Source organism: Haemaphysalis longicornis, unplaced genomic scaffold (genome assembly GCF_048455015.1).
Source record: "Haemaphysalis longicornis isolate Haplotype H1 unplaced genomic scaffold, Haemaphysalis longicornis Haplotype H1 scaffold_1, whole genome shotgun sequence".
Taxonomy (NCBI): Eukaryota; Metazoa; Arthropoda; class Arachnida; order Ixodida; family Ixodidae; genus Haemaphysalis; species Haemaphysalis longicornis.
In genome coordinates, this window is record NW_027526203.1 from 451,906,798 (window position 1) to 452,050,976 (window position 144,179).

The 144,179-nt window shown below is 48.1% G+C and overlaps 3 protein-coding genes and 2 pseudogenes across 3 annotated transcripts in view; 3 read left to right on the plus strand and 2 right to left on the minus strand.

Annotated features, from left to right (window-relative positions):
• The first annotated feature begins 16,090 nt into the window (after positions 1 to 16,090).
• LOC144156036 (myosin regulatory light polypeptide 9-like) lies at positions 16,091 to 48,821 on the plus strand. The gene is made up of 7 exons (XM_077687807.1): positions 16,091 to 16,225; positions 36,333 to 36,434; positions 41,183 to 41,258; positions 44,265 to 44,366; positions 45,988 to 46,066; positions 47,856 to 47,904; positions 48,550 to 48,821. The coding sequence occupies exons 1-7, from the start codon at positions 16,223 to 16,225 to the stop codon at positions 48,649 to 48,651; spliced, it is 513 nt and encodes a 170-aa protein (XP_077543933.1). The 5' UTR covers positions 16,091 to 16,222; the 3' UTR covers positions 48,652 to 48,821.
• Positions 48,822 to 53,576: 4,755 nt separating this feature from the next.
• On the minus strand, positions 53,577 to 55,154 carry LOC144156034 (facilitated trehalose transporter Tret1-2 homolog pseudogene; annotated as a pseudogene).
• Positions 55,155 to 71,645: 16,491 nt separating this feature from the next.
• LOC144173300 (uncharacterized) lies at positions 71,646 to 77,745 on the minus strand. Its single transcript, XM_077701784.1, has 2 exons — positions 77,663 to 77,745; positions 71,646 to 72,090 (listed from the first exon to the last, which is right to left on the minus strand). The coding sequence occupies exons 1-2, from the start codon at positions 77,739 to 77,741 to the stop codon at positions 71,648 to 71,650; spliced, it is 522 nt and encodes a 173-aa protein (XP_077557910.1). The 5' UTR covers positions 77,742 to 77,745; the 3' UTR covers positions 71,646 to 71,647.
• A 28,851-nt stretch (positions 77,746 to 106,596) lies between these two features.
• LOC144173307 (uncharacterized) overlaps positions 106,597 to 144,179 on the plus strand; it is a 56,837-nt gene continuing 19,254 nt past the window's right edge. Inside the window, exon 1 of the mRNA XM_077701791.1 lies at positions 106,597 to 106,948. Within this exon, the coding sequence (XP_077557917.1) occupies positions 106,839 to 106,948 (110 nt within the window). The 5' untranslated portion in view covers positions 106,597 to 106,838. The remainder of the gene's footprint in view (positions 106,949 to 144,179) is intronic.
• Positions 136,172 to 143,565, plus strand: LOC144142618 (CCR4-NOT transcription complex subunit 7 pseudogene; annotated as a pseudogene).

A 144,179-nucleotide genomic window follows, 5' to 3' on the forward strand; every position in this document is an offset into this window, starting at 1 on the left:
TTGACCTTGCACTGAGCGTTCTTGTAATGGGGATCCTAGATCTAAACCTACGGCACTCAACCATGGATCACATCCATGTCGTCAACCAAGTGATAGAAAAATCCGCAGAGTACACTAAACCCCTGTACATGGCATTTATAGATCATGAGAAAGCGTTTGATTCCGTACTCACCGCAGCCGTTTTAGAAGCACTAAAAGACTAGGGAATAGAGGAAACCTACATAAGACTTCTAGAAGACATATATAAGGGATGCATGGGCAGGATAACCCTCCACAAGCAAACCGATAAATCTCCGATCCGAAAGGGAGTAAGACAGGGAGATACTATCTCTCCAAAACTATTCACAGCATGCCTGGAGGGAGCGGAAGCTTGACTGGGAAAACATAGGATTAAGGATAAACGGAGAATACTTGAGCCATTTGCGGTTTGCGGAGGACAGTCTTGCTGAGTAAGACTGCAGAACGCATCCAAACAATGCCTGAGGAACTGCAATCAGAAAGCACGGCCATGGGGCTAAAAATAAATATGAATAAATCTAAAGTAATGAGGAATAAGCATGCCAAGAACATCTCCTCTAGCTTAGGAAACGAAACGCTAGAAGGAGTAAAAGAATACAACTACCTCGGACAGGTGGTCACTGCTGACCCCAACCATGAGAGAAAAATCCGGCGCAGAATAGATATGGGCTGGCGCGCACTCGGCTAGTACTTCTAAATAATGAAAAGTAAGCTACCTCGGTCACTCAGAAGAAAAGTCTACAACCAGTGAATAGTACTGCCGGTGATGACATACGGAGCTGAAACTTTGCGCCTTACCAAACAACTAGAAAGCAAACACTGGTCGACTCAACTGGCCATGGATCTAATAATGTTAGGAATAACACTCAGGGGCAGCAAAACAAGCTACCTGGGTCATAGAACAAGCTAGAGTTGAAGATATCATAGTTTAAATAAAGAAAAAGAAATGGACTTGGGCTGGCCATGTAGTGAGACGGAGCGACAACCGGTGGGCAATTATATAGGGTAACAGAGACTTAGAGCACTGCACGGGCCTGATTTTAAGGCCCGAGCCCGGCCCGAGCCCGCTTTGTGAAGCCCGAGCCCGACCCGGGCCCGTAACACCGAGCCCGGACCCGGCCCGCGCCCGGGCATTCATAAGTGAGCTTAGCCCGGGCCCAGCCCGGGCCCGTCGTCTCAAGCCCATGCCCGGCCCGGGCCCGGTCATTTATTCTTGAGCCTAGCTAGGGCCCGCATGTGTGTGACCAGGCCCGGTCTTAGACGCTGAAGAAATTTGTTTATTATACTTGTTCCATTGTCTTCGTAGCGGGAAATCAGACGGAGCATCTAGTCTGTAGAAACACGTCCTCAATTGAAACGCAAATAATAATGGCAGCTCACACCGTCTGCAGTTCACGCCACATCGGTGTAATAATAGCTCGCGTTCTTACACGAGAGACACTATCATTTTTGATGACCAGACTCTTGGCAACTTCACGTGGTTGTCTTGGTCATAAGTTGGTATTGCTGAAATTTCTTGTTCCCATTTGAATCCACGAGTATGCGTGCGTTGAAATATTTTTCCTGCAGTGGTTGTTAAGCGGTGGCACTTCTCTAGCATGCGAGTTTGATTTCCAGCCACGGCAGCCGCATTTAGATTGGTTCGACATCTAAAACACACGTACATAGACATAGGTGCACAGCTCCAGGGTGTCTTAATTCCTTCACCGCTAGGGCATTCCTTGTAACCGTATACTTTATGTTATACACCAATATATAAAATATTGATGCAGTACATGAAATGTGATTAAAATTACAGTATGTAACTCTCAGACCTAGCAAAACACGTTTTTAAAACAATGCGTACAACTAACATCAAGAAGCGCGTAAAAGTAAACTCAGAATATTCATTTTTATGCTCTTTTCTACACTTCACGTCCGAACTATTAACGGCCGGGCCTATGAATTCAAGCCCGAGCCCGGCCCGGGCCCATGGCGTTGAGCCCGAGCCCGGCCCGGGCCCGCGGCACTGAGCCCGGGCCCGTCCCGGGCCCGCTATAATTGACTTCGGGCGGCCCGGCCCGGCCCGCGGGCCGGGTCGGGCCCAGGCTTTTGGGCCGGGCCGGGCCCGTGCAGTGCTCTAAACAGAGTGGATACCGAGAGGTGGGTCCGGAAGATGTGGAAGGCTGATAATGCGATGGAGGGATGAAATACGGAACTTCGGGGGTAAACGGTGGACTCGAGTAGCGCAGGACAGGAAATCACTGGGAGAGGCCTTCGTCCTGCAGTGGACCTGAGCAGGCTGATGATGATGATGACGAGATCTAGACCTTACATTAAAGGGGCCCTGAAAGAGGTTGTTTTAACGATGTATGGGCGTTCACATTTTCAGTCATCTCCTTCGTTAAAGCGATGAGTATTAGTGGAGTTATTGCAAATCAAAACATTGCATTTTCGCCCGCCCGCGATTCTCCCTCGTTTCATCCACCTCGCACCGCGCGAGCGTGACTGCCCACGATGCCTCGCTTCTCGGCGATGTCTGCAAGAACGTCAGGCGTCGTCTGCTGTCTGTGCCGCAGCATCACTTTGGGATGGGGCTGTCTGACTCTGCGTTCCGTTTGTGCCGTTTTTTTTATCATTTTGCTTATGAATCCTGCACTCCGCTTACGATTGGAAAAACTGATGGAAGGAATTGAGCGGGACTTTTACGCTTCGATACCGCGCCGAAAGATTACGCAAAAAGAGAACAACCCTGTCACCGCGCGTTCGCGGCGACGACATATGGGACATATGGGAGTCTAAAAGATGTTAGAGATTGATTAAAGAATCGCCTTAAAATTGGTAGTGAGCACGTGCATGCGTTCCGAACAGACTTTGGTTTATATATTGCTTAATTGGCCACTCGTTCGCGTCAATGTCGAGCTTGGTCGTGTTGTGGTAAGTCCATTCACGCGAGTGCACAGTCAGTTGTAGTATTCCATTCCGTTATTCCGATCCGTTCTAAACATTTATAACCGTAACAAAAAGTAGCCGAAGGGTTGCATGGTACGGCACAGGGACTTTTTTAGAGTGCGTCGTGCATTCCATCCACCCCCCTCCCTACTTTCCGGGAAACTTCTACGCGACCCTGTATTTATCAACTACTAGACAAGTACACCGTAACAAATATTACGAGCGGTCTCAGAAGAGTAGTGTGAGTTTGGGGGCCGTGCGCGCCGGCCTCTTTGTTCGACTGTGCATATGATTACACAAAAGGCTGTTCATTCATTTTTTACGTATACTCATTGCTGCCAATTGCAATATGTGAAGGGTTTGGTTGCCGGCCGTGGCCCTATATTCCCTCCCCCCACGCTTACCTTGTGTCTTGTTTAAGTGGATTAGAGGCAACTATGTTCACTCTATATAAAGACATACCAGTTTTGCAAAATACACACATCAGTATTTCGTCCTCTGAAAGTACGATTGCGTTTTTAAATATACAAAGCTCGTGTTTAAAACTGAACAAATCATGCATGTCTTAAACGATGCATTGACGTTTGATATGGTAGTCCCAGAGTTCAACCAAAAAGTTTTGTTTTAGATTCGCGGATACGATTCGCAAACAACGCCACTTAGAATGCAGAAGAAGAAAAAATCAACGCCCTGCCGGGATTTGAACCCCCAACTTTGAGTGAGCGGGCACGGCGCTTTAGTACCCGGCGCCACAAATCTTTTTTTTCTTTATTACCTTTTGGTTTCCCCGAGACACGTGCGGATAGAATAAAAACCGCCGGCCGAATTTCGCCTGACAGGAAAACTTATTTTAACAACAAACGCACACAGTTCTTCTTGAACATGTAACCATTCCAGATACGGGGTCTGCAACTTATACACTTCATAAATCAAACTTATACTTTGTGGAAAGTATTTGCTCACAGTGAGGGCGTGTGGGTCAGCGTGGCGCACCGCCATCCTCGATCTCCAAATTACATGCAAGCCTAGAGCCATGATGATGCCATATAGCACACTGTTGCCATTAGGTACATAAAGAAATCGTATGCCTTGTGGTAAAACGGGTAGGTCTATCTTTAACGTTTTTTGTAACACATCACAGAAAAAGATGGCGTCCCAGCACTCTGAAAACGTGCTCAACAGTCTCCGGCTGATTGCACATGGTGCACGTCATAAGACCAAAAACATACAAGCCTTTCGCCTACATCCAAGTCTTAACGGCCAGTGTACCAGTGTGTAGCTTAAAGAAAAAGGTTTTCACCGATGCTGGGACGGCCATCTTTTTGACTCATGATAACACGTCCTGGCCGGGAACAGATCCACAGAATGATCAAAATTAAGTCGACAGGTTTTTTTTAAATATTGGGCCCTTAGATTTAAGTGAAGACCGCCACTACAGTGAGGTTATGCACCCAGGGGGACACATAATTAGGTGGAAGGTATTGATGTCGGTGGCTTAATTAAGTAAAATTGAATAATTAAATTTTGAGTGGCTGCAGTAAGCACGCATGTTTGTATTGAAAAGTTAGACGCAATCGTCTTTCTACGCAGTTTCATTTGGCAGAATTCATCTAGCGCATCTGTACTCCGAGATATCGAACTGTGAAGTTTAATTGCCTTGTATGATTGCGCATGCTAGACAGTGAACACCGCCGCAAAGCTCCTCCCTTTTGTTCTGCGTTTCGATCGTGGTTCTGAGTACTGCAGATTGCGATAACGCCACCCAAAACTGAAAAGGTGCCAGTTATCACTTTTGCCTATGCCTCAAACCTGTTGTCGAACTAAACACCGTACACAGCATGAACGTCAGAAAAGGGAGGAGCTGTGCGCCGGTACACACTGCCTTGCATGCGTAATCATGCGAACGACAATTAAGCTTCGCAGTCCGATATCCCGGAGTACGGATGCGCTAAAAGAATTCTGCCAAATGAAACTGCGTAGAAACACGATTGCGTCCAACTTTCCAATGCAAACATGCGTGCTTACTGCAGCCACTAAAAAGTTAATTATTCAATTTTAGTTAATTAAGCCACCTACATCAATAGTCACCACCTCATTCTGTGTCCCCCTGGGCGCATAACCTCACAGTAGAGGTGGTCTTCACGTACATTTAGGCGAGTAATTTCAATAACACCTGCCGACTTAATTTTGATCACCCTGCGTGTATACAACGAGCGATAAAGTGGCGTGGGGAACAATACATCTTAAGTACATTCCCTGACACTATTGCTAGATACTCCAATGAAAACCGTACTGCAAAAAACCTGAAAGAGTCCACTGCCTCCTTGATATAGCGTTTAGGGCTACTACAGCTTTCACTTGCAGACGAGACAATAAACGTCGGCAACGCCTTTGCCAATATACTTTGAGAAAAGGTTCGCAGAAAAGGGTCATTAACACCCCGTAAAAACAAAAACCGGTTAACAAGCTGGCGAACATAAACGTGACACAATGCTACCCCACCCTCCTTAACTCGCCGGATAAGATTGGTTCTACTTGAACGCTCCCAAACTGAAGACCAAACGAACACGGCAAACACGCGATGAATTTCCTGAACTTGAACACGCGAGCAATAAAGGACTTGCAGCACGTACTACAGTTTTGCTACAAGAAAAAGGTTGCAAACTGTGGCACGTGCGAAAAAAAGACAGGGCTCGACCCCCCAACTTGGTTGCCTTTCCGCGCTGCTTCACCGTCTCGGAGTCCCAGTACTCGCGGTTATCCTGATAGCTGTCCTAGGGAACTCTGAGATAACGCACTGATGTGCGTGACCAAGAAATATTTTCGAACACTACCGGTGCTGCCTCCCACTCCCCATAAAAAAAAAGCCCACTTACTTTGCCCAATTAACAGAGCTATTAGTAACGCGACAAAATTCCTTCATTGTCATTATTGTCTTGCTGATGATCTCCTTGTCCTCACAAAATACAGTCACGTCATCCGCATATGTTAATAGTCTCACCTCACTCGAGTGAAGACGAAAGCCGCGAATATCACCATTATTCGCAAGCAAAAAGGCTCCAAAACAATGCAAAACAACAGGGGAGAGGCAGGGCACGTTTGTCTCAAAGGAGATAATAAGGAAATACCTTCGCAAACACTCGTGTTTACAATTAGTTTAGTGATTCACTCGCCATACTTACACCATCCTTCACAACATTACCAACATTAACATAGTCCAAAGCGCAGAAAGAGATTTCGTGACACACTTTATCAAACGCCTTCTCATAATCAATCTGCAGCATTGCTACTCTTCTACCGAATACATCACAACAGTGCAAAACGCTACGTGCGACACGAACATTGTTTAATATGCTTCTACCTTGTATACCGCATCTCCGATGCGGCCCTATAGTGTTGTTATTAACGCAGACTCACCCTCAACTCGACGTCACCCGCAGGGAACGTGGGCAGATGGCAGCTCAGGCCACCCAGCCTGACATTACTGACATTCTCATCCCCATGCTCTTTGTGGCAATCAGGGTAGTGCTGCGCGCCAACCCTCCTATGGCCACATCCCTGAGGTAGAAGCAGTCTTGTCTTTGGAACCTTTCGGGGCCTCCACATCATCAGCTTCGCGGCATCGTTCCGGAGCACAACAGTTGATGGCATCGGAGACCCACTGCCTCAAGAGTTGTTTAGTTTTTTCAATGGAATGCACGAGGCCTATACGCTCGAAACTAGCCGATTTTCGCCAGCTTGTGTGGACATATCGATTTTCGTTTATTGTCAATTCGGAATCACGAGTTCAAGAGCATTTCAAATTAAAATTATCATTTGCTTTATTCGCAGCGCTTAAACGGCCGAAGTCGGCTTTTCCCTGCTTTCCGCAATGATGTGCCAGTAGCAAGCATTGCCGTGCCTGCTCATGAATCTGAAGAATACGTCTGCGCCAAAACCAGAGTTGGCACCCAATGCTTCACTTTTATTGCTGCTTACATACAGCCTAGCAACCCCTTTGACGCCTCACGGCTAGAAAATATCATTACCGGCCCGTCCCCGCCTAACCTAATTTGCGGCGACTTTAATGCGCACCATGAGATCTGGGTCAGCGCACATACTAATTCACGAAGAACGCAGCTAGCCGAGCTGCTGATCAAGTACTCTCATCAAGTACTCTGATCAAGTACCTCAAGCCACTGGGCTGCAAAATTTTACTGGTGCACAGACCTGGAAACAAGAGAAAGTGACCACTACCCAGTTTTGCTTTCTTACCTTGAGAAAGATGCGCTCCGGGAAGGAGCGAACGTCAAGTGCACTAACTGGGAGGCCTATGAAGAGAGCGTGGGTCATAGGATTACAGCATCAACTAGCGATGACGACCTAATTTCTATCATGGCTCACTGCCTCCGGGAATCATCGCGTCTGATGAAAAGGTTCCCAAACACCAAAAGTGATGAGGAGTGTAAGAGGCTACGAGCCATTAGCAGGTGCGCAGAGCGCAAGCTTCGGCGTACCAAAACTTCAGAAGACATGCAACAAGCACGTACGGCGCAAAGACATGTGATGCGTCATTCAGAGAAGTTAAGCAGGCAGCGATGGCAAGAGTTTTGCGCGAAATTGGATGTTCGCAAGCCTTTGTCGCACATCTGGCGTGTAGTAAAGGGCATGCGTAACAACATCTCGCAACTACACCCATTCAGCGCGCTTTTGTTGCATGAGAATATTTCTCAGAGAGAAGCCGCTAAAGAATATTGCAAGCAAGCTGCTGTCCGCCACCACATCCGCAAGGACGCGCCCACACTTAAATAAGTTCATTCCACGTACAGCTGCTGTACCTGTGTCAGGCCACCCGTTCTCGATACAAGAACTTAATGTGGCCATTTCAGATGTCAAGAACCGCTCTTTGTCTGGTTACGATGAAATTACTTACGAGGCTATTTCGCATTTATTCCATCCTCTCGCTTGCGTCTCTTGGAATATTATAACACTACGTGACTGCATGGAACCATTCCTCCTGAATGGAAGCCAGCGAAGATTACTTCCGTTCTGAATCCTGGAAAGCCACCGACACGCTATGACTCTTTTCGACCGATCGCCTTACTCAGTTTTATAGAAAAATTAATTGAAAAAATGATCTTCAAAAGGATGAATTTATATGTCGAAACCAAAAAACTTTGCCCACCTGAAATGAACGGTTTTCGGCAGAATCGGTCAGGCCATTGACAATGGAATTGCACTCTTTAGAAAAATTAAATTCCGGCCACTTCCCAATTCCCAACGCAGTGTTTTTAGACATCAAGTCAGCATTTGACTCTGTTTACCACGATGCGATTTAAGCATCTCTTATTGCACTCGGCTTAGGAGGGAGGTTAACTTATACGCATGGATTTCGAACTGTATTGAAGGACGGAAACTTTTCTTGTGTACAGCAGAAAGCCCAACACCATGCTACGTTGTAAATAGAGGAGTCCCTCAAGGGGCAGTCTTAAGCTTGTTGCTAATTAATCTTACGCTTATTCACCTAAAACGCGTTCTCCCCCGGGGCGTCAAAGTCGCACACTACGCGGATGATATCTGTGTTTGGAGTGAATCGAGATCTCGTCGGATGACACAGCAGAAGCTGCAGAAGGCTGTTGCAAGAATAGCGGCATACCTATCGCCGAGAGGACTCAATCTTTCCTCCGAAAAAAAGGTCGCAATGGCGTTCACCCACAAGAGCATGGACCGATACCCTCTAATCCTCAGTGGCCGGCCTCTGCATTAGGTACGAACCCAAAGATACCTGGACATTGTAATAGACAGAAACCTTTCCTGGTCCCCAGAAGTAAAAAAAAAGATTACGTACGCGAATTTCAGCAGTGTCCCAAATTATTGGATAACTTTGTGGCACTCCTGGGGCAGTGATTGTCACTCTGCGGTGCTGCTCTTTAAGGCATATGTTGATGGTATCTTGCGCCACAGCCTTCCCTTTTTGCAGCAACTATCCCCGACTAGCAGGAAACAGCTGGAAGCGGCAAGAAACAACAGTCCGAGGAACTGCCAATTGGCCTTCCTGCAGGTTCGACACTTGCAGAAGCTGTCTGCCTGCCCATGGATGTGTTACGGAATCAAGAGACGCTACGCAACCATTTGAGGCACAGGTTACATGCCACAACCCATTTCCTGGCTCGTAGTGCGGATCAAGACGCTTCCAGCTTAGAACAAACAATAAGGGAAATTAATGCTTCCGTTCCAAATCAAGCACCACAGACCATGCCACTGGATTTTCCGCCATGGACTCTCGCACCTGTTAGCGTAAAACATTCTATACCTGGAATTGATTCGAAAAAGCGCATTTCCCAAAATGACCTACTTTAGGTTACACTTGCGTATATTCACAAATTTTACTCAGCAACGACCCCTATTTTTACAGATGGATCGGTAACATCTGAGCGCAGTTCTTCGGGAGATTTTATTCCGTCAGCTAACAAATCACTGTCATACCGGCTTGAGCGACCGAATTCGTCCACGGTAGCCGAGCTTTATGGAATCAAAGAAGCCACCCGGTGCATACTTCGTCAGCCACCCAAACAATGGACCATTTTAACAGATTCGAAAGCCGTCGTACAATGCCTCTGACGTGCTAGCTGCTTCAGCATCCACGACCACATTCAGCGCGAAGTAAAACACCTTCACCATCTCGCGTACGCTGCTGGCCATCGCGTAACCGTTTAGTGGCTCCCTGGACACTGTGGTGTACTAGGTAATCAGAGAGCAGATGAGGCTGCACGCACGGGCCTGGAAATAAAAAACAAGGGGAAGATTTTCTTTGCAAAAAAATGATGTCTCAACTACGACCAAGGCACTAGCTCCACAGAAAGAAACAGCTTATGGTCCCTTCCGGAACATCATCATGATTTTCTATACTCAACTGACCCACAGATGAGACTGAGATTGCCAGAACGACTACCTCGATGTCTGGAAACGTTATTTCATAGACTGCGACTCAACGCGGCGGTCACTATAATGTCTGCTTACATCGCATAGGCCAAAGTCCAAGCCCATATTGCGACAACTGTGGCGCCCCTGAAACCTTCGAGCATGACCTCCTAGAGTGCTACGCCTACACCGACGCAAGGAGCCGGTTACAGCAGAAGATGACATGTCTTCACTCTGGAGCAATTGTACTGAGCCTGATACTTGGACCATGGCATTCTTCCATCATCTCAGCGGACAGTGCTCGATGCGTCATTTGGCTATCTTGACGATATTGGCGTCGCTGGGACTTTATAGCCCCCTTATGCGGACAGTCTTGCTACATTCCATGTCCCTATATATGACGCTATCTCTTTTTTTCTCCTTTCCTCTACTGATCCCCTTTTTACTACTCATGTATTATTTCCCCATTGCCATTCCTGCAGAGTAGCATGTCAACGAACGCATGTTGGCAAACCTCTCTGCATTTCCTTGTTTTATAAAGAGCTTCTCTCTCTCCCTCCCTGTAATCTGTGTGTTATAATCTTCATCAGGGCCTTACAGTCTGTATTGGCTGAGGGGATTGGCCTATAGCCAGTTACAGACTGAAGTTTCGCCCTGTCGTCTGACTTTGGAATTGAAACCGTATGCGTTCGCGAAAAAGAAAGCGTTAAGGCATAAAGTTGGGCTAGTTGGTTATCTGACTGCATTTTACTAGCGAAAAAAAAAAAGACGCGGACGAAAAAGAAGTACACAGGACACTCGTTAGCGAGTGTCCTGTGTACTTCTTCTTTGTCGGCGTCTTTTTTTTCGCTAGTAAAATGCAAAAAGAAAGCGGCAGAACGCGCCTCGAGCGCTTGGGAAAACACCTTATAGAAAAAAAAAGCTAGGCTGCTCGCAAACCTCTTGTAAAAAGCGGCACCCAAACCGTTTGGCCCAGATAATTTGCCTCCCTTTAAACTGCGTATGGCTCTCTCTACTTCGCCTAACGTTACGGGTTCTTCTAGTGTATTTTGAACTTTTCCATCTAAACGGGGCATGAACTGAAGAAAGTCCTTTTTAAAGTCTTCGATATTGGAAAAGCCAGGGATAAAGAGTGAAGTGTAGTGTTGCACAAAAGCATCTTCTATTACCTTTTTTATCTCGGGTAAGCTGCCCGTCCGACACGATTTCGTTGTCGTGTTGGCTTTGGAGTAACGTGCTTCATCACTTATCGCTCGTTTCGTGGGCGCTTTACCTGCCAAAAAGTGTTCTGCCCTCTGTCGCGTGGTCGCCCCCCGATATTTTTGTTTATCTATAGTTCTTCTAGCTTGTTCTTTACTGTCCGTAGGTCACCCGGGAAAGCGCCAGGGGCTCCGCATTCTAGTCTGAGGATCTCCCTCAAACTACGCTTCAGGTTACTTTCAGCTTCCCTCTATTTCCTTCTGAGGGCAGTACCCCTTTCAATGGCATTAAGCTTACAGTCCTGATTGAACATGTCCCAATTTGCCCCCCCCCCCCTCCCCTCCAATTTACTCCTTCTGAGCTTGTGTGTTTGGAAAAAGCTCCTTTTACGGATTCTATGAAAGCCTCGTTCTCCAACAGCTTTACGTTTAACTTCCAGTACTTTTAAATAAATTTCTCATACCCTTCTCTCTGTTTTCCCAAGGTAAAAGAAACAAAACCGTGGTCACTAAAAGAGACGTCACTGGCGCAGTATTTGTGGCATAAGGAAGCTACATCACAAGAAACGTAAACCCTATCTAATCGTGCGTGGCTCGCTCCCTGAAAATGCGGAAAACTCAACGCATTTTCATTTCCAACGCAGTGTGCAACATCAGCTAGTTCACACTCTTCAAGTAATTCGATAAGAATATGTGCGCTCTCATCCGCTGCCCGCCGTGGTCCATTTCTATTCCTTCCCTCACGAACGCAATTGAAGTCCCCAGTAAAGTAATTTTTACATCCGTTCTTAAGTATTGGGCGACCGTTTCAAAAAAGACTACCCTTTGTTGCACAGCATTTGGGGCGCAGACGCAGATTGCACTAAATTCGTCACCACAATATTTAAAATCACAAAAAACTAACCTAGCCGTTTCAGACGAAAAAAATTGTTTGTATATCGATACCGACGTTGTTCCTAATAAACAGACAACACCTTGCCGATGTGCCAACAGCGTGGCTGACCCGGGCGCTAAACAGGTTCTGAAAGGGTTTTATCGTACTCGCGGTGCAGTTATCGCTTTCCGTTTTAGTTTCTTGGACAGCCAAGATATCAATTTACTTTCCCAGCGTAATCCTTTTCAGCCGGTACTGTTTACCCCTCTCTTCCAGGGCCCGCGCAGTTAATCGACCAGATTTAGGGGAAATCCCCAAGGTGGAGTAAGTTTCTCTAAAGGAAAGTTTGACATCCACCTAAATGCAGCCATACAGCTACAAATGAAAGCTATAAAAGAAGAAATGAAAGCTATGAAAGAAGAAAAATTCGTCCTGGTCCAGGACCAGGACGAATTTTTCTTCAACTGCGAAGTCTCCGAGAAAGCTGTATAGCTTTCATTTGTAGCTGTATGGCTGCATTTAGGTGGATGTCAAACTTTCCTTTACCGCACAGTTAGAGTGGCTAAACGAAGCTCTATTTCTAAGCCTGCCATAATTTAGTTGCGCTCAAAACGCCCAATGCGCTCAAAACGCGTTTCAGGACCCTTTTGAAGAACCCCACAGTGGTCTAAAATAAATGGTGTACCTCCTCTACGGCGAGCCTCGAAGGCCACGACGTGTTGCTTCGGCACTGAAAATTCCCATTTGAAATATTCAGACAGTAGTCGTTCGCTGCCAGCTTGAGAGCGTCGGAAGAACGCCGTGCATTCTGCAAAGGAGCTGCTCGTCGTCACTTATACAATGTGTTATCCGGGCGTAATGGAACGAACCGAGTCATCCCAGCCAGCGAAGCTAGAGCCCGGGGGCGCCTGCGTCGAGTCGCTCAATCTCCGCGAGCGTGTATCGCGTGGCAGCGCGACGAATGTCATTTGGACGCGTGTGCTCCTCCGAAGCCGCTTCTGTGCCGGATGGGGCGCGCTGCTGGCGCCTGCACTGCTTTCCTTGGCTCGGTGCCCGCAAGCGGCGCCTCAGAACAATGGTGCGAAGATCATCGGGCTCCCCGCATTTGCTTTGATAGCGCCACTGCGCTCGCTTATACGTGCTGCTCCGCAAGGCAAAGGTGTATACACGCATGCCCGGTCGGACTAAACTGCTCGAGCTCTCGCAGAAGCGGCGCCGCGCTGACTTTCGTTTTCTGTGTCGCTGTTTTGCCGAGTGGAAACGCAGCATGTGTCCTCTTTATTTTCAGCACCTGCACACTAACAAAACGTTCAGAGAAGTCATCAGTGCCCGCTGACAAAACATGGGAAGTTTCTGAAACCACGGCTCTCTTTATTTTTGGGGCCGTTTGCTGTACGCTTTAAGTAGGAAAAGAAAGATAGGCGCGCTTTTTTGTTTATCCGAGCAGGGCGTGCTTATTTTTTTGTTAGGAATGAGCCGTAGATATGCATCAAAGCTATCAAACGTTTCGCCCCTTGTCTGAAAAACTTGGTTCATTGGTTAGTTAAAAAACAGAGTTCTGAAGAAAATCTGCTTGCAACATTTGCCCCCTCTGAGAACCATGCGAAAAGTGGGGGAAATATCACTGGAAGATAGCTGCGCTGCTTAGACTAGCCATTGCTTTCCAGGTTTTTCAGGTACTGGTTAAAGCTCTCATTCGCGATGCTTGGAATAATGTCGGGGTTTGGGGCACTGGCACAGCGTTCTGCAACAAAAGACCGGCTTGCCTCCCTGCCAGGGCTATTCATAGGTACGAGCCTCAAGGTGAACTCATACGCGGTGATATCCGCCATATTTTTTTACACAGTTTATGCAGCCTGAGCATTTTCTCTGGGTCTCCCGTCCTCCGTAGCACGTAGCAAAGTTGCACATGTGGCGCAGCGACCTGAGCGCGATGACCAGAATAAAATCTTCTTCTTCATTAAACCTATTCTCTCGCTTTTTATTTCGGTCTATCTGGATTGTGTGTTGCCCACTAACGCTTTTTGGTAACACGATGTCTTCGAAAAAGTCTACACACAGAAAACGACAAGATAAAACACAGAACCAAAACAACATATCGTGCTTAGAAACGCGGTACAAAAGTCTGTTTTAATATAAAGCAAGTTTCACCGCTTCGTCTACATTCGCTTCTCTTGACTCCGGGGAAAGTATACGCACGTGGCGACTGCGTTGCTTGCGTCTTCCTGAATTTAGAATACAACCGTCAAGTTTTTTTTCTTTGCAGATGAACATCCCCATAAAGTCGCTTCTGTGAATAGTAAATAGAATTGCCTGCTCCATTAAATATTTCTCCAAGATTTGTGGATGCTCGCGCTTTTTCTTTGCGTGAAGGAAATAAGTTTTAGGCTATACTGTTAGCTCTGCGCTGCCCACCCACTCTCCGCAAGAGGAACGAACGAAGCGGCTTCGGACAACCAACATGACGGTGTACCGCGGGACCCCTATGCCGGAGATGAGTCCGGGGCGTTTGCCCCGCTCACCCGTGCCCACGGGAATGCTCCGTACTCCATTCCATTCCCATGGAAAAGGTCAGTTCCTGTAGTGCCAGACTGCTAACTCCAATTTTTTTGTCTCTCACTAAAGTGACGTAAGCCTCAGATTGGCCTGTTTTGCTTGTTTTATAACAAATATCGATCATTCAGTGTCGTTGTGGGGAAGCTGACTGACATGAGAAGGAATTTTACCACATTACACCAGACTGACCCAATCGCTACGTCCGCGGGGGCACATCTGACGAATGACGAGTGTATGCATACGATTCTACTCGAAAACGTGATCTCTGCGGTGACATCGCACAATGTAAAACTGCATGCTTGTATAGCGCACGGAGCAAGAATTCTTGCTCCGTGGTATAGCGTAATGTCACAGCGAAGACCACTCTTGTCCGGTCAGATTGCCTCGTTATTGGCGTATTTTTCGCTCTTGATCACAGTGATTGGTCAATGCAGCTGCGTTGTGGGGAATCAGACCCGCGTTGTTTCTAAGAGTGTAGTTCATGGGCATCTGCAAGAAAGTGAAACGTCTCCCCTCCCCTGTCTCCCCCCTCCCCCTTTTTGAAATGTCGGTTGAGATAATCAAAGAGCTTTATTAAGGCTTTAATACCAGTGGAGTGTTTAATATAGGTTCATTTGTTTAAAACGGGCCTAATACACGCGATACGTTATTTTTTTATTATTGATCCAGCTTTCGCGCAACGGAGGCTTGCTCGAGTCCCACACTCTCCTCCTCGTTTCTTTCGAAAAAGTACACGTCCACGACGTAGTCGACACATTAATTAGTTTTAGAAACGCGCATATACACGTATACGTCCACACAGCAACCCTTGCCTACGCGCGAGCGCACTCCTTCCTATACAACGCTGAAACGGCCCGTGCCGTTAGACCAGAAAGAGAGCCGCGGCAATGAAGCGTCTGTGAGGGCAGGAGTAAAAGACAAGTGAAGCGGCTAGATAGGGTGCTGACAAATGAACACAGTGGCGCACTCCATGTGTCGCTGGCAGGCGGCCGGCAGGCACGCGGCAGCCAAGTGCCAGCTCCACTCAGCACGAGCTCCCCATCAATCAGGGCTAACAAAGGAGGCGGCTGTGGCCGGCCTGACGCGCCTCACTGGCCCCTTCGCTCGGGCGGCGGGGGGTGACGATAACGGAGCTTATGGAACGGCGACAGAAGAAGAAAGTAGACGCAATCTGATCTATCCATGTGCGCGAGGATCACATAGTTGGTTCACAAAAACAGTTACGGTATAACAAGCTCCGACCGGCAAACGGTCTTGTCGTCAGCGCGTCGAGTGGCACACAACCGAGAATGGCCCCGCAACCTCTTTTTCATTCCGTACCAGTTGCCGTAGGCTGACAGTGGAGCGTCGTGATGCGCGGCGCAAGCGGCCGCCGGTGGACGCAGCTCACCCTTGACCCGGCAGGAGGAGCAGCCGTTGGCAGGACACGGCGCGGTGTGAAGTTTCGCGGCCGGCGACTCAAGGCCCGCGCCGAGTGCTTTTTAAGGGCTCCCGGGCCGATAGCGCGCGGTGCTTGCGGCAATACAGCTCCGGCTGGCTTGTCCACGCGAGGGTGGAGTTTGAGCTCCCGGGCCGGAAGCCGCGTGGGTGGAGTTGGCGAGCTTCCGGGAGCCCGGACCGCTTGCCCCTACAAGGCGCGCGCCGGCGTGGGCGGACGGGGCACTTGGGAACCGGCGCACAGTCCTGCTCGCACAGCCGTCCGCAGCAGCCGAGCCTCTCCGAGCAGCCTCCAGCGTCCGCCAACATGGTGAGTGCGTGCCCACCACGCGGGTTCCTTCGCCGATCTCTGTGTGCCCGGCGCTGGTTGCTCAAAGGAGCGGCACCGTCGCCGCACTGGATGTACAGCAACAAATCCTGTGAAATGCCGCGAAGAGGCTTTTGGTTACTGTTAAGCTTGACCCAGTTTTTCTTCTGCTTTTTTCGAGGACAGGGGGAAACGTAACCCACGATTTCAGTTTTCTGTTATTTGTTCTCTGTAGTAAGGTGCTTTGACGTGATCATAAGTACTGCTTGTCGAACGTCTCCTTTAACGCAATCAGGGAAATAAATAGCAAAACTGACGATGCAGTCGAGTGTGCATAAACGTTCGACAAGCAACAAGGCGCATGCGGCTATCTTGACATGTAACGTCGACGAACTTGGTTGCATAAAGTTTCTAGGCGCCGCTCGGCAGTGTCAAAACAAAAGAAGACTCGCGGATGACAGAACTTTTTCGTTAAAGCGCATCGAGAGTGCTCTCTTCTTTCTGTTTAGACCGTTCGTGCGCAATTCTTCCAGGAGGATTTCGTGCACGCTAACACGGTGCGGGTCAAATGCGCTTATCAACCAACAAGCAGCGGCAGTTTTTTTTTAGATATACTGTCGCAGAAAGGGATTGCGGGACGCCTTTATTCTTTTTTGCTGCTTTATTAACACAAATATAAGCTTACCAAAAAAAGTGCAATAGTGCGAAAGCAGTTTGTGGCATATTTAGCTTCTTCGGGTTCGTCATAACGCCAGTATCAATCGGAATGTACAGAGCTGAAAAAGGTAGTGGCGGAGGTGGCACTAGCTGCTTCGACAGTTGCTTCGGAAGTGCCCGTAGAAGCACGTGGCAGCTATGCTGAGGGCGGCAACGCGCGCGTCACATGCCTCGGTCCCAGTCTGTTTCCATCCGAAGGAGCCTCGGACAGATGGAGGCGGGCTCAGGTCGACGGCGGTGACGGATGATTGAGATCTGCAAGATTAGCGCGCCGCGTCTCCCCACGAGAGTGTGTCTGTCGCCGGCGTTGAATTTGGCAGCTCCAGTCGGCGCTAGCCCGTAGCGGCAGCGCATTGTTTAACTCTTTTAAATCTCCTCAAGCTAGCCTTTCCTCACTTACCGGCATCAATCGCTCGAACGCACCGGTGAAAGTTCGCTTTGCGCGTGCACGTGTTCAAGGCATGGCGGAGGTTTCGTGTTGGGCGATGAGCGTACGAAGTTGTCCTTTGTAAGTGTAACGTGATGGTACAATTGTGAACGCTTGCGGCTCGCGTAGAGCACTTACTGAACAACGAAGGTCTTTGTCGACATTTCATGACTAGGACCGATTCATTTCGCGTGATCACGTGACCAGATAAATAAACTGGCACGTTTCTGCACATAAGCTTTATTGTTTGATGAAACGTGCATGAGAAAAAAAAATATTTGCAAAAGTTAATGCATACGAAATGATTAGCAATCGCAAGTTATCAGCTCGACGCTAACATGAAAAGTTATTAAATTACTCTGTGCTTAGAGATACGATTCAGTCCTTCTTTGTGTATAATATTCCCGCAACCCTATACTCTTAATTAAGGACGCCCGTCAGTTTGCTTCCCCACAAAACATCTGAATACGCAATGATTGCCTTCAGAGTATACTATAGCTTAGTAGGCTAATTTGAACACGCCTTATAATACCACCTAAAAAAAGAGAGGCGGGGAGCTGTTTGCTTCATTGCAATGCTCTTGGATTACATTGATCGCGATCATAAGGGGAAAACAGGCCAATGACGGACGTGGGATGCCAATTTAATTCACAAAACGTGGTCTCTGCTGTCACATCACGCAAGGCCAAGCACAACGTTTTGCATTGCGTGATGCTGCAGCGCCGACCATATGTTTAAACCAAATCGCATGTCGGGTCTTGTGTCATCCGTCAAGACTGCTCCCTTCTTGAACGCAGCTGTTGGTTATTGCGGTGCATTATGTAGAAGCAGACCAACCAACGTTTTCCCTGTGGCACGCTTCAAAGCAATCCCGTGGTTCAGCTTTTCCGGGATGTTTAGAGTGACCTCTTCATGCAGCCATCAATGACATTTAGGTGACTGACGATGTCGCTCATACGAACTGAATCTGTCTACGTTGGGACAAGCGTGATGTTCGTCGAATTTGATTGGCTGGCATCATGGATTGGGCACTCTAGGGCATTGTGGAAAAGCTGAACCAAGACATCTTCCTTGAGGATCTTGATTTTTTCTGCAGGTGTCCATTGCGCATCACTTTAAATTTAATAGAATAAATAATGCGGTATTTCGAGCGAAGAAAAATCATACAGTGAATGAGCACTTTCCCGGGACGCAACCACTATAAAGTTACATCGCGAGTCATTGCACCTGAATGCCTTCGTGTATGCGCTCTAACGCGATCCCGTGGTTTGGCTTCACCACAAGGCACTCTGTTTTCCACTTCATGCAGCCAACAATGAAATTTAGGCAAATGACGATTTGACTCCTCCATCGAAATTAAAGATGCTTATTCTCTCTCTCTCTCTCTCTCTCTCTCTCTCTCTCTCTCTCTCTCTCTCTCTCTCTCTCTCTCTCTCTCTCTCTCTCTCTCTCTCTCTCTCTCTCTCTCTCTCTCTCTCTCTCTCTCTCTCTCTCTCTCTCTCTCTCTCTCTCTCTCTCTCTCAAAGTTCATTCTGCGCTGTGGCATCACGCAATGCAAGCGGGGCATTCTTCATTGCGCAGTGCCAGCTCGTATAACATTTTTGGCTAAAATAAAATGCACATCGCTGTTGTTCACAGAATACCCTGTGTTTAAAAAAACAAAAAAAAACATGAGGTCCCTTAAGTGCTTTGTGGTGAAGCTGAACCACAGGATTTGCTTAGAGTGCGTTACATTGGCTTACCCACATTTGTTCGTGTGCTGAGTATACACACGAGTTATTTTTTTGCGCTCATGTAGGGCTAGATCTTTTAATGGGCATAATGATTGAGGAAGCAAACGAGCAGACACTAATAAAACACTCTAAGGCAATCCCGTAGTTCAACATTACACAGTGCGCCCCTTTTTCGAACATCGCTACAATAAAGTCACATTGATCATGTTACAAAAATTGCCTTCGAAGAGTGCAAGCAAAATATTTTTCGCGGTACTACAGAAATACTACGGAAGGTACTACGGAAGCAGAGGAGGGGGATAGCGAACGACGATACCCTTGAACGGAACACTCGCTCCATGAGCGCAGGTCTGTCTGCAGCGGCCGAGAGGTGGCGTTGGTATCCTGCTTCCTGCTCGAAACATAATAGTCACAGTTGCACCGACAACGCACATGTCCCATGTAGAAGCTACCACGATGGCATGTGACTTATAATTAAGCCGATCAGTGGCTGTTTTTGCTTCCCTTTTGCTCCCGTTCAATAGACCAACGCGCGAGGCGACGCAGTCGTAGGGGCAAGCAAGCACTGATCGCGAGTACGTGCAACTTGCTTGGTTTCTTGCTTGCTGGCTGCATGCGGTGCTAGATAAACAAAAGCGGATCAAAACGCGCCGTCATTCATGCGCTCTTTAACTAAATTTATCCTGTCTCTCACTTAATCCGTATGAGTCAATGAGTAGGGCTGTTTTAGAGAGTTGAGCGCTAGAAGTTGCTACGAGTCTCGATAAGACATTTTTTTATGGGTGAAGAGACGAGGAGGGTGGCTTTGGCTACCTGGGACTCTTCTGGGACTCAACGCTGTAATCCGGAAGCCCTGAATAGAAGGTTGGAGCCCCTGAACCGGCCGCCCCTATCCTATGAAGGCTATGGTAATAAAATGATCAATACATGACAGAGCTTCGTTGATGGTGTTTTGGTGCACCGTGATTCTGATAAGCGAGGAAAGCACCCTACACAAATGTGCGTCATCCATGTACGGCATGTGCTACTTTGTGAAGCCTGTAGAGCATGCTTCCTTCCAAACACCGACGCGTGCAGCGGTAGCACCTTTCGGGTTCGGGGTGTCTCCCGCGGTTTCCCGGACATTTCATCGAACGCCGTTTCATTAACCCACGACGTCTGTTTCATCGAATGTATCTTAATCGCATTCTTGCTTTATGTGGCACAATGAACTTGTTTACATTAATTTTTAAAAGAAATAATACTAAAATTGAGCAACCAAACGCTGGCTACCCTGACAAAATGTGGTGGTGGGAAGGGGTGGGGAGGGGGGATTTTGGCATCTATTACTCAAGCGCGGCCCGGAATGTTGATGCGTTACATATCAGTTTCATTTATTTTAGCTTCCAATACACTGAATTAAAAAATGCACGAAGTATGGATAGGATTCTTTTGTCTTCCATCGGAAAAAAAAAGTAGATCATGTTGCGGGCTTTCTTGGTTCTCGCTAATCGTGCAGGTGCAGGCTGCGGCTAGGGGCAATATTTGACGTCCTTTGTTTCACCGGAGTCTGCACACTGAGCAAGCGCTGTTACATGAGGGGCATACGGCACGCGCTAGTAATACCCACAAAAAGGACGTCGAGTGTGGGCGTGACAGATAGCACTTGAGATCTAGGCGTGCACGAGGGACCCCTAGTGAAGAAATCTCAAAAAGCCAGCACTCGCAAAAAATCGGCGAGAAGCGACCCTACGAGCGTTTTCCTCCGTCTACCCAACTTTTTTCCACTTCCCCAATCACCAACCATGTAACGCCCTGCATATGCATTATTGGTGAAGTTAGCACGTTTAATCGTTACAACAGTGTAAGTGTAGATTATTGCTCGACGGGAAAATACTCAAAATGAAGAGAAGCGGTGTAAGAATGCCTACACATCAGGAGGCACTTCTCTCTGAATTTCTGCACTTTTTTTCTTGTATAGGTGCTTGGCGACTCTTGCTGTTTGCTCGCAGCGTCGCATACCCAGAATCGACAAGCAGCTACCCTAATTCGACGCGTTTGGCATAAAGCCAGAAAAATTCATTGCGTGAACACAAAACCAAGCTCTGGGAGGCGGTTGTACCATTTAAGTGATTTTCATTCGATTAGATTTTACAATATGGTTAGATTTCAGGATTATCTAGAGGACGAAGCTGAAGTTTTTTTTTAAAGCTTTGGCTTTTATCCTCGCAGTTTAGCCGAAAATGTCAGGTACGGGTTTGTTTGCATGTGTGTGCGCGACTGTGTGCGGTGGTGTGTGTGACTAAGAAAACGACTTGGCACAAAATTTAACCGGCATAGTTTCGCGCTTGCACATGGCACCTAGCCCCTCGACCTCGACCTATGGGAGAAGTGGATGAGGCGTGAGGGCACTTCCACGACCCCTGGGTACTTTCCACAAATGGTGCAACCGTCATCGCCATCGCCACTGAGGAAGCTCCGGATTGAAAGGTGGAGGGGGCGGTGCTTGTGCGCATCGCGCCTGTTCCTTCCCATCCGCGCGCTGTCGACAGCGCGCTGCGGGGCGCACTTGCCCGAAGCTTTTCAGTGGGTGAAGATCAGGGGCGCCGAGCAGCCAGAAGGCATCCCTGAATAGTCGGAATTTGAATAATATGTAAATAGTTCTTGTTAATCATTCAATATTTAATCAGGAATTCGGTATTCGGTACTCAGTAATTTTTGTTTTTGCCAACCTTCCTACACATTTAACATATCCGAACCCATTCCGACTGCCCATGCGTCTTAGAAAGGAGGCCACACGCCAAGGGACGCGCCCTGGCGAACACAAAAACGCTAATGCTTGTTGGAATTTTTTTAGTTCACATTTATTGTAACTCAATAGTAACACTCGTAAATAACGTCACGTGTTTCCAAAAAATACCCTAACACGCGATAAAAAAAAGGCTGAATTTCATTCAATATTCAAAACCAGTCCTCTTTCACTCGTATTTTAGTGAAATTTTCGTTTAGAAAATTGCACTAAATCTTTCCGCCCTGATCCCGGCTTCGTGCGGCTTCGTTCTAAAAAGGCGCTCTGGTCTTCGTCGTTTGCCTTGCGGGATAGCTGAGCGGTCTGTCCGAACGTCTCGAATGCGACCGCGTTTCACTGCTGCGAAGAAACAAACAGCAGTGGTAGCGTTTTTGCTTGCTCCACAGCAAGCAAAGATGGGAAAAATTGTCTTTCTTATTTGCCTAACTCGTCCTAATTTTTGTCTACGGATCATACAGGATGCATTTCCCACTCTCTTATTCCTAAATTGTAGCTGATAACCGCAGAAACATTTTGAAGTGCCCAGTGCATATTTTTTAAAACTACAGGCCCGGACTTAACGCAACTTTAGTGCGAAAAAAAAGGCTTAAAGCACTCTAAAGCAATCCTGTGGTTCAGCCTCAATACAATTGACTCATCTGACCAATCAATGCATCCAACAATATAATTTCGGCGGATGAAATCAACGTGCATGCAATTTGACACAAAACTTTTTTGCTCTGCGCTGCGACATCACGCAATGAGAGCATGCCGTTGCGCAGTGTCACCGCAGATACCATTTTTTAGTCAGATTGTTTGCACGTTGATATCATTCGCCGAATTTTTTTTGTTGGCTGCATAGATTGGTCAACAACGTGCATTGTTTTGAAATATTGCTCGCCGCAGATTTTTGTATGCATTCCGCATTGCTAATGCTTTGTGAACGCATTGTGAATGCAGTGTGAAAGGATCCCCAGCTCGTCTAAATTAATATAGCCCTACATCTGCCGCGCGTCAAGCCTAGGTGTGGCTTTTGCTCGTCATTTTGCTCTGCATTGCGTCATGGTTGCATATGCGAAGATTTCTTTTCAGTTGCAGCAGTGGACGCCTTTTCTGATCCCCATAAGGGTATAACGTAATAAAAACCGAGGCAAGCTTGAGTGAAAGCAGGAAACTTTCGGGCCACTTTTGCTAATGAATTTGCACATTGGCGAGCGCCCATTTTCTATATAAAGGTTTCTTTTTTTCAAATGTTTGCGTCTATCTTCGTACGAAAAACAAAAGATATGTAAAAAGGTGGTGGAGAGAGTCCTTGTGGGTAGGAACGCTTAATAGAAAACGCTCCCGCTAGAGACACCCAGGGAGACACATACGCGACTCATGGCCCCGCCGCTGATTGCACGGACTTTGCACCTCCGTCCTTGCGCGGACAGTCGGTCTCCGGGCGAAGGACGCTCCTTGTCGGCCGAAATAAAGCACGCAGCTGCGCAGCCCTCACCCTCTGATATTTCTCACGCCGGCTCCCAGTGCTCTCGGACTCAGAAGCGCATGTTTCCACTTAGCAACGGCGCGGCGTGAGTGGCGGAACCGCGGGAAATAGACAGTTCTTAGCGGATCCGTTTCCATGAAAGTTGGGGAAGTAGCCCACAGACAGCCTCCTTGCGTATTTTTAAATACTTTTTTTGGTATTTGTCACTTCGCTCTGGTGGCAGTTTTTGTTTACTTTTTGCCTCGAAATCGAGACGTGTTGGGAAGCTTCGCGTGTTGTTGTGTACTCAAGTGCATTCGCTCTTGCGAAATGGAAAGACCTTCCCTGGTGCACTTTAATTCAAAATCTGAGGAAGAGCTTGACACCCCGTTTCCACTCCCATGGACACAAAAAATATGGAAGGCCGTAGCCGTTATTGCAAGATGTATGAAAAAAAAAAAAAACAAAAAAACTAATGAATAGTTTTAAAGAATTCTGTTCTTTTGAAAGTTAAGACGCTGCAGCTAAAACACTTTTGTGGAGGACATGGCCGCAGTGGGAGTGCGGAAAATGTTGGCTTGAAAGCGGCGACTGTTTTTATCTCCGAAGCTGATTTAATATTTTATCATGGATTCCGTCTGTGCTGACAGTGTCTTTACCAGTGCGAGTGTTAGACCATGGTAAAGTACAGAATGATACAACTCTCAGCTTTGCTGTGAAAGTTTATACTATTCTGTCTCGATACCCAAGGCTTTGCACAAGTGAGTAGCTTCGGCATGTAGACGCTCCACTTTAAATTCATTTAACGTGAAAACATTGTGTGTCCCAAGAAGCCCAAAACCCGATGCCGTGAGCAGCGAATGGCAACAACATTCCACACACCTTCGTCAAAAAATCTTAACATGAACGGAAATCATACCCGAAAAGTCGTGATAGTAGCCAAATGTTTCAACCACTACTCTACACGCAACGGGGCTCTCGAGGTAAACTTATTGATTGATTGATTGATTATGAGGGTGAACGCACAGACGCAACGCAGGGGATGAGGCGCGCCGTAGTGGAGGGCTCCGGATTAATTTTGACCACCTGGGGATGTTTAACGTGCACCGAAATCTCGAACACACGGGCGTTTTCGCTTTTCGCCTCCATCAGGAAAGCGGCCGCCGTGGCCGGGAATCGAACCCGCGTCCTTGGGCTCAGCAGCACAACGCCTTAGCCACTGAGCCACCGGGGCGGGTATTTCGAGGTAAACTAAGTATGCTTATGTGCTTTCAAAGCGAAAGTACTACGGCTTTTCGTGGTAATACTTTAACGCTACTTTGCATATGTGCCATGCTCATTCTCTGAAGCCACCATAAACAGATTCGTAGCTTCTGGGTATGAAGTTCCGAATGGTCTTCAGGGTGGTCACATTCACGCTCAAGGGGATTGGCCAGTGCAGGTGACATATAACGTCAGAGGCTCACGACCGATTCCCCGAATTCCCCGATTCACCAATCTATAATTCTTCTGAATTCGAAGCACGTACACTTAAACGCCCCCCCCCCCCTCCCCAAGTAAATTTGTTCTTGTTTTCCTTCTCGTTCCTGGCATTGAAGTCAAATGAAATGCTACCTGGCAAAGCCACAGGTCTTCATACACGACTGTTGTGACTTTGCTGCACGAGTAAAAGGCGCACATAGCTCTTCTGGCCATAGCGTTTAGCCTTTAACATCGCAATTATTGAAGGGGAACAATATTAAATGATGAACAAGAGAAACACTTGTTTTTCGAACTGCACAGCAATTAGTTTGCGTTTAATTGTTGCGTATAGTGCGCGCCACCAACAAAAAATGTACCTAATTATATCCTGATCGAACAGAATCGCTGACTCACTGTGGGCTTCTAACGAATGGCGGATAAAAAATCACCTAGAACAGCTCACCGAGCGTAAGAATTTTTATTTACTCCGTAATTTTCCAAATCTGCTCACACATATCCTTCTTGCTTATGTCTTCGATAATATTGGATAAACATATTGAACTGACACAAATTTATCCAATGCGATCAAACCGTTGTATTTTTATGTGTTACAAACTCGACGAACCTGAGGCAAACTTCGCATAGAAAAGAATGAAGAATGGAAGAGCCGCATCATAACATTTCACGTGCTATACTGAGTGGCCACTTACGTGTGCCACGCGTTTTTTTACGCGTGATTTTATGAAACTTGTTACCCGAAACATGTTACGAACCATGATGAATGAAGCGATGTTTTAATGGTCTGCCATGACAGAACGGACACCCGGGACACAGGATATGCCGCATTCGGAACATCGTCGTCTTCAGATTTGGGTTGACATGGCGCAGTAGGCTACTAATAACTTCTTCCCCTGTTATTGTAGCATTTCCCGCTGATTGTTTACAGCAATTACCACCCCATCTGGGCAGCTATACGCGTTCGTACAACACACAAAAAATTGTCATTTTTGCAGCCGCCCTATTCCATAGGGGCGATTGATTGATTGAATACACGTTTATTCCATTTTGTTGCGCTTGGGCACTGCTATGGATAATCGTAGAGTTTGCAGGGGGATTGGTAGGGAAGGGGAAAGTGGGAAAGGATAATTATGCTGCCGTTTACTGCGTCAGTGGCCTGTACGCAACACTGTGGTCGCAAAGAGTCGTAGCCAGCGTAGTGTCCTGCGCGTCGCCGCAAAGCCGGTCACGAACGACTGGTGCAGCGGGGTCCAAGTGAAAACGCAGCAGGGCGCGCCACAAGCTAGCAGCGTACCCAGCAGGAACTTTTGGTGGCGGACAGGACCAGGACCTGAGAGAAGTGGGCTACGGTCCAAGTCGCACGTTGGCCAGGGCATGGTACGGAGGAATACTGTAGCGGGGGTGTCAACCATAGTGAAAAACCTTATTTTTTTAGAACGGGCTTTCTTTTCGTACATTTGTGAGGTTCGTTTCTTCGTGCTGTTTTCTAAAATGCCCACCTTCTCTGGGAAGCGCCTGCGGGGAAGCCCTTGCTTTTCCCCGCATGATCTAGGTATTATTCTGGCATGAGCAAGATGGTATTAACTAAGCTTTGCTTTTGGAGCACATAAAAAACACAGCGCTTACGCAGGGAAGAGCAAAGAAAAGACGCTTGCGGGTATCGTGGTACCGAACAATGCCGTCCGATGAGTATGCACAAGACTATCCGAAGTTTTCCGACACTCTGTACACGGCAAAGGCGAGTGATACAAATAGAACAATTGTTGGAATGTTTTCTGCCGCTCTCGATTAAAAAAGATTGTGATCCCACAGTCCACTGCGGACCAAGCAGTAGAAATTTATTTATTCTGCCAGGACCCATGTGATGCTTTCAGCATTAAAACCCATGCACGCGATGAAATTTTTGATGTAAAAAATGCGGGAAGTATGCCCAAACACTAAGAGGCACGTCGATGTTGATAGGAACCATTCTTTATCTTTACCAAACAGCTTTTTATAATTTCTGATTCGTAATAACATAACTAGCGTGTTGCCTCGTGTAACTTTTTAGTGATTTGCCGTTGGTCTGAATCCGCCAGGTGGAGAAACGATTGCCTCCCCCCTCTTCTCTACTGAAGTTCTCACTTACTTTATGGATTGAAATGTGCGGAGTCTGGGTCTAGTTTTAGGTGCGGAGTACCTTAGGACCGCACAACGTCCGTCCGCGTCCATGCGCATAGCATTTACAATAGCAAAAAAGCACACAGGCACCGGCAAGATTCGAGCCTGTGTCTGGTAGACCAGACAGAGTTAGTGTCAGTCGTCTTGCCCATTGGGCTACGACCGTGAGTTAGTAACCGACAGTCAAAGGGCTTACTCCCTCGCCTGTAACGGTGCGGAGCACCTTAAAACCTCCCAATGTCTGTCCGCGTCCTTCCGTGCGCACACCACCATCAAGCGAAAATCAAGCGAAACTCGATTTGAGCCGTGAGTTGCAGTTTCATTTGGGGAATAATCAAGAGGCAACTCACGGCTCAAATCGAATGACGGTCGGGGCGCAAATCGGATGTCACTCGGGGCGCAACTTGGATGTCATTTCGAGTCCCCGTACTCCACACCCTCGCCATCATCCATGGAGTGGAGATGCTGCCATTTTTCCTACGTATGAGTTAAGCTGTTTGTTTCAGAACCATTTTTTCCGCGACCGTTTCTTCCGGGACCATTAGTGCCGGCGAGCATTGTATGGATACAATTTGTTCCTTCACGACAAATTATTTCAGGGAGCTATAGCACAATCCTGCACGACTGCTTCACTGAAATTCCCTCGAATTATAAATCCACGCGACTAACAACACCTATTCGGCGAATAACGATACCCATCCCACTACTTGCCAGCGGGCCGTTGTGGCCTTACATGATGGAAGCGTCATGCTCTGAATTGCGGAAATCCACCAGGTCACATTTTTTAACAAAAGGGTATGCAGGACTCGGTTATTCGGCGAATTACAGCTCAAAGATTAATCTTCCACCTATGCTGTGGCGAACCAAACCCATGGGTGTGTCTTCACGCGTGGCTGCTTTTGGGCTATTTAAATGTAATCTTCAAATTGTGTACATTATTACGTAATTTTGTAACTATTATCATCGACTATCAGAATACCTCATTCTCTGAAAAAAAAAAGTCAGTAGATCTTTAGTCATTCGTTGCATTATCAAAGAAAATTGGGCAGTGGCTCAGCAAGTCAGCAAGCAACTGAAGGAGCAATCGAACTAGAGAGCAAGGAAGTCGCCGTTTTCAGCATCATATGTGGTACCTTTATTCAATCTTGGCCAATCCGTCACGTAGGTACTTAACAAAAATGGATACTTACGAAATAACTACTTACCAAAATTAAAACAGTACTTTTAATTAGTTATTCCAGGACACGTGTTCATTTATGAATATGAAGGCAACTTCCACCAAAACTGCCTTACATAAACCGAATTTGTCTTAAGGATAGAGATATGCGCCTCCAAATTAGGATCATTTAATTCGTTGTTTGATTGCTTTTTATTCAAAGGCCTGGCGCGGAATTAAGCCCTGAAAGAACGAAATGCAGAATATGGGGTCTTTTCAATCACCCCGTAGCGGACGTACTGCAACAGATCTTTAAGAGCGAAAGCCTTAAGTGCCCCATTCTCCAACAAAATGTTGTTGTTGTCCGGTCAATAAAATGGCCGCCGTAGTAATGAGAAACAAAAAAAAAACATATGCTTGCCTTGATGGGATTTGAACGCGGGTCTTCACAGTAGCATGCCCAGTGCTCTAGCAGCTGGGGTATCTTTTTTTTTTATTGCATGCTAATCATATGAATAGAGTGCGCCTTCCAAGCGCATAAAATTGGTATGACTCCGTCCGTTACCAGCGTAGAACAAAAGTTTCCGTTGTCGTTCCTTTCTTCTTGGCACGTGCACACTTGAAGGATTGGCCAGGAATTAGACCTTTAAGGGGCTAATGTGGCCGCTTCACAAAATTCACAAAACTATGAATTGCAAGCGTAAATATTGTTGAACATGCATTTTAATATAAGCATATACAAGTCAGCATGGAGATTTTCAGGAACTTTTTAATCGTGATTTGGGGAGGGCCCGGGAAAGGTGCTGTAGTTATTATGTTCAATAATTCATAAAATGTTATTACTATCAGTGAATGTTAGTATCCAACAAGCTGAAATATTGTGATCCACACTTTCGCACATTAAGCCCGACCTATGACTTTTCTGGTTGGATGCTGGGGTCTCAGTGCGAGACGCGCACGGTCAGAGTGTATACACTTAGCATGTGCATACAATCAGCAACACAATTGATGCAGCAACAAAATTATGAGATAAGAAATTTCGGGGATGGGATCGCCCAAAATTCTGCACTTAATTTTTCTGGTATGTGATTACCCAATACCTGACAATCAATTGTGCTTTTTTATGGGAATATAAACCACGCAAAAATGTTAAGCATTGTCCAAGGCTGCGCGTCGTTAAATATTGTCACGGAAGTCCAAATGGATCGAATCCAGTTTTCTCTCCAAATTGCAAAATTGGAGATGCAGCTGGTCCATTTGGATGTGCATATGGACAAATTGCAAGTACAACTGGTTCAACTGGTATCGTGCAGGCAAAATGACCTCTCTATTGGAAGCACAAAGTGCGTTCCACGTGGCACCTGAGCGTGCTGGCACCTGAGCGTGCTGGCACGTGAGTACAACAGGTGGCCACCATCCGCGCAGAACCATGATTCTAGGGAAGCTGTGGCGTGTGCCAGCGCGTGCTTGCTGACATAATTCGCGTCGTAAGACAAAGGAACGAAAGCGAAGAAAGATAAGCGTACAGGGTGTCGCAGAAAAGAAGCCGGTTGAAGTAATTCGCGCCAAAAGACAAAGAAACGAGAGCGAACAAAGCGATGCAATTGCGATGTCGCAGCGGAAGAGTTGTTAATAAATATCGCCTGGCTTTCGCCTGCTAAGCACGTCATGCGACTGAATTGCCCCGAGGAATTTTTTTGTTTTGTTTCGTGGCGCTTCGTTTCACCAATGGGGGATAATTTTGTATCGCTTGAAGTGAGAAACTAGAGACGGTGGGTGGGTACGTTAATTGTGAGTACTTAAAAGGTGACAGGGGTGCGGGGAAGGCCATTTCTACTGCACGGACACCCGAAGCTGGTGTTGACTGGTGGCAGTCAGAACAGGCACGCTTCTTTAATGTTATGTATCAGCACGGAGGCTAACGAGGGTGGGGTGCTGTCGTCCATTGGGGAATAGGCGCGTCACGGACCGCAGCCACTGATGAAGAATCTGCGCGTGTGTATTACGTGAGCAACGGAACGACGGCCAAAGCTTTACGAAATGCCGCGACCCGATTAAGCGAGCGAAGTCGCATCCGGTACGGCAACTCGCTATCACGCTTTCCGCCTGAAGATTAGACGAGCGATTCACCGCTTTCACTATGAAGACTACAGTCACAGCCGCTTACCAGATAAGTGGCTCTAACTACACCTTTTCCTCCTCTTTACATACCCCTTCCGTCCTCCCCGTTTCCGTATCAGGAACTCTCGTAGTTGTCATCAACACCGCCGTGACTTCGGGTTGGTTGACGTACTCCACTCTCTCTTAATCCTTTTTGTCCTTGAGCTGACAGGGATTCAAAGTACCTACGTTAGGGACTGAGTGCCAATCCCTGTTGAGGACTTTTTAGACGACTAGAGATCCAACCGCACCCGATGCAGCAGTCTTTGCGGCTTCCATTAAGACATGTAACTAAAGAAGTCCACGCACGCTCTGTTATACTCCAAATTATGCTTACATCAAAGTGTAGAAAAACAGGGGGCAGAACAATGTAAGCATTCATTTCATATAACACCCCGCTAAGCGACTGGACTGTCCTAGTTGCGGTAAAAAAAAAAACACGCTAATGCCCTGAGTACAGTGAACGGTAAACAAAACGTACTCGATTGAAAAATACACGCCATCCGGTCTTTATTGCACTGAAACTCACTGCAGCCACGGCATCAAAGAACTCGCAAGAGGCGCGCGGTCAACGAGTGGCTTCACTTCAGTCAGCGGCGCTCCGGGGCCCCTTTAAGAGTGTGGCCACTCTCAGCCGTGATTGCGAGGCGTCAATAAGAACCGCAGGACATGCATGCAGGATCGTTGTGTTGGCATCCTATCCCGACGGTGTATACAAGAGTGTATACAAGAGTGTAGTGTCTTGTATCTGTACAACACTGCATAATAGGAGATGCTAAGATACGCACTCGTCATAATGCTGCAAATATAGACCACTGTAAGAAAAAAATAAATTACACCTACCTAACCAAGCCAAGTCTAACAACCATCGTTCTTCGCAGGAAACTAAAAAACAAAACAGGAAATAAGGAAACTGAAAATAAAGCTATGAAATCACAAAGGTCCACTTATTCCAGAGCCCTCGTGCGATTAACTCAAAAAAAAAAAAAGTAACACCAGAAAACAAGAAAACCTGAAAAGTAACCAGCGAAACCACAATCGGGCATCTAATTGAGCACCCTTACACGATAAAATAAAAAGCAAGGCAAAAGATAAACAAGATTGAAAACCGAAAATAAACTCACGAAATAACAAAGCTCTGCCTAATCCAACGCCCTCGCGCGATTAAGTAAAAAATTCGGGGAAACTGGCACTTACGCGCTAGACTTGAATGGCGACTCTGTAAGTGAACATTGACGCGCACATAGTTTTTCTTTTATTGCGCATTTTGCCCCAGGCCATCAAATGAATTGTTTATTCAATAGTGCCAGTCGTCGTCGTCGTCGTATGCGTCGAGGAAGTCGTCCTTTTCGCGAGAGGTGGGTGCAAAGTCACACTCTGCCACGCGAAGGGTTCTTCTACGAAACTCAGCGCATGCGCACGACGGCACGGTGACTGGCTCTTATACGAACGAACCGAAAGGCGCACGCTATTACGTATCTTATAGTTCGAGCAGGTGTTGCGACGATTACGGCGTGGCTCTTTCTACGAACGAACTGAGGAGCGCACGCTATGACGTGGCGTTCGTGTCTTTCCGTTGTCCAGCGCGTATTGCGACAGCTGTGCGATAGCGTTCTTATCGGGTAGTTTTCTGCAACACCGAACTCACGGCCAGTAATAACAGCTCCATTGTTCAAAAAAAAAAAAAAAAAAAAACAACGCTGTCTGGGTTGACATTTTTTTTCAAATGCCACCAAAGAAACGTAAGACTGGAACGGAGAAGCGGCGTAAGAATGCTTACGAATTAGTAGGCAACTGTCAGGTCTTTAGTGCGAGCGCACTACTCGGCTCACTGTGAGAAAACCACGCCGTCATAAGAAAGCTGTGGCAGAAGAATGGCACACAAATCCTTTCTATTGGCTGGGGCGTGTTACAGAACACCCGCAAACGCTGATACGCAGCGCCTGGGCACGCGTACGTCCACGTGACAAGTGGGAGGGGGCGTGGCGGCCGCAGCGGCGGGAGCCGCTCCACTGCGCCAGTCCACTACCGACCAAGTGGGAGAACACGCGTTGCAACGCAGCGAACTCGCCCGAAGCGACCTTTGCAGCTTCCATGAGTGAAACTTGAGCGCACACAGACACAGGGACGAGAAAGGGATTTATTCCCTTTCTATAAACGAGAAGATTTATGAAAATCGAAAACACATTTACATTTACGAAAGCACATAAGTGTGTTTTCGATTTTAATAAATCTTTCAGTTGATAGTAAGCGCTTGTGTCGTCTCCCTTTCTCGTCCCTGTGTCTGTTTGCGCTTAAGTTTCAGTCATGGATGTTCACCAACTAGCTCGTCTCTCCATTTTGCTTTGCAGCTTTATTGCGGTGGTAGTTTTGGCTTAATTAATGAGCTCATTTCTTCTTCGTCGTCTTCTTCCTCGTGTCAAGTTACCATCCCTCCCCTTACCGGTCTTCTCCCCTGATTTTTTCCCCCCCAAGCTACAAGAAGTTCACAGCACACCCATATTTCTGAAGTTCCGATAGGTAACGTAAATCACTCTCCTTGTCCGGTTTAACGTGTATCCGCTTGCTTCGGTGTATTCTCCGAGTGTTCAGAAATCATCGTCATCGTCAACGGCCGTTCGTTCTGCGCTGCCGGTCCTAATAATCTCCTAAGGATCTGCGATGGAACCCGTGCGAGTGAGTCTCGTTCATTCACCACAAGAGCCACATCCAGAGGTGTTGAATCCCTTGGGAACAGAATTGGGAGGGGGGGGGGGGGGGGGGTTGCCCTATAGGTAATTTGAGAAGGCTGTTGGTGGCGCGCTTTGTAGGCTTCTTAGGCCTACGATCCGGAGGGCTAAGGAGGGGTTGCGATTCCCATAAATCTGCCACTGTTCACCACTGGCCGTGAGTTTGAGCTGTGCGTCTCCATCGACTTCCGGTCGTGGCACCCGGCTTTCGCTCTGTTACTCGTGCGGTCGTCCTTTCCCCATCCGGCATAGGCTCGGATTGCAAGCTAGCGCACTTACATGGTTCAACATGGGTCCCATCTTTCGAAAGATTTGTCGCATTAAAGTTGAAGAAGCTAATTATACACTGAAATACAGGGTGCTCTGGTGTTATCGGATTGATTCAAACCCCTTAAAGTCCGCTGATGCGTGCAAGGTATCAGCTTAGCGATGCTGTGCAGATGTTGGCTGTATCTGTACGTAAGGTATAAGGGCCGCCGGGATCGTATATGATCCCACGTACGAGTTGCGCCCTGTGTTAGTGAAAGGAAGCTAAGAGCAGACTATAGAAGGCGTAAGGGGCTCAAATAGAGCCATTTTTGCTAGGAAAGCACAAAGGTAGTTATGAGTAGATGTCGAGAGACCAAGATTATATTAAGAACTGTTGATAACTCTGAGTCGGCCTATATTAAGGACTTCTACATGGAAAGCGTAGACATGCACGAGCACAGGCGTGTGGAGGGTACTCGATTTGGGTGGGAGGGGGGGGGGGACGAAGTCTTACCTGAGCGCCTCCCCTCCCCCTCCGCCCCTCGGCAACTCCCGACCTCTTCCCACTGAAGGCCTAACGGTCAGAACGCAGTGGAAATACGAGGAATTGTTATAAAATTTTTATTTCAGTTAAATGGAATTGCAACATACAAAATATTTCTGGGCAGAAGTTTTTACTTTCATGTGTAACATCGGCAAGGGGAGCAGGTCCCAGGGCAGATGCGGCATCAATTCACAACGCGCTGCCGAAAGAACTTTCATTCTCCTTAAAGCACAGAAACATAATACACATCTATCTTTTGTAAACTGCAACGTGGTTCCCGTGCGTACCGCTTTAACTCTAGCCTTTTAAATACGTAAGAATTTACGACGGTAATGTTGTCTGTTCTGAAACTATTTTTACGCGGCTATTTTGCTCAGTACTAGGCACGTTAGTCGCGAGGAAAAGTCGGAGGAGGACAAGCTCCGCAGTAGATGCAAATATGAAAATTAAATGATAACGTGTTTCTCACGGCGGCCTGCTTTTGGTCACCGCATTTCTGGAGCTGAAAGTAAACAGCTTTTGGAAGGTAACGTGAGGGTTCTTCGGCTGCCATGATCATGAAAACACACGCAGGGTCATAATTCTACGGGGCAGGTTCGATTGAGTTAAGACATGGGGCAAATTTGGCGCCCCCCCCCCCCAGATCATTAGGGGGGGGGGTGAGGGCACGTTCGCTTCTCTGCACCCCCCCCCCCCCCCCCCCCCCCCTGTGCGCACGCCTATGTACACGAGCGGAAAAAGGCTATAAGGTGCGTATATCTTCTATGAAGGAGGGTACAATTTTCGGCTAATGAAGACTATTTAGAGGCTACGTAAGACCGACAGAAACAACGACCCGAAGGAAAAGATTTAGGATCGAAAATAACCTTAGAGATGTTCCGGAGGGAGAAGGGTGACATCATAAAGGGGAATTTTGATGATAACTCCAAATTAACGTCTTGGTGTTTGAATATAAAGCAGGTTAATGGACAAAGACTAGCTTTACAAGAAGGTATAGACGAGGTGATGAGACCTGTGTAGTCTCTGGAAATGAAGCGGATACGATTCGCCCCATCTTGTCAGGATGTGATAGTGCCCGTCCAAATACGTAAGGGGAAGTTCCAGCGTACTACTGAAAGCCCTGGATTTTAGCATAATACTTATTAAGCGGGCTGGGGAGTCATAGAGATTAAAATACCAGTGGAGAAAACGTTAGCAGAAAGGTGATACATATAAAGACCAACCAAAATCTACTTCCGTAAGCCTGCCGCGCTAACAGCCCCGCTAAAATTGGGTTAGATGTATTCGGTCTAATCCCGAGGAGCCACATGCCACCATCCCGATACAAAAGTGAAACCAATAATAACCTTCATCTTCGCAAGATTACACGCTGTCATATAGAGTGGAACAAGGTCATATCGATGATTGAGGTCGACAGGGTGTTTCGGGGCGTATAGCGACCCCCGTAATATTCTCTTGGGTAATTGCTTTTTGGTTTTTCAATGCAACAGTGAACTCGGTAGATCGAAATTGGACACTGGTGCTTACCAAATCACGGCGTCATAACGGGTGCCTAGGTGTCCCCGTAATATTTTGCTGTTGTTCCACTATGGGCCAGTCCGGCCAAGACCTCGTAACGGGCCCATTTCCCCGCCTTAGGTCTCATTGTACGGGGCCGGGTTAAACATAGCCCCAAACCACTTTGGAAGGTCGTACCGTCCTTCTCGTAGATGAAGCGAAACCAAGAAGGGTGGAACTGTTTTATGACTAACTAGGTGCAACTGGATGTTTTGTGCTAATAACACATTGCAGCGTGGACTTCAAGAATCGGATTAAAAATTGAAATATGCTTACCGCGGCGAAAAACGCTCGAGCTATTCGGCTGAATATCTCACAATTAAAATGATACTGGAATCAACAGTTCGGGGAAGAGCGTGGGTGAATAAATGAAAAATCTGAAGCTTGTGGCAGCCAGTAAGACACCGCTCAACCACGGTACACTGTCTGATTGAGCAAACCCAGTCCGTGGTCACAAAACGCACGCTACTTCATGTTCCGGTCGCATTGTTAAGGAAAAAAAGAGAGTGGATAAATGTGTTTGTCCTCCTTGTGAACAGCTACAAACTGTAACTGCATTATACGGGATTATACGAGGAACCTAAACGTTAGGCGGGTAAATATGCGCCGTACGTACGGCACACGTATCACCAGGCCAGAGTAAACGACCTTCTGCCCCAGTTTCCTCTCATTTTCTTCCACTTGTGTCACGCATTGAATCCGACAACAACGGTTTTCCCGCTTTGAGCCCCTTACGCTTAGTTCGAATGCGTCGGGGTGCCTCTTACTCGCGTGCCACGCTTCGCCAAGACCAAAATAAGCGGGTCCAAGTTTCGGGGCAAGAACGCGGCGTGGGCGAAGTGTCACGCCGCAGGTTTCGTTGTTTGACACTCGCCGCATCTCGACACCAAGCGCCGCAAGCTCAGTAAGCGTTGCCTAACACGCCTCTCTTCTCTCCTCTTTCCTGCCCCCTCCTCTGGCGCAGTCCAAGCGCGGAAAGAGTGACTCGACCAAGAGGCGCGCCCAGCGGGCGACCTCCAACGTGTTCGCCATGTTCGAGCAGAACCAGATCGCCGAGTTCAAAGAGGTTGGTGCCGAGTTACCCGGGGCTCCAAATTTGGAGGCCCGCCCGGGGTGCGCGCCCTCTCGTCTCTCCCCGCGAGGGCGAGGAGAAAGGGGGACGTCGCGCGCCGTCTGCCTCTCCCCGCCAGTCGGCCGAGCCAACCCGGGGCCCTTTTGGAGTGACAGGCCGCGGGCTCGGCTTTCACTGCGCCCTCCGCCGGTGGCGCCGCGCTGAGCCGCGCGCTCCGCGCACTGCTGTCAGTGTGCCGCAGAGCGCGCAATCTGCGACCGGCGTTTACCTGCTGTCGCCTCGCCCATGCAGCCCCCGCGAGCATCGCTCCCGTCCTCTTGCTGTCGCGCCAGGATTACGACACACTGGCCTGCTCCTTGGCCTCCCCCCCCCCCCCCCCCCCCTTCCCCCTAATCCTATTTTTTGTTCCCTGTGTCTGAACAGGACTTCTGGGCATCTTCAGATAACTGGTGATCTTTTCAGCGCCAATTTCGACACTTCCCGCGTGCTTCGCGCTGTCTTCTCTCTCTCCGAGTCAGAGCAGACTTCTCCCTGTCGCATAGCGCTAGCTCTAGAAATAAGCGTTACTTCTAGCACGCCCCGTTTTTGTCGACAGAGAGATGCATGCAAGGCAATACACGTCGAATTCATGGTGTTCGAGCGTCCGTGCACATTATGTGCTATTTCTGGATGCCTTCTGCAGCACCTGTGCGAAAGCTCTCAGCTGCCGGTGTAAAGCCGATATTCGCAACATTGGCAATATTCCTGTCGTTAACTGCTGCCTTCCTAACCCAACATTTTCCGCGGGAATCACACACCCCAGAACAGCGTGACCAGCTACGGTCTAAGGTAATGCCGTGGTTCGGCTTCACCACAATTCGTGTAATTGTCTAGACAATGCCGCTAAGAAAGCAATTTCGCGAATGACATCAATTAATATGCATACAATTTGAATAAAAAATACGACCTTCGCAGTGGCATTGCGCAATGCAGAACGTCCTGCTTGCATTGAGCAATGCCACTGCGCATACCTAACTTTTAAACAAATCGTATGCTCGACATGGTCATTTGCCGAAATATAATTGGTTGCATGGATTGGTCGATCGAGTGCATTGTGGTGAAGATGAACTGCAGAATTGCCCTAAAGGGACCCTGCAACACTTTCGATAAGCGCCTTCCCTCTTTCCTTCGCGTCTTAAACCGCTGCGAAAGCTATACTATAGCCAGCACGGAGCGGCACTGCGGGATTTGCTCGTCGCACCAGATAAGCCTTCCGTTTCTACTTTGTTTGTGTGGCTTTATTTTTAAAATTGCTATGGAAAAGCGTTCATTGCTGCAACTGAAGGAAAACCGGCCAGCAGCCGCTAAATGGCCTTAGACGTAATTCGAGCCGTCGAGGAACGTCAATACCGGGAAAGAGAGAAAAATCTTTTGAGCGAGTTTCCAAGTTATCTGACGGGTATAGAGCCGTAATTTTTGGCTAAGGTACTTTGCGACCCCCTAATTTAAGTGCTGGGAGTGTTGGGTGACTATGTTCTGCAAACATTTAGGATTTCAAAAAAGTTGGAAAGTGTTGCAGGGTCCCTTTAAAAGGATGTCTGATCATGGCTCATTGTTCCTCATTGAACCTCACATTTCGGGCTTTATAACAAGTTCAACAACAAAAAAAATGTTACTTTACGGAATTAAACAACAACAAAAAAAAAAAACGTTGTGCACAGATCTTGGAGAAAAATAAAACGTGATCGCAGATTAGCCGTTATTGAGTGATTAATGAACTGATTGCATCCGAAAAATTAAACGCATTTCTAATTATGGCTTGTTAAAAACAATACGAACATAGACACACATGGAAGAAGTTTAAATAGTTCAGTATGTTCTTGATTAGGAATTAGTTAATCTGTGACGCGCCCACATCTCCCTTCACCCCGAAATGGTCGTATAGCATGATGCCTGTTTACTGAAAAGACCGTACCGTGACGCCGTGTACCGAAAATTCGAGCCGCTGCTGGGATAGCTCCAGCAGACATGTATACAGGTATACCTAAATGGGTAAAAGTGAGTCATTGCCAGGTATGCGTTGAATTGTTCTGCAGTCAGGCAACACAAAAGTAAACGACGCCTGGATGGGGCATTTACGATTTATTTCGCTTAGTATTTACGTGAGGGATGCGCGGTAATTAGTAACAACGAAACAAGAGAACGTTATATCTGAAAAGAACTTTAGAAACCTCCGCGAAAACAACCCCAGAGGCCTCAGTTTCATTTCTTTGGCGAGTTAGACACCTCAATGTGAAAATGAAGCTAGATGTCGGACGGGACTTAACTAGAGCCTTGTTGTTACTTAAATTTAGTGATTCTGTCAAAAAAAAAAAAAAAAAAAAAACAGAGCAAGCAGCCAGGAACACACATTTTTGTTCTCTTTTATAGAAGAAATATGTTTAATTCAGTCTGAAAGAATATGTAAATTTTTTTGCGCAGAGGTTGCTCCATTTTCCGGAGGATATAGCTAATTAGTTGTATTTTGTAATTAAGAAGTTTTGTCCTCCTTATTTTGTCTGTGATGTGCGGGGCACGAATGAGCTTGCTTTACCGTGATAAAGTAGAGTGTAGGAGGGAGGGAGAAAGGTTCTAGGCAACAGACTAATATTTATAAACCACCCAATGCACAAAAGAACCAAAGCCGACGTTTGAGGACGTATCGAGCCGGCAGCCGCCCGCGGTTTCAGGCTCGACCTGATGCTTTGTTCGTTGGAAGTCGCAGTTAAACCAGTGCGTAACAGTTGAAAACCTTTCCTTGAGTGCTTACGAATGGTTTCCGGCTTTTGCGGACCTATACACGCTCTTAACTTCAGTACAAACATCGTAAACAACGGCACTTGCGAAGCCGTAAAAAAAGACCAGCCAAGTGTGTTAGTTGCAATACGCGGAAGCCAATGGGGCAACTGAAGAAAACGGGGGACTAAAATAAGACACGACCGGAAACCGGCCAGCGTAAGGTTGTGGAGTTGCGTCATCCCACACACTCTTAACAGTGGCAGCTAAAAAATGCAATAACACGGCTCTTTTGAGAAATACGAGATTTTTTAGTTCGGTACTCGTGCACAGATACGCAGGCAGAGCAAAAATATGAAATGCCCTTTATTTAGCTATTAAATGAGCGCCACAGCCGGCTATTTGTTTCGAGTAGAAGCAGTCGTGATGACTGCATTCTAGTATATGTCTAGTATACTAAATCGGATCTAGTATATCTTGCTCCAGCACGGCTTTCGGAGGGCTTCACAGATCAGTATGGAAGCTCTGCCACGAGAAACCATCCCCGTAATGTTCGTTAGTATCGCGCTGCGAAACTTCCCGCAATGAAGACAAAAGCAGGGCGAACGCCATTTCGGCACACTTTCTATTTCCGTTAGGATCTAAAACGGTCGTATACGAAAATTAGGTCCAGGCGCGTTTTTCTTTTCTTTTTTTTTTTTGTTTTGCTTCAGGGTTCTCCCTCTCATTTTGCTGTCTAGTACAGTTGCTGCCGTCACCCTCCCTGGTCTTGGTATGCTTTGCAGGTTGATAACGCGACAGCCGGCGGCCGTGAACGTTGGCCTTGAAGGCCGCCCGGATGCGGTCTCCCACAAAACAAATTGAGAACCAAAAGAAATATTCCCGTAGCAAGGCGGCAGTGCGGTGCCCTCAGTGAGTCGCGGAGCGCTGTTGATACCGTGCGCGGTTGACATCGGCGATCCTTTGAGTGCTCTGAAGCCTGACGCCGTGCCCCATCCGCCCTGGCGCCTACTACGCCTTTTCCCTTTAACTGCAGCTCTCGTCTGCGCCTCTCGCCCCCTGCAGTCGCCAGGGCCGAATCCACTGGTGGTACTTCTTTTTTTTTTTATCTATCATCATTCACGGATCCCCCCTTTCCCGCCCTGTTTCCGGTCGCACCGATGTTCGACTGCCGGGGGTGCCGATGTCGGTGTCCGCAGTATTTTTTTTTGGGGAAGCAGGGGAGTCGCTACATGCAGGGACTGAAAAATGCTGCCTTCGGCGGCTCCTCACGCATATTGCAGAACGCCATGCTTGAGTGTCGTGATGTCCGTGAAAAGCCGGTGACTTATATTGTGAGCAGGGATGTCACTTATTACGGCTATTCTATTAATCGAACGATCCTGACGGCTTCTTTCACCCGAAATACACATCCTGCCTTCGTGGGAGTGTGACTGGGATGGACTGCACCAAGGTTATGCCCATCCTTTCGCAAGCACGCGCAACCGCGCACATACGCGCAAACACGTCCATAACCTGAGGGAGTATAACACCAGAAGCGTCCTCCTCCTCCTCCTCCTCCTCTATCCAGCTGAACCGTGCAACGTCCATCTACGCAGCATCACTTGGAACTCGAACCATGACCATGAATTCTGTAGACTACTCAGGGATAACTATAAGAAACAGTCCGCTTCTTGCTGTTAATTTGAAGCAGCACGAAAAACAAATAGGATCAAGGGCTTCTCGGGACTATAGACAAGAATGCGGAGTGCATGGTGACCTACAGAGAATGCTCAGCACAGGAACTGTTCGAAACGCTTTTAGCGAGAGTACGTTTACTTCACGAAGCTTTGGAAGGAACCTTACATATTGTTTCGAGTTATTTAAGCGTGAACAACATTGTTATTTATGTGACTCCGGAGTAGATTCATACATCAATGGGGGATTAATAAAAAAATCCAGCTCGAAATGACCTAAGCCTTCCTTTTCTATTCCGCGTTGTCTTGCAGGCATTCCAGATGATCGACTCCAACAAGGACGGCTTTGTGGACAAGAACGACTTGCGAGCGACATGGGACTCATTGGGTGAGAACTCGACTAGCTTATTGCGATGGCGAATTTGCTTAGTTCCCAGTATTTCTCGCACTTCTAATTTTTTCCCTACACCGGCGCACGCTTTATCCATGCCTGGCGCGTTACATCCAGGCACCGCGGTTGGTTTGCGGCAAGAGGGGAGCTTTTGTGCGGCGGCACGGCCGTGTGGAATGCAAACTGAAGTCGTTGATGAGTTCACTGCATAGCTAGCATAGAGGGGATAGAAAAAGCTCCCGCCAAGACTGCTTAATTCTGTAATGTTCCCCGCAAAAGTCTACAAAAAATGGCCCTTTGACTAATGATCTCAGCACGAATGTCAAACGACATCGTCGTACAGGCAGTTGAAGGTTGCTCGCTTTGTCAAGCGCTAGTTTAATAAAAATATCCTAAGCAAATGAAGCATGAGAAGTGTTCTTTTCTGTGGTAATATGGCAACCACTAAGTGAAAACAGCAAGGCAGCGCGACAACAGCTTATGTAGACGGGCGGCCTGCAGTGTCGCCGGGTGTTGGCACTCGCGTCGGCACGAAATGACGATGGCAGACTAAGCAAATGAAGCATGAGAAGTGTTCTTTTCTGTGGTAGTATGGGTTTTGGTGGTCATATGGGTAGCGGGAGATCCCTACAATGTGTGGGTTGCGGTCACTCTATATAAGAGATACTGGAGCGAATGCTTTAGTGCAGAGCTTTCTTCTCGTTTATTTAGTTATTTATTTATTTCTTTACATACCTACATTTCGCCCAGAGGGCATTACAGTAGGGGGGTGAGAACGCATTTTCACACACGAAATGCGTCAACAAAGTGAAAGGTATAAAGAATAACAAGGAACATGGAAACAAATAACAGACAGTAAGGGGTAGAAACTCATTTTACACACACGAAATGCGCCAACGAAGTGAAAGCTATAAAGAATAACAAGGAACAGGGAAACAAATAGCAGACAGTAGGGGGGTAAAAACCTATTTTCATACACGAAATGCGCCAACAAAGTGAAAGATACAAAGAATAACAAGGAACAGGGAGACAAATAACAGACAAAAATTAACAAATGACAGCATAAAAAGTAGCATAAAAAGTAACACTGCCCAGCATTCAAAGTATGCAGAAACGTATGCATCAACTAACGTATAAAAGAAAACAAGTACGCAAAAACAAAAATGCATGCTAGGAAGAATAGCGTTCAAATTTTAGTATTCAAGATGACTGCGTAAAGCCACCAGGAATTATTGTCGCTTGCAACTAGAATGATGTCCCGGGGCGCTGTGGAACTCCAGGGGCTGCTGTCCCGATGGTTTCCAGAGCAGCAGGCATGTCGCGCAGGAGTGTTGCATGGCAGCGAAGGGCAGAGCACTACTTGAAGGAAAAAAAAATAACTCACCGCGTAGGTTTAGTGACTACGGTGTTACGCTACCGTCACGAAGTCGCGGCTTCGATGCCCGATCACCCGATGTCAACCATTTTACGCGCTCGAAGTAGCTGATTGATTCATTCCTTGATTTCTTGGTGTATTCCTCAGCATACGTAAATCTTATAAAGCGTTGTCCAGTACACATCCGGTATGTGCTACTATAACTTTGCTAGAATAGCAGCAGTTACGGATGGGTATGCGCCGGCTTAGGCCTAACGATACGCTTCTAGGTATTACGACTTCAACCGGTACCCGCAGCTTGACGTACAATGAGCACGTGCTTGTTCTAATGGGTACCAGTTGATGACGTTAGACCTCAAGGTGTCATGTTAGGCCTAACGTCCTATGCTTAGCTTTAACGTTAGGCAACGTATACGGCGTGTGAATGTCGTACTCATTGTTCGTCAAACTATGATACGTTCTTAGACCTGAGAGCTTGATATTAGAATTGATGAGGGCTAATTTCCTTATACGCTCCTAGACATGAGAGCTTGATATTAAAATTGATGAGGGCTAATTTCCGGCCGTCGCAGACCAGCGTCGTCCTCCTTGTGCTGCGCGTCAACCTTTTCACTGACGAGTTATAAAATGAAAAATACGGCAATCTTCGGGAATTTGGTTTCTCAAAACATGCTTCGCGAAACAGGGTTTACGAATTTCCTGCGAAACCAGCAGAGGTAGACTAATAGGGCTTTCGCACTAGAATGAGCACTTGCTCGCTGCAGTTGCAAGAATTGAGGAAACAAAATGAACGCCGAGGCAAAAGTCATAAATGAAACACACCAGTATGCTGCCGTCTTTGGTTATCGCTGCTGAATAGAAAGGCCCTTTTAAAAATTAATGACAGTGTTCGGGGGTAAGGCCGTAGACTCCAACGTTCTGTAAATACCTTTTAAGTTTGTTGTTTTTGTGCTATTCGTTCTGCAAATAACAGTCCTGATTTAAGATAACAATAAAATTTATGGAGAGCAAGGAGGGGGGGGGGAGCGAGGGGGGGGGGGGGGGGGGGGGTTAGTCATCATCTGTATATAACCGGCGTGTGTATGTATATAGTCTGTACATAACCTTTTAATAGCCTGTTATCATATTTAATTTTCAATTGCCCTTTCACGGCCTTTTTTTTTCTTCAATGCTCTTTTCTTCCCCGGCGAGACCTGTGCCCTCTGTCGAGAGGCAAAACTTCGCCTTGTAAATATTTTCTGTTAACTAAACACTTCCTCTCTCTCTCTCTTCAAACGAGCTGCTGGCTCGTACAATATTCGTCTTTCGCTCCTCTGAACACCTGTGATAAGTACAACTCCGTGGTTTCGTGGTACTCTTTTTTATCCGAATACCTAAGCTCAAGGGTTCGACGAACCTTTGTTAATGTAAGTTGTCTCTGTTTAAGAAATCCGAATAATATTTTATCGCGTAATCGTTGTAATATTTGAAGTGAATTCGAAAGCTCAAGGACACATTGCTTGTTCTTCCAAGAAGGGGGAAGTTTTGTCTTTAGTATTTGTTGTACTGATGCACGTTTGCCAACCCCCAGCTTCGATTGTAGAGGAACTGCTTTGCCGGCTGATACGAACGGTGTTCGGTGCGCGCAGGACGGATCATCCCGGAGAAGGACCTCGACGGCATGATCGCCGAGGCCACGGGCCCCATCAACTTCACCATGTTCCTGACCATCTTCGGAGAGCGTGTGTCGGGTACGCGCTCTCCCTTCAACGTGTATTGAGGGAATCTACGCATCTTTACTGAGAAGCACATCATTTGACTGGCAAAAACCGGGCTCTGCGTCATTGTGACATATATGCAATTATGACGTATTGCTATGCCCTGGGTGGTGTCACATAGCAGGCAACGTTTTCCCAGTCAAATCTGGCGCCTCCTCATTTGCCTACACTTCTCGCTGCTGATTGCAATCACTGATTTTCCAGGTGCGTTGTGGGGAAGAACACGCAAGGCTGTCTCAAACGCCTGCTTGAAACGAGAGGGGTTACTTGGCGTAGATCTTTTCTCCGTGTATTTCTCTCTTCAGAAACAGTGACATTAATGGAAATGCATTGGCTATACTTTTCTTTCCGGTGACGGAAATAACGTAACGTGTATTTCAAGTATGAATGTTGCTTCAGAACACGTTAAATGTTGCTGAGTTTTAACTGTACAAACTGAAGTACATTTTCGGGTCACTCAGCGTAAATCCTTAGAGATTAATCTGACCCGGTTCCCTTTCGTCGGTGATTTAAAATTCCTCCTAGAACTATCATATAAGGAGGTAAAAGAAAAAAAAACAAAGTAATGACGTAAAACGTTACGTGGGGTATTGCTCGTCCAGACATTAATCGACAAACGAACCTTCGGCCGACTCCTCTGCATTTGTGTTTTTATCCGTGAGAATACGAGACTGTTTATAATTCATTTTTGCACCTCTCGAGTTAGCAATGCTAACTGCTCTGACGATTTCGTGATGTTCCTGCTTCTATACTTGATAGAAGTGCCTGATTAGCGGCCTGCGCGAAATTCAACGCCGTCCCTGCGCTAAGAGTTCAAAGCCATTGGAACCGAAACTGACCCGTAGTATCCAAAAAGCGTGTAGTCTTTCAAAGCATCTTGCCTTTCCAAGGTCAATTTTTTGTGTAGAAGTGTAATATGCACTTCGACGTGCTCACAATAGATCACAAACAGAAGCAGCCCTTTCTGTTCAGCAGATAAGTTTACGTAACTTGGTACGCGTACAACGCTGAAGGTTGTCGAGGATGAAGACACGCTCATATTTTTTACTCCTCCTCTACCTTCACTCTACGGGTAGGAATTCTCTGGCGTAGGAATGTCACCAGTTTAAAATAATGTGCCACTTTCCGCAATGCATTCGCAACACAGGTGGCGTGACAACTGAACAGTTTTGCCGCTCTCTGCTCGAATTGACCGGCAGTCGCACATTTCTATCACCGAATATATTCTCTAACCGCCCGAACCGTGGAAAAAGATTCTGTGAATTTGTCCATCATATATTTTTAAAAAGCATGTGCACTGTTTCTCCAGAGATGCATGACAGACTGCTGTTAGCGCGTCTGCTAACATGTGCATTAAAAATACGCCCTTAGTCTATTACAACTAGCAACTGATGCCGGGAGCAGGCAACATTTTTATGTACTGTGAAGGCTTCCAGCTCACATATTCTGAATCATGGGCCACCTGGCCAACGTTTCCTCCACTGTACGTGCGCTGACACCCGTGAAGTGTAGTCGGTGCATAACTGTAGGGGACACTCACGATGAAGGCGGCGTGTGAACGAAAAATTAATTCTGCGTGCATTTCAACAACCAGGGACCGATCCGGAGGAAGTCATCAGGAATGCCTTCAAGACATTTGACAAATCCGGAACTGGAAAGATTAGCGAGAAAGAGTGAGTGACTGCGCTACTTCCTATGCATCTTCTTGAAACCATGCATTTGGTGCATATTGGAAGGGGGAGGGAGATTTGGAGAAGGAAAAGAAATCGAACCCTGACACAGTTTTTTCACATATGGGGTAGGAAAGGAAGTGCATGCCGCAAAACGTGCCACTTCGCCAGTCCCGAATTCAAATTGTGGGGACGGGATACCTTAACGCCGTGAAGCATGCGAAAGGAATATTATTTGGAGGAAAACGCACAATACTTATACACAACATGGGCCTTGTGAAGGATAAATATCACACGGCTAATCGAGTGGGTGTCTGTTCACGTTTGTTGCTAACCTGACGTAACAAATAGTATGACATTAGAATTTATTTTTGGCTTTGTCAAAGTATTTCTAATCTGGTACTGTTTTCGGGGACGGAATAACTGAGATTGAAATATGAAATGTATGCGTATACTTGTGATGCCAGACATACGCATTTGAGCTCTGCTCCAAAACTATGTACCGAGCACCACCACTAAACATTTTGCTTAGGGGGACAAGTTGCATCCATTTTGGCTGTGAACAGTATTTTTTTCAGTGCCGTAGTTGGCTAGTTGGTCATGCCTCAGGGTTTTAATAAAGGAGGTGTGTCCTGGCTTGTTCCTGGGACAAATGGTTCCAGAAAAATGGTACCTGAACAAGTAGTGCTAGCTCCAAAGTAGAAGAGTCCCAGAAAAGGCTTTACTCCCGTATAACGGGAATGAAAGAGGAAGAGTGGGTAATCACTACCGCTCTTGTAGTTTGGACTAAAAACAATTGATCATTAGCTGAACTCCGAGGGACAACGTGCAAGTTTTGTTTTGCAGCCCAATGAGGGCGCCAAGAGAGATATAATTAAGCGGAATGCTGCACATAAACGCCCACGTTATTCTCAGCGTTTGTGCGTCCACGTGTCGCACATCGGAGCTTTCACTTTTATTTACTATCACCGCGGCGCAAAGAAGGGAACAGATTTTCGCACAAACTTTGATGCTTTCATAACTGCAACAGCTAGACATTCTTCGCATAGTGCTTCACAGGCAGGACTGCACGCAGGACTGTAAGACTGCTGCACTCTCCCAAGGCCACCAGCACTGCAGTTCTGGTTTAAATTAATTAAAAACACGTAAAAAAAAGTAATGGAAAAGACAGGAGGGCTTATGTCGGACAGTCATGCCCGACGCCTCCTAAGCTGCTGAGGTGCCGTGCGCGCGCACACACACCGTCGTGTATGCGCGTGTGTGGAACCCGTTGGATGAGAAGCCGCTAAACCTCTGAGAACGGACTGTCAGACAGAGTGGAGGCTTTTGCTCCCTCATCTTAACGGGGAGCGGTGTGGCCGTCTTTGGGTGCAGGTCCAGGTGGTGGGCATCAATGTGGCAGGTTGTGCGCCGAGTGTGAATAATGGTGTGAGAACTGTAGGGGAGAAAAGTTAATGCTTTCACATCCGCAACTTGTAGAAAATGCTCCGGGGTCCTCAGTCCAACGTCGATAATTACGACGGCGACAATAATGAGGATAATTTGACGCAACACATGTCGAATGGCTTTGTGGGATCGTTTTATGGCGGGTTGCTATCGAAACCATTCTTTGCACCAGTACAACTTGTTCCTACACCAATCGTGACACGATTACTGTCTTCGTGACCTTCATCTGCTATCTGTGGTGAGGCGCTCAATGAGCTTGCTTTAATATTGTTTTTTTTTTAGGTTGAAGAAGCTATCTGTGGTGAGGCGCTCAATGAGCTTGCTTTAATATTGTTTTTTTTTTTAGGTTGAAGAAGGCCCTCATGACCTGGGGAGAAAAGTTCCAAGAATCGGAGGTACGCTGCGAGTCCTTTTACAGATGAGCCTCTTGAGATACTCGTGAGACAGTATCATTAATATTTCAGATCGAATGAATGCTTAACCTTCGCTTTGCTTCCTATTTTTCAACCAATCGAGTTCCCTTTTAATGGAACGTGTGTCCGCCCAAATACAAATAAGAATGTGTGTTTTCGCGTGCACGAGTGAACTGCCTCGTAATCGTTGAACAAACTTTCATGATTTTCACTCGTAAAGCGCTGCAGCCTGCTGGCAGTTTGCCAGCCTTGCGAGCCTCATTTGTAGAAGATGTCCTTCACAGATATGAAGCGTTAGCAGTTATGCCATTGCTAAAGCAAGTGTGGCCCCACTTCCGTTCCCCTGTAGTTACAAGCCCGGCATGTCCTGTGCACACCAAGCGACGCCTATACATACTGCTTCGCTTCGAACACTCCTTCTACTCTTCTGTATGCAACTGTTAAAATAGCTCCGCTGTTCTGCTTCAGTAACCTAGGTGTAGAACCGTGCGTTTTAAAACAAACGCCACGGGTACCACCCCCTCCCCACCTCCATCAACCTATGCCTTTATTTGTAGGCGTTCCGCTATCTTAACACTTGGCGGCGTGTTGCTAGTGCTACAGCGTCTGTCCCCGTGTCGGCCGCAGGTGGACGAGGTCCTGAAGGAGGCGCCCATCGACAGGGACGGCAACATCGACATCAACTCGTACGTGAAGATCATCTGCGGCGGCACCGACGACGAGGAATGAGCCTCGGCTAACGCATGCTCCGCCCGTGCCCGTCCCGCTGCCACCTGCGTCGTCGCCGCTTGAACGCCTCGCGGTGCTACCGCTGGGGCCGCGTTTCCGGCACCAACCTGGACTTCTCCATACCGACGCGACCCCACAGGCGGCAATACATGCTTTCTTCCTGCTGTAAATGTGCCTGTCTCATTCACTATGGACTGATATGTCACCGGGACTTAGCGGCCGCGGTTCCCACACCAAATGTACAAATATATTGTGTAGTGACTGGATTGTTATGCTGGACCTCCCTCGTTTCTGGAAAATAGCGTAAGCGGCATGTTCACAAGGGCCTTCGCGCAGGAACCATGCGGAGACGCTCGGTCGGATGCACGACAAACGACTGGTCTCTTTTTGCGGCGGCTTAGATGCACAGTCGGCAAAAGGCTTGCCAATAACACTCGAGCAGCGTGCTCCGGAGTGCGGGGGAGGCACGCCTGGTTTGAGATAGGTAGAATGTGAGCATGCGCGGCTCGTATCAGAACGATGGCTGTGTCCCTCCCCGCTGTGCCCGTCGCCTCGGCTTCCACGCCTTCTTTGACCGTGATAAGCGCTGCTGGCCTGCGCTGCCGGACCGGAAAAAAAAAAGCGGAGATTACCCGCCATAGCGCGCGCTGTGCAAGTTTTAAATGCAGAGCATTTCTTTAAGTCACGATGTCACCCGGCGTTGTCGGCGTGCCTCGGCGTCCGCAACAGCCGTTCCAGGTGCGCCCTCTCCCCCACTCCTCCTCTCCCGCATCACGCTACCCTCCTCGCTCTCAACAACAGGTCCGCACCCCTCCCCCTACACTATATAAAAAAATAATACTTACCGGCGCCTGGTTTCGATCCCACGACCCTGCGGGCGGAACGCAAGGTACATGGTGCTCTACCCACTGCGCCACAAAGCCGACACAGAATGGAAGGCTACGAACGCGCCTTATATCCTTGACTCATTCAAACTACGTCAAGAAGCTGCTGATACAACGCATTCACTACCTGTGGGCGGAACGCGAGGTACATGGTGCTCTTCCCACTGCGCCACAAAACCGACACAGAATGAAAGGCTACGAACGCGCCTTATATCCTTGACTCGTTCAAACTACGCCAAGAAGCTGCTGATACAACGCATTCACTAGCACCAACTCCCCAAACACTAAACGTTAACGCAATACACCCACCCCCTATGCGACGCATTTACTCGAGTCCCCCTCGCGGGCAGATGGGCCCTTTTTTTCGTCTGCATTAGCTTTGGCGCACAGTTGTTCATTGCGCCATAGTTCTGCCAATACACTGCATCACAGAGTTTCTTACAGTATACACTAGAGAGGAATCTGGCGTAGCGTCTATGCGGCTCACATCAAGGTCGTCTGTGTCGTCATGGGCCGCCATTTTACATCGCGCTCGCCTTAGTTTCATTATTGGCTTGGATTGAAACGTTTTAGTGACCGCAAATTTAAACAAAGTTTCACAAAAGTGCGAAGAATAGTGTGCAATTATGTAAGTGAAAAATAAAAACAGGCTGTTTTAAAACTAAGGAAAAAGGAAGTAAAGCGTATTTTTGCCGGAACGGTTGTGCCTGCTATTCCGCAGGCCAAGGTTGTAGTTACGAACAATGTTAATATTTAGGGGGGAAACTCATTAGAGACTGTGATTTTATTAATTTTACCATTATTTCAAATAATACGTTGTTTCGAAAGTTTTTTGAGCGTGCCTATGTAAACGTTGCCTTCGTGGTGAACCGGTGAAACAGTCGTGGACGATGACAAGATATATAGACGCATACAAGCGCCCGTATCTGCCGTATCTTCTCTTCGTCGAAGTACGTTTTGTTTCTTCTTTTCGTCGGCTACAAATTTCGCGGCGGCATGTTACCCGCTCAGTCATACAAAATCCTCCCTGTTCTGTGGTCATACGTCCTTCGACTGCGGCATGAGCAACGTCAGGTGCGATCACGCATTGCCTGCTGTTTCACTGAACACGGCTACCACAGAAACGGGAGGATTTCGGCAATTGTAGCTCGTAAACGTGCTAATGCATAGTGAAGAAAGCAAATCCCCAAAAAAGCCTAAGAATCCAATTGTCATGCCAAGCCCAAGCCAAAAAGGGGGGTCTTCCCATGAACCCCCACGACGACATGGCTTACGAGGCGCATTTTCTCTCTAGTATACTTACTAAGAAACTCTATGTGCTGCATGAACCCCGTGCACCGGTTTCTACATCCGCTTTACATCCGCTCTACATTCCGGTTTCTACGCTCCGCTTTGCACGTCACTGTTGACGGGTTAACGCCACAATACTTAATGCATTGAGCAAGCGATCACGGACCGATATCTAGTCACTCTGGAACACCGGGAGCGATGCGTTTTCGGGGATTGTTCTTCGTTTTCTCGCATACCGAAAAAAAAACGCCTATCTAAATTGCGTAGGGCGCCTCGAAAATTAAGCGTTGCACGTGATTAAACGAAGCCAACGTTGTACTAAAAGTCCCCCATCTCCACTATTGTTTCCCGGCCCGGCAGGGCAGGCAGCGCTTCTCACGGCGAAAGAAAATACGCAAGCCAAGGCGACAAGGGAAACAGCCATCGCGCTGATGCGGTTCGCGCATGCTTACATTCAACCGGTCTCAAACCAGGCGTTATCACTAGATGTCTCCCTCGCACTCCGGAGCACGCCGCTCGCGTGTTACAGACAAGCGTTTTGCCGACTGTACTTTAGTGTGTCTTATACCTGTGCTACGCGGCCGTTTATAAAGAAGGCATTTGAACGCATCGTCTATCGAAATTTAAAATTGTCAATCTATGGCGCACGTGCAAGCGAGTCAGCTGTCAATTTAAAGTTCCCGTGTAGCACATATATTAAACCCGTGAAAGAATGTGCCACTCGGTATCGCTTGGTGATCGGATCGTTTGGATAGCGTACGTGCGAGGAGACACCATCAAATTCGTCGGCCTGTGAGGAGGCTTTCACTTCAGTGCACAAACAGCATCGTGTATGGGACTAAACCATATCTCCTCGGAATCACTCGAAGCCGCGGTAGTGCGAAAGACGCTTTGGGAAACGTGCAGGACATTCAATTCGCGGAAAGGTGGACAATCCTACGCCAACATTGTCTCCGACTCGCCGTCGGCATGCCGTCACTACCAACTATAGGCAGCATCCGACGAGAGAACTCGCCTCTTACAACTATGCTTACAGGATTTGAAGACCTAACTCGTAGGGACTTGAAATGCACACCAGGTCACGAGACCCTGCCGGAGAATCAAGCGGCTCACGCCACCGCCCGTGCCCTCTCACTCCGGGCCTCTCCAACGACCATCGCTCACCTCCAGACGAAAGCTCCCCGGTACACAAACGCAGACCATGGCGATGTGCAGATGGCTACACTGCCGCCTAGCACGCCGCTTCTACGGGCCCCCACTCCTGAACCAAGCAAGAAGATACACTCTATTCCACCCAATACCCTCAAGACTACCGTTTCTGTCACACCCCGCACTTTATACCATATGGTGCGGGAAGGCATATCCCCTCCTCACTCCAAACCCAGAGCAGTGGGAAAGCTTGCTGACCAGCCCGACCCGTGAAGACCCGTGATCGCCAGGGTGCGTCTGGAAGCTAGTGCGCAAGGGTTCCTTGAATAATGAGTACTCTCACTGTTGAGCGGCCATAAGACCATCCGCTGTGCGCAGTAAAAGTTTCCATCATCATAATCTCCTTGACCAGTCACCGAGGGGAGCAGAAAAAGCCCCGTGGCGGTATGAGGCAGATGAAACGCTTAAAGAGGAGGCACGTGATATAGACAAGCGCGTTTAGAAGTCAAACATGCAGGTGTGTTAGTGACGGCAAGGTACAGTTTTGCGAACAGCAGTCATGGTGTTCTGAAAGCTGATGCGCCACCAAATGCGCTTTCACATGTCCCTTTGCGCATTGGAGCTCCTCGAATGGATGGTCAGCAGAGGCAACGCACACTTTAGGTTACAAGACGGCCTGCATAAGCACGCTGTTCAGCATAGAAAGGTGGGTGGAAGATTAAGTGGCTCATGAAGTGAAGAACGATGTCGGCGGCAAGAAAATATTCCTTGGCTATGAACGTGTCACGTCAATCCTGTCACGTCAAGACGTCAACAGTAATGAGGAGTGCCGTTAACGTGAAAACACGCCACTGAAACCGAACAGCGCAGTCGTATAACAGTTTCTCAAGAGAACAGAAGTGTTTCAAGCGACCCGTAGATAGCACCAGTGGGGATGCATCTATGTGGCCAGGTTTGTCAAACACGCGGCGGGCGCAGGGGAAATGGCGATGCGGTATGCGCCGCCAGCCGAACTGCTGGCGGTGCAGAAGGGAGGGACGCGCGTATGCTCTGGTCTGGCTGAAGTTAGGCCGGCAATGACCTCCGGCAGAAATTTGATGAACGCGCCGCCTAAACAATAATCAATCTTCATTATACCTCTGCAATCTGGACGAAATGTGCATCGTCAAATCACCAGCGACTCTCGCGAACACCAGGCAGCATACCTACGCTTTCACATCCTCACACATAAGCGCTCTTTGGTGTCCTCCAAAAGTTTTCTTTCATTGCTTTGTATATTGGACAACAAATCCATGTTCCAGGTTCGGCAGCACGTATTAAGAAAAGACCAGTGGGAATTCTTCGCTTGCTTTCGCAAACCGAAGACGGGAGAAGTACGTCCTCTACGCCTGAGGATTGTTTTGTTGCTACGTTTATGGACGTGTATCCGCTAGACAGAGGAAGGAAAATGGGGTACTAAAGCACTACGCGTTGGGGAGGCCATTACGTTAAAAGCAAGAGCGTATGACACAAGCGATCACCCTTTACGGCACCACAGCAGTGCCTGTTTATTTATGCATGAATTTTTGTTGTGTTCGGCGCATCTGCAACGCTAGCGTGGAAAGCATATATTGCAACATGGAGAAGGCTGTTACTCGTTGCCATCGCCCTCGGGGTGTACTCGCTTGCAACTGGGCATTTCATTTCCGATGAGCTCTTTAACGGTGTCTGAACACTTCTTGGGAGTACCGAGCAGTTCATCCTTATCTGAATTCGACAGCGTGGAAAGACTCGCTTCCAGTCTGGTGATGCCCCGTAGCGAACCCGAGGGATGCAGAGCGGTGGTGCTGGATATCGATGTCGATCCATTTTCAAATATCTGGGAGATGTCTTCCAGAGACTTGCCTTTGGTCTCCGGAATGCACAGGTACACGAAGAAGATCTGCACAAGGGTGACCAACGCGAATATCCAAAAGAGGCCCGAAAAATTGAAGACGTGTACGAGATCCTGGAACTCCTTGGTGATGAGGAACTCGCAGAAAAAGCAGAAAGCGGTGCTGATGCCCGTGGAGAGCCCTCGAGCCCTGGGCGACAGTATCTCGCCCATGACGATCCATGGCACGGGGCCGATGCCGAGGCAGAAGGCGGCGATGTAGACAGTGAGAGAGGCCAGCGGCACGTAACGGTAGCGCTGCCGGAACAGGCCGTCGTCCTTGAAGTAGTAGAACAGGCCGAGCACGAGCAGGCTGAGCGACACGGCCAGCGACGATACGATCATGAGGCAGCGTCGGCCGGCGCGGTCCATGAGCAGCGACGCTGCCAGAGAGGCGAGCACTTGCACCACGCCCAGGATGATGGTGCAGTCGGCGGCCGAGATTCCGGAGTCGGCTGTCTCGAAGATGCTCGCCGAGTAGAAGGTGATCACGTTGATGCCGCAGAACTGCTGGAAGAACATCAGCAGCAGCGTGTACACCAGCGGCACAGAGAAGCTGCGGTGCAGGAGGTCACCCAAGCCCACCGAGTGACTCACTATGGTGGCCTCTATGGCGAGGCATTCGGCCTCGGCGCTGAACTTGGGCCCGTTGAGGTAGCGCAACGCGTCAAGCGCCTGCTCGCGGCGGCCGCAGGCGAGCAGCCAGCGGGGCGACTCGACGGCGAACGACATGGCGATCGCCATGAGGGCCGGGCAGACGGTGCACAGTAGCGCGAGCGGGAGCCAGTCGAGCCACTTGCCGCCCACGAAGACGAGAAGCACGCCGAGGGTGATGGCGAACTGGATGCCCGAGCCGAGCAGGCCCCGCACCCGGGGCGGGCTGATCTCGGCCACGAACACGGGCACGGAGAGCGACACGAGGCCGCAGCAGAAGCCGCTCAGAGCTCGGCCCACGAAGAGCCAGGCCAAGCTGGCCCCGCACATGCACAGGCAGCCCGCGATGAAACCCAGCGACGACAGCTGGATGGGCCGCACGCGTCCGAAGCGCTCGATCAGGTAGCCCGCCACCAGGCTGCCCACCAGGGCGCCCATGGCCAGCACCGAGCCGAACCAGGTCTGCTGCGACGGCGTCATGCGGATGCCGCTGGCAGCCATGCTCACCAGCGCGGGCGACGAGTAGCCGAGGACGGTGCCCATGGCCACCGAGGCGAGCGAAGAGGAGCCGGCCACGTAGTAGAAGGGGGGAACGCCTCTCAGCATCGGGAACAACCGAGAAGGCCGCCTGGGCGTGTCCGCGAGGAGGCGCTGGCTAGCCCGGAGCTTGGCGACGTTCGTGCCCTCGCGTCTATGCTCTGTAGATAACTGGACGAAGGAAGGCGGCCGATGTCATGTGCTCCTCGTATTTTCTTCAGTGACCCGCACTGACGCGGGAAATCAAAGAAAAAGTGCACGCGGTTCGGCGTACACAGACGCCCCCACAACGGTCACACTTCTTCCTCAATACACCTAGATGACAGTAGCGGTAGCATGATGCCTCGGCTGACGGCGACGACGGTAACGGTGATGAGGATGGTGCAACGGAGATGGCACGTATACCCAACCAGGAAACAGGCAAGGAATGTTGTTTACTGTACAAAGCGTCTGGCCATTGTGAAAACCGCATAGCCGAACAGGAATTAAAAAGCTAATACGGTGGTTGAAAAACTACAGGTAAGTAATCGGGAAGTTCACAAAAAAGTTTCAGGGCAAATTATTGTAGCGATGAATAGGTACGAAAACACTGTGAATATGTCGGATGAAACGCACACACCCACGAGCGTGCACATGAAAATTTGGAATCAGCAGCTCATTGAACTAACACAGAAAGGTGCGCCAGCGGTCAGGATTGTTACGGAAGGCACAGGGGAAGGGGTTCAACATTTTTAGGGGCGAAACACCTTAGGGGATCGGGCTGTCGGCGTATTCTGTCATGTCGTCACGGGAAATCAAGTTGTCAAGCGATGGTAAAAAACAAGTGTGTAATGGATAAAAACGGTTCAGAATGAACTAACATGATTTAAACTAATTTAAAATGCAGTAACAATTAGGAATTAATTGAATTAATCACTAAAATTTGTTAAATTCTGTCTCGAAATTGCTTTCAAATGCCTGGTTTTCTCCTGTAAAGTATACTTCTTGCTGCGGCGTGCGACCCAAAGACAACGTACGGCCAGTTGCCCCATTTAATTGCTTAAATCCTGTTCAACGGAAGAGAGGGCGCCACCGCCTCCGCAGGCGCGCGATTGCTCCTCCCACCGGCACTTTTCCGGCGCCCAATCAGCGCGCGCCGTGGTGCGAGAGGAAGACTTGTAATCTTTGAATACGCTTATACACTGCATGCTTCGCCCCTCCCCAGGTTTCACGTAAGTGGTGGTGGCCCAGGATTTTTTCGTGTTGAAGCAGATATATTGAAGTGTTTGAAAAACAGTGGAGAAGATATGCTCCCCGGGTGGGACCCAAGCCTACGACATTCGGAATACCGACTCAATGTCATACCAACTACAGGCTACCGGGGAGGCAGTGTTCCCCTTTCCTACGTATACTTATTGGAATGTAATTTCTACTATGCTGGTGGATCTATCCAGCGCCGCTTGAACCCCTCGGGATAATCGGGACCTTCTATTTAACTCTCTGGCTGTGACTCGAGCGTCCACGACGTGTCGGGAGCTAAGGAATCGTCGCCTCTGCATACGAAGGAGTAGGAAACTCTTTCATGAACCAGCAAGCTAGCCTCGGTTCTGGCAGTACAAATTACAGTAAAAAAAATTCCCTCGCACTTCCCCGAGGGGGAGAGCGTGTAAGTGCGAATGCACGGTTGTTGATTGCGCGATTACGGTGGATATTGTGATCTTAATGAGTAGTCGAGAGATTACACACACGCACACAACTACAAAGAAAGATAGTTCACTCGTTATTGCTGGTACCGTTGCCCGGTCCGCCATCATCGTTATCGAGATGCAGGACCAGCGACCGCTCTCGACGACGGCGCGCGCCCGACTAATACCCTCCCGCGCCACGCGGCCGCTACACGAGCGCCCTCACGCGTCGGAATGCGGAGCGCCCGCTACGCGAGCGAGAGCTCTCCCGCCCGAAGTGGAGAGGAGGCGCCCAACACCCGCAGTCACTGAGCGGAGAGAGGAGGAGGAGAGTAGCGCGCGCCCATCTCCCCCCGTTGCTAGGGAAGACGAGGAGCGCGCGCACCCGCAGCTGTTGCTATGCGGACGACGGCGGCGGACGATTCAGGCTCGCTTAAGAAGTGCATTCGCACTTAAAAGATGCATTGGACATCGCGGGATATGTGGTTTGCGTTTACCCATGCTCCCCACTATAACAATCTAGCCAAGTTTTAAATATAGCTGGATACCTGGAAACAGCAAATCAATCTTTCACAGTCCACTTGTTTTTTCGTTTCTTTCTGGCCAGGGAAGTTGACGCATAACGTAATCGCCTCTGGTTCTATCTTATGATGATGATGATTTCTGGGCTAATGGCGCAAGGCCAACGAAGGCAAAGAGCGCCATGACAGGTGGAAGGAGATGAAAATGATTTGTAATAAAGGGACTAGTTTTAAAAACTTTACTAAGGGAGTTGGTGCATAGGGCCCTAATTAAAACATAATGAGTATAGGCCCCTAAGGTGTAAAGGCTCAGGTTCCACCACTGTTTTGCAACAAGTCAGGAACACAGGTGAGGTTGTGGGTTGTATAATATGTATTTTAAAAAGTCAACATCTGCATCTCGAAAAAACAAACTGCGCGCAGATTAACGGGGACAAGAACACATGAAGACGGCACTGCGCTTGTGCCGTCTTGATGTGTTCTTGTCCCCGTTAATTTGCGCGCAGTTTGTTTTTTCGAGATGCATCATTACCAACTCGCCCAACTCTCAACCCTTTTACAACATCTGCACGGTGACTAAAATTTTTTTGTAAGAGAACATGGGATGGTCTGTTAAAATTAATGAAGGGTCCAAGGAAATGTTATGTGTAAGCTCCATTAAAGTGACGTTTGCTTTAGATGTTACACATATCACATTCAATAAGCGTGTAAAGGACAGACAGCTGCCCCCCCCCCCTCCCCCCATCGATGACAATGTGGCTTGTTTGTGTAAGTTAACAGGTATGAGTGCGTGATGCGTGTGTGGCCAAGTCTAAGTCGGCATAAGGCAACCTCTATGAATATCGCATGCTTCTCGGCAGAAGGATTTTCTATTTTAGGTTTAATAACATGTAATTTATTATCTACTGCTTTCTCCCGCAGTTGTTGCCAGTGGTCTAGAAGCTTCCTCCTCACATAAGGTTTCAGATCTTGATATGGAACCAGCTGAACGTTTATGCTGTCACGAAGGGCGGCAGCTGCAGCACTTTGGTCCGCGGATTCATTTCCCACAATTCCACAGTGGCCTGGAACCCAGCCCACTGTGGCAGCAAGCTTGAGGCTATAAGCCGAGTAAAGAGCTCTTAGAACTGCATTAAAAGTTGGATGTCCACTAGCCTTTAGAGATGAACGCTTTGAAACAACACTCGGAGAGTCTGTGTATATAACTGAGCTCTTAATTTTGTTTTGGAGAATGTAGTTCAAAGCAAGCAGGATACCGTATGTCTCTGCAGTTAAAATACTAGTTTTCGTATTCATTGTTTTGGACAAAGTGAACAGGGAGCACATGACACGGTTACAGAGCATGACACGGTTGCAGAAGCCTTCGAGGCGTCAATGTAGAATTCAGCTGCTTTGTATTTGACCCTGAGGGACAGGAAGTACTCTGTAATAACGCTGTTTGGTACATTTTTTGTTGGAGTATTTGTCCCTGAGGGACAGAAAGTGCTGAGTAATACTGAAGTTTGGTAATTTTTTGTTTGTATTTCTCTGAAATACATGTCACAATGAATTGGGCAAATGTCCCACGGAGCAACCAACTCATGAACGGAGGTACAGTAAGCATCAGTAAGAGGAACTTGGACGTCCTTTACGAGGCGTGACACTGTCGAAGGAAAGGAAAGTGCTATGGATGGTCGATTTTCAAAGAGTTGAATACTAGTGTTATTTTTCATAATGGCGTTCAAAGGGTGTTCCTTCATAGAAGTATATTTGCCGCATACATCAGAGCTGCGTAGGTGCGCTGCTACTCATGAAAAAATGGAACGGGGCTCGTTCGATATGTACCTGTGGCCAAGCGAAGCACCAACTTGTACACTGGGTCCAACATTTTCAGTGCTGTTTTGGCAAAAAACAGGTGTATGCATCCATAGTCCATCCTTGACCTTACATGACTATTTAGAAGTGAAATGTAAGCCGCCAGGGCGTAAACACCATGGTCATGACACCTCGGAGCATGAAGACCACATCTTGTTGGGGCGGAGATGTTGACCGAGCATCAGTCCTCGCGCAGTGCAGCTTCGAGTGCCCGGCCGTAGCGGTACGCAGCCCTTTTTGCTTTTCGTTTCCCTACCCGACGAGCTTCACTTACCCTCTACGATTTCGCTCAACAATGGCATCGGATCCAAAGGAATGCCAGGACGCTGGTTCGATCCCGGCTTCCGATGAAAACGCCCGTGTGTCGATATTTCGGTACAGGGTAAATCATCATCATCATCACCACCAGCCTATCTACCCCCACGGCAGGGCAAAGGCCTCTCCCATTATTCTCCAATTACCTCGGTTCTGTGCCAACTGTGACCAATTTATCCCCGCAAACTTCTTGATCTCATCGGCCCATCTAACTTTCTGCCGCCCCCTGCAACGCTTGCCTTCTCTAGGGATTCACTCTGTTACACTCAATGACCAACGGTCATCTTGCCTTCGCATTACATGCCCTGCCCACGTCCATTTCTTCTTAATTTCTACTAGTATGTCCTTAACACGCGTTTGTTCCCTGACCCACTCCGCTCTCTTCTTGTCCCTTAATGTTACACCTATAATCTTCCACTCCATTGCCCTCTGAGTCGTTCTCAATTTAAGTTGAATTCTCTTAGTGAGCCTCCAAGTTTCTACCCCGTAGGTGAGTACCGGTAAGATGCAGCTGTCATACACTTTCTTCTTCAGGGACAATGGTAGGCTGCCATCCATTATCTGAGAATGTCTGCCGTATGCACTCCACTCCATTCTTACCCTTCTAATTATGTCTGCCTCATGGTTGGGATCCGGGGTCACAACTTGGGCTAAGTAGATATATTCGCTTATCACTTCCACTGCCTCGCAACCTATCTCAAACCGCTAAGCTGTCCCGAGGTTATTGACCATTACTTCGGTTTTCTGCATATTAATTTTCAGGCCCACGGTTCTACTTTGTTCGTCTAGTGCGGAAAGCATGCTTTGCAATTCGTGCCCCGAGTTACTTAGCTTGGCAACGTCATCAGCAAATCTGAGGTTACTGAGGTATTCTCCATTAACCCTTACTCCCACCTGTTCACAATCCAACGTTCTGAATACTTCTTGTAAACATGCTGTGAATAACACTGGAGAGAGTGTGTCTCCTTGTCTGACGCCCTTCCTTATAGGTAAAATACTGCTCTCATTATGGGGGATGATGGTAGCTGTGGACCCATTGTAGATATTCTCTAGTATTCTTACATAATGCTCATCTACCCCCTGATTCTGTAATGCCTGAATGACTGCTAGGGTTTCGACCGAGTCGAATGCTTTTTCATAATCTATGAAGGCTATATATAGAGGTTCAGAATACTCAGCGCACTTCTCTATCACCTGATTGATCGTGTGAACATGGTCCATTGTTGAATAGCCTTTACGGAACCCTGCTTGTTCTTTAGGTTGACTATTAACCCACGGCCCTCAGTGTCCAGTGGCTGCGAAGCAACTGACCACGGCAGCGGTCAGATCTGTGACGCAGCAGAGGGTGCTAAGAATCCCTGGACCCGGACAGGCCGCCATTGGAATCTGAACCTTGCAACGTTTAACACGAGAACCTTATCTAGTGAAGCGAGTCTAGAGGTGTTGTTCGAGGAATTAAAGGGCATCAAATGGGATGCCATAGGGTTTACTGAGGTTAGGAGAACAGGTGAAGCCTTTACGGTGCTGAAAAATGGACACGTTCTATCTTACCGTTGTCTAGAGGACAGAAGAGAACTGGGAGTGGGATTTCTAGTCAATAAAAGCATAGCTGGCAACATAGAAGAATCCTATAGCATTAACGAAAGGGCAGCAGGTCTTGTAATTAGGCTCAATAAGAGGTACAAGTTCAAGGTGGTACAGGGCTATGCCCCCACATCCAGCCATGACGACCAGGTAGTGGAACGCTTCTATGAAGATGTGGAATCGGCAACGGCTAAAGTAAAAACACCGTATACCGCAGTTATGGGAGATTTCAATGCTAAAGTAGGCGAGAATCAGGCTGTAGACAAGACTGTTTTGAACTATGGTCTGGGGTGTAGAAATAGCAGGGAAGAACTACTAGTGGAGTTTGCAGAACGGAATAACCTAAGCATAATGAATACCTTCTTCTGCAAATGGGAGAGCCGGAAGTGGACGTGGAGGAGCCCGAATGGGGACCATAAAATGAAATAGACTTCATATTAAGCGATAACCTTGGCGTCGTGAAGGATGTGGAAGTGCTCGGAAGGGTAATGTGTATGGTAAGATCTCGAATTAAGCTAGATTTGAGGAGGGACCGTAACAAGCTAGTACGAAAAAAAACGATTAATGAGCTAACAACGGTGCAAAGTAGAAGAATTCAGGATCGCGCTGCAAAACCGATATTCAGCTCTTACCGAGGAAGCCGAGCTTACGACACAGGAAGCCAGCGACAACCTTACACGCATTATCACGGAGTGTGCAGTAGAAGTCGGGGGCACGATGGCTAGACAGGATACTGGTAAGCTTTCCCAGGAGACGAAAGATTTAATTAGGAAACGGCAAACCATCACAATCTCCACCCTAGCTGACAGAATAGAACTAGCGGAGCTTTCGAAGTTAATCAATAAGCGTAAGACAAGCGGACATACGGAAGTATAATATGGGGAGGATCGAATATGCTGTAAAAAACGGAGGTAGCCTGAAAGCAGTGAAGAGGCGTCTTGGCGTGGGGAAAAATTAGATGTATGCACTTAAAGATAAACAAGGCAATGTCATCACAAATAGGGATAACATAGTCACAGTGGCCGAGGAGTTCTATAGGGATCTGTACAGTAGCCGGGACATCCAGGATAACGCCGAACGAGAAAGTAGTTCAGAGGAGATAGACATCCCCCACCAGTAACGACCGAAGAAGTAAGGAAGGCTTTGAAAGAAATGAAGGGGGCAAAGCACCTGGTGAGGATCAGATAACAGCAGACCTCTTGAAGGATGGCGGAGAAATTGTACTTGAAAAACTGGCAAACCTGTACACGCAATGCCTAATTACCGCAAGTGTACCGGAATCTTGGAAGAACGCAAACATCATCATAATCCATAAGACAGGTGACATGAAGGACCTGAAAAATTACAGTCCGATCAGCTTACTGTCAGTCGTCTACAAGGTACTTACCAAGGTAATCGCTGACAGAATGTCTACAACAGGGTAAATATGCTACGGAAAACCGAAAGGCAAAGGGCCAGGACGTCCAGAGGGAACCGTGCACTGTATTTACAAAGTGATAATAATGTTAAGGCGCGCAGGATTGGGGGGAGGGGGGGGACTTCACGTTCTTTCTCAACATCCTCTGCGCCCGTATACAAAGTGAGGGTCTTCAAACAAGTCGGCAGATCACTGGAGTTCTATGCCGTAGTAAATTTAACCCGCCGCGGTGGCTCAGTGGCTAAGGCTTCCTGCTGCTGAGCATGAGGTCGTGGGTTCGATTCCCGGCCGTGACGGCCACTTTTCGGATGGAGGCGAAAAGCAAGAACGCCCGTGTGTACGAGATTTCGGCGCACGTTGAAGATCCATAGGTGGTCAAAATTATTCCGGAGCCCTCCACTACGACGCTCCTCATCGCCTCCATTGCGTCGGAGCGTTAATCCCTACAATCAATCAATCGTACTAAATTTCACGTGCGGCATCATTTAGTACGTTCATGCAGATTCAAACGGGAACAGCTTAAAATTCCACTGTGGAGTTTGTAGCGTTGATGACGCTTCCTGTAGACGAATGTGTTCCTCTAGCTACAGCTGAGATAAGCTTGTTTGATGAAAGTACACTTTTATAGGTTTGAGATGAGGGTCAATGATTTTCTGCGGTATCGCTTGAAGCCATTTATCACGGCATACATAGTGTTGTAGAACACACCTGTTTCCTTCACTGTCTGTTCTTGATCTTGTGTATTTGCTGAACATACGAATTTTCTCACTTCCGAGGGTTCGTCAATTTGGTGCGCCTAATTAAGGGCTCCGGTGGTCTCCTAAATTTTGCAGCCTTCACACAACTCATGAGCATCTATGCGGTTCCTTGGTTGTACTATTAAACGGGCCAAGCGCCTGGCAGAACACCCCATTGTTCCGCATATATTTTGAAGAGGATGACGGTGTTTAGATAAGTTGTTCAAGGTTCTCTTGAGTATGTGAAATAAAGTTTGGCCCCTCTCCCCCCTCTCTCTCTGTCTCTGTGTATGTGCTTGGCTTCTTTGGCACAGACAGGCTGGAACATGTCGTCATCCCCGGCTTTCTCGCTTAAAATTCCGAATTCTCAAGAACCTGTGGAACCACTGCAGGAAAGCGATATTTCGCATGGAGCAGGAAGTCGACTTCGACAGGAATGCTGTAAAGATACTTTCCAGAACTCTAAAGAGTTTTTGCGTTAGTCAGTGTAAAAAGTTACCACCCATACATTTCAATGGGATAGTTTTCTTGGCTCTGGAACGTAGTAGATTTACGCGCAAAACTTGAAACTCCGCGCAATGCAAGCTGTCGCCCTCAGTATTACCAGTGCCAAAATTATTTAAATTACGCTAAATAACTGTACAGTAATTACTGATGAAAGAATTACGATGTGCCAGGAAGCCGCACATGATTATGTCCTTGAGAAGCTGCTTAAAGCCAAAGTTTGCGGAAAGTGCACTGCTTTCAGTGTTGTGAGACGTCTCCTGTGTGCTGACGCGTGCCTTCGCGCTTCACCCTTTGGAAATCGTATAGTGAGGCTTCGCTAAAAATGGCTTCATTAATGGGGTCCATGATCACGTAGGGTGACATCAGAATTGAATGATGGGGTGCTCGAGTTGTCGTTCCTCCTTAGGTTTTGTTACGACTGAAGAATCGTGGATGCCGGATAATAAATACATGAGTAGTGCGAGCTTGTGTTCCGTTTGCGTGTTATAAAGTAAATTGTCATCTCGGTCGGGCGTCGATTATAACGCCTTCCCATTTGAAGCGTATCGCGAATTCTTTGTCAAGACATTTGGTGGTTATGTACGTCTCAGTCTCTTTGTCCAGCAATTTTAGCTTGGTTTCGCGTTCGTGGAGTCGGAGGAGAATGTTTCTGAACATTACGAGACTAGGCTGTAGGGAGTCAGCGGTAGAAATGGGTTCGTCTTGTTTTTTTTTAGCACGAAAGTGTTTTATTCCGCGATTCACGAAGATTTCACTTACGTCATATCCGTCACGGAAGTGACGCCAGTACAACGAAGCAAGCGGCCTGTGAAGGGTGCACCCCTGCACACAGGGTCTTCTTGCGTGGAAGCAACCTTTAGTACTAAAGAGTACGTTATACTTCGGGTTGTTCGTTTTCGGGTTTTATATTTTAGCACGAAAGTGTTTTATGCCGGGATACACCAAGATTTCGTTGACGTCATATCCGTCACAGAAATGACGCCAGTACCCCTTTGCCGAAGTGACCCGTCAGGAAGACGTCGCCCGCCAAGCACACCCACAAGACAGCCACCGACCCGCAAATCATGCTCAGCTGCAGATTTCGCTGCACATTTCACTTTCGTGCTTTACCGATTCCTATGACAGAGTAATCAACCACAGTTTTCTATTATTATTATTGTTGCCATTTTACCTTTTAGAAATGGAGGTTCATGAAGAAAAAATACAAATCTATTCAATCTGAAAAAAAACTAGCTTTTGGTAATTCTCTCATCTCCATTCCAGCCATGAAGGACGTTTCTTTAAAAAAAGCGCAAGAAATTGAAAAACTTTCTGAGTTAGAACTACAGTGACATAATATGGGCTGATACACGTAATAGAGGCCGGCACTAAAAACATAGGCTCAATGAAATAACAAAAAAAAAACTGGCGTAGCTTGCACTAGTGGTGCAAGGCTGGAGAAGCAGCACAGTTGACGGCCTTTCTCCCTTCGTCGGAGGCCGGGTTGCTGCACCTCACATGTATTTCCGAACTTGCTGCTGAAACTTCTCCATGACTGGCAGGCCCAAATAGTTTAAAAAGTCCGCAAGCTTTCACATCTCTCCCAAAGTGGATCGCATTAGCACGCGCTAGAACCCGCGGCAACCGGCATCGCGAGCTTGGCGTCTATAGCGCGAACCCGGCGTCTGTCCTCCCCACTTCAGAAGCGAACACACGTGAACTGGCAAGGAGAAGAGCACGCGAGAAATCACGCCACGATCGCTGGGAAGAGTGTTCTCGAAGGTCGATCTGGACGATGCCGAGCGCTCCTCACGAGGCGCACGCTCAAGAGCACTCGGTCTTTTTTCTTGGTATTTTTTCTGGTAACGCTGTACGGCGGAACAAGAAGCTTAAACAGCTATGCTCTTAAAAGAAAGCTAACCACGTTTCATAATCACCACCAGCCTATCTACGCCCACTGCAGGGCAAAGGGCCTCTCCTATTTATCTCCAATTATCCCGGTCCTGTGCTAAGTGCGACCAATTTATCTTCGCAAACTTCTTGATCTCATCTGCCCATCTAACTTTCTGCCGCCCCTTGCAACGCTTGCCTTCTCTAGGGATCCACTCTGTTACCCTCAATGACCAACGGTTATCTTGCCTTCGCATTACATGCCCTGCCCACGTCCATTTCTTCTTAATTTCTACTAGTATGTCCTTAACACGCGTTTGTTCACTGACCCACTCCGCTCTCTTCTTGTCCCTTAATGTTACACCTATCATCTTCCGCTCCATTGCCCTCTGAGTCGTTCTCAATTTAAGTTGAACCCTGTTAGTGAGCCTCCAAGTTTCTACCCCGTAGGTGAGTACCGGTAATATGCAGCTGTCATACACTTTCTTCTTCAGGGACAATGGTAGGCTGCCGTTCATTATCTGAGAATGCCTGCCGAATGCACTCTACCCCATTCTTATCCTTCTAATTATCTCTGCCTCATGGTTGGGATCTGAAGTCACAACTTGGCCTAAGTAGATATATTCGCTTACCACTTACACTGTCTCGCCACCTATCTCAAATCGCTGTGCTGCCCCGAGGTTATTGACCATTACTTTGGTTTTCTGCATATTAATTTTCAGGCCCACGGTTCTACTTTGTTCGTCTAGTGCGGAAAGCATGCTTTGCAATTCGTGCCCCGAGTTACTTAGCGAGGCAGCGCCATCAGCAAATCTGAGGTTACTGATGTATTCACCATTAACCCTTACTCCCACCTGTTCCCAATCCAACGTTCTGAATACTTCTTGTAAACATGCTGTGAATAACACTGGAGAGATTGTGTCTCCTTGCCTGACGCCCTTCCTTATAGGTATTTTACTGCTCTCCTTATGGAGGATGATGGTAGCTGTGGACCCATTGTAAATATCCTCTCCTATTCCTGCATAATTCTCGTCTACAGCCTGGTTCCGTAATGCCTCAATGACTGTTGAGGTTTCGACCGAGTCAAATGCTTTCTCATAATCTATGAAGGCTATATATGGGGGTTCAGTATACTCTGCGCACTTCTCTATTACCTGATTGGCCGTGTGAATATGGCCCATTGTTGAATATCCTTTACGAAACACTGCTTGTTCTTTAGGTTGACTGAAATCTAAGCTGGCAGAAATTCTGTTAGCGATTATCTTGGTAAGTACCTTGTAGACGACTGATAGTAAGCTGATCGGCCTGTAATTTTTCAAGTCCTTCATGTCACCTTTCTTATTAATTAGGATGATGTTCGCGTTCTTTCAAGATTCCGGTACACTCGCGGTCATTAGGCATTGCGTGTACAGGTTTGCCAGTTTTACTAGTACAATTTGCCCGCCATCCTTCAAGATGTCTGCTGATATCTGATATTTACCAGGGGCTTTGCCCCCTTTCATTTCTTTCAAAGCCTTCCTTACTTCTTCTATCATTACTGGCGGGATGTCTATCTCCACGTTTACACGAAGCTAACTTCTCGATGCTAACATACCCACGCGGGGGATTGGCCAAGAAACCGGGTTGCTTTAGGGGGATAACACGCCCACCTCATGTCACTATGAAGTCAGCACGTAGAATTGAATTGGGGAAACGGCTACAGAATTATATAGTAGAATTGCAGAAGAATTAGCGATTGAGGTCATTGTGGGCAAAATAGGCGAAAAACCAATTTTTGAACGGGTTAACAGGACAGTCATCTGCTCTCTAAAATATACGCGTGAATGGCCGCAACCACCGCTCTGTGACACAACCCCAGGGATATGGCCCTGAACGAAAGGAGGGCAGGCATCGGCAGAGGAAGGCCAAGCCGTCGAATTGGTGCTGCTAGATAACGTTTCCTAACAAAAAAGAAAAACCGCGGCACTACAAGAAAATTCACCACCTCCCCGCGAGGGGAACCCCGTGTAGATGCGACGCATCGTGGGGTTTACTTGGTGTTTCCGTTGGATTGATTCTGAAATCGCGTGAAACGTGTCGGGAACGCGTATGATTATTATGATTTATGATTATTATTATGTTTTATTGACCAATCTTGGTCAATCTCTCTAAGTGGTATGCTTGGGGCTTCGCTGTCGTAACGACCTTTACTCCATCATTGTTGCTGTAAGTGGGAGCTTATTTTCTTTTATACCAAGTGTTAATCATTGCCCCATCATGCGTTGTATCAGTAGCATCTTGACGTAGTTTGAATGAGTCAAGGATATAAGGCGCGTTCGTAGCATTTGATTCTGTCTCGGTTTTGTGGTGCAGTGGGAAGAGCACCATGTACCTCGCGTTCCGCCCACAGGGTCGTGGGATCGAAACCGGGCGCCGCTAACTATTATTTTTTTATAGTGTAGGGGGAGGTGCGGACAACGCCGTATGGAGGGACAAGGCGAGTGAATGAGATGCAGTCGCATCTAAAAAATTGTTTCTCTTTCGCCGCAAGCAACGCATAGGCCGGAGGGGGGGAGACCAGTGTTACGCAAATAAAAGTTCAGTTGCGTTATTCTACATCGGATGCTGGTTAAGGTAACCTCACACTGGCCGGACTCACGAAATCGTGAATCCCAAGTGTGAGCCAGATGGGCATGGTCGTCCAAGCGTGTGATAGCACCTTCTTGTGTTATCCCTTGACGTCGGCATCTGAAGCTGGCTGCGCGCTTGCTCTGCTGCGAGAGCGAGTCTTTTTCGCTGTATCCGATACGCCGTTCCCGCTTACCAGTGTCGGTGGATGATGTGTAGCTGCGCCGTCTATAAACCCAGCCAATCCACCCTCCTTGTAACTCCTCTGCAACCTGGTTTTTTTTCGCGCATGCGCGTGGGGTTGCGACAGCGGAGTTTTCTGCTTTCACGGGACCGCCAGATTACTCTTTTTCCAAGCCATCTAAAGCTCCGCTTTGAAAAGCCGCTAGTTCACGATAAAAAAAAGTTGCAAAGTTCAAGTTGATTTTTACGGGTTCATGGCACGTGTTCGGGATTTGTTGCTTCCCACTGCAAGAGTGCTTAAAAGGCCATGTCAGTTAAAATGAGCGGCAAACTTGCACTGTAGATGAAAAATTTGAAGCAATGCCTGTAGATTTCAAAAACTCATTTAAGGCACGGACAACCACGTTTTGAATCAAGCGACAGGCCATGGTCCTATTGCTGAACACGCCAGTCGATTGTTAGCTACTGGCAGCTTGTTGTAGACCTCATGTCTTTGGCAGTAGTACGGGGGACGATGTAAGAACGCGTGTTATATATCTCCCTCAGGCTCTCAGTGATCACATAGCTAATTCTAAAAAAGAAAGGAAGTTGTGTGTGTAACGCTGAGTCGCGTTCGATGCAAACGAGTTCCCACAATTCGCTGCAATTTCCCATTCGCTCGGATCTGGGCAGGGTCGATGTTGTACAGCAGACAGCGCTTCGCCGCATCATCAAAAGCAAATCCCTGCCGACCTGTGCGCCCACTGCGTCCGTTTAATGTTCCCCGTAATTCTATAAAACTTGATGGGCGTAACCTTCAGGTTGGCTGACGCGTAAGCCAGAAGGCCGCCAAAAAATTCGCAATTTGGCTATACGAGTTATCTACCAGTCGTCGAGCGGCAGTGCTTACCCAAACACTGCTCTTGCACATTTTTCATTTTTGCGTTTGTCTTCGCTAACATTACTTGTAGCCCTTGGTAACAGGCGTTTTTTTTTTTTTGCTAGCTTATTGAACAACAGCACAACACAATTGATGCACAGATGATGTGCTTTATTGTGTTGACACTGCAGGTTGATTATGTTGAGGTACGACTTAAAAATAATGGGGAGAGAGTTGAGAGATGCCAGAGAGTGGAGGGTGTGGAGCAGCTTCAGGTCAGGATTGTCGTGGGTAAATCGACTTAATTAAGCGAGGTACATAGGTCATCATATAACGACCGATGTCAGGCCTCCCATTCTGACGGGGTGAGAGGAAGAGAATACACTTTTAATCGTCGGGATTTTGGCCACTTGTGACCAGTGAGAGGTGTCGACGACGACTCAGGTGGAAAAAGTGAACGCAAGTATAATATCGTCACTAACCTTCGTACTTAAAATGAGGCAATGCGTACGCTCTCACTAACAGATGGTTGGTTGATCGTAACACCGGGAAGCGAATTCTGTAAAACGAGAGCTGTAGTTTTACACGCATTAACAATTCGCCCGACAACGTAAATATGCATAGCCATTAAAAGCAGCGTACGTTGTTCCATTTTTGTTTCAGACTTTACTGCAAGCTCTGAATACCTGAAGCGAGTCCTGCACGAGCTTTCAAATATATGGGTGGACCCCTGAGAGGGCGTTGCGGCAGGCAGCGGCAGCGGCAGCAGTGTTTCATTGAAAGACGCCTCAATGACCAATTAATCCCCCCCCCCCCTTTCCTAGCGCATTCCCCCTGGGTCCGCGAGCGGCTGCGCTGGCCTTCAGCTTTCTTGCTGGATAGTGTCTGTAAAGGTGGCATGAATTGCATGTCTTTAGACCATTAGGACCAGCAGCATCCTCTGGAGTTAATTCGCCTCTTTCACAACCCCACTGCGCATGCGCAATCCCCTAGCGGCCAAGTCCCTAAGCAGTCCAGTAGGGGCAGCAGACGACATTCCCCACAGCTCCCGCACAAGGGGGAAGGGGTCGTGGTTGTATTTACATCGTTTGATTTTTTGTGTGCGCTCGTTGTGCGCGGAACAATGCCCACAACTTGTGCTGCGTTCCGCTGTAACTCGGAGTGCCGAAAAGGGAACGGTGCCGGCTTCTATCGCTTCCCGTCGGCCGCGCGCGATCGGCTACGGCGGCTTGCGTCGCTCGCGTCGGCTCGGGTGATGGGAACTGTAGGCTTAGCGTCCTGGCGGATATTTGATCGCTGCTATCTGTGCAACTGCGAATGACAATCCGCAACACAACTTTTCACTACACTATCATACCCTTTCTCGCATGTGGAACTCTATTTAAGTTACAACTGCCGTTGAGCGATCGGTGACCAAGACATCTGCGTAGCCTGTTTCGATGCTTCCGCGCAGGTATCGCCATCTCTCGGCTGCTCGGCGCACCGCGCGCCGCGGCAAGCGGTCAGCGTAGGCTTGCATCGCGGCAGATATATCTGATCGCCGCTTTTAAAATAAGCCCTGACAACAATCCCTAGCACAATTTTTCACCACACTAACACCTACTTTCTCGCATGTGGAACTTTTTAGCGATCAGATTGATTCAGAAGAGCAGCGACAAGCGCGGTTGCTACCGTGGTCTGCGCCGGTTCGAGCCGCTGAGTGTGCCGAGCTGGCAGGCGCGGCCGGCGTGTGCGCGGACTGTTTCCGAAGGCAGAAAACGCTTCACGATTGCTTGCTTTATCCATTTCTTGCGAACAAACGCGCAGAATCTACAAATTCAGCTCAGCGATCGTCGTAGTTGACCATGGTGCAAAAACTGTGGGCGGAGCGACGCCGACGACGCATCTCATGCGCGCATCGGGCCGTCTCAAATTCACGCGTACGACTAGAGGCGACAGTCGTAACGATCAGTCGCATGCGAATCGCGTGTACCAATCGTACATGTGTCCAGCGCTTAAAGGCATTTTGCGAACTGCCGGCCTTGTTGAACTGGCGATCGCACTTCATGCCAGACGACTCCAAGTACTGCTCGAGCTGCCACTCGGACGGCACACGGATCTGTCCGAGATTTCTCTGCCAGCCCTCATTCAGTGATAAGAAGCCGCCTGGTATTATGTGATGACCAGGGGCTGTCGTCTTAAGGCGTTAAAACACCAACACAGAAGAAAAACTTCGGCTGCTCCTCGCCGTAATGTGGGATTGCCGTGCATACAACGAGAACGCAGCCGGAGGAAACGCCGGCAAACCCTACGGCTTCAACTTCCGCTAGGCACGCTAGGTGGCAGCACACCGCAATGAAAGAGGCATGGCATGGCGCCAGCCAGAGCTTACTGTCTCCGCTTGCAAGGTGTGTCAAATGAGCGGGCAACGCACGCAGGCGCGGTTAACAAGGAGGCGGCACTGGGGTGGTGGTTTATTGGCTCTTCACGGCAGATCTGAAGTGAAGCAGTCGCACATGGCGGCGGAGGTTCCCCGACTGGCTGAAGGCCTTGAAGCAGACGGGGCAGACGTAGGGCCGGTCACCGGTGTGCACTCGGCGGTGCTTGTAGTACGAGGAGGAGTCGCGGAAGGTCGTTCCGCAGTACTCGCACCGGTAGGGCCGCTCGCCCGTATGGATGCGCGCATGTGTGTCCAGCGCCGACTTTTGCCCGAAGCATTTGCCGCACGCGGGGCACTGGTAGCGCCCTTGCTCCTTGTACCAGTGCCGCTGCTCGTGCCACCGGTGCTGGTTGATGCTTGCGAACCGCTTGCCGCATAGCCTGCATGCCAAGCCATCGGGGATGACGACGACGCCGCCGCCGGGGGAGCAGGAGGACGACGCTGCCCCGTCGGCCGCCTGCACCGTAACCTGCACGGCTGCCGCCGACAGAAACAGAGCAACGAGTGCACAATCAATCAATCAATCAATCAATCAATCAATCAATCAATCAATCAATCAATCAATCAATCAATCAATCAATCAATCAATCAACCAATCAATCAATCAATCAATCAATCAATCAATTAATCAATCAATCAATCAACCAATCAAGATGATCTCTTCAGTCCTCTGTAAACCCATGTTTGAAGAAATAAAAAATGAATGAATGAGAATGAATGAATCAATCAATCAATCAATCAATCAATCAATCAATCAATCAATCAATCAATCAATCAAAAAATAATTATTATTTATTTAATTAAATAATAATCGATAGATTGATTATTATTGAACGAGTCCAAAGGTTGGCAGCGAGGTTTATTTATTCAAATTACAGGAGAACACAGTCTGTATCACTTTTGCTTACTACACGTAGGAAAAAGCTCGTTTAAAATTTATTTATGACCTGTATCATAAAAACTACAAACTGGATCCCGGAATATACCTGCGCCCCCCAGGACGAGTGTCGGCTCGTACCAATAACTCATTTGCTGTTCAGGCATATGTAGCGCGGGTGGATGTATTTAAGATTTCGTTTCTGGTGCGATCTATTGTTGATTGGAATGCGCTTCCTCCCGAGGTGTTTACAGGATGTGGATCCTCACAGGACTTTCAACGACGGCTGGACTTTTTTTTTGCTTAACATTGTGTATTGTTCACCTGCTCACTTCCCACCCCTGCTACAGCCCGCAAGGGCTAGCAGTATTGTAAACAAATAAATAAATAAATAAATAAATACATAAATAAATAAATAAATAAATAAATAAATAAATAAATAAATAAATAAATAAATAAATAAATAAATAAATAAATAAATAAATAAATAAATAAATAAATAAATAAATAAATAAAATTACACCGTAATCGTGGCAACACTTGTTGGGAACTAGAAAGACACATCATAGCGTACACCCCGCCAAGGTGATGTCTAATGATTTATCACTCCCAAAAAAAATAAAAGAAGCTCACACTGATAGCAACAAAGATGAAGTAAAGGTCGTTGCGGCAGCGAAGAAGTGAATCGGCTGCAATCGTGGACTTAAACCGTCGTGATGGTCGTCAAGGTTGCGTACGGCTTCGCTAACGAAGTCTTACGCGTTAGTGTGAGCTTCCTTCACTTTTACCGCTGTTACATCGTTTTCAGAGAACGATGCTGCTGCAGAGTTGCTGACGGGTAAGTCCGGACAAAAAATATGGGAGTCGGGAAGCGGGTATTTTCGGAGCGCTAAACACGTTATCCTTGAAATATTTCCAATATTGCTCACGTTCAGGAGCTTATCGCAATGTGTGACGATCGATGTAAAAATACAGGCTTGGCCTCATTTGAAAGGGTGTGGAAAGGGAATTTCTTTGTGAAAGTTTATTCGGAATACTTATTTTTAGGCCAGAAAGCATTTTGTATATTGAGCGGCCCACACGGCCACAGAAGGCGGGCCGTAAGTTGGCTTCACTGTAGGGACAAGTCTCCCGCAGCAGGCAAGACGTGCGGCGGCCGCGCAGTTCGAGAGACTGCATGTTTCGTTTGCTTCTAACGATGTTGTCCGCTTGGTACAAGTGAGAACACATGCATCGTCCCCGGTCTACCACTGTGCCGTGGATGAAGTGAGTCAGTAAAACCGAAGGCGAGAAAGATCGCGAAATTCGACGCCACCTGTCAATTAGTGAGGATAGGGCAGGGTGCAGTGCGGCAGGGAGGGAACAGGCTTACTCGCTCGACCGCAGGTGTTGGCTGCAGACAAGAATAAGTAATTTTAAGTTCGGAATTTTCGCAAAAGGTCATAGACGCAGTAGAGGAGCTCAAATTGCACCACATCGTAAGTAAACAGCAAGCTACGTATCTGAGAGACCTGAAAAGTAGCCTCAAAGATGATGAGATTAATATTCTTTTAGGATTCGCAGAGATAGCTTTCTCGTGTAAGATACTCCCTGGGACCGCTATGCAGTATATCATGGCGTAATTTCGGATTGTCTTGACCACGTGACTGCGGCCGTGGCTACTTTTCCAGATAAGGCGTTAAAGTTCTGAAACACGTATTTTCTGCTGTCCAGAAAAATTCACTAGTTTTTCGTCGGTGCATTATCACAACACGAAATTTTTTGTAAATTTGAGCTATCATAAAAATGACTTCCATTTATTGGCCGAGTGAAACTTCTTTGGGACGTCAAATGGAAAGAGCGCTTTAGACAGGGTTGGCAGCAGTAGCACCGTGAAGCGATTGGCAGTCAATTGCCCGTCTTAAGAGAGCTTAGTACGACGGACAGATGCTTGCACCCACCGGCGTTTTACGCGGGCGAAAAAGAACATGAAATGTATATCCCTGCCACCCAGACTTTCCAAGTGGCAGCGCGCCAACATCGGCGACCACGGACAAAACTGAAGCTTCCTAAACGCACGAAAGCCGTCCTGGCGACCTATGCTCTACTACATTTTTCTGCACAAACGCAGCGTCGCGGAAGTGATTTAAGAGCTCCTACAACCGATGAGCTGCCGATGACGCCTCCTTGAAATCCAGTACCAGCCAGCCACACTTATGTGAGGCGTCATGACCCAAAACGGGAGCGGCCACCAAATCTATCGCTGCCGCGGGAGGCCAGTAGGTGCAGTGAAGAGGACTTACGGCCCGCCGTCTGAGTGCTCGTGGGGGCAGCTCAAAATAAAAATTACTTTCTCGCTTAACACAAAAGGTACTCCAATTAAAATTTCAGAAATAAATTTCAAATTAGCCCAAGTCTATTTTACATGGACTGCCACACACTGAGATAAGCGCCTGAACATGAACTATATTGCAAATATTTCCAAGTTGATGTGTTTAGCGCCCCGAAACGACTCGCTTCCCGACTCCCACATTTTTTTACCGTACTTACTGTGAACAACATAAGCAGACTCTGCAGCAGCATTATTCTGTGTGAACAATGTAACAGCTGTACAAAACTGCTTAAATATGGCCCGGGAACGCCACATTGCTTCCCCGTAAAGCACATCCTGAGAGTCACTAGCAATTGTAAATGCGTTGTAGCAAGAAATAACGGTTCCTTTTCTACCAACTGAAGTATTTTTTTTACAGAGCTACGTATAGTATTTCTTCTTGCGATTTTTCACGCAGCCTAGGTTTTAGTCACAGCCACGATACTTAATTTGCTGGGAGACAGGAAATTTTTTTCCAAACATTGGTTACAAAAACATGGAACGGATCAATCATGATTTTCTATAATGTAATCGGAGATGCCCAAGCGTGCTGTCGACGTTTGGCGTGGAATGACCTTTAACTAAAACAACCCTTACCGTCACCAATTGGTGGTATGTAAGTGTTCGGATTCTCCCGCCGGGGTGGTGTAGTGGTTAAGGAGTTGTTCTGAGCGCGAGGACGCATGTTAGATGCTGGCGGCGTGAGTGACAAACCCGGCCGTCTAGAAGCACGCCAACGAGCGCTATCTACACTCGTTCGCTTCGAACACTCCTATTCTCTTCAATTGGTGAACGGGCTTCGCTATACGGCCTCAATGGCCCAGGGGTAGAGTCAGGAGGTTTCACGCCCTATGTTCGAGCTCCACTTTATTTTTCTCCCGCAAACGCCAACAATTTTTTTTCTGCAACGTGCTCTCATAGGTTAATTCCACGCATTTTTTACAAAATAAGCATATTTTTGTGTTCTTTATGTCGGTTTAGCTAGTTGCTTTCTTCTTGTACGACGCGAAAAAGTGGCGAACGTGGGGTGCGGTTAGGCGGTCTGGTTTGTCAAGTGCGAATACCCGGAGCCGTTTCTTTCCTTTCTTTTAAGAAGACGCAAAACGAAGAGGCCCGGGTGTAGCTTCGGCACCGTCACCGGCGGAGGCACCACATGCCCGGAACCAGTAATTAGAATACCAACTGGCCCGAACGCAAGCCCTTCTCCCAGTAATGAGAGGCATCCAAAAGCTGTTTTGTTAGAGCGGCGTCACTGCGCACACAGAAACACTGCATGAACTTAATATCTGCTACCACCAAACCAAAGATTTCATCCAAGAAAAACAGGAATATCGAAATAAAGTGCCTAATACATCGGATCCTACGTGCAATGGGCAATTCAATTGCCCCTGTTCCCCTACTTTCCTGCATGACACAGATGCTCTATCGCTACCGGTCAGCATGTAGGAACCAGCTCCACCGACAAATGGCCAAGTGTGACGTCACGCAGGTGCAGCGGAACGAGTCGTTATAGCGACGTTCGGGGAATAGGCACAGAGAGCAAACGATGTCATGGGGAAAAACATCCGAAATCTTTTTTTTTTATGTTTGGCATGGTTTTAAATTGCCCCGCCCGATTATACTGAGCTCGAACATACACAAGATAACTTTCAATATTTTTTGCTGGTTCAAAGGCGCTACAAGTGAGAAAGAACACTTAATAGTCCATCGCTGTGTCGCGGGTCAGCGCGCGACAGCGAAATGGTTGCTTAGTAGAACGCGTGCGTGCGCTCGTGAGATACGCCCAGATACCTTCATGTACCGCTTTCGTTCATTAAAAACTTAAAAACGCAAAATATAACTCGTTGAAGGGTATTATTTTCATGCGTACCCGGAACAACGCAACAACTTCACAATTGCGCAAACACAAACCAGTCTTTAAAGCTACCGCGGCTCGTCACGTTCAGCTTTTACCTACACCTGTCTTCATTGTTTACGATCATGCCGTTTGTACATAGCGCTCTAGTGATGTATCGAGGTGGTCGTGGCTATATAACAGCCCAAACATAACTAGAAGAATACAGCTAAATTCCGAGATGGTCGTTATGTGTAACCATTTCCTCCCGTGTTGCTCGCACGGAGATAAGGGCCTGCAAAAATCAGACAGCATCAGCCGAAGCCCTTGTTTCAAGGAACGAGGAGCATGTGCGGGCTAAATTGGAAACCTCAAGAAAACATTTTGCCTCAGCTGCACCGTGAGAGCAGAAGAGGCTAAGAAGGCTAGAAGAGCAGCATCACTGTTAACCGCAGTTATTCAACGCTAAACTAAATGACCGCAGGCTGCAAATTAATTTTTAACGGACCCGGCCTGTGATTATTGTGCGTGGTTATAAATTATTTCTACGTCAAGTGTAATCTTATAATTTGTTTGAAGGTTGGTTTATAAAAAAAAAATAAAATCTTACTGCAATTAACCGCAACTATACGCGAATGAACTGCGGGAATCGGTTTAAAAACAGTAATCAGCATTTTCAAGCAGAAAATAAAGAATATTCTAACGTGATCAGCTTGATTAAATGTACCTTGAATGGTTAGAAATCATATCGATGTCAAACTTGGTCTACCTTACTTTAGTGTATTTGACTTTGATCGGTAATCTATATGCATGCATTGTAATCCATGATTCGATCGATTTAAAATCGATGCTAGAATGTATGTGGCAGTTCGCCAAGGTGGTATGATTCACGCGTGGTGGCATGTAATTGGTCGAGCGATGTACCTTTCGAATCTGCTCACGCGACCGCAGTGAAAGGAAGAACGCATACAGCGCCGAATGCACTTACCGGGCACGCCGTACGCCGCGGCGAGCTCAGGGCACTGTTGAAGACTCAATGTGACTCGTTTGCGGAACGGCAGGTGCATGAACGCGCCCCTGCAGCAGAACGAAGAGAAACAACACTGCTAGCTTGTAGGGCTGTGGAGATGGAGAGCGATAGGCAGCCCGTTGCTCAGACGGGGAGAAAAGTTCTCGGCCCTAGTACTCGGCTTTGCATTTGCCCTATCTTGGCTTGGAAGAGGGAAAACAGTAACACTGGAGGAACGGGGGAGGAGGATTATTGACGCTTGACAATTTGGCGGAATATTTTGATTTTGCCCTGGCTGAAATCGCCCGTACGCCAGTTTTCGGCTCACTTTTTCTGTGTCTGACTTTCTCGCAGTAATTTTGCGATGTGCAAAGGAGCCAACGTAAGCGCAGCGCTTCCCACAAAGGGGAGGGGGGGGCATGCTTTGCGACAAAACCTAACTTTTTCCGTCACGATCACGGTGTCGCAGAACGAAAAGGCCAGGAGTCTTCGCGGAAAGCTACCACATATGTTTTTTTTTTATCTTAACGGTAACTTTTGCGCACTCGATAGGGGGACACAGAAAAATGTGACACGAACACAAGCGCAGTGTTCGTGTCACCTTTTTCTGTGTGCCCGTATCGAGTGCGCAAAAATTACCGTTAAGATGTCAAACCAACTAGCCCGCCTATCCGTGTTATCACATATGTTTGCCCTTTAAACAGCGAACAAGTATCCCTTACGCGTGTGAAGACGATGTTTTAAGGGTGTTTTCATTTTCGAAATAAAGTGCTGAAGCACCCGTGAGTGCTGCAATTTCGCCAGAGGAAACTGCACCTCCCGTACGTTGACACTGGCTGTACTACGGAAGTGCCCGATGGTAAGTAGCCACCTTCTACCCCCACTACACAGAGCCCAACCGAGCCCAGAAAACAGAGGGAACGCATTCGCAGAGGGCAAAATTCAGGTTGAAATGGAGGAAGATACTTTGCCGGCAGCCGGCCCTTCAGGCCACCAAAAGATATCGCCCATTTCACTTGCTGCAGTACTTGTTCCTTTTTTTTTTTTTTTTGCATCTTTCTGCACCCCTTCCTTTGGCTCAATAAACGTTTTACCACCACCACCATCTCTCTGAACCAAGCCTGACCTTACCGAACCAAATACATCGATTCATTTCGCTTACACAACACGTCACTTCTTCAAAGAAGCATAAAATATACACAGAATACCACATATTTTAAAAACAAATCGAGTGAAAAAAGAAACGGTCTGTATGTTCTGCCGGCTGTGGGAACTGAACTCTGTAGAATACATTGCCGGAAATCAGTAGTGTACTTTCTACTGCGTTGCTGCATTGTTTTCAAACATGTTTTCTACTTAACTTTAACGTAACAACCTAACCAAACCCATAAATTCGAGGCCTCAAATGAACAGTAGATCCCCTGACGCAACAGCGCAACAAAACGCAACAGAAATGCAATAGGACCCACAAGTAAGGTCCACTAAAAAGCACTACAAACAAAGTTAATAAAAAAAAACTGCAGCTGGCGCTACGTCCGAACATAGCTACATTCATCGCTAAGTTACCTCTAGGCCCGCTTCACAATACACGGTGAGAGCAGTCTCTCTGGACTTCCACCCAACTGGCTAAACCGCTACGTGGGGACGTAACTTCGATGATTGCAGTTTAAATCTGGGCGTAACGCTAGACGCTCCTAAAAATAAAACGAGAAAGCCCTAAGGAGATGCAATGGAACCAGCACCTTTCGCAACAAAAATTAAAGACAACCCCTGCGCCGCGCTACCAGAGTTTAAAATGCATTTCTCACAGGTAGAAATTACAGTAACAACGAAGCAAGCCATTTCAGCCAATCAGGAGACAGTGCCGGTCAGACATCTGGCTGTATAGAACGCTTACTGCATGCTTCATATCCAATTAAAAAAATGAAAGAAAAAGTTTTAATCTTGCTGTACGTACATTGGTCGAAAAATAAGTGAAAGAAAAAAAAAACTATGCAAGCGAGCCTTCCCTTCATGCGCTAGGAAATCAACTCTGCCCCAAATGGTACAGGTTATTTTTCTATAAGCTCTCATAACACCGAAATGTGTCCGATACTGCCGCCAAAATAACCTGCCAGATTGGGTCACACCGGCAGCTAATAGAAAATAACTCCCACTAGCATGCCATGTTTTAATGCATGAATGTCGCGAGGGGCACCGGAATGCACGTCTCGGCATTAATTGAGACCACTTAATTTGCACTGCTCCGAGCGTTAAATGTATATCCCGTGGTGCGTACGAACTATCGTTACTGGCCGGTTTACGCAGGGCTTTCGTGACTACAGCTAGAAGCGGTGCATAGCATCTGCGGAGAGAGCGGCAACGACTGCGTTCGCTGCGCACTTAATACCCCCCCAGGCCTTAATTTTTTTTAAATCATGCATAAAATACTTTTTGTTTAAAGACAACTTTTTTAGATTACCGCGTATGCGCGAAAGTGCATGAGTACATCAGAACACACTTGCGCAACCATTCGGTAAACATTTATATCGTGAAAATCCTACAATAGTGCGAGGAACGAATCAAGAAATAAGCAGCACGGATTTCTGTAGTGCGTCGGAGATGGCAGGGAAAGCCATACTGCCAGTATTATTCAGCATGTTTTGAAATAAATACAAAAACGGGAATTGCGCACACTACGCCTACGATTCGCTGGAAAGACAAATTATCACAAATCGCAGTGAAATGAACAAACTAACATTCCCATTATTTTTCTTTCCCGCCCCTTGTTTACGAAAAAGGCGTATGTTGAGACTGCTTACCTATGACGCTTGATCTGCAGCGCACCGCCGAAACCAGAGGCAAACGGCAGCGACATTTCACTCGAGAAGCCGCCAGAATTTACAAACGAAAAAATTAAAAGCTATAAGGAGACGTTAATGTTTACAGCAAAATTGTTTGCAGTTGGGGCTGCGCACAGTGGCAGAGTACGCTCGTTGACAGGAGTCGCGGACTGGTGCGCCCGCACGAAGCTGGGGATGAAGTGCCGCGTGAAGAGCCGCCCTGGCCGTGACAGCTGCGAACTGTTGCTGGGTGAAGGTGTGAAAGGTCGCGCGGGGACCCAGAATGGCAGCGTTTAGGTACGTTTGGGCCTTGTAGGGAAAAGGCGCCCACCGGCTTGCGTCTTTGTCGTCCCTATCAGCGCGGAAAGGGTAGGGGGACGAACAGGCGCCCGTCGGCAGCGGCGAATTAGCCCAGCAGCCGATTCCGCCAAGGTTGCAGCAAGGTTGCAGCGACGAGGCGTCCGGTGCACAAAGCGGGATTGGACAGCCAGGGAGGAAGACATCCGCCGACGGAACAACGCACGAACAGCCTTGGGCTGCTCGTTAGCGCTCTCCTCCCGAAGAGTTGCCGAATGGAAAAGACGATCGGTTGCTTTTTTTTTAAATAAAAAAAATCCGCACAGCGATGTGTTTGGCTTTATTACACCCGTTCCGATTACCTTTATGGCGAACTGACAGTTCTCCCCATCCTAACCGCCACAGTGGCTAAGTGGCTAAGGTGTTGCGCTGCTGAGCACGAGGTCGCGGGCTCGATTCCTAGCCGCGGCGGCCGCTTTTCTCATGGAGGCGAAAAGCAAAAAACGCCCGTGTGTACGAGATTTCAGCGCACGTTGAAGATGCCCAGGTGTCCAAAATTAATCCGGAGCCCTCCACTACTGCGCGCCTCATCGCCTGCGTTGCGTCGGCGCGTTAAGCCCTACGATCAATCAATCATGTTCTCCCCATCCTCGCCCATGCAGTGAGTCTATTAAGGACGGTCGGTTGACAGTTGAATTAAGGACTCGATTGTCATTGTAAGGTGTGTGATGCCAAAAGCATGTGAGCGACCGGTTGTTACGAACCCCAAGCTGTTAGACTAATTTTTATTTATCTTTTATACAAAGACTGCTGACGCATGCGCGATAGAATGAGGTGCCGGCAATGCAGGAAACCTCCAAAACATCAAGTTCAGTGCGTATATTTGCGAAAACACGCATCGACGCATTTGAATAAAGTGACTCGGTGCGTTGCGAAAACATTGAGGGCTTGGCCCGGATAGTCCTAACCTAATAAATTACCGAAGTTCCTGATGCTAATCTTACCATGCAAGAAAGCGAAGCATTATTTTGCATTTACTATTCCCATTTAACAAATAATTTCTAGAGCCATGAGCATGTGCGCTGATCGTTACAGGTACATTCTTAGTCAAAATTTTCTAGGCCACGCCGAAAGTGCACCGGCCGCAAAAAATTCAATGTACAAGCTTACGTCCCGAGCGGGGCTAAAACGTTTTATGTCGGATAGCTAGAGAAAACACCTTTCTTTCTTACTGTAATAAAATAATTTTACCACATTTAAAGGTTAAGCTGTTTTTAAATTATTTGGGGTACAGAAGGCTTAGGATTGGCCTAGAAAATTTGACAACGGGTGTACATCCTTCAATATAACAGAAAGCATTAGCCTCTCGCCTTCGTGAAGACAGTGAAACCATGTGACCGCAGCATGACTGTTGGTTTCATTTCGATGTTTGTTCGTTTTGGCAAAGCGTTCACACTCATCGGTGCCCATATGTGTATGATTTCCCATATCGGAGTTTATATAGCACAAGAATTGCATGCAAAGCAGTCAGTCCTATTTCGTATTTCCTGTGAACGCATTACTAGGGGTATACGGCCCGTTCGTCACATGGCGTTTCGTCATAGGCCGTTTGGTCACATACGGTCATTCGTCATAGGCCGGTTCGACCGGTTCGACACATAGGCCGGCACGACACAGATACGCAGCCCTAGGTTCAATTCACGGCACTTCATACTTCTTAATAGGGTAAATAGTTTTAAGCAATTAGTGCACTTATTATACTTGTACGCATTATTATTCAAACCTGAAGCGGAGTGGTGCGCATTCGGTCGCTTTCAGATAAGGGCGATGAAACACTTCCCTACACGTTGGGCGCTCACATTTTTCACGGCAATCGCTGATTTGTTTATGCAACCAGAAATTTTTAAAAAGCTTGTGTTTGGTGGGACCTTGGAGGTCACTGTCTACACAGGGAGGGCAAACATACTGTCTAAATTTAAACTTGCCAAGTCGCGTATAGATAGCCACCGAGGAGTATACACGATGTGAGTGTAGCATATCCCCCTATTTGAACAAGGAAATATGATGTTGAAACGAAATTTTAGGTGTTTAGCGCACCGAGGCTACAGCTGGGGTATCAGGTGCGCCGTTGTGTAGGTCGGCCGAATAATTTCGACCCCGCACGCCGAAATCTCGACACACAGGGGTTTTAGTTCTTCGCTTCGGTCAGAAGAACGGCCGCCGCGGCCGTGATAGAAACCGAGCCCTCGTGCTTCGCAGCACAACGCCTTATCCACTGAGCCACCGTGGTGGGTGACGCAGGGGCATGCAGGCAAACGAGAATTTTGCATAGGCTGTCGCAGGTATACAAATGGCCGCGTACCTGCTCTTTTCGTTGCAAATGTCGACGAAAGACAACAGTCGACTGGCGCCCCTGTCAAGTAAACGCCTCCCTTTTCTTTCCCGCTCACCTCTCATTCTTTTCGCCTCCCGTCTCCCTCCTCCCAAGGTAAACACGCTAAAGGTTTGATCAAGCCAATTTAAATTTACCGCGTTCCACTGCTCCAGGCAGGGTGCTTCGATGCCAGCGCTGCCGTACGGCGGAGACGCGCGTGAATCGAGGCACCCTACTACAACATTTATAGACCCACGTTGCCCTACTCCACAAGCGTCCCAAACGGAACGTGAAACCTATCTAGTGGAACCTTTCGTTACTGTTGCCGTTTGATTTGTTAAAATGCCGTCAGGAGCTTTAGTGGCGCGGGCGACAGCAGGCTGTGAATTTTTTTCTGCAGTGGATGCAGTATTTCATTTGCTATGCGGAAAAATCAAACACCCATAAGGCACACTGCAAATATTACTCATGTATTGATTTTCTGCGCCGTATTTGCGTAATGATTTCTTTTTGTTCAACAACGTCGACAAACCTGAACATTGCCACCGGACGTAGACGTTTAGATTTGGCTGTGGGTATATAAACCTATTGTGCAGATTCAGTTTCACATCGACCGGTTGGCTGAATCGAGTTACAGACAGGCAGACAGACAAACAGACATAAAGACAGACCAAAATAAAACGCGGTGACTGTCGAACCGCCTTTGCCCCCCTCTCTCCCCTTTCACCTCCGGGACTCCTTGACCGAGTGAACAGCGGGGCTTGAACCCATCGCGAGGCTCTAACTCTTGTTCAGATGCGCTAGCGGAGGAACCTTCACGACAGGCGCCGCAGCGTGGGATGGATTTGCAAGCACTAGAGGCCCGGGAGAAATGCGACCGCAGCACTCAAGGTTCGGAAGCGTATCGACGCGAGGAAACCGCGACTGCCCTTTCAAGGAGCCCAAAATTCCATTCTGCACCTTGCAATTCTCTTTGCTCGTCGAGGTAACAACGCCCCGAAAGACGTTGTGGGTAACGTCAAGGAGCCAACGAAGGCACTCACCGGAGTCGGGGCGATGGACGCAGGCGCTGATTCGGAAGACGACGATGAAGCTGGCCACCCGCACGAAATGACCCGAGCAGGCGACCTTTGCGCCAGCCTCGTGCGAGTCTGCTCGCGGGATGGTGGTGGTGGTGCTAGACGATATGGCTCATTCCCACTTAGGGGGATTGGCCAGGAAAGGGGCGTTCCCCGAGAGAAACTATGTACTCAGTACGTAAAGAAATACATTAACGAATCAAATTAAAATAGGCGTTAAGGAAGGAAATATAAACAGAAAAAAAAAACTGTCCGAACTTGAAATGTAGCACCAGAAACCAATGTTGAAACCAATACAACTTAGAACTAAAAAACAAAAATAAAGAAACAAAATGCGCCTCACGCTCCCGGAATTTCTCATCTTCGTCTTCTCCCGGTGTAGCAACACTGGAGACGCTTTGAGTGGAATTGGCCCCGTGGCTGAGAACGAACTGGCAATAATGTAGATATAGTTTTAAATGAAACAAAAACTGAAAGGCGAATTGAGGTTACACACGCATTAGACGACGTGTGACTGTAGTTATGAAGGATACGAATATGCACAGCAACAGCAGCGACAATTTTGTTTTAAATCGAAGCTTTAGTGTCCTCACTGATGCCGTTTTACGCCCACACGTCGGGCAGGAAAGCCAACTGGTCAAGTAAAAAAAAAAAACGCTTCTCTGGCCGGAATCGAACCTGGATCGCTCGCCTTACGAAGCCGGCGTGCATCCGATTGCTCCATTTCTTTTCTTTTTTTTTTCTGTATTGCAGGACTTCGACATGAAGCAAGTCATTCAACACAACACATACAACAGGCACGCACAAAAAGCGGCCAGCCGTAACTCCGCCTTGGCTTCGTCATTGGATCATTACTTGTTCCAGCAAAATCCAACCAATCTGGAACTGGCTGTAGCGTTCTTTGCCCCTCAACAAATTGTGTAACGCTTTTTCGAAGAAACTGCCGCGCCCGACGAGCATCCGCGTCGCCATGGAGCAAGGCCAGAGGGGCACGCCAAACCGTTTGCTCCATTAAGTCATTTCGACATGGTCGAAACTCAGTCCAAGCTCAGACGACAGCCAAAAAATCCGCCACGAGAAAGCTTCGCGTTCAACCATCGTCGTCGTTAGGCGGAGGGATCCATGATTTTATTCTGCTCAGTTATCTGCTTCGCCACATTGCACTGCAGGGGCGGACACGACAAACGTAGTGGGGCCCTGCGAATGGCGAGGCCAAACACATGACTTGACTCAAGAAATGCGGCCCGTTCAGCGGCATCATACGTCATGCAAAAATCTTGCGTTGTGCCGCTCCCCAGCGCAAATCGCAGTTTTAAGACAAAAAATGTTTCGAGTTTCTTGGTCGTCAGATTTACTCTGTCCGTGCCTGAAAAAGGGTTTTCGAGTTCATTGAGGCGAGGCAGACGCATGAGAGTGCCTCCGAGCGTTATTACTTATGCGTATTCGATTTATTTATTTATTTATTTATTTATTTATTTATTTATCGTAGGTAATGCATGCTGGTCATTCATGGGGAGATACAGTGTTGTTAGATGGGCGCAAAGGAGGTCGCCTGCTCATTCAGTAGTCGGGAACAAAAGACGGTTTCTAAACATTTCAGCTTCTCAGACTGACTTTGGAGCTGTAATACAGAATCAGATGCTATATTTGTCCTCCTCCAAGGCGTGACACATGCTCAAAAAATGAAGGAACGAGCAAGAAAGAAAGGGGGTGAGGGGAAATGTGCATGACAGGCATGCACGGCGTCGGGTTAGCCTCTGGCGTGATCCGGCGCGGTTCTCCGATGTTTGGGTACGCGTATGCACTGCTTCGAATTATTTGACCACGGCACTAATGCGTTTGTGTGGGCAGTAACTCTTGGACGATCTCGAGGTAGTTAACGCGGTTACAAACCATCTACGACGGTTAGCGCCAGCGGGCCGGTGCTCTCTATCCGTGACGTCACTTTCAAATTGCGGTGAGTAGCGATTTTAAAACGATCGTATACGCCTCGAGCGCGGCCTGTAGGGGCGCCACTGAAATCCACCTAGCGGCCCGTTTCAAAAGCAGGCGCGGGAGTCCCCGACCCGCTCCGCCCTGTCGCCGTTGCTTTTGGGGCTCGTTCAAGACAGCAATTTACCGTTTGTTTGCGTTCGAAATACCGAATAATGTGCAGCAGGCACTCTGTTTGCAAGCGTGGTGTGTTCACGAGAGTATAAACGTTTATGACGCGATCTTAGTGAGATCTATATGAGCGCCAGGCGTGCGTCACAGGCAGGCGTCCCGAAGCCAGCATTTGCATGCAGCTGATTGCAATTCCGCTGCCCTGAAATTTAGTGGCAGTGTCTCCGTAAGTAGTGTTTCCTCCGATGGTCATGTTGCGGCCATACACACTATGATGTAAATCGACTTTGTGCACTTACAAAATCCAGCGGAGCACTCATAGTCCGACAGCACGCCAGTTGCGCCTGCCAATATCACATATCAGATATTGATCAGTACCATGAACAAGCCAATGTGGCATAAATTTCACAAACATTGTACCAAGGAAGTACGATGGATAATGCAAAATTATACTCCGGAGTCAGCACACGACGACAAATTTAATGCTGGGTCGTCTTGTCCCGAGGTGAGCGCTCGCAAAGATTCATCTGTTACATTTATCCTCCACGAGAAGCGTGCAGATGGGCGTATAGAGTAATCCGTGTCCGTGACCAAACTCTTCTTCGAAACATCGTCATATGACACAGGGAGACTGAAGAATCTAGCATAAACCGAAATCAGAGACCCTTATCAGATACGACACTCTTCCAACGAGCCCGTGTGTACGAGATTTCGGCTCACGTTAAGGATCTCCAGGTGGTCAAAATTAATCCGGAGCCCTCCACTACGGCGTGCCTCATCGTCTCCGTTGCGTCGGTGCGTTAAACCCTGCAATCAATCAATCAACTCTTCCAACGACACCTCGTATCGCTTGTGAACTGCCTACCCTGTATTCTTCAAAAAATGCGTCCACCGAGTGATCAGCCGTTCGTTGAAGACGAAAAACAAACGAAAAGTGAACACGCAGCTTGTGTGTGTGATTAATAAAACGTTCATTCGTTGATTTCGCTCCGCATTTGTAAACAACGATAGTTCAGCGTACTCCTCCTCCTCCCCCCCCCCCCCCTCCTATGTCTAGCGAAATAGTGCATTTCGCATCTAGTTGGTCTGGTGAATACTACCTTGCTCAAACAAACGTCTTTAGCATTTCAGAGGCTGCACTCGGTTTTTTTTTTTCATTCCCGTACTACTATTCTATTTATTCCTGACTTGCATACCATTCATTTTCCCGTGGTTTCATTAACATATACCTTGGTTCTTACTATAAGGCATGAGTGGGCACATATCGGACAATGCACAGCCTTTGAGTGTACTTAACATTTTCGCGTGGCTTATATTCCCATAAAAGGCACAAGTTTTTGTCAGCTATTGGGTTATCACATCCCCGAAACATAGTTTTCTACGACGTACATATTCGAAGCAAAGCCGTATTTGTTGTTTGCGCTGCAAAACGAACCAACCTCTTACAGTGCCAATATCAGGTCTAAACGAGGCGACAATAAATAGAATTCACGTGTGCTGACGTGTCCGAAGGTGACAGCGGTGATATGCTGCTGCCGTCGCCGACGCCCGCAAGAGCGGCCAAGAAGCGCGCAGAACCGCCTCCCCGGGTAGCTCTTGTTGGCGTTAGAGTGCTCTACCAAGACGCAGCTGTTTTTTTAAGTGCCCTAAACGTGCAGTTAGCTTACAGACGTCACCATAACAAGTTGTTTAGTGCGCGGAAAGGCAAAGAGAAGCGAAAGAGAACCAAAACACTGCATGACCACCTATCAGCCACGCAGCGCTAATCCCGCAAACGCCGCGGAGAAGCGGCGGCAGGCGGCGCAGCGATCGCGAATCTCGAGGCGTATACTCTTGTGGGCCATGTTCACGACTATACGACGGCAATCCGGGGCATCTGCACACGCCGCTCTTACGTGATTTAACTCTGGCTGTCGACGTCCTCGAACAAAGAGTTCTAAAAGCCTGCAAATTTTATTTTGTCTTTGTTTAACTTTCGAAATTAATAAAACGAAATTCCGCGCACTCCCGAAGTCTCCTTGCAACGGAGATGCTCCCTGAGAATGCGAAAATGATAGGGAAGAGGGTATCCGACGCTCCTCAAGGTGGAGTAAGTTTCTGCGAAGGAAAGTTTGACATCCACCTCAATGCAGCCGTACGGCTACAAAGGAAAGCTGTCCTTCAAAATTTCATTCGCAGAAACTTACTCCACCTTAGAGATTTCCCTAAATCTTGTCGATTAACACCTGTCCATCACTTAGAGTTGTTGATCAATTCGCTCTCGCGCTACAAATGACGAGCCTCCCGGTTAGCTCGTCATTTGTAGCGCTCTATATAGCGCTCTATTTGTAGCAGTCGCTCTACCGACAGGTAGAGCGACTGCTCCGGTTAAGCGGTGGTCCCGGTTCGAATCCTGGACCTGGACAAATTTTCTACAACTTCGACGTTTCTGAGAAATCTGTACAGCTTTCCTTAGTAGCCGCATGCCTGCATTGAGGTGGATGTCAAACTTTCCTTCGCTGACTCTCCAGAGCTAACACACCAACAGCTAACAGTACGCGGGTGTCCCTTCGCAACTGTAGCGACACCATCGCCATCGTCACCATCAGCGCCCAATCATCATCACGGTGCCTGGCCAGCGTCAGCAGTTGCACGCGACAACAGATGGAACGTCGAGTCAGCAGCTGGGCGGCCGCTCGTTCTGGCCGGGCCTACGCGACCTGAATAAACGTAGGAGGCCACAGCACCCAATCGAGTCTGCTCCCTACACAACCATTCTGATACTTCACCGCCCCGAAATAATGTTTGAGGTACTAATGAACTCATACTTCTAGCGAACGTGGCACTGGACGAAGAATAAAAAAGACGAAACCCACGCTAGACTTCAACTTGGCTTTTGCCATAAGAAACAAGAAAACACGCATGTAAGTACATGAGACGAGAACAGATAAACAGAAACTTTCGTCCGTGAAAACAAGGCGCCGCAATCATCGCACTAGCTCTTACCACCATTTCATCACTGAAAGGGACCCTGCAACACTCCCCTAAACTTTTCTCGAAATCTTAAATGCTAGCAGAACGTGGTCAACAAACACATCCAGTACTTATATTCGGGGGTCGCAATGTACCTCAGCCAAACATCACTGCTCTAGGTCCATCAGATAACTTAGAAACTTGCTCAAAAGATTTTTCTCTCTTTCCTGGTCTTGGCGCTCTTCTACCGCTGGAATTACGTCATTACTAGAGGCCGGATTTTTAGGCACTAAAAAAGCGCCTTTGAGGCGCCAAAAATAGGCAGGCAAAATAACGCTTTGGGTCTTCAACATCGTAAATATATAGGCACGATAAATGTTTACATAAATGCAAATTATTTAAAACGAACACGTGCGGGACCTGTATCTACGACAGGAAAACCAAAAGGCAGTGCCTATTCTGTGGACCAGTACAGCATTATGGCAGTGCAGTGCAGCATTATAATTTGCAGCATTATTCTGTGGACCAGAACACAGGGTAATGATCAGGTTTATTCTGTGGATCGTACCACGGCATAGCTGATCCTTATTCGTCTAAAGCAACCTAAAAGATACCAATCCGCACTTATTTACATAAGTAATCGGTAGAATTGACTTAACAGAAGAGGTTATAGCAAAAAGAAGGTTACACAATAACCGGGAGTCGAACGTAGAGCGTTAGCCCCTAAAACCCTAAACTCTCCACTGCGCCACGGAAGCCGACAAGGGGAGCCGTTTTAGCAGTAGCTCAAAACAGAACATAACCCTGTGGTTTGGACCACAAAATAACGCTGAACCTTATTTTGTGGTCCGGTCCACAGAATAGGCAGTGCGAAACCAAAAATGCTATTGTTTATGTTGGCACAAAGGCGCCAGCAGTTAAACATGGCAGTTCAATTGTCCCACAAAACTACTATACTAATGAAGATCCACTGGCTTAATTCAACAAGCCCGCGGCTCACGTTCACGTTCAATGGCCGCTGTCGCTTGCTCGAGCGTCGCATGTAGTGGAACAGGCATGAAAAAGAATACTTGAGAGCTGGGAATGCTGATTTGGAAAAGCGCTGCTTTATGTCTGCCTCATGCAATTTAATGATGACGCAACAAAAACAGACACAAATAATAAACGCAAGAGAGACGATGATTTATCTAGAAATCGACATACTCTTACGCGAGGATAGTTAGGTAACTCTCTCGCAATTTTCTCATAAAAAATGATACTATCCGAATTGTTCGTGCGATACCACACTCTCGCACATTCAAAGTACATTTCAAAAGATTTTAGCAGCCGAACAGGTTTTTGATAGAAAAGCATGTTCTATAGCCCGTCGGCCATGTGAAATTTTAAAGTGTAAGAAAATCCGGCCGCGCAGTGATGATACTATCCGAATTGTTCATGCGATACGACTTAATACACTCTCGCACATTCGAAGAGTATATTTCAAAAGATTTTAGGAGACGAACAGGTTTTTGACAAAAAAGAATGTTCTAGAGCCCGTCGGCCTTGTGAAATTTTAAAGCGCAAGAAAATCCGGCCGCGCAGGGATGATTCGCCGTTGGTTCTTCAATATAGGAATGATCTGATAGCGAAGGCATGTTCCACGCTCAACCGTTGCGTTGGAAAATCTGTTTGGAGAGCACGAGGAAAATAATCAAAAATCACTGAAAATCATGAAAACAACAGAAAACTACTACCATCTCAGGATTTTTGGATTCAAAATTGTGCCACTTGTCACTGAGAATAGGCGCCCCATTCCGCTGCTGCTAGCGGTTGTTTTCTGGGACTTGGCTGAACAAGAAGTCTACGTTCAACAGTCAATACATGAATAACGACCTCAAACTGCACCCGAAAACAAAACTTCAGGTGAAATAGTGTTCATATAGGCGCCTACTTTGATGGTGGTGGTGGTGGTGATGATGTTTACTAACGAGTGGTTCTAGTTTTGCGTGATATGCCGGCAATTGTTCCCCCCGATCAACACCTTCTTGCTGCTATGCGTGGGAAGTCACCAGGAGTCACTGAGGCGTGTGCCACTTAAAAACCCAAGGATCAGGCGCAAAATGTCTCTCCTGGCTATCCAATGTCCTATAGGAAAAATTAAAAAAGGCATTTACAGGCATCTATATAGGCATGTAGGCACGAACTCCAAAAATAGGCATTATAGGCACTATAAAAACACCCTAAGAGTTGTTCTTAACCTCGAATTCATGCTCATACATCAAAATGGGGTGACAGGAGAGCAGAGAACAAAATAGGCATGTGCCCAAAATCCGGTCTCTAGCCATTACAGCGGTGTAGGGGCTATTGGCAGGCTTTTCTTCAGTTGAACCAATGAACGCATTCGACAGCCACTTTAAAAACGAAGCCACAAAAACAAAGCAGAAATGGAAGGCGTATCTAGTGCGACGAACAAATCACGCAGCGCCGCTCCGTTGTGCTGGCGATGACTATGGCTTTCGCAGCGGTTCCAGACGCGAAGGAAAAAAATTCGCGCCAATCCACCCTGTGAATGTGGTTGGAAAGCAAAGCTGTAAACATCACCCCCCCCCCCCCCCCCCAACGATTACCCATGCGACGTCACTTAAATTCACTCAGGTCGCTCTACAAATTGTGAAACCAGAGAGAAGTGAAATGCACTTAAACACACCCTTTATTACTTCAAAGAGATATTCTCGGTAAAATTAAATCAAAGCATGATGCATGAACGGTGGTTGGTTGAGTTGTATTGGTGTAGCACATGAGTGGAAACTTTTTTATTATAAAATTAAAGGAGGCTCAACCCCGGTGTTCGACGATCTCACTTCACCGTCTCTGCCACCGTGGGCGGAGGTGACGAGATCCATGGCAGAGACGCAGGAGGAGGAGGAGGAGGAGGAGGAGGAGGAGGAGGAGGAAATACTTCTATTCAGATTTCTGAACTAGAGCACTGCACGGGCCTGATTTTAAGGCCCGAGCCCGGCCCGAGCCCACTTCGCGAAGCCAGAGCCCAACCCGGGCCCGTAACACCTAGCCTGAGCCCGGTCCGGGCCCGGGCATTCATAAGTGAGCCTGGCCCGAGCCCGGCCCGGGCCCGCCATCTCAAGCCCAGGCCCGGCCCGGCCCGGTAATTTATTTTTTGGCCTAGGGATGGCCTGCGCGTGTGTGACAAGGCCCGGTCTTTGACGCTAAAGAAAGTTTGTTTATTATATTCCGGGCGATCAGACGGAGCATCTAGTCTGTACAAGCACGTCATGAACTGAAACGCAAAAAATAAGGGTTTAAAAGTGCACGTAGTTTAGCTTTCACCGTCTGCAGTTCACGCCACATCGGCGTAATAATAGCTCGTATTCTTGCACGAGAGACATCATCACCTTTTATTACCAGACTCTTGGCAACTTCACGTGGTTGTCTAGGCCACAAGTTGGTATTGCTGAAATTTTTCGATCCGCATTTGAATCAACGAGTGTGTACGCGCGTTGAAATACTTCACCTGCAGTGGTTGTTAAGCGGTGGTGTTTCTCTGGAACGCGAGTTTGATTCCCGGCCACGGCAGCCGCATTTTGATTGGTGAGACATCTAAAACACACGTGCAGGGATTTATACACCCCCCTAACGCCCCCCCAGAAGGATTTCGACACCCCCCCACAAAGCTTCCACAACCACAAGCACCCTGCCCAGGGATTTATACACCCACCCCCCCCAACCAACCCCCAACACCCCCCCAGGAGGGTTTCGACACACCCCCAAAATCGAAATTCTGGATAAACCCCTGCACACGTGTACATACATAGGCATAGGTGCAAAGCCCCAGGATATCTGAATTAATTCATTCCCCTCTTGGGCATTCCTTGTAATCGTATCTTTGGTATGTTATACACCAAAATATAAAATCTTGATGCAGTACAAGAAATCTCATTAAAATGTATAGTGACCATCAGACCTAGCAAAACACGTTTTTAAAACAATGCGTACAAATAACAGCAAGAAGCGCGCAACAATAAACCAAGAATATTCATTTTGATACTCTTTCTTACACTTCACGTCGGACCTATTAACGGCCGTGCCTATGAATTCAAGCCCGAGCCCGGCCCGGGCCCATGGCGTCGAGCCCGAGCCCGGCCCGGGCACGCCGATAATCGACTTCGGGCGGCCCGGCCCGGCCCGCGGGCCGGGTCGGGCCCGGGCTTTCGGGCCAGCCCGGGCCCGTGCAGTGCTCTGTTCTGAACTGCCTAGAGTGCGGCCCAGGGGTGTTGTTCCTTCTTTACTGGAGCCCATATGCAGTCCGCGCCACCTGTGCTCTGTCGACGAGCTGAAGACAGAGAGGGGCTGGACAGCAGCATCTCCCATTGCTCTTGTTGGGTAGTTGACGGGAAGAGAGGAGGGTGTTCAGGGTTAAAGTCGCACACACCTCTAAGGCGTGCCTTCTGCCTATACTGAAAGGGTAATCAACATGGGGTTTTACACGTAGGCGCTGCACCTGGACTATGGAGCACGCCATAGCGAACGGCAACGGATTCATTTAGACTACCTGGCCATAAATAACGTGCGTCGAAATCTTGGCCACAATGGCGTATTTTTTCGCTTTCACCAGAAAAGATACGACGCATCCGTTAATGAAAATCGCGACCACATGCTCAGTTATCCCTTGAGCCATCGTAAAGAGCTAGTCATTCCCAAATTAACATACCTTATTTTATGCTTGTGTTGTTAGTGCGTCGAGAAGAGAGGAGAAGGAACTGAGATGAACCGGAGTGTAACCTGGTCAGAGCTCTCGGCTTTGCAGCGGTACTCAGACATTTCCCTGCCCGTTCTTTTGTGGCGCGGTGCTTGAAGCCCTACGGTGGAGGCGGTCGGGGCAGAGGGGCTTCCGATGCGAAAGCCCAATCTGCTGGCAAGGCCGGCTGCGCTGCTAAAGTCCCGGCAAAAGCAGTGCGGGGAAAAAGTCCCGCTCGATTCGTCGGCGTTCCCTGAATGAAGCAGGCGTGACTCACTCAACGGGCGCCAAGTAAAAAGTGACGCGAGCGCAATACTAATTATTAGTTTGCGCGCATGCGTTTTCTGTGACAGAAAACGTCGAGAGTTGAGCGACCAAATTAAAATCGCTTGATGGTTTGTTTGTCGATGTTCATGCGGCAGAGTCTACGTTTGTCTAATGTCCGACTGCTTTAACCTGTAAGCGATCCGCAAGCTCGATACTCCGATCACACAAAATCCCCCGCATGTTACGCCGCATCACAAACAAGAAGCACGGAATGAAGGAACAAGACACTATTCGTCTCGTACAAGCTTTCGTTGTATCAAGAATTATCTACATCTCTCCCTACGCCATACTCAAATCTTTAGAAACAAAAAAAAGCTTAGATGCATTAATCAGGAAGGCATACAAGCAAGACCTCTGACTACCGATAAGCACATCCACCGAGAGGCTGTTTGCGCTCGGGCTTGTGCCCCCCCCCCCCTTGTGCCCCCCCCCCCCCCCCCCCCGAAATTTTCCATGCCATGTTTGCGTGCATTTGAAGTCGCCTGCAGGCGCCGAACCTGCAGTTTGAAGGACATGTTCGTTCATGGAAAATTGAAAATAAAGACTAAGCCAACATTTAATCCTTGTGGCCTTCTCCGGGTGCTGTACATGTAATCAATACAGCCGACGACGAGCGGACGTCGCCCGGCCCCAATTGGCTCCTGCTGCATTTCGCACCGAATGCGCCGAGTTGCGCCGGGAACCCGCCACGATCGAGGCGGTCGTGCTGCTTCGCTGACGGAACAGCACGGCCGCGAAACGGCAAAACAGCAAGAAAAGCCTCACATGGACAAACATGTGGTCTGGACTTAGGCCTTATATTTTGGCGTTTATTGTCTTTACTATGGTAAGAAGTGTAATAACATGACAGAGCATGTCACTGTATTTTGTTCAGTCAACCAATCCTTGATGTGTTTACTTGCCTAACGACGTCGCCTTGTTCTGATTACCGCAATTGATTCCTTGGCCACCCTCTTGGTTAGAATCAGCAGCCTTTATTTTCCTAACCGCAGTTTTACTGAAACCATGTCCGACTGTACAGCTAGAAATAAAATAAAATTTAAGAAACGTGCAAGGAGGTCGACACTCAGCAACAGTGCAATAAGGTTCTCTGATGGGTGTACTTCATATTGACGTTACGAGAACAGAAAAAAAAAATTGTGCCCTTCTACTCTGTGAAAACGGATGACCTGCGAAGCTGCACGACCTCAACGGAGTTCGCGAAACAAAACACATTTGTTTGTAATTTACGACTGAGCATATACTTCTTAGCCAATTACCTGAACGAAATTTGGAGAGACCCGAGCTTTATCCTAGCGGACAAACGTAGAGCTGTCTCTTTCCCTCCCGCGTCGTACGCATGTTACTGTTTGTGCAACACGCCAACGCAATCCACGCTACCACTCAGGACACCGGACCGGCTGCATTGGGCTCTTTGACGGCCACGTTTCAACCTCACGCCAACGCAACGGACATGTCATCAGTAGAGCATTAAACCTATGGCTGCGCGTGCCCCCCCCCCCCTTTCTCTCCACTCCCAACCCGTGCACACATAAACCGGCAACCGGTCATGAGCGGGTGCTTAGAAGTGAAAGACACTGTCGAATATGTCGCTCTGGAGGCCCTTTAAGCTGAACAAGTGATATTTTTCCATGTCGGCGTTCCAAGCGGGCCAGTTGCTGTTCATTTATAAGAGATTTGCAGCTACCCGAACAGCTGCATGGAACTTGAAGCGGCAGCGGTGGCGGCAGCGGCTTTCCGTTGTTTTCGCGCCCATTCACGCTTCTTCAGTTTCCGCTCTTTTTCCTCCAGGCGAGCGACATGCGTCCGTCCCATACCGATTTCATACCTCCTCGACCTTTATTCCAGCGGACACACACGTGGGTGTCCCTTTCGCTGCCCAGTCGTAGGCATCTTATTGTCTGTGCAACTCACCAACCCAGACCCAAACCGCTCGATTGCGGAGGGCAGGTGACAGGGCGCATTGATCCATGATACTCCTACGTTTGAAATCTCCGGCCACCACAACGGGTATGTCATCGGTAGCGGCAATAAGCCCTGCTCTGCGTTCATGCCCCTCCCTCCACACCCAACCCGTGCACACGCCTAAACCGGCAACCGGGGATTGGCGCATAATTAGGCGTGAAATACGCCGGCGAAGGGAGAGAGAAAGACTTTATATGCAGCCAGACAAGGATCTATTACTATATATTCTTCCGCCAGAAGAACTATGAACAGCTGGTCAACCATGGCCGCCGACGCGACAATGTCGCTCGAAATGGCTTTCAAGCTAAAGAAGAATTACGTGCTCACGCCGGCGTTCCAACGGGGCAAGTTGCTTTCAACCGGCAGCGACCCGCAGCTAGTGGGCGAGCTGGAATTTCAGGCGGCAACGACCGCGGCTACATTCTCGGCGGGGGAGGCGGAGACGGCTTTCCGCAGTCTAACGGTGCTACGGCCGCTGTCAACCGGCTGCGCAACTTGTGAAAGAGTCATCTGTGGAGGCGAGGGGAATAACCGATGCGATAACCGTTGTCAAAGGATGGTGGTGGTGAGGACGAGCCCCGTAGCGGCGCCGAGTAAATCGGCTTCACCGGAATGAAATCTGGGGAGAAGGGAGGGGGGCTAAGACATATACTTCTTCGCAGTAAAAACAAAAGGCGATTACTTAAGGACAAAGTGCAAGTTGATATGAATGTGCTGCGAGTACATCCGAGTGCGATTGGAAGGTTATCGAGGGAGCTCAAGTCGTTCAAACGAAGCAGACGAAACACCAGCTTTAGCAGGTCTTCCCTGCCAATTTCGTTATCGTCGGCGTAGATAAAAGGCAGCTTAGTCTGTATTTGATCACAACAAATGTAAACCTTAAAGCAGGAAGGGTTGCAAGTTGGTCGTAGGGGGCATTGTTGCAGCATGGAACAGACAACAAGGGAGAGGAGTGCGCAACCTTGCTTTTCATGGTTCCGAAGCAATTCGCTAGGCCCCTGGCACGTTTGGCCGGTCGATGCTCTTGCGATAACCTTCAAATCGTGCCTCCTTATTGGAAGACCCCCTGACCTCCAGCGGCGGCTCTGTGGACCCCACCACCGCTCCCTTCTTGCCTTCCTCCGAGAGACGGGGGCCCATCTCTATCTGTAAATAGGTTATTTTTATGCCAATGGGTATTCTATCGCAAAAAAAAAAGAACCATGCTCTACTGTACTTCATAGCTGTATAGAAAAATTATTCGTTCCTTTACTAAGGGGAAACCACGAGAATTTTGATGATAAAAGCAATGCACAATGACAACTCAGGCCTTCCTCGCCTGTTGGCCTCCACTTTCGCCTATAACGAACTTCGGGGTCCGCTCGTCGCTCACGATCCTGCTCACGATTACGCTCACGTGCACGCTCCCGATTACATTTACGAGCGCGTGCCCCCGTATAACCACCTGCTCTTCGGCCGAAGGAACGACCCGGGGCCTACCTATAGACCTGCGAACGTAAATTCAGGTCATCATCCTCATCATCATCTAAGCTCCTTACGGTGGGCTTTACTGTTAACGTCTAGCATACACAATTCGCAATTTCAAGCCCGTTATTCCAAGCTTCGCTTAAAAAACAACGTACAAGAAGCCTTGCCTTCCTAATCCCTTGCCTTTTCTTGACCGAGCGAGAGACCCCCCCAGTCTTTCTCCCAAAAGAACGTGCTGTTGGGCTAGTTGGTACATACTGATGGGGGGCCCCTTCTCCCCCCCCCCCCCTCCCCCCCTGGCCCTGATCGGCGGCTTTGGCTCTTAAGACGGCGAAGACGGCAGCAAGCTCTGGTGAGATCCCGGACTAAGGACTACACTCACAGCGCTCTTATCTGGTCGCAATAAACGTTTTACGCCTACTATTCTCGCCATCGCCCGCGTTCGAGGACTGTATGCACCACGGGTGGCGTAAATCTTCGTGGTTAGGCTGCGTCGCCTGCCTTGATTGCTGCTAATCCAGTTAGCGAAAAGAAAAATAAATGGACATATTAATGCACTCTCATTCTGCTCCCCCACTCCCCCTTACGAATTTTTAAATTAATTTTCCTGGAAAGCCTGGCCCGAACGTCCCCATAAGACAAAGACGTCACTTAACAGGGCGCATGCAGTGCACGTTATCCTTTTTGTCTTAGATGTAAAGCTGCATGCACATGCACTCGTTTTCTTCCTTTCTCATTCTTTTATTTTGTTTCTGCTAGGACGGAGAAGCACTACTCAGATTGCCATCTTTGTTCTCCGGAACTCCGTGAACAACCACGGCACGCACCGGGGTATTCCACAACAGCGGCACTCTTTTCGGGCTCACGCTGCGGAAGATCGAAAAAAGTGGGCCGGCGCAGGTGTCATCTCGGACACAGCGTTCACGTGCACTCACATCGACTCCGCTTTCTCCTTCTCGTAGGCGGCACCGACAAACGGGGGAGCGATAGACATCTCCATTAGCCTGTATCACGTTTATCGCGGCCCGTTCACTGCGAAGTTGCTGACGACCGCCCCGCGCGGCGTGTGCTGCCTTTCAGCGTCGAGCCCGGCAGCTGGGGGTGCGGACCCCATTGTCGTCAAGTGGTGGTCGCCATTGTGCCTCGGGGCCACACCACTGGGCGGGCGCGCAAAGTCGCTCGGTGCAGGTGTACCCCCGGATCAGGTGGGCACGCCTGCAGATATATGGGTGAAAGGCCACTTCTCTGCCGCCTGCGTTGTCTTTGCTTTCAGCGGCCTGCTTTTTTATGCGAGGGCATTAAGTGCCCCATTGTGTGACAAAGCCGGCGTGGTTGTTGTCCGGTGCAGAAAATGGCTGAAAACACGCGCAAAATTATCCCAATTTGTGACAAAGTACGCATGTGGATAAATTTCAATGAAGTAAAGCAATTAGTTCGGAAAAGGGGCGTTACATCGGAGCTCGTACGGGAATCGAACCCGACGTCTCCACAGCAGAAGTCCAGTGCGCTACCACGACTCTAGACCAGTACTTCCTTTTAGATCTGTACATTTCGTGTGATGCTGTCGACATGTCGCACCAGTGCAAGCTACGGCCGGTGAAGAGAACAGGTGCGACCCAGCCACGGAGAACGCTGATTCTAGGGAAGCAATGCTCGCATTAAAAGAGGGCGAAGTGTTTACCGTGTTTGTGTGTGTGTAATGAATCTTACAGTCTCTACTTTTGGGACACTAGCGAAATGCTAGCGCATTCCCACACGTAGCCAGTCTTACGCGTCTCTCGTGCAACAAGGGACTTCTCAGGAGGTTCGTGTTTCCTTGCTCTGTACAAAGCCCTTGTACTCCCAAAGCTGGAGTTTGCATCGGCAGTCTGGAACTGCATGAGTGCGTCGTCGTCTTTGCGCTTGGAAAGGGTTCAGAAAAGGTTCACGCGCATCTTCTCTCGCCGCTACACCCTACACGAGAAATACGCTTACAAGGATGTCATCAAGCGGCTGAAGCTCGAAGAACTGCAATCTAGACGCACAAACCGGGATTTAGTGTTTTTGTTCAAGTGTATCCACTCCAGATTCGACAGCCCGAAATTAGTGAGCTCTGTTCGGCTAAGGGCACCAATTCGAGCTCTCCCCCCCCCACCTTTGCTTTGATGTGACCACCTCAGAGATGCTGTCTCCAGTGTGCCGTGTGCAACGCGTGTATAATGATGACTTTCGTGCATCTTTGGACGTATTTTCCGGCAATGTTAACTCTTTTGAACGCGCCCTGAAAAATGCATGCATTTGAAGCCGCTGTTGCCCATTCAGTATGGTATAGAAGTTATCTCGTGTTCGTGTTTTCCGTTCCCTTCCCATTTTCTACACTTGCACCGTTTGCCGTACACATACTCCCGTGTACCTATGTATGTGTGTCCGCACGTGTGTGTGCATGCATGCACGTGCGCACTTGCCTGCACTTGTTCACCTTCACATGCACCCGCGTGGGCATGCGTGTATGTATGTTTTGTTTGCACTCACGAGCGTATGTGCCGTGCATACATATAAATTTTGCTTTATATGTACTTATTTCCAGTATCCATGTTCCCCAGTAAGTTACGACGGTGGATTGTACTGAACTTGCGTGTATGCCAATGTACTTTGTGGTATACCTTGTCACAAGCCCTGTCTCAGCGCGTGCTAATGTACCTGACTGTAATCTTAATTCCTTAAATGTATAAATTGAGTGTGTGTGTGTGTGTGTGTGTGTGTGTGTGTGTGTGTGTGTGTGTGTGTGTGTGTGTGTTCGTGCGCGCATGCGTGCGTGCTTACGTGTGTGTGAGTGCGTGTGCGTGCCTGCGAGCACGCGCGTGTGCGGTGGTACTATGTACTTTGTGACCCCTGAACTTCATAACCAGTCTCCATGTTTTACCGTTTGTTTATCTGTGTGTCGCCCTGTCCTTTTGCGTGCACCACCCAAGAAGGCCTAGTGCTGTTGGTGGGCACCACCCAATAAACAATAAACAATAAACAATAAACAATAAATGTTTTAGCGACCTTTATTAAAGGCCGCCTCATGAAGGTGGGTGCAGCTTCCATCCCGGCCGCGGCGGCCGCTTTTCTGATGGAGGTGAAAAGCAGAAACGCCCGTGTGTACGAGATTTCGGCGCACGTTAAAGATCCCCAGGTGGTCAAAATTAATCCGCAGCCCTCCACTACGGCGCGCCTCATCGTCTGCGTTGCGTTGGCGCGTTAAACCCTAAATCAATCAATCAGCTTCCTGTGTGGCTAACAGGGGAGGGAGGACAGACCTGTCCTTTTCAAGATGAATGCAAGCCTTCGAACTGCATCGACCACGAAAGTAGCTTGCCTCCATTGCACGTTAACTAGCCTCGCTCAGACACCTAGCCATTTTATTAAGACTGCTGAGGAAGTCTGCTGGGAGGCCGTCTTACTACACATTAAGAAGGTGCTTGAGAACGACTGGTAACAGGAGTCCCACCACAGTGATACAGATAGAAAGGCGAATAAAGGTGCTCTCTCGCTCTCTCTCTTTCTGTATATATATATATATATATATATATATATATATATATATATATATATATATATATATATATATATATATATATATATATATATATATATATATATATATATATATATATATATATATATATAGGGTTTGAATGAGGGGCTCAAGCGTCAGATACACTTCTAGTAAATATAAATAGCCCAGAAAGTGAAGGAGAACACAGTCGCCCAGATAGCCGAATTGGTAAGGCATTCGACATGTAATCGAAAGGCGTGGGTTCGGTCCCCACTCTGGGCGCGTGTTTTTCTTTCTTTCTTTCTCACGTAATTAATAAAAATTAATAATAATGTAACGTCACTAACGGTAAAAAAATTGTCTAACCTTCCCCTATGCCCTTCTTTGGCGTTGTAGACTGCCGGCATTTCTTTCTATATATATATATATATATATATATATATATATATATATATATATATATATATATATATATATATATATATATATATAAAGTACACAAGACAAGCAGAATATTGTTTACTATGTCTTTGCTCGGGTTCTGCGCCGTCCTCTGCGGTCCGGTTTATCGAGCCCTTCACAGTGTGTTTGTGGTTCAGCATTTTTTATTAAACAACAACAACAACATTCTGCCGAATTCTGTTTTAACCGATAGAGGACAGTTCCTTCATCCACAGGGAACACACAGGGAGGCGGGGGAACCTTGGGTCTTCAATGAAGAACGTTGCACGTAGCACCTGTACACTGTTTCACCGACAACATTGTATAGTCTGACCACTCCACTGTCTTACATCATTGAAGTAGTGTCGTTTGGTAGCGTTATTTGCGTGCAGATGTGAAAAGCTATTGCAGAGCGGTGAGTTGGGCTAGCTGGTTGATGTGCATATTACAGAGAAGAGAGTGATAGAGTAAGCGTGTTTATTGCGAAACGCAACGGGGAGGAGTCCTCATATTACAGCGGGCGGGCTTCAGGGAAGTCTTGTCTTTCCTGTCACTCCGCCTCCTCGCTCCCGCGTGCTGCTTGGACGCCTGAGTGAGAAAATCACCCAGCATCAGGATCACCAAAGAAAGTTCATCGGGCAATGACTTCATTTCTCAATGCATTTCTGACTATTACGGGGGCGCTTAGAAGAAATGCGAACAATGCGATATACCGCTATAAGGAAGGATGGATGTCTTTCTCGAAACTATAGTTTTGAAACACCTTATGGGAAACATGCTGAAGGCCGGAAACATGCTGCGGAAACATGCGTGTTTTTTTTTTTTTCTTATATTGGAACGCAGTGCACCACACTCTGGTTACGCATGTAATCGGCGGATACAGGCTCCACAATTTGTGAGAGGTTTTTTTTTTTCAGAACTCCGGCATTTCTCGAGGTACAGTGAAAAAGATTATCGAATTGAAGAAATGAGGCATAAATGTTGGCCAAGGCCTAAACGTTCGTTACCCGGTGCTGGGAAAGAAGCAAAAACGAGGGGGGTGAGAGATAGCAGGAGACAGGGCATTATGACATAATTTGTGTTTGACAGCATGCACCCCGAACTTGCGCAGAAACAAGGTATATCATCTTTAGCCGCTGTTTTTCCGACCACCTCTGGCTATGGCCCCACATAACCCATTCACACAGTGCGCGATGGTGTAAAGCTGGGTCAACGAGGCGAACTAGTGAATGCAGCTCTAGAGCGTACAAAGACGACACTAAACACATAGGCGGCGTATTGTCTCGATAAGACGGCCAAACTCGCACTCTATTGGTCATATGAGTGACCGTTCACATCCCTTGTTGGGCAGCTTCTCAATGTATGCTGGGAGAATTTCGTTATTAGTTTTAGCATAAGACAATTAATTTGCCCTGTTCCACAATAAAAAAGGATGTTAGGAAAATGATATATTCTTATACAGAGAGGGATTGAAAATGATATAGGAAATGGGGAATGAAATTCGTGGGGAACTGCATAGCGCTAAATTTAAAAGTACTCCAAATTTCACATTTACAAAGCTATGTATCTTCATCGACCACGAAAGATTAAAGCGCGCCTCGTATTGTAACTACTAGGGCATTTAATGGTCGTACAAGACTGGTGACGTATCGAAGCAAGTGCGCTGGATCAATGTCGTGTAACCGTGAATTCTTGAAAATCTATCGTACGCACAATAATTTTAGGTACAAAAACAAAAGATTTCCAAAATCGGCTTTGTCCACTTGTTATGCTTGGAATTCACTTTATTAAACATTGAGAGAGGAGGGGGGACTTTACTTAATGCCCGAGATGGGTCCTGAAGGTAGACATCTTGGAATTTTCTTTTTTTTTTATCCGAATGAATTTTGTATGAGGGCACCAGCGCAGGTGACCAGTTGATAAACCAAACAAAAGTATGAGGGTCGTTTGAATGGTGTATATTTGTAAAGGCACTAACAGTTGAACAAATTTCTGCGGCTTCCCTCTTTTTCCTTCTTGGAAGCAGCGTAACTCGTTGAAGCCTCAAAGAAGACTGTTTGAGAGAGACGAGGAGAGCAGAAGTGCAGAAATGTTGGGCCACTTCGCCCGGTACATTTCTTTTTCTTTTTGTTCCAAGCTCTACGTCGATGTGTTTAAGCGGGAAATTGGGCAAATCAATTGGCTTAATACAAAAACAGCATCATACCTAACCGGGTTCGTAAATAAAAAAAATAGCACCAAGGGCAAGCCAGATCTTTGTTGCCGAAGTTCGGCTTTTTTGTTTTGCGTGCGTATTTGGTTCGAATTTTCAATATTTTATTTACAAATTAGACAGTGCATGCCTTCCTTTCTTCTCTTTGCCTTCACCTCAGCTGCTGTTTTTAAGGTGATATTTTACGTCTATGTTGCCTGGTGTCATCCATATCATTTCTTTCTTTTACTCGACATGCGTGAGTTATTTATGCACGAGAAATTCTCAGCAGAGGGGTAATGGCGTTGTCAAAGGTACACAAACCCCCAAACAAAGAAACGTGTGAAAAAGGCGAGAATGTACATTATGTTTCGTACGTGGTATAAGCAAACGGCCGTAGCGGCAATAATACTTCTGCGCTCTTTTTTCCTCGCACGTCTTGTGTCGGTGTCCATGCCTTGAACTCGGCGTGTCCAGCGCGTCAAGGGCACGTACCGCACAGCGTGCGAGTGGCAGCGCGTCAAATGTGCGCCGCGATTCTCGGCCGCCAGACGTACGCGTCGCCCTCTTGCCACCGGGGTCAACAGCAACGCGGTGTCGTGAACTGCGGCGGCGTCGTGCTTTCCGCTCGGGGCGGCCCCAATGTGCGTGAAGGTGGGCCGCACTTGGCCCGGCCGGAAGCTAATCGGCGTCGCACCTCGGCCGCTAATAGGCGGCCCACACGACGCCGCAAAACAGGAGCGCGCCCCTTCTCGCCCCTGTTCGCTTTAGAACGACGCGCCGGTGCCATTCACGCGCGAAACAGCCGCTGTCGGCAGCCGCTCGAGGCCCAAAACAGAACTTCGTCAGTGGATTCGGAAGTTGAAACGGCTGTGTTATGCTCCATGGTGGTCGAAACCCCCTTACATGCCCGCCAGAAACTGTTGTCAGCCTGAAGCTGTTTGAAACACACGAACCCACCGTTCCACTGGACGTGTTTTGTCAATTGATAGAGTGTACGCCGAATATCGAGTGTCACGACGACACTATAACACACAGTCAAATTCTGATATCGGGCACCGGAAACTTAAACCCTGCGTCATCCAACTTACGCACGCCCCTCACCCGAAGGACCACACCAGGGGGCACCTTTGCGCTGATGTGCAAACACGAAAAAGCTCTCTCTCTCTCTCTCTCTCTCTCTCTCTCTCTATATATATATATATATATATATATATATATATATATATATATATATATATATATATATATATATATATATATATATATATATGTGTGTGTGTGTGTGTGTGTGTGTGTGTCTGTCTGTCTGTCTGTCTGTCTGTCTGTCTGTCTGTCTATTTTTGAGCGCATCGCTACCGTATATGTCTGGCGCGTCTTGTAATGCACCAGAAACACTAAGTAGATGTTTGACTGTACCCCCTTATTCAATCCTTTGTATCCCCCGTTGGCCGTCCTGGTATTTGTCACGCCAGGTTTGTTTTGTTAATGGCGCAGTTGGAATCAGTAAATGCCACTTAAACTTCCAATATACGGAACCCATTGATGGTTTTTGCGACAAAAGGGCGGTTCAGGTTAAACCTGCTGAAAACGAAAGAAAAAAAAAACGCCAAATGGGAAAATATGCCACATATTATTGCTTTCTTTAAAAAGGCACCATAACTGGCGATAGATCTCGTCAGTAAAACATCGCAATTCCCATATCTTAAGTGTTTTTAGTGTTCCCTAACTGTGACTCCAAAGTGCTGAGAAGCGTTCGCGCATGTATGATATGTCAACCCCCTATGCCAAAGCTCAGATCCTTCGTAAAAGCTGTCCGTGAGAGAGGCTAGTGTCTCTCTCTCCCACCGCATGCGGCGGCCGATATCGCACGGGAGCTGCTCGTCGTGGCAATGGTCCCCGGAGGCAGGGCCGCACGGAGCGTGCACTGCAGGAAGCTAACCGGGCATTCCTGAGTCCCTCCCTCGGCGGCCGCGACGTCACGGCGCGTTTGGGGACTCACGCAATCCCGATTAGGCCGTGTGCGTTTCCTTGTCCGGGTAATGGTTCCGGCGACACCGCGGGACATTGGTCGGGGGCTCCCGTCGCTGGCGGCGGTGGCCAGCTGCAGAGCGGTGCGCACCCCCTGCGCCACGAAGCCCGGCTGTGCGCGAGGCCCCGATCGCGGGGCTGCGGACACCATACTGGAGACGCCGGCGCACGTGCGCCCGGCCCACGGATCGGGTTACACTCACGCCCAGGTAGGAGGGACCGCCGCCCCGCGCGCGGACCCCAGACCCGTGCGTGGCCCGACGACGACGGGATCGACTCGCCGCCGAAACAAAGGTGAGGAGGCACCCCGCGAAGGCTTTAGTCTCTCACGACGCGGGCAAGAACAACAAGGGGCCGGCACCTTGCGAGATGCACGCGCCTTCTGTGACGCGCAAAGGCGATACGGTCGTTGCGACGAGCCCTACTGGTCATTTGCCCTCTTAATCTTTGAAAGCGCATGCACCCTAATGCTCGGCGACCGTGCTACGGCCGGCACCTTGGTCGGAGCAGGCAAGCAGCGATGGCCGAGCCCCTTGCCGTTCGCGACTAAGGCTACGGGGCTCTGTGCGCCGACTGCGCCGGGCCGGGGGCGGGGGCTCGGGTTGCGGGCGGCGTCCGAATGGCCTTTGTGTGTGCAGCGGTGCCGTGGCCGTCCAAAAGGAATCCCCAGCAGCGAGCGCCGAAGCCCCGCCACGACCGGAGGAAGCCCGACCAGTGCCTCCTACGCTCGGCCGGGGCTTCTCGGCGCAATCGCGCGCCCGCGGCCGCGAGCGCAGCACGTGCCTGCGCCCTAAGGATTCGGAACCCCGAGGTTCTGGTTCCAGAATCCTTAGAGGATTCTGGAAGCCCTCCCTATGGAGTTCTGGGACGACGACGAGGCGTGGAAGTGCTCCCAGTCGGACTTGGCCGACCTCGTCAACGCCGAGCCGGACCCCCTGGCCGGCCTGCTCTGCCACTCGCCCAGGTGAGCCGGGCTTCGCTCCTCGCACTGCGGACTGTGCTCTCTTCGCACGTGCCTCGGTTGCACGTACTCCAAGGTCCTCGCATGTTGCCCCCGTCAAGCTGGCGCCTCGCCTGTACTCGTACCGCCACGGCCTCGTCGCGAACGAGGCTACGTACAAAAGTACCGCATTGTGGAAGGCGTGCCGGGCAGGGTATTCCGCACGCCGAGCATCCCCTACGGTGCCTTTGTGTGTGCGGGCGTGTGAACATCTTGTGCGCGATCGCCGAGTTATTAACCAAGCTACACCAAAACCTTCCTCGATTTTCTGAGAAAATGATTTGTTCCGACTGTGTTTTACGTTCTGTCCCTCAAGCACCGTGCGTACCTACGCGCCCTGCGCAGCCACAGCGAACACGCTGCGGTTTCAAGGGTGCCAGTGTTTATCTTTTGCATGCACGCGTGTAATATCAGCGCATATTCATCGCAAAACATGTGATATACATGCAGATACTTGGGTGTGTCGTATGAGGGACCAGTGCGGGTTATGCAGACATGCCACGTTTGTCAAAGCGATCCCTATCAAACTACCACGACCACGCGTGCACTATTGACTGATTTTGCGGGTATCGTGGTTCTGCTGCAATCGGGTCCATGTGCGAACGAATGCTATTTCGCTGCAACCACAAGAGGCATTTGTTTTGACGCTGCGGAGCAGCATGGCCATGTGACTGGTTACGGTCCACCATGATCGCGTGTTTGCTACAAACCACCATGACTATTGTTGTGTGATCACCCTGTGACCCCATAAGACAGCCGTGAAGCCAGCAAAGTGAAAACATGCAAACTTTTGTGTCATATCAGCCGCTTTTTTGAAGGTCACATAAATCACAAAAGGCATTAAATGCTGCTTGTATTTCACTGTCATATAAGCTTGACGGCTGCCTAATCATGTATCACGTGTTATGCATTTACATATCCCTATTGTGCTTGAGCTGCGATTTTGTGTTTGTGTTTTCTTTTCGTCATTCTAAAGCTTTCTTTGATTCTTCGATGGAGATTTTCACCTTACAAATGGGTTTAGAGCTCCTCCCGAGTTAAACAAGGGAGGTCGGAACTGTGTCAAAGTAGGTAAATTTACATACAGTAATTCCTAAGTTCATTTACTAAACTTGGGAAAAAAAACTGTTTGTATTGCATGCTGCTGGAGTATGCTGCTGCACAAGGCCGCAAAAACAGGGGCCATGGAGATTTATACAGTGCAGGTTATGTGCATTCTGTCTTAATTGGCACCGTCGCGCAGACATTGCATTTGATGTGCGGTTGTTCAGCCCAACCCGGAAATAATATGTGTCGACCATGCTGGGCAGCAGAATTAAAGGACTTTTAGTGTGTCTTTAATCCTCCGTTGTTTCGTATCCTTCTCTCTGTCTCTCCACTGATTTACGGTGAGGAGGGCTTTAGACAGGGACCCGCCACGATAACGAAACAATTTCACAGCAGTCCCGACCAAGTCCTTCAACTGCGCCACTAAATGAATTAGCGAGCGATTTTTTGCTGAAAGGTCTCTCAGTGTGGTCGCATCCCGTCTCCTGTCCTTCCGCTCTGGCTGCGTTGTTTCTTTATGAAAAATTTGCATTGGGATGCAGATCCAGGTGATCGAGTTTTCGACTGTTTTTGACGTGCTTGACTTGTTCCTTCCGTTTTCAAAACACCTAGCATGCGCGATTTCAAAATGCATCCATCTTGCGGGAACAAATCTGTGAGCACTGATTCGTCTACGATAAGATCTTTTTTATTTCCCTCCAGCTTTTGGATATCAGGTGGCCCGGGAAAGGTTGGTGGTAGACGAGCGAGGACCTGGGTGGAGGTGGACTGGATGGTTCTTAGATAATAGGGAATAAAGTTCTTGGTTTGGGAGTTCTAACTTGGAGCGTGATCCCGTCAGTGGTACTACTTGATATCGGGTCAATAAATACTGCAGTGAGTGACTGGGACATTCTTTGGCCTTTTCAAAGCAGTGGAAAGCGCGGGGGACAGTGCCAAGATTCTTCGTAGCCGAGCAAGGAGGTCACACTGTCCACTCTGTCTGCTGTTACGCGCTGTTGAGGATCGGAAGTCCGTGTGGGAGAAGGTGAGGACGAGGATGCTGTCCTTTTCCTCCTCCTCAGCTCCTTTCTTGTCCCGGACGTTATTGGACCTCGCGCAACCGGTCTCATATTCGATGACACACACACACACACAAAAAGAAAAGATCGCTCCGGTAGACATTTTTGTAGAGAAAAGAAAACAAAAACAGATAGCAGGAAGCACAGAAATCATTCTAGACAGCTTCTGATGTTTCTGCTTTAAAATCGCCTCGATAAGTAAAGGTAATGTTGTATGTTCTCGACTTGCAAATTGTATTTTTTTCTTTATTGTCCAGCAAAATGTATTATGCGAGATCGATCCCTATGCCCGAAGGTTTTTCTCCAAACGAGTTTAAGTTTATTTTAAAGTGGGAGCGTATTCCCATATTTAGGAAGAGGTGATGGACTGCCGTAAACTGCGTAAATTTAAATGGGGCGACGTTGGAAATCTCGAATGCACTGACATGAATCCTGGATGCATGCATATGCAAACTTGCCAGCCCCTTTCGAATGTTTCTCCTCAACGTCAGCAGGCTTGCAGCAAAGCAGTCTGGTTATTACAGCAGAGGAACTTACAACAGACGGGTACTAAACGCCTAAATGGTACGTTTGTGCCTCGAAAGATAGATAGTCCACTTGCCATTGGTGCCGAAAGAATACTTAGTGCGAGCCAAATCACCGCTAATTTTTTATAGAACTATAAAAAATCAGCGGTGATTCTCTAACGAACAAAATTTTCAAAAAACAGTGTGTTTAGCGCTTTGTATCTTCGTCCCCTTGCTGTTGTCTCCATCGTATTTTTGCGCTTTCTCTAGATGGCATCTTGTATACCAATTTGCCCAATCCAGCATCTTTGCGAGTGTGCCTGCCCTACCAACATGCGAATGGGATGTTTGTTATGATAACTAATGTGTTCTAATGCATGGCAATAGATTTTAGTGCACGCATGAACAACAGACGGAAGCAAGGACGTGAACCGGTTTCGCTAATTTTGTGCGCCTGTCCGTGCCTCCATCTTTCTCTCCAAGCCCGATGAAAAATTAGTCTAGACTCTCATCTCATACGTAGGCGATCTATAAATGATAGGTGACTTCCTCTTCACATATATATATATATATATATATATATATCTATATATATATATATATATATATATATATATATATATATATATATATATATATATATATATATATATATATATATATATATATATATATAGAGAGAGAGAGAGAGAGAGAGAGAGAGAGAGAGATCGAAAATAAGGGTTGGCAGTCAAGAAAACCTAGGAAAGCAAAGGGGAGGTTGTGGTGGGTGTCATAGAAACAGATGAAGAATTTTTTGAGTCAGAAAAGAAAGTGGTGAAAACAGAATATATATATATATATATATATATATATATATATATATATATATATATATATATATATATATATAAGGTTAGTAGAGACAGAGACAGTTTTTATCTTTTCAGTCTATATATATATATATATATATATATATATATATATATATATATATATATATATATATATATATATATAGGGAGTAGTAGAACTTTGAAGATGGTAGAGAACACAAGAGAAGAAAAACTTCGAACAAGGTAAAAGCACGATTGTGGCCTACGTTTCAGCGCTCGCGCAGCAACAAACAGTCACGGAGTTTCCAAAGGTAACTTGTTTCAGTTACATTACAGTTAATGTGAAAAAGTAACGTTGTTACTTTTCCGTTACTGCATAAAACTAAGCTATAGATCGCCATACAAGTGATAGAGTTTATTTAATAGGAACGTACGAAGGTGCGCGGGTGCTCGAAATTGCACATTGTAAAACCCTAGACGATGTGAACCTAAATAGGAGAACACTCAAGCCCAACAACTACAATCGTTGTTAACGCCTCATTTGGTTGCATAGATTTTTTTGTTAATGCACCCTTGGTGTCCCAAGGGTGCCCGCTCTCGGTTGGCCCGTCTGCGGCGGTCTTCCTTTACAAGGGTAGGCCAGCTTCCTCCCCGGCGAAAGTGCTTTTACCAGTTTCTATTTTGCTTGTTTGTTTCCGCTCGACTCAAAACGAAGGAAAAGTTTTCGGAATTCACCTTAAACGCCGACCTCTGACCTCAGTCTCCTGCAGAGAAGATAATCCCTCATAGCGACCTCCTCTCCTTAACTGCAAGGGGAGCCGTGCTGTGGGAAGGTGAAAGGTGGAAATTATATGGAAAATAAGGAAGTCTGAAGAATCGGGCAGCGCTATGTGTACGTCGGCCTTTAGCGAGTATTGCTGTTAAATATTTTTTATAAAAAAAGAAGTAACTGAAACGGCATTTGCTGTTTCACTTACTGTGGAAAAAAAGTATCAGTGTTACAGTTACAAGTTCCTCTAACTTAAAAGTAACTAGTTACAGTTAGAAGTTACCGAAAAAGTAGCTAGTTACTGGTAATGCGTTACCAGTAACTAGTTACTGCCCAAGACTAATTTTAGATACAGGAAAGGTTTTTCAGCTGCCAGTGTTAAAAATTAACTGATACCAGGTGGTGTACAGGAAGGCATATGGAAGTTAGTTTCTTCCTGGCGCCAACCCTGAGGGTGCTTGTATCGAAATTGCGGAATATATATAAGATGTACCACCAGATACCTAAAATTACGTGCGTAATACACATGATAACCTGCCACCGTGGCCTAAGTCGACTGTGTTATTTTCCGACTGTGTGGGACAAGTAACCATTAATTATTGAAATGGACGAGCCTCTTTTGTATCACCATTCTGGCCGAAGTGCGATGCACGCACTATTACACAACGTGGTTCCCCAAGCACAAGCTGTAAGTACGTCTACCCCCGCGTGCACTTCAGGGCTGTTCGTTCCAGACTTACCTAAATTGAGTAATTAACTATGAGGCGGTGTTTTTTCGCGATGGATGTACGAGAAATATTGGGCTTTTGGAGATCTCATTACGTAAATCATATTCCATGATTTCAATGCGATTACTGAGGAAAGTCATCCGTTTTTTGACGTAAAACCGTACGTTTACACTTACTAAAACAAATAGAAATCTTCTAAAATGACATAAAAGGGCGTTGGCTCATTACTTAAATGCATATTGCCTTTATTCTAGATAGTTCTAGCTTGCTCTAGCGATATTCGGGGGGGGGGGGGGGGGGGAGGGGTGAACCCTACTATGCCCTCCAACATTTTGGGGTAACCCGATCGGTCTACAGAAAATCTCCCTCAATCACTCATAGCGCACGGGAAAGTCAGTGCATCAAAATTTTCGCTGGCATTATCATTATAGGCTACCAGGTTAGTTTGAGTGCTACAAGATCTCGCCGGTAAGGTCACAAAACGCAACATAAAGCAGAGACCAAACAACCGGTTTCTATCGTAAGGCTTCTGTTCAGCCTTCATGCAGAAGCGAATACACGTCGGGGGTCGGGACATTTATAAGTAATATGTATTGCATCAAATATTGTTAGCTGGGAAGGAATTCTTCAGATATACTGCAAACTAGTTTGTACACCATTCTTGTGTTGTTTGTAAACATTGTATTCCGCGGCCTGAAACTGCACCTGGGTAGAGTGCACTTCAGTGCAATGACGACATGCTCATTTTTAAATAAAGGTGAAGGGCAAAGCAAAATTTGTGCTCGCACATAGCTTATGTCCCCAGGAATACTTACAATAAGAGGGCAGCACGATGTCATAATTGACTATATTATATTGAAAAAAAATCAGAACGTGCAGTTAGGCCATGTCGTTATACTAGAAAGATATGGGAAGCCGTGCTTCTGGACTATTTCATTTGTTAGGATTATGTTACCGAATGTGCGTTCCGAGATATCCGCCTTTGGATGAGCCCCTCAAGCAGGTATGCGCTCAAGCTTAGAACTAGGCTGTCACGTCGTTCCTCATTTATGGTCACTGCGGAGTGAGTACACGAGGCCATTTTTCTTACTGATACGGTCTTTGGTGACCGGAACGGTGAAAGTATCCCTACCCATCGGACGGCTAAACAGCGTCTTGACTTTTAAGGGGTGAAGACAAACCCATGAAAGGAAAAAAAAAAAGATAATAATAAAAAAAAAACGGTGGCACGGACATTTTGAAGGTTGGGTTCCATGAGTGACATCGATAGGATTTCCTTTTAATTTCGCGGGAGTGCAATATCGCCAGCCTTCTCGTCCCAGTTACACACGACTAACGGGAAGTGAACCGCTGCCAAGATCATAAGAGAAGCGGACGCCTGAGAGTTTCGTATCACTTCGTCGAATGGCGCCCTTCGGCCGGTTCATGCTCGAATGCTTTAGAAATCAAGTGGGCTTCTTCTGCCACATACGCGGACCCTAAATGGGAAAATTATGCGCATGCCGCATTTTCAGTACACATAATTGTTCATTTGCAATCACTGCCCGCAGATTTTTGCTTGTTATTTTGGCCCTGTAGGAAGCTTCTGCAGTGCAGCGTCATAGGGAGTGTCCAAGTATGACCGGGTTACTATTGGACGCTTTGTTTGTTCTTACACTTTTGTTGTTTTTCATGCCTTTGTGCCCATTTGTGCAGTACGCTTGCTCCCGTGATTTCATTACCGGATACACTGGGGCACTGCGGGGGAGTTAATATTGGAGGAGAAGAAGGGGGGGGGGGGGGGGGGTCAGACCGGCGCGCCGAATCCGCTTCGAGTAGGAGACCGTTCAATAAGCCGCTTCGATCAGCGAGGTCGAGACGGTGCCTCGGCTCAGTGACGCAGGAGGGCGGGGCTTGAACTCCGGGGTTGGGGCTCGGGGGCGGTGCAGCTTGCGACCTGCCTTCAGCACGGACGACTCAGCGAAACGCGAGAGCTTTTCTATCCAATATCCCCAATTACGAACAAAATACGAGTCTCGTGGTATTTACCAACCCCATTTTTTTGTGCCCCATTTCTTGTTCTTTATGAAGTTAATTCGTATTAACGTCCGACTGTTATGCCGCCGTGCGATTTGAGATGTGCCGCTGCATTCATAACTCAGTCGTTTCGTACGATGACCTGTAAGCCTGCAATTATGCTGAGATAGTTTGCTCTTCAGCGGCTTCCGAGCACTGCTCGTTTATTGATTTATTCAGCACCTAGCAACCGCACTACGTGCTGATGGGGCATCATATGTGTATTGCGGATCCCGCCAAAAAAATGAAGAAAATTAAAAATTAACATACAACACGACAGAGTATCTACAGACGATAAAATATAAGGATTGACGAGTCTCAAACGCTCATTTTTTTATAGGATTACGTCGGGCAACTTGACAAGCAAAACCATCCATTAGGCACACGCTGTGACCGATCGGAATGCCTGTCTGCTTGGGAATTCGCAGATGGAGCCCCTGTTGCCTATGGCGCTCGTAATGATGAATAAGAGCTCGCTAAACAGGAGCAGTGCGATTTGGAATGCACGAAACAAAATCGAAAATTTATAGAACGCCATGGTGGATCCGAGAATTACAAAACTCTTTACCAATATAAACTAGTCTAAAAAGGTACACACACGTATTCAGTGCCCCGCATTTCTATAGAAATCAAGCGCTACAGCGCTTGAGCACGCGATCTAGAAATCGCACGCCAAAGACACGTGTGAGTTGTGTTCAGGCCTTTTGTACTGGATTTTTATTGTCATCAGCCGAGACGATTAGGCCTTTTTGCACTGGATTTTTGTTGTCATCAGCCGCGACGACTAAAAGAATTAAATTTACAGTCACCAGGTGACAAATAGAAATATACGAACATATTTATTCCGCGCGAAACCCTACGCCTACATTACACACGTGTTCAGCGTTCCAGTGCCGTGCCCATTGAGCGCACAGCGCGGAACACATAGCCCAAAACTTCCACAAAGAGTTTCTCATTGAGAATTCGCGCTTTCTGCGGATCATTTTGCAGCTGTCATTTATGTTTACGTATATTGATTTGAGTTGCAAATTGTTCTGTAACTTTAGGGTGGATGGAGGATGGCCGGGGTGATCGCATGAATAAAAAAGTACAGACAGTTGGGCTGCGCCGATCGCAGGATGTCGCGTGAAAGCACCATCCCAACCTGCTTATAAAGCTTATAAATACAGCAGGGGCTACTCTGTGGGTATGTATCACTTCGCTAGAGCAACAGCATCAACTGTGGAGTGTATGCATAGACCGGCGCTTAGTTAACCGCCGAACGTTTGGCTTTGAAGCCTTACGCCGGTACCCGCAGATTGGAGTACAGTGAGCACAACGAGTACTTTTGCCAATCGTCCCGGAACTAATGACTCCGAAACAAATGGTCCGAACACCAAAGTTGGAAAAGTTCAGCAGCCATTCTACTCTGTGAAGGTGGACGACCAGCGGAGCTTGAATCCGGGTTATACGCCGCGTCCCCATTACGATGACAGAGCAGAAGTGAAATTCAAAATGGGGAGCCGCAACTCCTCTTGATGACGGGATCGCTGTCCCAAGGAGCCGGAGGAAACTCGAGCGATTTGAACGCCCCGGCAAAGAGAGGGTGGTGCGAACGTAGACATGGCCGACGCGGACGGCACAGCGGCAGACTTTTGAGAGAAATGTATTATCTACCGCAGAATCCACTGATTTCGGAAATGGTGCCTATTGATAAGGAAGCTGCTCAAAATACATACCCGAGTGATGAGGCGTATAATATTAAGGTTTAAATCATTGTTTGATCTTGAAAACGGTGCATAATGTTCCTAGTTATAATCAACTTAAAATTCGTATTCAAGTGCTCCGTTTCATACATAGCATGCAATGCTGTAGAAGCTATACGGAAGTAATCGGCGGCAAAAATAAACAATTTGTAACACTCTACCTGGCGGCGTGGCTCGGTGGTGACATTTAGTAACGTCGGTACGACTCGTACGAGGTGCGCGCCGATGAATGGAGCACTTTCGGAGGACCAATTTCCGAAGCAGAGCTCATGCTTTTTAACAGCCGAGCTGTTCAGGCCGAGCTTTGCCCGTCCGTCGCACCAAAAAACCTCATATCCTCAAGAAAAAAAAATGTGGTTAGTGAGGTCTTGGGAATGGAACCCGAAATCCTTTACGCCGTGAAACCGGCAACCTAACCAGTGGGGCACCCCAAGCCTTTTTTACCACCTGGCCGCCCCGAACTCCCGAGAGGTTCGGGGTTAGCAGCGGCGGGGAAGAATAAAAGGTGCAGCAAATTGGAAAGGGCAAAAAAAAAAAAAAAGCTTCTTGTGGTCGTAATCGTACGTGGGTCCCTCGCGTTATGAAACCGGCGTCTATTAGACTCAGCTATCATCGCATTCCGGGCGCACAGCATTCCTTTGGGATCGTAGCGCGGGTGCTGGCTTTGGACTTGGCCGCGGGTTCTAGCACGGGCTGACGCGATTCACTTTGTGAGAGATGTGAAAGCCTGCGGACGAAGCGATCCGGGCCTGCCAGTCATGGAGCACTTTCAGCGGCAAAGTTCGGGAATAAGTGTGAGGTGCAACATCCGGGTCTCCGACGAAGGGAGAGCGGCCGCCAGCTCTGCTGTTTCTCCAGCCTTGCACCAGTAGAGCAAGCTGCGCCAATATTTTTTTTTATAGGAATGTTGTCTGATAAAAGTAAAAAAATAAAATAAGCGCAAATAAAATAACGCTGCTTACATAAATCAATAGAAAGGCAGAAATTAAGTGGCAAAGCCATCCGCATCGTCTGCTCAAATTTCAGGCGCGTTCGTATTTGGACTCCGCTTAGACTAGTGGTGCCACCTCCGAGTTCCTCATGTAACAGATACTGAAAGCAAAAGGTTGTCAAATATTGCAGTAGTAACCGTACATAAATTTAGTCTGTTCAGGTAACACTTCCCAAATCCTAACTGTAATAATTGTGTTCACCGTATTTACAATTTTATTGCTTTGATAAGCTTTGCGCACTACTTTACTCGTGGGAACAAGCTCCATATTACGCTCTTCAGTCTTGGCGGCATTTCACGCTGTGTATAAAACGGAGTAGACATGTTTGAGGCCCAAATAAATGTTTTGAATGACGTGCGAGTCTCTCCCTCTCCCTCTCTCTCTTTTCACACAAACGCACGCGCGCGCGCGCACACACACACACACCGAGCGGGACGTCCGTTTCAAAGGCACGTGACTTTTTGTTCAAAGACATGAAAAATACGCGGAAACCTAGCCATACAAGCTTCGCTTAAATACGGTCCCAGGCTCGGCACATCCCCGTGTGGTCGCTCGGGAATAAAATCGGGAAGCCTGAGAAGGATCGATACTTAATTGAGTTCCACGAGACAATGCGAAATAATATTTATTTCAGAGCGAAATTAGCCGTCAGAGCGTACAAAAATCAAGCACTTTTAAATTAGGAAAGCATTCCTCAGCGAAAAATGATGCTGCATGGTAAGAGCGCCTTTCGTTGTCAGTTTTTATTATTTTTAAAGAATTCAGGTGAAAACATTGGTTGTCATTTAGAATGTTGAATGCTGGAGAGAAATTTGGTTCTTAACAACGTCATCTCCGAATTCGAATTATATTTTCGCAAACAATAACATATTTAAAGCCATACCAGAGCTTAAGACGCGCAAACCTACACAGAGGTAACACACGCGAAACTAACTGAGAGCGGAAAAATGAGATTGCAGAACAGGCATGATCTGTGCAGGTATTTTGAACAAGTCGTCACCTTTGTCATGCTGAACCGCTTTACAATGTAATTTCAGAAAAACGTCAGTGGGACATTTGCTCTTGGACAAACCGACAGTGTCCACTAATTGTCTTTCACGTCTTTAGTTATGTTTTGGTCATTTTATTTTGGCGTGCGCCGGGGAAACTCACGTGCAATAACATGTTCGCAAGCCGTTACCGATGTAAACAGTACTTTTTCAGGGGCAAATATTTGACTGCGGTCACATTTTAAGTCCCGATTACAAGTTACTGAGAAGCGTTTTGCCTGCAGCGAACCTCCACTCTGTCAAATGAGTTTATTTCAAACAGCAGGCTTTTATTTGTTGTTGTTGTTTTTTTTTTTTTTTTTTTTTTGCGGTCGAAGACGTTTTGTGAATTACAGTGGTTTAAAGAGGTATGGTGTTTAACCCAATTTATACAAATTACCTTCGTGAGTGCGTTTGTTGGGGAAGGGGAGGGGGACATTCAAAATCACGTTTAAACGAAGGTGAAGGACCCTATAGACAGCTACGCGGCCCTTGACGTCAGTACACGCCCATCCGTCCATATGTCCACCGTGTTTCATGCGAAGTTGGATCGCGATCTCGCTGCTACTTATGTTCCTCACGCCAATGAGAAACTGCCTTCAGCATCGCTGTCTCTCACGCGAGTTCCAGCACCTCGTACTGTTCCTCGCGTGGAGCGAGATGACGAGCAGCTCATTAAGACAAATTCTCCCGTTCTGAATGATTCTGAATGCTCAGAAGCAACTCGCCAGCGCCTCTCCCGCTACTGGCTTCTTGTACAGCTCATTTTAACACAGCCGAAAGACTGGGTAGCGTGGAAATTAATTACACAGCGGGCACTGATTTTCAACTAAATGACTGTGTTTAAAAACGGAGGATAATTGCCGACGGGACCAGGCGGAATGTGGGCCGAGCAATAAGCGGAAAAGGTTAGCCGTGCAAATGAATTAGCTGATTGTTTCTTCTCTTAAAGTGACCCGTGTCACTTGATTTATTTGGTATTACGGCAGACCCGCCGCGGTGGCTCAGTGGCTAAGGCGTTGCGCTGCTGAGCACGAGGTCGCGGGTTCGATTCCCGGCCGCGGCGGCCGCTTTTCTGATGGAGGCGAAAAGCAAAAACGCCCGTGTGTGCGAGATTTCGGCGCACGTTAAAGATCCCCAGGTGGTCAAAATTAATCCGGAGCCCTCCACTACGGCGCGCCTCATCGCCTTCGTTGCGTCGGCGCGTTAAAAGCCCCAGAATCAATCAATTACGGCAGAATGAGATTGATTCATTGATTAAGAGGTTTAACGCGCCGACGCTACGCAGGTGCTGTGGCGCACCGTAGTAGAGGGCTCCGGATTACTTTTGAACCCCTGGGTGCCGAAATCTTGAACGCTCGGGCATTTCCGCTTTTCGTCTCCACCAGAAAAGCGGCCGCCGCGGCCGGGAATCGAACCCACGCCATTTGGGCAGAGTGAGACGCATGGCTGGTTTAAGCGAAACTTGGTCCGTATACGTATATCAGAAAATGTCCCCGCCCCAGCACCCTGCTTGAATCCCACTCTGGCTAACAAGCAGCATCGGGGGGCTGAATAGCATCGGAGGATGTTGAGGAGGCCACGCGGTCCGCTCGTCACAAGTCGTTTCTTAATGGGCCGATTGGCAATAAGCAATAAGGTGACGAAAGGTCCCTAACAAGGGACCTTTCGTCACCTGCCAGTTTGTCACGTAGAAAAGTCCCGTCATAGATGCGACAGAAAAAATATCCCCTTTTTTTAGAGGAGCGTATTAGCTTTAAATAAATACGGTGGGCCGGGATAGGACAGCTCACAGCTCAAGAGAAGGAGTCAAGGCAAAGAGATGGCAGACTAAAGAAAACGTGTTGGCAGAAGCGTCAGGATTAAACTGCACCCCCAAACCCACTATTGTATACCCGAGCCGCACACCAGGGCAGGAAGATATAGCATGAGGCATTTGAACAGTGCAGGCTAATCATAGAGGCGATTGAGGGTGATGTTATTACAGCCTAAAATGCTTTGTCTTTGCTCCCCTTTCGGCACTTCATCTGGCTAAATAATCGACGCTGATTCAGCATGCCAGCAGATGAAGGGTCTACTAACTTTTTTTTTTCGCGCGTGAGAATGAAGTGTTACACCGTCATTCATGAGAGTTTTTGATACTAATTAACGCTTACTAATTATTTTGGTTACAGCAGCAATTAATAAAACAAAATATATTACTCCGGAATCACACAGCTCAGTGTAACCGAAGATCAGCGAGCGACGCCCTTATTCCGATTAGCGCAAAATAGGTGGCGAACTTTCCTATGCGACATACTCTCCTATGACAAATAATCCTGTGTGACGAAAGAGCCTATTACAAACACATTCAGCGTCTAAAGGTCGAATGTGACGAAAGATACAACGAGACGAAAGGTCCAGCAGTGGATATTCCGTCTCGGTGGACCTTTCATCTCGTTGGACATTCAGGCTCGGTTGGACCTTCCGTCTTGGTGGATCTTTCGTCTCGGTGGATATTCTGGCTCTTCGGTATTATATGAACGTCCGAAGCACTCTACAGTCACCTTCACTACCCAATTCACCAAATTAATAGCGAGAACGTCTGCGTTTCAGGTGCGAGTACATAACTTCTCGTTGGCGTGCTATATATTCAGGTGCGAGTATATAGCCTTTCCCACTGAACCACCACTGCGGGTAACTAATATATCACACAGCGTTGTTTAATGGTAATTGTATTTCTTACTATGCTATGTCCCCAGATTAAAAGGGACACTGAAGTGAATTTGTCAAGCTCTCGGTTTTGCTTGCACTGCGTAGACTGGCTCAAATTACCACACTTTTGATCATTTATCCGGTTGATAAGTCGGTAATTATTTTATAAAACGGGAAATAAGAAAAACTACCATGTGCGGTCTGTGGCGGCCGCACCAACTGAAGGCTGTGACGTCGGGAGGAGGCGGCACCGTGGTTGGACGATGTCCAAGGTTAGCATTCAAACAAGTTTCGGTTTTGGTTCTGTAAAACAACATGCTTGACATCCGACGGCAGCGTTGCATGGGCATTCTCGATATCTCAGTAATCGTTGTACCGCGCTTCTGCCATGTTGTCGGCTGTAATGTGCCTAAGATAAGCTTCCCAGGACGGCTTGGCATCGTAGAAATCACTAGCCGAGGCCTACACAGTGGATGAACGCCCTCCGCGTCACCGCAGGCGCTCAAATGCCATGCACTTTTCCCGCATATTCGGAGCTTGCCTCACTCATGCCTGTATCGTAAAAAGTGTGTTCGCACCAGATCAAGGGTCTGCTGATTCTGGCCTGTGCCTACTGCCCGCAAGCAGTCGGGGCTTGTGGCAACAGCACGCCAACGAGAACTCGCTAGAGCGTCAGTGTAAGTCTGCGCGCGTTCTACGAACTCGCTCGTGGAGCAGTGAACGTTACGACCCAAAAATGGTGAACTCAGGTTAGAAAATTCGAACTTACGACTTGAAAAACAAAATTCCTGGCACTTCAGACCAAAAAAAAAAAAAAACACTCAGCCACGAGCCAGCACTGCCGGAGTGGGATAAATAAGGTATATAATGTACAACCAGTTTACACTTTTATTTAGTTTTAGCATTTCAAGTACTTTAGGTGACTATTTGTTGTATTGCACTCGTGCAGTAGACGTCCCCCAAACTACCACAATATCTCACGTCTAGCAATTGCATTTCTTAGATGGAAAAGCGTTCGCAGATGTGTGGTCGTGCAGCGTGCTGCTGCCCGCTGTACAATTGTTCACCCAGCGCAAAAAAGTACTTCCGGCTCTCTAGTTTTGCGCTGTACGGTAAATGTTTCAGTTGATTTTATTTCCTTAGTACCCATATTGACTTCGCTGTCTCTTCTCCCGCCTTCAAGTGGCATTAGATTTTCCTACTAGCGTGAAGTCAGCGAAGCGTCGCATGTGCACATGTGCAGCGCTTGCGTGGAGCGACCCGGACTCGGAGCTTGATACAGTGTCCAAAATAACAAAGTAAATAAAGGCCCATTCTTCCATTCACAAACGTGTTGTGGCTTAGTTTCAACTGAGCGAGCAAATTGCGACGACCCGTCGGCGGCCGGCGGACTAAACGCTGGGCCGACTGACTCGGTCGGAAGGTCGGCGAGCCGAGCAGTAGCGCAGCCAATTGCCAGCTGATCTCCTCCTGACGTTACACGAAAACGCCACAGAAAATGGGCGAGGGTGCAGAGAGGAGGACAGCATATTCGAATTGATTTTTCTACTAAGTAAATTCGCGTAAACGTGCTCAGAGTGGTCGAAACATGGCCTATGGACTCCGGACTACAATTTGCGCTAGTAATCCCGCAATGTTTACAAATCACTTCAGTGTCTATTTAAAGGGACACTGAAGTGAATTTGTCAAGCTCCCGTTTTTACTTGCACTGAGTAGACTGGCTCAAATTAACACACTTTTCATCGTTTATCCGGTTGATAAGTCGGTAATTATTTTGTAAAGCCCGAAAGAAGAAAAACTACCATGCGTGGCCTGCGGCGGCCGCACCAACTAAAGGCTGTGACGTCGGGAGGAGGTGCACCATGATTGGACGATGTCCAAGATTAGCATTCAAACAAGTTTCGGTTTTGGTTCCGTGAAACAGCCTGCTTGACATCCGACGGCATCGTTGGATGGGCATTCTCGATGACTCAGTAATCGTCGTACTCCGCTTCTGCCATGTTGTCGGCTGTAAAATGCCTAAGATAAGCCTCCCAGGACGGCTTGGAATCGCAGCAATCACTAGCCGAGGCCTACGCAGTGGATGAACGCCCTCCGCGTCACCGCAGACGCTCAAATGCCATGCGCTTTTCCCGCATATTCGGAGCTTGCCTCACTCATGCCTGTATCGTAAAAAGCGTGTTCGCACCAGACCAAGGGTCTGCTGATTCTGGCCTGTGCCCACTGCCCGCAAGTAGTTGGTGCTTGTGGCAACAGCACTACAACAAGAACTCGCTAGCATGTCAGTGTCAGTCTGCGCGCATTCTGCAAACTCGCTCGTGGTGCAGTGAACGTTACGGCTCAAAAATGGTGAGCTCAGTTTAAAAAAACATCGGAGGAAAACAAAAAATCAACTTACAAAAAAAAAGAATGTACCATCGGGGATTCGAACTTGCGACTTGCAAAGTAACAAAACTACCGCTCCAGACCACTCGGCCACGGGCCAGCACTCCCAATATCTTTTTTTTTTTGCCTGCTTCGACATTTCTACAGTGCATCACACATCATGTCATATTGTTATTATCCGTCAACCCTACTTGGCTGAGTCAATGGCTTTAAAACTTTTTAAGACACACTAAATTGCCAAGCACAGGCAACCACTCAGGTGGTTCATCCTCTGCACGAAACACTATACTGTACGTTTCAGATGAAGTTTTTCAGACAGGCCGGGCATTTATATCCGCATTCCTCACCGCCATTGATCAAATGATCAAATCGTACGGCCCACCGCCCTCATTTTTCAAGGGTAGGAACTGAGTATTACACTGAGCTGTTAGACAGGCACATTCCAATGATCGATGGCTTTGCTGATGAATTTTTATCGCTTATGCCCACGTTAGAACCAGAGCTTTGTGAAATAATGGAAGCACCAATTAGTGTGTGGGAATTAGAAAACGCAATAGATAATATGAGCACCTGTAAGTCACCCGGGCCAGACGGGTCAATAAGCGCGGAATTTTACGAGGCTTTCAAAAGGGTGGTACCGGTATCTTTATATGAAGTATTGGTGAAGGCTTACTACATGTTCTCCCGCAGTCGTTTAAGGAGACGCACATCATCTTGATACCGAAGTGTGAAGATGCAGTAAAACTGCTGTCCGTAAAGGCGGATAGGCCAATTAATCTAGCCAACCTCGACTACAAAATTTACATGAAAGTCTTAGCTAGACGGTTGCAAAACGTAATTCAATTTAGGAACGCATCAAACTTGCTGTTTTAAGCATCGCACGATAAGTACCAATGTGCACGTCGCCAGAAGTGTGTTAGAGTGCTGTGATGCCTTCTCAGGTCGCTGGCGATGGTGAAACTCGACCTTGAGAATGCTTTTGACCGGGTGTCTCATGACATACTTTTCAGAATCTTATAATGCATGAATGTTGGGTCTGTTATCTTGGAGGGTCTAAAGGTGGCGTATGCCGGATGCAAGGCGAGCATCATTGTTAACAAAAATTTAGGTGAAGGAATAAGTGTTGGTTGTTCGGTCAGGCAAGGTTGTCCGTTATCGCCACTTCATTTGCGTTGTATCTCGAGCCTTTCTGTTTAAAAATAATCAAGCGTGAACGAATACGGGGGTTCGCATTACAGAACACTGAAGTAAAACTGCTCGCATACGCAGATGATATAACGGTTTTCTGTCGCGATTTTCGCGAACATAAGCGAAGCAGTTAAGGTGGTTAAGTCCTTTTGTGAAAAGTCTGGGGCTGCAATTACCTGGGATAAATGTTCAGGATTTTGACACGAGAACTGGTGCTCAACCCCTGCCGTTTTTGAATGCATACAATGGACCACGGCACCAACAAAATATCTAGTGGTGCCTCTGGAGCATTATGGGGATAGCCCAGACTACTGGAGTAACGAGACCGAAAAGTTGAGGGACAAAACAAAAAACTGACAAGGGCGCAATTTTTATATGTTTGCCCGTGCCACTATCTGCAACCTTTTTTTGTTAGCCAAAGTGTGGTACGTGCTGCAAGTGTTGTGTATGTCACGTGCTAATGTCCAAAATATCCAGAGTATTTGCTGTCTTTATTTGGTCTTCCAGCTGGGAAAGAACCAGTCGCTTTAATATTTTTCGGCCAGTCAAAAAGGGAGGACTTGGTCTTTGTCATTTATTTTTACGACAAGTTGTCGCAAGATTTTGTTTTGTGCGGGATCAAAAAGACGCCTTCTTGCGCACTGTAATTGAAGTGCGATTGAAAAATGTGCTACCTGACTTTGTTGTGTCCTCAAATAATATTTGCAGGGGGGTTAAAGGATATTTGCGAGAAGTGGCTCTGTCTGTTGAATTCTTGAAGGTACAGTTTTCTTTCGACTACCTGTGTAGTGTTTCCAGGACGCGCCTGTACAATAATTTAGTGGATGTTAGTTTACCGGTGCCACTGTATAGGTCCTTATACGGTACAGCCACTGGGCTTGATGTTTTAAGGGAGGGTGAAAAGTATGCGTGTGAAACCTGCAATGAAGTCCTTTTTTAAAAAACTACACAGTGAAACCCTTCCCGTAAATACTTGGTTAGCAGAAAGAGGCATTTTTGTGCCGTGAACAACAGACTGCAGTCTGTGCAAAAAGCCGGAAACTATTAATAACGTCTTCATCGACTGTTGGGACCCAGTGTTCCACTGGGACGTCCTCCAACGCACGTTAAAGAAAGATTTACCCATAACACCGCACGGGGCCAGCGCTGCCAATGTTGGAAATACGAAGCATATAATGTATAGCCAGTTTCCATTTTTATTTAGTTTTACATTTCACGCAGCTTGGATGACTATTTCTTGTACAGCGCTCGTGCAGTAAACGTCCCCCAAAATCCCACAATATCTCATTTCTAGCTATTATATTTCTTAAACAGAAAAGCGTTCGCAGATGTGTGGTCGTGCTGCTGACCGCTGTGCTTGTTCTCCCAGCGCAAAAAAAGTGCTTCCGGCTATACGGTAAAAGTATCAGTTGATTTTATTTCTTTAGTACCTATATTGACTTCGCTGACTCTCCTCTCGCCTTCAAGTGGCCTTAGATTTTCCTGCTAGCATACCCATGAGCGTACCAGTCCGCGAAGCGTCGCATCTGCGATTGTGCAGCGCTTGTGTGAAGCGACCTGGACTTGGAGCTTGATACAGTGTACAAACTAACAAAGTAAAGAAAGGCACATTCTTCCATTCAGAAACGTGTCGTGGCTTAGTTTCAACTGAGCGAACAAATTGTGACGACCCGTCCGCGGCCGGCAAACAAAACGTTGGGCCGTTTTGGAGCGGAGCACACTGTAGGTGGCGCGGCGAATTTACCCAGCGTTCCCCGCGCGGAGGCGCCTGCTCTCCGGCGGGCGCGTCGGCGGTACGGATTTGTCGTCTGCTTTAGCGACGGTAGTTTTGGGCCTGTTTTGGCGCAGCTTCGCGTCCATTGCGCGCTTCCTTCGCACGGCTTGATTAGCTTGTTCGACAGCACCTCCTGGGTAAGCCGGACCCGACGGAATTAAGTGGTCGTATGGCAAAGACACGTTAAGGATTGGTTTGCATGGCGGGAAAACAAAATTTAAGAGTCTACGTACAGACATCTGGCCGCTAGATAAACGCTACCTTTTGCGCACTGCTTGACACGAATGGGACTCGGTCTTCTAAATTGGGGAATACCAATTCGGTTGTATTTTAACAGGTATTACGAAGGGCGAACGGAGCAACTGGTTCTGATAAATAGCGATTATAAAAGTTCCCTCAGCTTTCTCCCAATTCTCAAACTTACTAAGCTGACTAGTTTTAATCGGCATAAATGGGAATCACTAAGCTGACATGCCGAAATGTTTCGGTGTCTGCGCTTGTGTCGCGTGGTGGTGTAGCCCCGAGCTAGCACATCGATGGCTATAGGTTCCGCTGTCTAACCCTTCAAAAGACGCTCCTCTCTGTTTTAAATGCAGAGCATTTGTTAGTCGCACGATGTACCGCGTCGGCGTCGGCACCGTCCACACGCTCACTGCGCATGCGCGTCGCGTCGAGGCGATAGCGAACACTCTCTCGCGAGGGGCATTGGATTGGATTCGATTGGATTGGCTTGTATTGGATTGGCTTGGCTTGGATTTGGATTGGATTGGATTAAACTGGATTGTGTTGCGTCATAGCCGCGGCACGTTGCGTCATTGCCGCGGCAGACGCGCTGGGGCCGGCGCATGTTCAGTACTCTCTCTTCCGCGGTTTCCTCTCCTTCGGGCGCGCTGCGCATATAACCGGTGTGCCTTTCTCCGGCGAAGCAACATCCGCGCTTGGCTCAAACACCTAGAGTCCACGCCGCTTTACAAGTACGCCAACGTCGTCATCGACTGGGACCGGCTTACGCAGTCCCCTCAACGTTATGCGCGCTATAAAACGCGGTCCCTTCGCCGCTCCGCCCATGCGTCGCATCTACACAGGGGTTCCCGCGAGGGGAGGTGGGAGCGGCAGGGCGTGTACACGTGATAACGGCGTGGTGGGTGCGTGGAAAGTTCGCGTGCTTGTGTACGGAAGTGTGCGCATGCGCGTCTCTCCCCCGTACTCCTCTCCCTCGAACGCGGGCGGTGTGTATATAAGCGGCGGAGCGCGCGTTTGGAATTCAGTCAAGGGCGTCTTTGCTTGGCTTTCGCTTGACGTGACGCTTTGCTTGACTCGAGTAGATGCGACGCATTTACTCTAGTTCCCCCCGTGGGAAGATGTGGGCGGGGTTTTAAATGCAGAGCATTTCAGTAACTCACGATGTCACCCGCGTTGGCGTTCGTAGTCCGCGTCCGCATCGCTCCCCCTACACTATATAAAAAAATAATACTTGCCGGCGCCAGGTTTCGATCGATCCTACGACTCTGCGGGCGGAACGCAAGGTGCACGGTACTCTACCAACTGAGCCACAAAGCCGACACAGAACGGAAGGTTACGAACGTGCCTTATATCCTTGACTCATTCAACCGTCGGCCAGAGGTGCGCCCTCTCCCCTGCGTCCTCCTCGCCTTCTCTCCGCTCGCAACGCCCTCTCTCGCCGCGTTCGGTTCGGGCGCACAACAGGTGGGGACGTGCGCAACACCCTCTCTCGCCGCGTTTGGTTCGCGCGCAAGAACAGGTGGGGCGCTCGCATCGCGCTCTCTCGCCGCGGTCGGTTCGCGCTTAAACGACATATGTCGTTCGCGCGCGCTGCGGTCGCTAACATCTGTGGCGTGATCGTGACTTCAGCATCAGGCGTTCGCATGGTGGCGATTTCGGCGCTATAACACTCTCTCGCGAGGGGCATTGGATTGGATTCGATTGAATTGGCTTGGATTGGCTTGGATTTGGATTGGATTGGATTTAAGTGGATTGTGTTGGATTGTGTTGCGTCATAGCCGCGCCACGTTGCGTCATAGCCGCTCCACGTTGCGTCATAGCCGCGGCAGGGGGTTCACGGCACGTTTCACCATCGACTTCATCGACAATGTCTACGCTGGAAGGGCACGTGCTAGGGGGCCGAACGGAGCTGTCATCCTTCGCATGAGCTCTGTGATTTTCCTGCGCTAGCGCCGACAATCCTTTGTTTCACCTGTTCCTGATCATCGGTCAAGCTTCCTAAGGTCGAGATCCACCTGAGGGGACCACCCGCATGAAGATCCATCCATCTGCTGCCGTTTAATCGCCGAACGCAGCCCCGGCCGCGCTGCCCACGGCGGTAAGCCTAGTGGTGGCTGCGGCGAGGCATCATCTCGCGGTGATGACGTCACCCAGCGGGAGTGTGCTCTCGGGCGAGGCGAAAAGCCCAGCGCCTGCCCAGGGGAGCACCGCATACGCTGCGGGAACAGCAGTGCGAATGATTACCACGGTTGAAGGCGAGACTATCTCGGCACAAGAATACGAAGACGAGAGCGGATGGCTCCCCAGCCATCGGCGAAAGTTCGGTCGCGCCCTGGCGCAACTCAAGCAGGACGCCAAGCGCCTGGCAGATGTCTCGGTCCGGGAGCCAGGCTCATCATCACACCAGTCACGTGAACGCATGAGGAAACAACCTCCGCAGCACCGCCCCAAGTACCCTCGCCTACCCAAGGACGACATCAAAGTCGTCATTCGTCCTCGAGAGGGCCTGAATGTCACACAGGTGAGTGACGCTCAGCTGCGAGACAGCATTCTGCAGTCTGCGGGCTTCACATTGGCCCAAGCCTCTGAAGACATCTTACGATCCAATCCTGAACAAAACATCCTAATCGTGAGTACGCCGGCGCTCGCTCGAGCGGAAAAATATGCAAAGATCTCCGAGTTGAAAATAGGAGAAGCACAGTACGCTGCTGTGGCTTATACCACGTCACCCGAGGATTCAGTGAAAGGAGTCATCCATAACGTACCAAGCTACGACTCGGCAGAAGACATAGCGAGAAGCCTAATCTACTCGAGGAACCCCACAGCGTTGCACGCCAGAAGAATGGGGAAGACGAACTCAGTGATTATAGCATTTGCGGGTACAAAAGTGCCCTACTTTGTCTATTACCGCGGAGCAGAATACCGGTGTTTCCTGCACAAAAAGAAACACGAAGTGTGCGCAGCGTGCGGCAAAGTCGGACATCGCATGGACGTCTGCCCGTACCCAGACAAGTCCTTCTGCGGCGCATGTGGTCTTGCAAATCCCATGGAGGAACACGAGTGTGTGGTGAAGTGTGCCTTGTGTGGGAAAGGACATCCTACAGGGGACAAAAAGTGCAAACAGCGCTACAAGACACCTTACGTGTTGAGGAAGCGCGAATGGCTCCGACAGCAACAAGGTCTCCAGCATCAACGACGCGGCAGTGGAGTCGAAGAAACCAGAGGACAAAAAGAGACAGAGCACTCAGAAGCCTTCCCGCCGTTGGCAACCCCGCACAACATGGAGGGAGCTGGACGACGCTCACGCTCCCAGTCCAGAAGAAGGGGACGACAACAACGCAGCGCCTCACGCTCGGCATCTCAGAAGAACAAGATGGAAGGAAGCCTCGACGCTAAGGTGAATTGGGCAACGGCGGCCTCTCAGGGTAACACCGCACACAAAGTAACAAGTACGAAGAAAAATGATACCCCACCCCTTGCAGGCGAGGAAATCACTCGCATTCGACAAACCCTCGAATTGGTTCTAAAGGAAAACAGGCAGCTCAAAGCTGAAATTGCTATGCTGAAGCGTAACCAGACAACTGCAGCTAACGTAACTTCCCTCACTCCCTCTCCACCAACTGCCAACATCGTGTGCGCCTCCGAAAACACCTCTCCTCCGATTAAAAGGAAAGCCGCGGATATTCCTCAGGGCACCGCCCAACAGCAAGACCTCTTGAATCTGGAAAATAATCTTGTAGGCCAAATCAACAAAATTGGCAGTATGGTTACGGCCTTAGCCGACACCTTCACTAAGCAGCAAGAAGCCTGGAGCGCCAAATTTGTCGCCATAGAAGACACCATCACACGTATGCAACAGACTACATCCAACGCCGGCCCACAAAGGACAACAAAAATGTACATGCGTCCCCTTAATGTTGTAGCGGAAGGACCCAAGAAATCTGAGTCTACTGGCGACCGTCATGGAGCAGAACCGCAATAAAACATATCGAATTTGGCAATGGAACTGCCGAGGTTTCAAAAACAAACGAGGAAATTTGCAACAATACATCAATATGCTCACACCTGACAATCCTGATGTTATAGCCCTTCAAGAAACTAATGGCCAGGCGAAGCTTACGGGCTTTAGCCCATTCAGTTCCTCCCCCTCGTTGGCACACAGGAAAAAACGTATGGGAGTTACAACCCTCATTCGAAGAAACATCCCAGTCATCCAGCATTCAACGGACATCGAGGAACCAGAAAATGTGTTAACTGAAATTATTTCTGGGCGGAAACAAGGCGGAGGTAGTCTCTTTGTTTTAAATGTGTATAGTAGCCCTAGTAAGACGCACTCCTTCTCCAAGCTTCTCAGAAAAACTATGGACCTAGCCAGACGTCAACCTGTGGTTGTCCTTGGTGACTTTAATTCCCCACACCCGGCGTGGGGATACCCCAGAGAGGTCAAGAAAGGAAGAATATTATGGGAAGATGCGCAGTCATTAAGATTGACCCTGCTCACTGACCCTACATACCCCACAAGGGTGGGTAACAGCGTCACAAGGGACACCACCCCGGACCTCACTTTCACAAAAAATATCAAGGAGGCCATCTGGAACAACACGCGTAGAAACCTCGGAAGTGATCATTACATAGTCGAAACAATTATCCAGACCGGACCAGCTAAATCAATGGGCAGGCGACATATGATTACCAAGTGGGACACATTCCGGAAATTACGAGAAGCAAATGTAGAACCAGATGGGGCAGCGATCGAAGACTTGGATGAGTGGATTTCGGAGCTACAAAGCCATGTTGACCTGGCCACACACATTATACCCGAAGAGGCAGACTTATGGCAGGCTGACTCCAGACTTCTACACATGTGGGAGGCTAAAGCCAGCATCCAGGCGCGGCTCCACAAGCAGAAACTGAATCGCCCCCTTCGCAGGAGATTAGCAAGACTGAATCGGGAAATTGAAGCACACGCTAACTATCTCACGAATCAGCAATGGCATACTGTATGCGACCGCATGGATTGCCAAATGGGGAAAATCAGCACGTGGAATACGTTAAGAAGCCTCCTGGACCCCAACGGATGTAAAACGGTACAGCGAAATAACCTGCTAGCTCTCCTACATACATATGGCGGTGATGAGCAGCAACTTTTGAAAACTATTAAGGACCTCTACATTAAAGAGGGAGACCCAGAGCCGTTGCCAGAATACACTGGTCCTGAAAACTCCGAACTCGACAGGCCTCTAACGGAGGCTGAAATTCGAGCTGCACTAACGAATCTCCGGACCAAATCGGCGCCTGGCCCGGATGGAGTCACGAATAAACTGCTGACTAACTTGGACGATCATTCCATAGCCGCCCTCACACGGTACATGAACCAGTGCTGGGAACGAGGGCAAATCCCGCCCGCCTGGAAAACAGCTAAGATCTCCATGATACCGAAACCGGGCAAGGAACTCAAGTTGGAGAACTTGCGGCCTATTTCTCTTACGTCTTGCCTGGGCAAGCTTCTGGAGCATGTGGTGCTGAATAGGTTGTACAAGCACATGGAGACAAACCACTTGTTTCCTCACACGATGGTGGGTTTCAGGCCCAAGCTTTCCACGCAAGACGTTATGCTGCAACTAAAACACCAGATCTTGGACATTCAAGGTTCGGACCTTGACACTAGAGTTATACTTGGACTGGACCTCACCAAGGCATTTGACAACGTCAGACACGATGCCATTCTATACAATCTGGCCGAGCTTGGAGTCGGGCGCCGTGCCTATGCATACATCAAGGACTTTCTGTCTCATCGCACGGCACGTCTCACCCTGGGAGGACTTGAATCGGAGCTCATTCAAATGGGGAGTCAGGGCACACCACAGGGATCCGTACTGTCGCCCTTCATCTTCAACGTCGCCATGATCAAGCTGCCTCCACTCCTAGAGGCTATTCCGGGAATCCAACATAGCCTCTACGCAGATGATATTACAATCTGGGCGACTGGAGGCAGTGATGGGGACCTGGAGGAAAGGCTGCAGCAAGCTGCCGATGCAGTCCACGCCTACATCACCCCGAGAGGTCTTGCTTGCTCACCTCAAAAATCGGAGATCCTTTTCTACCAACCTCCCAAACAGGGAAGAAGAAAGAAAGACGTCCCGAACATACAAGTGTATATACAGGGCAGCCTGATTCCACGCGTCGAGTGCATTCGCGTACTCGGCCTTCGTGTTCAAGCAAATGGAGCCAACACAGCTACTGTATCGACGTTGAAATCTAGTGCGGAGCAAATCAGCCGACTTATAGCCCGCATAGCTAACAAACACCACGGCCTCAAGGAGGCAAATTTACTGCGCCTGGTTCATGCTTTTATTATAAGTCGCATCATATACGTGGCTCCTTTTCTGAACTTCAAAAGAGCAGAAATAGAGAAGCTCCAGTGCATCATCCGGAAAGCCTACAAGCAAGCTGTAGGAATACCCGTCATGGCATCCACGGAGCGCTTCCAAGCAATGGGGGTGCACAATACCCTGGAAGAGCTAGTAGAAGCACAAAGGATGGCACAGCTGCACAGGCTCTCGTGCAGCGAGACTGGCCGCGCAATTCTAAGGTCCCTGCGCATCCCCTTCGCTTCTCAACACGGTATCAAATGCTCTCTGGATGACAGCACTCGATCATACATCCATTGTTCTCCCATACCACGAAATATGCACCCGGATCATCATCAAGACAGAAGAACCGCCAGAGCTACTGCACTTCACCGGCAGCTGTGCGGGAACCCACATGTCCTCTATGTGGATGCTGCGGATTATCACGACCGACCGGCTGCGGCCGTAGCCGTAGTAGACCAGCAAGGAAACTCAGTGACCTCGGGCACAATCATGACGACGCACCCTGAGGTGGCAGAAGAAGCGGCTATTGCGCTCGCAATAGCTAGCACGGAAGCCAAAATTATTGTGTCTGATTCCAAGACAGCAATAAGAAACTTCCTGGCGGGACGAATATCCCGGCCAGCGGCCAAAATTCTTTCTACGTTTATTGGCGACAGATGCAGGCATGTTCGCCTTGTATGGACACCAGCGCACTCGTCCCTGCCGGGGAATGAACTGGCTCACGAGGCAGCCCGAGATTTCGGCAACCAGGCTGACCTCGACGGAGACATCGGGCCTACGTTCACGGGGAGCAGAGACAGGCTGGCCACGTACAGGGAGATCACACACCACTACAGGTTGAGTCGCCTCAAGTACCCTGTACCACACTCTTCCCTCAACAGATGGCAGTCGGTTGCGTGGAGACGAATACAGTCGAACACCTTTCCCAACCCTGTTCTCTACAACCGATATTACCCAGACACGTATTCCGACAGATGCAAGTGGTGTGCAGACAAAGCCACCCTACAACACATCATATGGGCATGCCCACAGAAACCTCGTTCCCCTAATAGAGCATTAAACATCAGGACTCAGGAGCAATGGGAGGCCGCCTTGCTCAGCTCTCACCCCGACGTACAACAACTACTCGTCCAGCTGGCGGAAGATGCCGCTAGGGCCCACGGGCTCATGGCCGCCATCTAACGGGGAAGGCTAGGTGACTTCCTCCCTGTCACCCCCTTCCTTCTACCAGTTTGGGCTCAAATAAAGTTCCTTCTCTCTCTCTCTCTCTCTCTCTCTCTCTCTAAGCTGGAAGACAACAATTACAACAACAACAACCAATACGTAATCCATACGACTTGCAGGCGCGCCCCCCCCCCCTTCCCCGCAGAAATGCTCTGCATTTGATCGTGCCCCTCGCGAGGGGGATGTTTTTTTCTTTCCGCCTACGCACAGCCGTGCTACAGCGGTGGCGTCCCCCGGTCTGGCCCGGCCGTGGCCGACGCTGCTGCGTTCGGGACGCCACCCCCGCGAATTCCAGGTAGCGGCTGGCAAAATCTCTGGTTTCACTCTTTGTAGAGCCACGTGTGTGAATTAAAGGGACGTTGTATGGGCAATTGTTGTGGGTGTCGTTTAAAGCTTTGCTTTCAAATCACCTTCACAGCGTGGATTGGAGCCAATTTTTTTATTGGGTCTTGCGCGAAGTGCGGGTCGTGCATCACTCTAGCCGTCGTACGCCTGCTCGTCGTCTTATTCTTGTGCGTCGTTTTAGACCTTGGCGTCCTCTTAGTCGTGTGCATCGTAGGCCTCGCAGTTGTCTTATGGGTGGCCTTGCTATAGGCTTCGACGTCGCAGCGGTGATAAACAAGTCAACAGCACACTCCCCTACTGTAGGGAAGACATGCTTAGTGCGCGTCGATTTACGGTGGGCGCTTCGAGTGGTGTGGGGCACGCGTGTCCTGTGGCTGATTCTCGATGTGGTTCACGGCGGGGCAACATGGGTCTTGCGCGCTTTCGTCCCGGTGCTGCTGCGTCTTGGTGCGCTGTGTTCGCTGCTAGGTTCGCTGCTGTAACCTTTTCGAGCTCGGGTGGTGCTCACAGCCCGTAGTTCCCTGCTCGATGGCCTGCCTGGACGGGGTGGTTGCCGTGCTGGTCGTCGCGTCCCGAAACGGGTTCACGTCCTCGCAGTTGGCGACCGCGGCGGTGGGCCGGGTCCATTTGGGCCTTCGCGAGGGCGGGAACCAGGTCACATGGGGAGTGGCAGACGACGTGGAGTGGGGCTTGGGCTTGACCGTGATGCAGTACAGCGTGGTTCGCTCGAGCTCGGGTGCACGTGCTCACAGCCCGTAGTTCGCTGCTCGATGGCCTGCCTGGACGGGGTGGTTGCCGTGCTGGTCGTCGCGTCCCGAAACGGGTTCACGTCCTCGCAGTTGGCGACCGCGGCGGTGGGCCGGATCCTTTCGGGCCTTCGCGAGGGCGAGAACCAGGTCAACCTCGGGAGTGGTGGACGACGTGGACCGGGGCTTGGGGTTAACCATGATGCAGTACAGCGTGGTTCGCTCGTCCTCGCCGTCCTTCAAGTCGGCCCTCTGGAAGAAGCGACGCATCAGGCTGCTCGGTGGTGCACCGCCGTAGTCCTACCGTGCCCCGCCGCCCGAGTAGGCGTCTTCGGCGAGCTCGACTTGAAGGAGGTCTCGCACGCCCTTCTTGTGCGGCCTCCGGTAGCTGTACGGCGCCGGCAGCCACGGGTCCAGCGCCGACTGCGCCACAGCCGGGGCCGAGGCCGACGCATCCAGGAGCCCACCAGCGCTGCAGGCCCTTCGGCCCCTTCGTTCGTGAGCGGGAGGCGCCCCACAGCCGGGGCCGAGGCTCACGCATCCCGGAGTCCCCCAGTGCTGCAGGCCCTTCAGCCTGTTCGATCGTGAATGGGAGGCGCGCTCTTCTGCTCTTCTTCGTCTTCGCGCGCATGTCTCGCCTGCAGCGCACGTGGCACGCGCATTGGCGGTGGCGATCGCAACGACATGGGGCAGCAGCCGATGACGCGTGTGGTGGGTCCTTACAAAACGGGTGCTGATGCGCGTTACCACCACCATCTGATTTGTTCTGTAGGGCAATCTATCGCAGTTAAAAAAATTTTCTATACAAACATTTCTAAGGATGCAGAAATAGAAAACCAGCGTGGGTACACTGCGCATTTAGACGCATCCTTTATCAACAGCGCGATTTTTCCATTGTCTTTTGAAAGCGTGAAGTATAAATGGCCATTTCTAAAGCATTAGCAATATAACAGCCCGTATGCAGAAAGAGTCTCGCTTCAAACCATTGCTTCTAAAATGCTTGTTTTTTTTTCTTTGCGCGATGTCGCCCATATGGTATATGGTCCCTCACAGGCACACTGCTGTACCCGTGTCACCCAGAAATGCGAGGGGACATCGGTGCTGGAGACCCCATATATCCACCGCTGGAGATCTGGCGATCTATCTCCTAGGATCGAGCATCGACCTGGAGCTTTATAACAGATTGTTCTGTACGCTGAAAAAAGTATGTAAAAAAATTATGTACGCTGAAAAAAGTAATACCATACAGAAGAGAGATGGCGTATGCCGTCACCCAGTTCAAAGAGAAAGCCTTTAGTCATTATCGTCATCGCTGTTTGCCTGTGCTTTCTGTCTACATTGCCTTGCGAGAGAACTCGAGACGTTAGCAACAATTTTTTTTCTTGTATCGGAAGTGCGTGCCATCTGCTATTCGCAAGCACTGTTTTCCCTATTTGTTTCTTGCTCACTGACGGGCCTGGGGGCCATCATGCCAGTGTGCTGTACGCCGGCGTGTATAAATAGGACTCAAGGAAATAGGTTCAAGGGCTAATCTTTTATGAAATCCCCAGCAACTGATGGCGTGTATAGAAGTGGCTCTTGCGTATTTCGAGAAAGCGCTGGGTTTTCAACAGCATGTGAAGTTCCTCAGCTGTTTTGAGTAGGCGCTCCCTACCAGCGAACTTGAGACGGCTGAAAAAAGTTGCGACGACAAGAATGCTTGAAGAATACTTTCCCCCCGAAATTTGCGGAGAAAACAGGGAGCATGTCGTCTATAAAGCACTGAAGGGTGCAAGATGCCGCGGACGATCGTCAGTAACCGAGCTGGGTCGATGGTAGCGACCTCAATTGTGGCTTCCCTAAGGACGATGCTATGTGTACCACATAGTGAACACCCCCGGGAAGTTACTATACGTACACCGATATAGCGGCTTCTATTAGCCGCTGTCAACAAAACTTTTTTTGCTTCTTGTCACGCGCCCCAAGCTCGGTTGCAGGCGGATATGAAGTTTTTAGCTACTAACGGCACCGTACCTGATTTCCGTCAAAAACGATAAAGTCGGAATTGTAGTCTTGGGCGTGAAGTAGGTTATGGCTGACCACAGAGATACGACTCGTTTGAGCTTGCAATCCAGGCAGGGATAGATAAATTATTCTTGTTTCCTGTTTGTTGTTGTTACACTGTCACACTGCAACCATTTACGTCTCTTTTTTTTACATGTATGTGGATCGCCCACCTAGAAAAAAAAAGCACTAGCTCGTGATTTCCTGGCCTTTCCGGGTGGGGTGGGGCACGAAAGCCGTCGATTTCAGAACTTCGGTCTCAATTGCCCAGCGCCGGAAACCCCACCCACTCATGCCCCGTTTTCGAAAGTCCCGTACTCATAGCCGAAAGATGCGCTCTTTAAATGCTGTGCTCATAATCTTAGCCCACGGTATTCGGCGCTTGTTTCCGTTTTTTATTTGTAATTTTGCTGTGCGGCATATGAAAGGAGACGTAAAGACGGAAGAAAACAAGTAAAGGGGAATTTTGACCGACATTGCTGGCTCGTCTCGTGGTGAGTGTTTTCGTCCTCTATGAGTTCGTGACTTGCAATTATTATGTAATTAATAACGTTGTCATGCATGTTGGCATGACGTAATTATAATCATTTATAAAGAGCACATTTTGTCCTATTTGCGTCTGAATAAACTACATGGCAGTACTTTGGTGCTGAATGTCGTGCTGACTCAACCAGGCTATGGCCCGGCCGAGGTGGTACCCTCAGGGACCTCAGAGTGCCACTGGGCTTCGGTACGAACGCGGGCATAGCAAAGTTCACTGCGCGGTTATCACTTCTGCAGCAGTGGGCTTCAAGTCCACCTTACTTAAGCGAGGCATTCAAATAAGCGCCGCTCGGGGTGGAAGGCATGCCATCCCAGTGCTAGTTCGGGAGGGAAGAGGGGGAGAGGGGGGAGGGGGGGAGAGGGGGCGAGACGTTACGTCTTGATAACGACGCGATTAAAGCGATTTGGAAGACAGCTCACTTCCTTCCTCTTTCCTTCTAAGTTCTGTTTGCCCCCTCTACGTCTTTCTTGGGATGGTTGTGAAACATTATCTTACTATTTCTAATGCACTAATTTACGCTCCAAAAAATCACGTTTCCTCGTATCGCCCCGGGTGAATGGTTCGGGGAAACTGGCATCGGCGTTTTTACCACGCGGGTGCTATGGCGCGGGGCTACTGCTCTCGGAGCATTTGAGACACAGGGCTAACGTGGCGGGGCTTTTGCGACGGGGATTCTGCGCGCTTAAACCTGTCGCTTCGAGCAATATTTCCAATTCTTTGAAATAATAAATTGGGCTTTGAACTGTGAGCGGCCTTCAAACAGCTGGCCCAAAGCGGAGCAGCAAGTGTAATGAATATTTAAAAAAATGGAATAACGCTTATATGGTGGCTAACCTTCGCTTGCTGGAAGCCCTGCTTGAACTCGAAAAAGGAAGCCATAGTGGTGGTGGTGGTGGTGGTGGTCAACGGGCGCACTTAGCCTTGCATAGTATACGCCGGCAACTGCGCCCCCGATCAGCACCCTTTGAACGCTATGCGCGGGGATAATCTTAAATTCTTCACAGGCATTTGCCCTGCTGGCGCACTGGGTAATACCTGAAATGAATTGTGGGTTTATTCACGGCAAACGGAGACCCGAAGCTTGCCGCTTGCCCTCGCTTCGCTTCTTAATTCTCTGGGCTGGGTTGAGTGAATTTAGTGCAACCTCGCGCACGGAGGAAGAAAATTTTCTCCCTCCGTGACCTGGCGGTGAACCCTGCCCGCAGATACGAACTGCCAAGCCCGAGGAGCGGAGAGATGACGCACCCTGGGAATAATTTAGCGATAATCCAAGCAACGAAAATGAAAACTGTCGTTAGGTGTGCGGCTCACCATACGCCCCACTCGTTTCCGTCCCTCACGAGCTCGTGTATTTAAGGCCAGTGCTTTGAAGTTGGTGCTACTAACATTTGTAACGCAGCATAATCGGTTATATATATGGCCTTATATATCTAACACCCAAACGGCCCAGTAAATAGTTGTGCAATGAAGGAAGTGATTCGACAATTTTACTGAGATGGAACACCGTGGAATACTTTGGCACACCCGTCTCCCGTAGCGAAAACCGAATTTGTACGTACTTTGAAGTTATGGGAAATGGTGTGCCCCTGTGCTTTCTGCAGATTGTGCTGCCGCCATTTGCATTTTTAAAGTTCTTTATTTGGATCTCCTGCCCCCCCCCCCTTTTTTTTTTCTTTTGTTCATAACACATAGAAAAAAAAGGCATTATGTCTGTCTGTCCTGAAGCGAAACATCACTCGGCGCTAAATCAGATACAGTCAGATCGGGAAACATAAAAAAAAGGTCCTGGAAGAATGGCCCCGGGGAAAATGGTCGTAGTGGCTAAATGTAGAAAAAAGCGGTCTCATCGAAATTACTACTACTCTTAAACCTTCTGTTGCCTGAACTTCTCGGATGGGACGAGTGCTTATCCTAAAAATTTTGTACTAGCCTTACGGTTTTTCTGTAATGTTTTCGTTTTTCGCAATCTAATTACAACCCCAACATCGTCGCGCCGCGTCTTAGTCATGTGCTGGGCGCATGCGCTGATGCAGTTTAGCATGGCGTGTAAGGGGCACAGATTTCTTTTAAATAATTTTGATAGTTAAAAAAAGAACTGCGTGCGGAAATGCAGCTAAGTGTGGTGCATTCCCGTTTCTTCGAACGTCCTTTCATCGACCGTAGGTTTAACGATTAAGTTATACCCATTTTACAAGCACTAATACTTGTTAGTGTAGCCGATATAACCTGGGCCTGTGAAAACGTCACGAAGTGAGAGGACGGTAGAAACGAGAGAGAAGCGGAACGGGACGGGCTAGGACGCATCCCTCCATCTCTCTTAAACCTCACTGCGCCGCGATCACTTTCGGTGTAGCTCAAACAAACCATTTTCACCGTACAAAAACTCGCGCTAATACAAACTTTAGCAGCGGACTAAGGCACAACACGGCCAGTTGTGGTGACAATGTCAATTAAAAGAGATTGATGAAATGAATGAGACGGGAATGGTGATGAGACGGGTTTAGTGTGTTACGGAGGCTAAAATGATAGTTTGTGGAATATTGTATCTGCGAGTATTAAAATAGGGAACGAAAGCGACAGTATCAAGTGACTATGCATCAAGAATCCTAAAACTGCTGTGTACTCTGCTGCAATTAAAATTACCGACTCTTTTCTTTTATTACCGAACCTATTACCGAACCAATTCAGTATTCATTCGACTGTGGTATAAAAAATTTTAGCACCGTTTCATGAAACTAGAGAAGCTTATGTTCAGCAGTGTTCTCTTCACTTCTTCGCAATTACTTGTATTTGTTATGTTGGCTTTATATAAAACACTCTATGTAAATGATGCGCACCTGGAGGCAAATTTATTAACCAAAAGAAAAAAGTTGGCGCCGCTTGCACTAGTGGGGCAAGGCTGGAGAAACGGCGGAGCTGGGGGTCGACCTAGCTTCTTCCGGTTTTGCTAGGTTCTTCCAGGCTTTGCTAAATTTTGTTAGGTTTTGCGATATCCTTGCTAGGCTAGGATAACTGTTGACGGGTGAAGCCACGTTTAGCCGGATTGTACAGGCTATTCCGGTTGGTCCCCCCCACTGACAGCGGATCCCAGGGGCAAAGATGCTAGGTCGAACCCCCAACTCCTGGCCGCGGCGTCCGCTTTTCTGATGAAGGCGAAAAGCGAAAACGCCCGTGCGTTCGAGATTTCAGCGCACGTTCAAGATTCCCAGGTTGTCAAAATGAATCCGGAGCCCTCTACTACGGCGTGCCCTCATCTCCTGTGTAGCGTCGGTGCGTTAAACCTCATAATCGATCCACTAAACCCCCCTCTCCGTCGTTTCTCCAGCCTTGCACCACTAGTGCAAGCTGAACCAATCTTTTTTTTTTTTTTTTTTGGGGGGGGGGGGGGGGGGTCGGGGGATGGGGGGGAAGAGGGGGTTAGTATCCAAAGAAAGACTATCACATTTAAAATGGTATAGTAAGGGGTGAGTATACGCATATGCCCCTTGTGCTCACACTCGAGCAGGTGCGAAAGCCGGCTTCACTGTCATAACGCCGTATCTGCGGTGATGCACCCTTTACAGGCGACGCAGTTTTTTTTTTTTTTTGTATTCTTTCGTTAGCGTCACCGAATCAAGCTCAAGCCTAAACAGCTGCGCAGTTAAAATTTATCACCCCTTCCTCAAAAAAGTTGAGAGAAGCGCGAAAGCTTCCTGACATCAAAACTGCGTCAGAAGTGCGTTAAAATTTTCGCTAAAAGTACGTTCAACCTTCGCTGAAAGTGCGCTCAATCGATCGCCAAACCTTCAAAGCCCCAGAGTGGAAACGAAGAACGCCACCACAAACCGCCACCAAATTGAAAAAAATACTGTTCGTGAAGGTGAAATAATGGTACGCTATTGGTATAATCGAAAAGCCACGTTTTCCAACTTGTTTACCGTAATTAAGCCACGCGTCAATGCGACCTACATAAAACAAAATCGCGCTGTTTGTGTGTTTTGGTTCATACATTTTGTGATCGCGTTTCATTTTTCCCTAACTATACGTATAGCATACCGTGGCGAACAGTATGCGACGCAGTTGTCTGCAACAGCGAGTGTCACTCAAGCTCGCTGGAAGGTACTGACGTGAACTCTTCAAAATAAATATCGATGGCCGACCTCGCCGGGCTCTTCAGAGTGGCGTCTCGAGACGTCTCGGCCCATCAAAAGGGGTCATATTCTTATAAAAAGAGCGCTCGGTGGGAATATTGTTGTTAAATCTTTTGCTCAAAAAGGAAGGCCGGAGTCCACGTGGGGGGAGTCGAGAGAAGGTGAGGGGGAATCCATGGATCAAAGGGGTTCCTAGTAGTTCGTAGGGTATGCCTGGGTAGATGTCGAGGGGCAGCATGAGTTCTTTCACAGGGGTGGGGGGCTATTCAGGACTTAATTATTTTTCTCTGCTTTAGGCCAACGCTATATAACATGTGGTACATTGTTCTTAGTGGCGAACTGTACAATCAGATTGATGGTGTGTTTGTCTAATGTGAAGGAATCAATATGGGTTGAGGGATTTGGGTGCGGGTAAGTGAAATCGCGGTATCGAGAGAATTTGGGGCATATCCAGACCAGGCAGTGTAGATTAGCCTTGACAGTACATTCGTTAAAAAAAATGTTGGCCCCACGCACGCACCAGCATACATGTGGCGACGCCTGTATACCGACACCTACTACAACTGTACACGACTTCATCACATTGCACCTACACTCTACCCTGGCACCTTTCAGCCATGATATTTCAGCCCCACTAGATATTTTCCACCTTGCCAATTAATGCCCCCACTCCCCAACCATACCTCCCCCATAACTCCTACCCCTTCCCGTGAGCAGTGAGAGAGGCTGCTGACCAGCTCCGACAGTGAAGCTCAAGCTATGCTGGTCGACCGTACTGTGACCGTGGCGTCCTCTTGCGGCCTCCTGGACATGGGAGGCTGACCACACACCCTTCCCGTATCCCGTTGCTCAATAATAAACGTTTATTCCTCATCATCATCATCTTACGAATGAAGATTGATTCGAAATGGGATCCGTCGGCGCAAGTTGCTTGAGTCGGAGCTTCTTTTAGTGTTCGTACCTGTACAGAAGCCGCTAGTTTTTTAACAATTATCGCTTCTGATTATAAGCTCTTTCTTCGTTTAAATGTCTAAGTTTATAATTTACGGTTTTGTGAAGCGGGCGCATTAGCCCTTCTTACGCCCGATTCCTGGCCAATCTCTCACATGAATATGTATCATGACACAAGGAACAACACCAACAACAGCATCAGCTTCCACAGCATCAGCTGGAGGTCGAAGCAGATTTGCCATGCTGCGTTCCAGCTCCGTACGGAGCCCTCCCAAGGTCGACGACGGGAAAAACGGGCCGAGAGCTCTCCCTGAAGCCTGTGCTATTCGCGACGTGTGGGCCTACAACCTGGACGATGAGTTTGACGTAATCATGTACGTCGTCCAGAAGTACGCTTACGTCGCAATAGACACTGAGTTCCCGGGTCTTCTGGTGAGACCCGACAACAACGAGCTCAGGCCTTCTCACTACCAGTATGCGTTGATACGCGACAATGTCAACATGCTGAAGCTCATACAGCTGGGCTTCAGTTTTCTAGACGAAAACGGGCAGCCAGCACCAAAGTGCTCCACGTGGCAGTTTCACTTCAAGTTCGACCTCGAGGAGGACGACTGCGCGGATGACGCCATCCCCTTTCTAGTCGAACACGGCATACAATTTGACAGGCACAAGCGAGAAGGAATCGACCCGTACGAGTTCGCTCAGCGATGCACGTCGTCCGGCGTCGTCCTCTCGGACAATGTCAAGTGTGTCTGCTTTTACGGCCCATACGACTTCGGCTACCTACTCAAGGTGCTCACGGGGCAGAATTTGCCGCAGGAAGAGTCTGACTTTTTCGAACTGCTCCGCCTTTACTTCCCGGCCATCTATGACATCAGGTGCATCATGCCGAGCTGCCCTGGTCTCAGGGGAGGCCTTCAGAATGTGGCGAACATCCTGCAGGTTGACCGAGTGGGGCCTGAACATCAAGCAGGAAGTGACAGCATGCTAACAGGGGCTGTTTTCTTCAGGATTCGGGAAGTCTATTTTGGAGGCGTAATGGATGACAAGTACTGTGGGCAAATCTCCGGCCTCGGCGGCGTTAATTCCATACTGTACGGCAGCACGTGGTACAGCACTGAACCTGTGAGCAGCTTGGACTCGCAAACAGATCCCAGCGATGACGAGCCTAACAGTAACGATTCTCCATTGTAGCAGCTCCTGTTTCGCTCATCCTGGACAAAATTCAGCGGTTTGGGGAGGCTGCGCGCAGCCTGGTCAGTGCACTCTGCGGACTCTTCTCTCAAAATGTGAAGACACAGACTTCAAAGCCTTTCATAGCTGACTTTCCTTTCTCTGCTGGTGTTTTTGCATGGCATTGTTATAAAACTCGTTGTGTTCTCTTACATATAGTCATCAATAGTGTCCTTTTTTTTCCTACGCGAAGCAAGAAAACCTTCAGAGCCGACCCTACAGCTTTCCTTTCCATTGCCTTAATGACAGTTTTGTTCTTGAGTGCCTGTTGCAGCGTCCTTAGCACTGCTTCGGCGTACTTCCTTTCTTATTATATTAAAGAACAACATCGGCGCTAACGGGCAACTCATTTACTAACGTTTCTATGTTACGCGTGAAACACGCTGACATTCTTTTTTTTCACCAATATTTTAATTCACGGTCTCAAGGCATTACTGGAATTTTGTAGCCTACTTGAAAGGAAACTCAGATTTTTCTTCTCTAGAAAGTTGGAATAGCTACAATTCAGAGTAGGACAAAGTTCCACCTCCTAGAACGCTATCTCAACTTACTAGAACTCACTAAACAGGTCACTT

Coding starts and splice junctions, on each gene's coding strand:
- LOC144156036 (XM_077687807.1), top strand. Junction 41,259..44,264: donor AGCGACATGGGACTCATTGG/GTGAGAACTCGA, acceptor CGGTGCGCGCAG/GACGGATCATCCCGGAGAAG. Junction 46,067..47,855: donor GGAAAGATTAGCGAGAAAGA/GTGAGTGACTGC, acceptor TTTTTTTTTTAG/GTTGAAGAAGGCCCTCATGA.
- LOC144173300 (XM_077701784.1), bottom strand. CDS start 77,741: ATGCACCTGCCGTTCCGCAAACGAGTCACATTGAGTCTTCAACAGTGC. Junction 72,091..77,662: donor CGCGGCGTACGGCGTGCCCG/GTAAGTGCATTC, acceptor TGTCGGCGGCAG/CCGTGCAGGTTACGGTGCAG.